The sequence below is a fragment of the Zalophus californianus genome, chromosome 15, assembly GCF_009762305.2.
Source record: "Zalophus californianus isolate mZalCal1 chromosome 15, mZalCal1.pri.v2, whole genome shotgun sequence".
NCBI classification, from domain to species: Eukaryota; Metazoa; Chordata; class Mammalia; order Carnivora; family Otariidae; genus Zalophus; species Zalophus californianus.
This window is the reverse complement of record NC_045609.1, coordinates 51,061,797-51,205,975: the sequence shown is the minus strand read 5'-3', so window position 1 is coordinate 51,205,975 and position 144,179 is coordinate 51,061,797. Positions and strand designations below refer to the sequence as shown.

Below are 144,179 nucleotides of genomic sequence, written 5' to 3'. Positions count from 1 at the left end.
GCGAGCTGCGAGGCTGCGAAGGAGCCAAGTCCCCGCCTCCCCTGCCTCCCCCGCCGCGCGTGGGCCTCCTCCCGATGTCCTAGGGCCCAGATTTGAGCCCCAGCTCCAGCGACTCTTGGACGAGTTGTGGGAGGTGTTGAAGCACCAGGAAAGACTTCTACGCTACAACCCACAAGTTTTCTTTCGAGAACTTTAGCCTAATGAAATTACCATGAATGAGTAGCTTACAGTGGTTTTTAAAAATGGAAATAACCCAAACACCCAACAGTAAGGGGGTTAGTTAAATAAATTATTGTACTTCCAAGTGACAAAATCATAATGCAACCACTAAAAATAATGTTTTTTAAAATATTGAGTGACAAAGATTTCCATTATTAAGTGGGAATAAAAACACCTAAATTCTGTGCACGGTATGAGCACATTTTTGTAAAATCATGTATGCAAAGGAAAGTAAGCTTGAAAGTACCAACAGGTACCTATATTGAACCAGTATAATCACAAGAAGTTACTGACAATAATCAATTTACAGAAAGGAATTTATTGTGAGGAAAAAATAAAAGAATAAAACTGAAGAAAATACAAAATCTCTTTCATATATAACCAATTTTTCAAATCAATAAAGATTAACAATCCAATAGAAAAAATGACATTTAGAAAAGAAAACAAAACACTTTTAAACATATGAAGTGTTCGATCTTAGTCATAGTAAGGACAAACCAAATTGAAACCAAATCCAAATACCATTTTTCAATCTGTAGCTTTGGCAAAGACCAGAAAGTTTAACACATTGATTTGTCAAGAGTATAGGAAAACAGACACTCTGATATATTGCTGGTGGGAGTAAAAATTGCTGAAACCTCTATGAAGGGAAATAGGCAACTCAAATTTTGAAGGCATTTGTCTTTGAATGCAACAATTTTACTTAAAGGAATTTATCTCACAGTTATACTTAAGCGTGTGGTAGTGACATACATAGGAGGACATGCACTGTGGCATTTTTCATAATAGGTAAAAACTAGAAACAATTTAGGAACTGGTTAAACTATGGCACAGCCATACAATGGAATAATCTGTGATGGTTAAAAATAGTAAAGTTCCTCTTAACGTATTTATATGGAAAAAATCTCCAAGATACATTACACAAAAAATTCAAGGTATTAAAGAGGGCACGTTCTGCCTGGAGCACTGGGTGTTATGCACAAACAATGAATCATGGAACACTACATCACAAACTAATGATGTATGGTGATTTACATAACAATAAAAAATTTAAAGAAAAAAACACTACTATTTTGTAAAAATAAAATAAAAGATGTATGTATGCATATGTGTGTATAATCTGTGTAAACTCCCACATGCCTGTGCGGGCATAGACCGTTTCTAGAATGATAATGAAATAACTGATAAATTGCTTCCCTATAAGGTTGAGGGCAGGGTAGACAAGCCCCCAGTAGCTAATTAATTCTTGTTCTTTGCCTCCAACTGGCCCCTCCTTTCATTTCTTCATTTCCAGAAAGGTACTACCACTTATCACACTGATTATGTCCAAAAAAGTGGGAATTAGGTTTGTTTCTTCTCTTTTCATCACCCGCCCACCTCCATTAAATCACTCATCAAATCTGGCTAATTTTGCCTCCAAAACATATCATGGTTTTGTCTACTTTTGTGGCAAAAGATGCTGGTTGTCCCCAGTGTTTGTTGTTCCCTTTGTCCTTAGTCACAGAATCCTGGCTTTTCAACTGGTACTGTAGTTGCCCAGAATAATCATCTTATTTCTCAACTCTCCTTGCAACCACATGGGGCCATGTGACTAAGTTCTGTTGAATGAGCTGTAACTAAAATTATCATGAATAATTTCTAGAAATGCCCTCAAAGAGAAAAGACATACACATTTCCTCTCTTCCACATTCATGTTGGCTGGAATGAAAACATCACAGGACTTAGAGCAGCCAACTTGGACCAGGAGATGGAAGTCATATGTTGACAAACAAGATGGAGAGATCTGGTGCCTGCTATTTGTGAAGCCACCAATCTAATTCTAGACTGACTATGCGCAGACTTCAATTATGTGAGAGAAAGAAATGCATATCTGCCCAAGCCACCCCAATATGGGACTTTCAGTCACAGCTACTCCTAATCCCACATGATAAAATGTCTCTCCATTTCAACCATAAACCCCTTGGTCCAAGCCCAATACATCTTACCTGAACTACTGCAACAGCATCCTGACCATTCCAGCCACATCGAATCTTGACCGCTCTCTCCATTCAATTCTACATATTCCAACCAAAGCAGTCTTGCAAAAATATATACATAATTAAATCACTCCTTTGTTTAGAGTGCTTTAATGAATTCCCATTGGTTTTAGGACAAATTTGAAATTTCCAAGTTGGCCTATTCAATCTTACATTGTCTGGCCCATAAAATTTCAGCTCATCCCTTGCCACTTTCCCATTTCATTCTCTGGGCTCCAATCACATCAAAGCTGTACATATCCTGTACTCCCTACTGTTGTGTTCAGCTTAAATCTTTTCTCCCCAATCCCCACTGGCTAAATCCTAATCATCTTTCAGGTCATCAATAAAATGTAACTTCTTCCAGAATTATAGTGAGAAGCCATTACGGTAGCTCATGATGTCTTGCACTGTTCGTTATAGTTCTTATCTCATTTCCACCTCCAAAAGCATTTGTGCAATTATTCATTTAATGTAGAGGTTTCAAACGGTGTATAGGTCTAACGTGCCTACAATGCATTCCATGGCCAACACAGTTGTTGGGGTGTTTCCCATTAAATTTAAAGAACTTTAGTCAGTATATCTTCTTTGGGGTTTGCCACAAGTTCCATCAATTCATGTCATTTCACCAACTCAGGTCCCTTCTTGTGTCTTCTAGGCTTTTGTACCTTAGCCTGTTTCCCTCACTAAAACGGAAACTCCATTAGGGTAAGGATGATGCCACAACATCCTATGCCCTCCATCTTAATATGCTTGGGACATCTTCAGGTGCTGTAGAAATCCTTGTCTAATAAATGAAAGCAAAAAATGATATGTCCTTGTCACCATTATTAGGGGCTTTTTTCTTCCTTCAGGTTTTTTTTAATATCACATATGATAGGGAGGTAAATATGGAGGAGCATCACCATTTGGTAATTATTGCACACCAAATTTAGAACAATTTAGCACAAGATTCTGAACTATAAAGCAAACTTTCACCTTCTTTTCTACTAATGAACGAAATAGAAAGTAAATCATATATTTATATTTTTGGAAGTTTTAAGACAAAGTTTGATACAAAAACATTTCATCTGGACCAAGCTAGTTCTGCTCTAAAGGAGTTAGGCACCTCGCTGTCAGCGACTCCGATTCCCTGTTGGCTTTTTAAACTCAAGGTTCTCCAAAATGTATGTTTCTATAGTCTGTTCTTACCAATGGCAACACCAAAAATAAATCCAGATCACATTGCTGAAAATTCTTATCCTATCAAACATAGTATATTAGTATAACTCAGCAATGTCTTGTTTCTGTCAATAATTAAAAATAAAGATACAAAATAACCATCCCTGTTCTGTCCCAATGCTTAATTTTTATATTTCCTTATCTCTTGAAATGGCAGAAGTTTGAAGCTTTATTTTCTTATTCATGAGGTTATGAAAGCCCTAAAGCCCTGGGCCTCTTATATTTTGAGAGAGAACATGGGGGCTAAGTCACTTCTAAAAATTAAATTCCAGGTCCCCTACCCCTACACATCATTACACATTTCATTGCTTTGAAAATTACTTCTTATACCTTCACACACACACACACACACACACATACACACACACACCACACACACACACACACACACATTTTGTTTCACTTGATGAAACTACAATCTTCTTAATATCTTTAAGCATTTCAGAGTTATCTAAACTCTAGATGAAAATACTAGAATCCTTTCTTGAAATTTTACCTGAGAGCAAAATGAGAGCAAAAAAGACAGAGAGGGAGAAAAATCAGCTAATCTTAAAATGTAATGTTCAAAATCGAAATTTAAAATAGAATAGAGTTTCTTTAACAAAGATCTGGATGGAAAATGTTTCCATAAGCAAAACAGTAAGAATATTTATTTTCTGTTATTAAAACAAAGTGATGTTAATGAAAGTCAATCATACACTTGACAAAACTGATGTCTCGAGGGGTTTTTCTTATCAGTATAATATCTCACCAAGTATGAAAATCAAAACATCAGACCACTAATTTTGTTCTATGATTGTTCAAGTAGCTAAATGGTTTGGTGCAACCTTACGTATTTCCCTATTTTTTCTTCCTCGGCTTTCTACTCATCATTCTTAGTTGAATTGATTTGGAGACCAAATGCAATCATCTTCTCTAACTTGAGCTCTCCATTTTAAAATATCTCTACTGGCCTTTTCCTTCAATTCATTGGAAAGACAAATCACATTGTCTCAAAGTTATGAATTGTGTGCTGCAGTGGCTATTCCTTTTTTGCTGAGAGCAATCTGTCCAACAACCTTGTGCCCTTCAAAAAATGAGTTTCCACAAAACTCAAAGTTCTCTAAATTACCCTCACAATAGTTTCAGATGATAAGTTTTTCCATGTTTCCATTAGATGTCTCAGAAAATCCAAAATCATTTGACTCAATCATTGACACAGTCACTGATAATAATAATAACCGCTAGTATGTGTTGAGCACTTACTCCCCTCCAGGTGCAGTGTTAAGCAGTTTATATGCGTAATCTTATTTTATCTTCCCAATAACCCACTATTCATCAAGAATTTTTTGGTTGCAAGTAGCAAAAATCCAACTCAAAAATGTTTACATACAGGTAAAAAAGAATAAGCCTAGATGTCTTGGAGTGTAGCTGGCTAAAGATGTGGCTGGATCCACATCATCAGGACACTGTTTTTCTTTCAGCTCTATTTCCCTCTAAATCATTTTATTCTCAAGCTATCTCTATGTTATTATGAGATGAATGCCATTAACTTCATGCTTACATCCGATCAACAGAACAACTTTCTATGAACTGGCTTGTGGGCACACACCCTGCCCCCTCCCTGGCAAATTCATATGCTGAAGCCCTAACCCCAATGTGACTGTGTTTGGAGAGAGGACCTTTGAAGGTAATCAAGATTAAATGAGGTCATGAGGGTAGAGCTCTAATCCAGTAGGATTGCTGTCCTTAGAAGAGATGCCAGAGAGGTCCTCTCTCTGTCATGTGAGCATGCAGAGAGAAGGCAGCTACCTACAAGCCAGGAAGAGAGGCCTCACCAAAAACTAACCATACTGGCACCTTGATCTTACGCTTTCAGCCTCCTGAAGTGTGAGAAATAAATTATAGATGGGTTTTCCCAACAACCTCAGCAAAGTCCCAGAATTGATTCTGATTGGCCTTGTTCAGGTCACACGCCCATCACTGAACCAATCACTGTGGGGAGGGTTTTCATTACCTGGCCTGGGTCACCTGCTGACCCTTTGAGTTGGTATGTGAGATTAGTCTTACTTGAACTATTTGAGGAAATTAAGGTTCGAGCCCAAACTGGGGCTCAATCCCACGATCTGAGCCAAAATCAAGAGTCAGACGCTTAACCAACTGAGCCAACCAGGCGCCCTGTATCTTATTTCTATAAGAGGAAACAGGCTGAGCAAAGTCAAGTGCTGAAAGACTTGCTGGAAGACTCGTGTCTGTACATGGATGGACTTCAGGCTCTCAAACTCTGAACTCTGAGCCACTCTACTATTTAACCTTGAAGATGAAGACCTTAGGAAATGATGTATAATGCTATTTCAACCCTCTTCATGACCAATCTGCCCCACTTCCCTTTATCATAGGGAAATTTAACAGAATGCTAAGTAATATGCCTCTTCCTCTGTACTTTTTATCATGATTTTTTAAAAAATCCTCCAGCCAAAATGAAAACAAGAAATAATAACTTTTCTGGATTGGATCAAGGGCCCACTCAGCCCAAGACCATCTTCAACAATACATTTGGAATGTAATTTGCCCCTGATTACAATCGTACCAGGAATATCATTTCCCAAGCATTTCAGTGTCCTTTGAATCATGACTCTTCTACCCATTTTTAATCTTATAGTATTTCTCTTGGCTTACTCTCCACCACAGGAAGTAGTGTTTCCTTTTATTTATCCTAAGCATGCTTCACTTAAACTGCAACTCTCTCCTGCGTTCAGGACTTGGTGAAACAGTCTCTAATGATATCTAGACCAGACTGTTGACCTTAAAGATTTACAAGAGATGTACCTCCCCCTGGATGTCTCCTCTTTCCTAGGCTAGATCTTGGGCAGTCGAGCTTAACCTCAGGAGGTATCCCTCCTGTGACATCGTTCCTGAAAAACTGCCCTTGGCATTTGAATGTGGCTCATAATTGTTTAAGGAAAAGATGCTTCAAGACAGGGTTCTAGTAGAGGTGGGACTAGGCCATCTCAGTATATCCAGTCCAGATAAATTAGGAACAGAAATCATTGAGGGGTGGAGGGGACAATGAAGAAGCAGGGAAGAGGTTGGTAAGAGTAGGCAGTTGAGGGGGGTCCTCATCCACTGAATTTATAATAAAGCTAGATCCCACGGCAGACATGCGAGTCTAGAGTGTTTATGAAAATCCTTCAGACTGTTTAGTTATGAGCACTGTCAAGGTCTATTACAACTGCAAGGGCAAAAGCCTCCAGTGAGGCCATCAGAAATGTACTCATTATAGGAAAATACAAAAAAGAAGAGAATACTTGCTGAGAGTCACTAGGTTGTTGAGTGTCAGTCAGCAGGGTGGATAGGTGACTGGTTTCCCAGAACAAGACTTTGTTCCATTAATGTTAAGCCAGAAAATTACTTAAACATTTTATCAGGAATGTTAGTTTCTTCCCAGAACAGAGGTTGCAAATGACTCCATGTTAAAAAGGTTTCTTCCCACAGCAAGTTTGGGGCAAGTTCTCTTTAACAGTAGTCGGAGTGTTTAAAGGTAATGACCATGGGATTTCACATGACAGTGTTAAGAATTGGAAGCAGTGAAGCAGACTGGCTCTGAAAGTGGGTTTTGCCCCCAGACAGACCTGGATGTCCAACCTTAAGCTTTAGTTTATTCACATGTAAAATGAGGGTGATCCATAACTACCTTCTTGGGGAGGAACTATTACTAAATACTATTTCATTCTTGTCATTTTCTCTGAATTTTTACAATTGATCACTTTTATATTATTCGCTTTTATAGTTATGATAATAAATAATCATATTTATTATAAAATTTTCTTAGCAACCAGGACCTATGTTCTACCTACCATGGCCCCTTTCAAGGCCCTAGGTAACTCCTAAAATTTTGAAAAAGATTTAGGCACCAAAATCTTAAGAAATACCAAACACTGAGTTGCCCTCACTACATGAAGAAGGCAGTGCTAGATCAAATCCAATTCTGAGTGAAGTTTTCACACGCAAAAATGGGCAGAGGATTTGAACAGACATTTTTCCAAAGAAGACATGCAGACAACCAACAGACATATGAAGAGATGCTCAACATCACTCATTATCAGGGAAATGCAAATCAAAACCACAATGAGATATCACCTCACACCTGTCAGAATGGCAGTTCTGAAAAAGACAAGAGATGTGTTGGTAAGGATGGGGGGAAAAGGGAACCTTGAGCACTGTTGTTGGGAACATGAACTGGTGCAGCCACTATGGAAACAGTATGGCGGTTCCTCAAAAAATTAAAAATAGAACTACCTGACAATCTGGCAATCCCATTTCTGGGTATGTATCTGGGGGAAATGAAATCACTATCTCACAGAGATATCTGCACCCCTATGTTTATTGCAGCATTATTCATAATAGCCAAGACACAGAAGCAAACTGTCTCCACTGATGGATGAGATGAATGGATAAAAAAGGTGGAATGTATGCATAATGGAATATTATCCAACCATAAAAAGAAGAAAATCCTGCCATTTGCAATAATATAGATAGACTTTGAGGGCATTATGCTAAGTGAAATAAGGCAGAGAAAGACAAATACTGACTGTCTTCACTTACGTGTGGAATCTAAAAAAGCTGAACTCCTAAAAACAGAGGGTAGAATGGTAGTTGGCAGGGACTCTGTTCAGGGGAAATGGGGAGATATTAGCCAATGGAGTACAAACTTCCAGTTATAAGATGAATAAATTCCAAGTGATCTAACATACAGCACGGTGGCTATAGTTAACAATACCGTATTATATGCTTGAGTGTTACTAAGAGAGTAAATCTCAAATTTTCTCACTATCAACAAAATGGTAATTATGGGAGGTGATGGAGATGTGAACTACTGTATTGTGGTGATCATTTCATAACACACATGCCTATCAAATCATCTCGGATGCCTTAAATTTACATACTGTGCAGCACCCCCTTCTGGCAGTGCAAGGAATGGCCCCTGGGGATGAGCTGTAGAGCAGCCCTGCGGAGAACTCACAGCCACCAGGTCTCAGAAAAGCCAAGCCCCGGGCTCCCTTCACCCAAGAAGTGCTGTGATCCAGACCCCCGAAGCTCATGAACAACAGACCCAGGAGAATAGCTTTGGAGCAGACATGACTGTGCCCTGCCAGGTGCTGAGCCTTGTGACTGTGAATGCAAAGATAAGTACAAGGAAGTCACATCTAGGAGAGGAAGGCGGTACACCGGATATGCATGCAGGTGTGCAAAAATGGAATGCTTTAGATTTCTCTAAGTTGAAAGTAAATTTTCAATAAGATCAAAATGTTCAAAATGTTCACATGTTCAAAACTTCAAAAGTGTTTCAAAACCATCTTTCTTTACCCCTTCACACATTTCCCTTCCCAACTCCCCTGAGGTAGCCACTTTGGTGGGGCTTTCTCCCCCTTCCCTTAGGTCCATTCACTGCTTCATTTTAAAAGTTAACTGAAGTGGGAGGGTGAACATCAGAAGAATGAACCACTTCCCCTGTGACTTCAGGTATTGGTGGCTTGCCTGCGATGGGGAAGTTTTGAACGGGAACTGTTCCCAGTATAACCCAGCTTACCTTAACTGACACACCTGCATCTACCTGCTTCCAGGCCTCAGACCCCTGGCAAAGAGGATCTTAACCTGCCCATCAGCTTGACTAATCCTTTGACTTTCTGACTCGAGGCCCCTGACCAGCTTCCCTTTTCTTAGAGCAAAAACTTTAGGAAATTTGTAATTGTAAATCCTTTGTCTGGCTCTTTGAAATAAACATCTTCTACAACCCAGAAATCTTTCTCTAGGACCTGGAGCCAGCCCTTTGAAATGTAATCACCAAGAAAGATAGGGCACCTACCTCCCAGGCTCTGAGTGAGTAAGAGCCTAACTTCAATAAGCATCAATTAGCAAATACAGATGGCTTAATGGCATTGGCCAACCTCCCCCCAACCTCCTCCAGTACTTTCCCGCAGCTCACCTCAATGCTTAAAGAGTCCTTCGGCTTCTGTTTCAGGGGAGGTGAGTTCACGCTCTCCCCTGTTGCATACCGTGGACCCCTGTGCAATAGTCTTGAATAAAGTCTCCCTTGCCTGTTTAACTGCATCCAGTGCAATCTTTCTTTGACACCCCCTTCTCTTTTAAGTAGACTTCCTTTTCTTGAGGCTCTGGATACTGCCCAGCCTGTTCTCAGAAGGCCAACAGAAGTCTCATAGTGAAGTTTCCCAGCTACTCCTTCACAACTGAACAGCAACAGCCGGGGAGATGGACTGGAGTTCCTTCTTCGTGAGCAGACAACATGCAGAACAAATTCCAAATTGCATTATGCCACACAAGGATGCACTCTTCCTTTATTTCTGTCCATCCAAAATGTCCCAGTTACTCAAAGCGAAATTCTGTGTACAGGTAGGAATACATTTCCTGTGTTCTTGTATCCTGCCAGATGAGATCTGGCAAAGAGACAGCATGAAAGAGAGGAAGGAGTACCTGGTTCTGGTCCTGAGTCTGACGTGAGCTAGCTGGTTTAGTCTTAGGTAAACCCTTGCCCTTCTCTGGATATTCTTTTTTTTTTTTTTTTATCAGAGTAGTGAAGTACAATGAGACCAAGGATTCTCCATCTTTCATTACTTACGCCCCACTAATTCCAGGTCAAATAACCTGATTCCTTCCTCTCCCCGCCCCATGAGAGGGACCAAAGCCAATATTCTCTGAGGATATTTATATATACACTGTGGCTGTATTTATCATCTTCTGTGTGTTTACACATTGCAGTGATAGAACTGAGAATAAATTTTATTGCTATCATTTCTAAGCACAAGAAAAATAGTGATTCCATTAGTGGTTGCAATTTGTAAGACTTCACTGGCATAGATGTTTCTGCTACAGTAAATCCAAAACATAAGCATATTTTTAAATTGTAGCATCATGTGTAGTAATGGGAGAGGAGTGATTAAGAGAAATAAGAGATGGGAAATGAATCCAGTGTCAGAGATCTCATACTTATCCATGAACCTGGAGTTTGAGTAAGTTACCTACTGGTGGAGGGTGGGGAAGATAAATATTCATACTCTCTTCCCCTCCTCCAACCATTCCAACACTCGTCCTGCATTTCTCCCCAACTCCCCACCCACCTCCCACTTCTGTGCTTCACTATGCAGATGGTCAGAGTGGTGAGAAATCAGCAAGAAAGCCTAGATTTCCACAAGAAAAGCAGAAGTTAATGAGAGAAAAGAAGAGTCAGAAGAGGTGGACAGAAATGAAACTGGGTCTGGAAGAACATTTAGGGCTGGGAGTTGAGAGAAAGTGAGAGTTTCTGGAAGCAACTTCTGTCCCTGAGGAATATATTTTCTTTAAGGAGGCTCCATGCCTAGCATGGAGCCCAAGGCAGAGCTTGAACCTACAACCTTGAGATCAAGACCTGAGCCAAGATACACCTTCATGGACCTTTCAACCACGTATGGAGACAAAGATTCTCTCCTTGACCAAACTAGTTGGGCACCTCTGAGCTCTTTTTCAACTAGGCCCCATCCTTGGGCATGACCTCAACCAGTTTTAGCAAGAATCCTGCTAAGTCAGTTTAGCAAGAACCTCCCATCCTCCACATTTGATCATCCTCAATATCCAATTAGATTCATCATCCTCCACCATCCCCCAGGTGATATCTGATCATCCTGGCCAGCCTTCAGTAAGAATCCCACTAGGCTGATTTAGCTAGAACCCGCCCCCCCGACCCTTGATGGTTCCTCTTAGTAATTTTCCATCCACAAGCACTCCACCATCCCCCCCCACACACACTGTCCCTTGCCTATAAATTCCTACCTTTCCTTGTTGTATTAGGAGTGGAGCCCAATCTCTCTCTTCTAGAGTGAAACCCCACTGCATTAGTCCCTATACTTATCTCAGTAGGTCCTGAATAAGGTCTGTCTTACTGTTTTAACAAGGGTCATGGATAATTTTTTCCTTAACAATGGTCAGAGGATCTCAAAGATCAGAACTGGTCCTTTTGAGGCCTGCTTGTTATTAAATGTGAGTATGTGCCAGGATATTTGGTCTGAAACTTGCTTCCATCATAATCTAGTAGGAAGTTGTAAGCAGGAGCATATAATCCTCACCAGTTTCGAACATTGAAAACTACTGACATTTGCCAAAAAGAACCTAATGGTTATACATGAGCAAAATGGTTTTGGTCACTTCACAACATCCACCTCAGTGATGATGCAGACTGAGGGTCAAAATCACGAAGATCTCTCCGGCTACAGTTTCCACAATTTTGCAGTTTACCTAAAACGGGCTCAGCATCTGCCTCCCATGCCTGGAAGCAGTTATATAATCATGAAAGTGCTCCATATCTTTCAATCTTCATTTTGATATTGATCTTTTCCATCAATAGCAGATAAAGAAACGGACCAGGTTCTTCCAAAGCCAGCAATCCCTATTTTCAAAGTTGCCACTAAGTGATGATGGCATAATTGATGTTAACGGTCACTGGGATTCAACAAGAAGGCCCCCAGGAGAGTGAAGTGGATTTGTTCTCTTGCCTCCCTGTCCAAGGAGTCTCCCTCATGGAGTCCTGCCACCTGAGTGGAAGTATTATTTGAAGAATGAAGTTGGTCCGCTACCTTCCTCCTTGTCTGGATTGAAAGCCTCTTGTTGATGCCTCTTTCTGCTCTTTTAATGGAGGGGCCTTTCTCCCGCAGCAGGAGTTCTGCCCCTGCTGGAGAAAACCAGCTGGAAACCAGGAAATGGGATTTTAAACTCTCTTTGGGTACCTGGCACTGAGAGGTGGAGGTGTCTACATGAACTAGTGGTTGTGTTTCCATGGAAACATAAAGCAGTTTGGACATGCAATGTTAGCATTAACCAGCACTACTCCACAGACAAGCTCTCTCTCTCTCTCTTTTAAGGTGGAGTCCCAAATTCAATTTAACCAGTATTTCATTGAACACCTACTATGGGTCAAGCACTGAGCTGCTGCAAGTACAAAAGTGAATGAAATAGACATAGTCCTTTGCCCTCATGAAACTTCAGTCTAGCAGACTGGAGTGTGTTCTGAAAGATCCAAGATATGATCAGAACATAAACTGAGCCGATTGAGCCATTCCTTGAGGCGTATATTATGAAACTCAAAAGATGAGTAGGAATAGAACTTGATAAATAAATGCATATACATATGTTGAAGATAAATATTTTTTTCACTGCTAAGGGTAAGTGGCCAAAAACATTTGAAGAACATTCCCCAGAGCAAATGATCCCCAAACCTCACTGCGCATTAGAATCCCTCAAGGTGCTTATTAAAAGGTCAGATTCCCAGTCCTTGCCTATAATAACGATGTTTAGTAGATTTGGGGTGAGGTCCAGGAAACTGTTTTGTAAACACTCCAGGTGATTTTGATGAGTCCTGCTCTGCATATCAGTTCCCTACAAAGCTGATTTATTTCTGCCCCAAATCCCAAAGGAGGTCTTTATCCATGGCTAGCACACATTTTAATTTAGGGTTGGGAGTGAATTTTTTGTTTGTTTCTGTGTGTTTGTAGCATTTGATTATTTTGCTTATGGTTATACAAAGTGGCCTCAGTAACTGCTCCAACTTCTGGGTTTCCCCAATAGTTAACTAGTCCTACTTTGTGACTCTGGGGGCTTACTTCAAGCAGCTAACCCCCTATCTGGACTTCCTTTACCCCTGACCCCAGCCTATAGCTCCAGGGTCCACTGAAGCTGTCTCTTTCTCAGTGATTTGTCCTGGTCTTTTCCAGTAGGATGACCAACTGTCCTGGTTGGTCCAAGACAAAGAGGTTTACAGCAACTTGGACTTCCATTAATATATTTGGGAAAAGAATAGGTAGGCCAGAATGAGCCAGTCATCCTAGCAGGAAGCTTGGCTTTCAATAAACAGGGTATTTGAAGAGCTAGAATGGTGGGCCTTGTTCATGCTGCCTGGCAGGGCTAGTCTCCTTAGCCTAACCACTTCTAAGCCTTCTTTGTTTTCATCCATCTAATTTCCACCTAGATCCATGGAAACAGGAACAAGAACAAGGCTATTAACTAGAATTTAAAAACCCCTTGTCAATGTTAGCTGCTGGCTGCCTGCAGAGACTTGGAAATGCCAAGATTTACAGGAACCTCACGCTGTTTAGAGGAGAGAACAATCCACCAGTGTCCACAGTCACAGGTGTTGTCAGTCAACCCCATCAGATCCAATTCTCTCTGGCTCCAGGTAACTAGGGGCAATGTGTCTCCAGTCCTGTGGCTTGAAGGATTGTAGTGGACCCAAACGACAAGCCTTCTATGGATATCGGCTCCATTCCTTGTAATCTGTGTTAAAGCAAGAATTAGAAAGAGGGTTCTTTTTTTTTTTTTAAGAGTTTATTTATTTATTCATGAGAGACAGAGGAGGAGAGAGAGAGAGAAGCAGAGGGAGAAGCAGGCTCCCAAGGAGCAGGGAGCCCGATGTGGGACTCGATCCCAGGACCCTGGGATCACGACCTGAGCCGAAGGCAGACGCCCAACCATCTGAGCCACGCAGGCGCCCTAGAAAGAGGGTTCTGCATGGAATCCCTCTCCCTCCAAGTTGAGTCTAGCCCCTGCAACCCCAGGCTTGCTAGATTACCTCGAAGGAAAGTGTTACTTTCTGCTCAGAGAAGAAGAAATGAGCCAATCTACGATCTATGTGTTAGGACCTGCCATAGCCATTGTAAAAGTTCAACCTCCCTTCGTCCTCGAATCACCCCCTAGGGAGAAGGCATTCACAATCCTCTGTGAGAAATGAGGAACTCCATGCACAGAGACTTGGGGCAGCATAGTCCCTGTCACACAGATAGAAGATGTGGAGCAAAGAGCCAACCACAGAAAAGGACTACTCTCTCTGAGCAGTGGCTTCTCCCACACCTGCACTCTGCGTCTCCCCACAGGGTCCCTGCTCCTTCCCCATGTCCAGTTTAATTACCACGGGGCAGGCAAGGAGGGAGCTTTTTAAAAGCCAGACCTCAGGAATGGAAGCTCCCAGGATCTCTTGCATGCTCTGAGCAGCACCTGGGTTCTTAGGCAACTGGAAAGCATGTGGCCACTCTCTCAGCTTTGTCTCCCAAGGAGCGGCCCATTTTGGTCCTGTTTCCTGACTCTGGCAGGGACTTGACGCTGCCTTCCTCCTGGGTGATCTTCCCCTTGCCGAGCCCCGGTCTCCTCCTAGTCCTCCCAGCTGCTCTCCTAGCTGTTTCCACCGCTGGACATTTCCAGAGGGCTCTAAAATGTTCCTCTGTGCCCACGGTTATTCACATAAAGGGTCCCCAGCCATTATGTCCCTGCTTTTTATAAGGCTTAAGAAAAAAAATGGTGTTTCTATCTAGATTGACTGGTGTATGGCAAAGCTGGTTGGTCTACCTATAGTTCACAAGGCATACATTGTTCATCAAGCCCTAGAGCTTAGTCAGGAATTAATCTATGCCACCCCACAAAATACCACATCCATAAGCTTTCCCTGCCTTTTCCATAAGGTAGAGCTTTGGTCCAACTCTGAAATGTAGTGTTCACTCTAAGGAGCTCATCCTTTCCCCGCCAGAAGCCAAACTCACATACCAACTAGGGAACTTGGAAAAAGTCCCCATCTCCACCTCAGATGTTCCATCTTCCTCTTCCCCAAAAAGCGGAGGCATAATGCCAATGGCATTTTTAGGAGGAGCTCTTGAGGATCTGGTTACTGCCCCCAGGTAGGTAGGAAAATTTCATCTTAATCATAATTGTGGTTATAATAAAATTAAAATATATGTCCAAGCTCTTTACTTCAACTGTCTCTTTTGTGTTTAGGTTAGGTCTTGGACTTTATAATGAGATGGATAGCAGAGATTTTTCAGATTCTTACATTGTGAGGGCCATGGAGAAGAAAAGCAGGAAAAATTTCTACGGGCAATATAGAGGAGACACTCGTACTTTGGATCTCTTTGTTTATGGACAGTTTCCTCTCTGGGATGACATATCACACCTAATCTAACTCATTCAACTTTCTAAAAAGCAACCTGGCCTCCCCTCCTCCAATACTGCGGGGTGGGGGGAGGGATAATTACATCAAATTACAGGTTCACTATAAATTATCTGCTGTTCTTTTTATCTTGGGTATATTTTTATTCAAGCTGATTGTGGTAGCGGAAGATGCTTCAAAGAATATTTGACCTAGAGATTGCTTCCTCAGTTCCATCATCTCTCTTAACAATAATGTCATTTCAGACAGCATCCAATTGAGAGTAATGGCCCACTTCCTCAAACCTGCCCCCAGATCACCTACCACAGGTCCAAATTCTGTAAGTCCATTCGAAGACCTCTTCTCTCCTGTCCCTGCAATGTTTCTCTGTGGCCTTCATTCTCCCTCATTACAACTCTGTGATTCTGATTCTGTTTGGCAACAGGTGTGTTGCTGGTGACATTCCTCTAGAGGGTATCAGACAGAGTGAGCAAATGGGGTCCCAGACCAACTCTGCGGCTCAATAACTAAATCCTTGAATAAATCACTCCCTTTATCTGGGCTTCCTTTCTCACCTGAAAAATTGAACAGTAGATGTGACTTAGGCAGTCGTAAATAATCTCTATGCAAGCATAAAATTCACTTTATTTTTATAAATTTTTCTTTCATGAGTACTCATTCATTCTCACAAATGACAAAACTAGATTTAAGCCAATCTGAAAAACTTGGCCCAATCTAGTAATTTTCTTTCTATCATTTTGGGTTTAAAATGTCACTTTCATAAGGAATGTCATCATTATCATCAGTCACCACGTAGTGCTAATGCTAAGTTCCTGGCCTACTACAGCCAACCCTTAACAGTCTGTCACTTCCAGGGGGCCTCATACCTGACTCCTGTCCTGCAGTCTGATCTCCTAGGGGACAATCCAATCATCTAGATGCATCGAGGTGATAAAGAAGTCACTCATCAGATTCTTGTTATTCCTCTACTCATTTCCTCCCACCTGGTGAGGAGTCCTGGGTGGTTCCATAGAGATGGTCCTGTTTCCTCCCCCACCAAACCCTGTGAGCGGCACAGGCCTGACCTACTGACCACACAGGCATAAGTGGTGATAAAAGGTGACAAAACTGTCCCTGCTCTCCACTCACTCCCCAGCTTGCTCAGGACCCACAGTGAGCCTCAAGTGCACCCGCCCTGCCATGCAATGGGACTGGGCTGTCCCCTTCCCCTGTTCCCTCAGCTGTGCCCCCACACGATTCCCCTCCCCACCCAGTCCGCATTCATGGGGTTTGCAACATGGAACCAGCACCAGCCCCTAGCTATGTCAGCTCCCAACCTCTGGGGAATTTTCTTGGACCAACCTCCCCCTACCCAGGCCCAGCAGCTGCCTCCGCCCCAAAAAAAAGAAGAAAGGAAAAAGAGACTAGGAACCTTGGGTGAAGACACGACCTCTGCTTGCTTCACAAAGCCCCTCACTTCCTTCCAGCATCTTTAGATCTTTTCTGGCAGGACAGAAAGACAAACCAGCTGAGGTCTCCACAGTCATCTTTGCCTCCTGCTCCCCACCTCGGATGACCCCCGAGATTCTGAGATAGAACCCTAGGGTCCCAGAACCCAGCTTGAAAAACCAGTCTTTCCCTCCTCTGCTAACATTACAAAAGGCGCCCTGAGACTTCCTGCAGTGGCACTGCATGGTGCCCATCTTTCCTCTTCTAGCCAGAGACGGGAGCCCCTCCATCTGACTCTCCTCTGCGGGAGCACGGCTGGGGACTCGGAGCTGAGGTGAGTGTCTGCCTAGTGTGGTGGGAGCGTGAGCGCGGGTGTCACCGGTCACAGCGAGGAGAGGCTTCCCTCCCGGCGATCTCATGTGAAGCTCAAGTTAGGGAACTTTGTCATCCCACCACGCTCTCCAGCGAGAGATGGGAATAACAGTAACAGTGGAAGGAGAAGGGAGTGGGTGGTTCTGCTTTCCTTCCATCTGCAGAACGGAGGCGACAGAAGACGTGGGACTGACGAGGAGGGGAAGCAGGTCTTAGCCAGCTAGGAGGGAGAGAGCCTGGGACTGATGAGCTGCACAGCGACAAAGTTTGACCAAACCACAGAGTGCAAGCTGGCTGTACTAGTGGGCTCAGCATGAGCATCCTCTCCTCCAACTGCCGTAGGCTAGCGCAGAGTTCCGATATGGTTCAGTGCGCCATTGCTCTTTACAGCAAAATCCTGCGAACTCTGAGGACCCGAGGACCAAGGAAACGGCACCAGCATCCAAGGGAACACCACACAGTCTTTAAAGAAATTGAGGGAAAATACTGAATAAAATCAGAAGATGCTCACTATATATTGTTAAATAAAAAACCAAGGCACAAAGCAGTATGTATTTGCCTCTATTCTTTTATTGAAGAAAAAATATATAGGCATAGAAAAACAGTCCAAAAGGATATCTTAGATGTTCATTTCCCACCCACCCACCCCAGAAATAGATTTGATATTACATAATATGTAATATAAATATATATGATTTTATATAGGCTTTTCATTTACTTTTTAAAAATTTGCGTATGTTTAAACTTTCTGTATCAACAGAAATTACAAAATAATCCATGGAAGAAAAATATGTTTTTTTAAAAACCCAAAACCAAATAAAAAATAACTGTCCTTTTGGAGCCAGGTCAAGATGTTGGCATTTGTTCAAACATGCACCAGAGAGTTTTCAATAGCAGAGAGACAAGGATAGAGCAACTCAAAGCCTGTGCTGTGAGCCTTCGGGTGGCAAAGAAGAACTTTTGCTAAGTCATGCAAAATATTAGAGAAAAGGGAGGGAGAGACTTGGGAACAGAAAGGGGCAGTGAGGTAGATGAGGGGTGAGCAGAGCTTAGTTGCACCATTAGGCATGGCAGGGAAAGAAGGGAGAAAAGTCAGGGAATCCTGCAGAACAAGAAATGGCAAAATTTTCTAACAGCCTCAGCACGTGCATGGGTGAAAATGAGAATAATATCCACAATGACCTCTTCTACAACTGCACTAGGGACACATCGTTCCATGGGAGGAAAGCTGCATATCAGGAACACCGTTCTGGGAAGAACACACGTTATGACTTCATCATCCTACACTTAGCAAAGGCAGAGTTTCTTATAAATAGTAATATCCTAAATCAGCTAGACAAATTCAGAGATAACAAGTAGAGGAATTGTCTCTTTATGCTTTAGAAAACCTTTGAAAGGACATAAGCTGTGATGAGAGCAGGTGAGAAGGAACAAGAATTGTGAGCTGACCAATACTCACCGAGGTATTTTTTAAAGTTGTTAGCAATAACATGCCTATCACAGAGCAGATCACAGTAAATGCAAATGTGATTCCTTGTATGCCAGGTTCTGCTCTCCTACTCAATTAGGAAGTCCTGCTAAAGTTTCCTCTTCTTCTCCCTCCAAAGTGTCTACTAAATACACTGCCTCGTCGGTAGTAAGTGCTCAAGAACATCTGCTGAAGAAATAAACGGAGGTAGTTAATAATTCTATTTTGTCCTTCCTAAACGCGTTGTGTTTATCGTGAGCCTGCTGGCTGCATCAGGTGTTGCCCTCGGCGCCAATGGCGACGGGATGTCTCAGGTTCAGTACCAGGGGTTAACTCATTAGCATAGAAACAACATTCCTCCTGTAAGAAGAGGCAGAGCCCCCCTTGTGCGGCTGTGAGCAAGTCGAGCCCACGCCTGTTTTGGAGGACCACTGAGGCCAGTGAATCGAGTTGGCGCTGCAGAGCCAGGGCTGACTGAGTGAGGGCAGAAAAATCCGCCGTGAGTTGTTGAGTTAACCCCTGGTAATGAACCTGAGACATCCCGAAGCCAGTGGCACCGAGGGCAGCACCTGATGCAGCCAGCAGGCTCACGATAAGAGGGATGGCCATGGGGGAGCGTCGAGGGCGGCTAGGACGTCTCCATACGAGTGGGGCATCACTCCCAGCGAGGACTGAATGATCGGGTAAGACACTGACAAGCATGCATGATTGACCGTGTGGGGTGATGCAGATGTATACACCTTGATCACAAGCCAGAAAAGTGTTGTTAGGTGCATAGACCTGACTGTGGCCCTTGATGAGAGAGGAAGAGTTGCCATACAGCAGTACCGGAGCCAGAAAGGGATAATCTGCGGTCCCTGGTGCCGAGGTGGGAGGTGACGCAGTAGACTGGTTGAGGGTGACACCTAGATATTGGATGGGACCGGGCTTTATACAGATCCAGCAGTCAGACACTAGGGGTGGATTTGAGTGGTTAAGTACTTGGTGGGAGGCGTTAATCATACCTAACAGTTGTGCTATAGATGCTTGCTGCGTGTGGATGGGGGACCCAGGGATGTGCCAGGGCGAGTTATTTTCTGTCTGACTCTGGGGGTTGACTGTAAGGCTTGGAGTGAACATGGACTTAATCATAAATTTGGCCATGGGATCGGTTCCCATAGGGTGATATTGGCCCTACAGGAGAATGATTCCTGCAGCCCATGACGTGGCATTGGGTTCTAAGACTGAGAGGGCGAGCGGTATATAGTGATTGTTAGAGCTAGAGGATGTGGTGGCCTTGCATGACAAGGAAATCTGGATGTCATTGTGGTGTTTGAGGTGCCACCACCTGGTGGACCATTGTTCCATTCCCGGCCAAGTCGCCACCCATGACTCACATCCCCAGGCTTTCGAGCAGAACTGAGGGCAGGTGTTTGGCTCTTGAGGCATAGGGCCCCCAAAGATGTAGATATCTACCAGCCAGTAACCTGAGTGAAGGCCATGGTAGGAATACCATCTATGAGGTTCCCAGGAGGTATCAAGAAGCTGGCATCTATCAGAATGGAGGTTAACCTTTGGTGTGTGCCCATCCCAGGTGGAAGAAGTCAGTGGGGGCGCTGGTGCGGGATTGAGGGGGATAAGTTGGAAAGTCCATTTGCCAGTAACGGTGATATGAGAGTTTGCCCCCTTGCCAGGCCGGGCAAGCTAGAGGCAGTGTGGAGGAACAGCACACCAGGCAGAAGAAGACCAGGACTGACTGGGGTCAGGAAAACCATGGTGAAATGTGCTCAGGAGTAGACAGCAGAGGGCCAGTAAAAGTGGGATCTTTGACCTTAGGTAGAGGGAGCCATCATGGCTAACCTGACAGCAGATGAAACCTGTGGATAAGTAAGTGCAGTAATACACCCTAGGGACACCCAATAAGCAGTGACAATGGTAAGCCTCTGTAGAGTCCGAATCCCAAGATGAGGGAAATCACACCAATGAGAGCCAGGGACCACAGTGAGCAGGTGTCCATCAGTCAGTGGGGGCTCGTTGAAGGTGAAGCTGGAGTGGGTTCGTGAAGTCTGGCTGGACTCTCCACTGGTGTGGCTCCTCATCGGAATGATGAGCTTTCTTCACTCTGGAGTGGTGGACCCACGGAGTGACACCTGAGACCTTGAGGGCAGTTAGAACAACAGCGTGGGGCCCTGTCCACTGCCGTTTGAGGGGGTTTTTCTTCCAGTCTTTGACCCAAACTGAGTCCCCTGCCTGGAAAGAGTGTACCTGAGGCCCTAAGGAGATTGGGGCCCTCTCAATGGTGTACTTTTGTAATTTATTTAGGGTGGCCCCCAGGGCCTGAAGCTACTCCTTTATCCCTTTATTCCAACCTGATGCAAGTTTCCAGGAAGGCTTCCCAAGCACGGGGGAGGCCGTCCATATATATTAATTCGAATGGGGGAGAAACCTGATGTCCTGGGCATGCAGCGAGCACACAGGAGAGCTAGGGGTAGCAGACCCGGCCATGGGAGGTTAGTCTCCTGACAAAACTTTGCTAGGGTTCCCTTGAGGGTGCAATTCATTCGTTCTACTTTCCCTGAACTTTGGGGCCGGTAAGCGGTGTGGAGTCTCCAGGTGATATTGAGAGATTTGGTCAAGACCGGTACAATGTCTGCCACAAATGCGGGTCCATTGTCACTATGGATTGTTAATGGCAGCCGAACCGGGGCACGATCTCCCGCAAGAGGACTTTAGCTTCTTCTCGACTTTGCTCCATCCTGGTCGGGAAGGCTTCGACCCACCCAGAGTATGTGCATACTATTACTAGGAGATACTTGAACCCCCTGCTCAGCTGCACATCTGTGAAGTCTACCTCTAGGTCTTCGAAGGGGGTTGCTCCCATCCTCTGGACACGTGGCGGGGGCTGTGGTGCGGACTGAGCATTATTTTTAGCACATGTTATGCCCATCTGGCCGTGTTCTGAAGGAGCTTAGGCGAGGCTTTAGCCGTAGCAGTGGCAGTGTTGTGACTTACGATCGAAACTATTCCGATGCCGCCATAGACTGTATGCCATTCACCACAGAATCACAGATGGGCCCACTCAGACTCCGTAGGCTTCTGGGGACCTTAAGGGTGCCCGCCCGTGGAGTCACAGAATCAGTCCACTTGAGCAAGCCAGGTGGAACTGCACATTCACTCACACATTCACACTCCAGAAGTTATTACATTCCCTCCCTGGGAATCCCTACCTGTGAGACCTGTGAGAGGTGTCTGGGAGGGGATCAGGCTCCCCTTCCAACCCAAGGGGGGTGGGCCTTTCTGGGTCCTGGAGCCCCAGGCCTTACCAGAATCTGACGTTCGGACCAGGTCCTCATCTGCCAAGTCTCCTCCAGTCCGGCAGGAACAGCAGAGCAGGCCTGGCCCGAGGCGACTGGGGCAGGAAACTGCCAAAAATAAGCTGGGGCGCTCCTTTTCCGTTATGATCCCTCGTTCTGTCACCGCCCCGCCGTTGCCCCCAAACCAGTGGCAACAATGGGCCAGCGCGATTGGGTTTCCCGGTCAGGGAACCAAATGTTACAGAACCTGGACTGGATCGCCTGACAGAAGAACCAAGCGGCACTCGGAGATCTTGGAGGATAGGAGGTTTATTTAACGCGGGCGGGCTCAGAGGAGAGTGGTCTCCAAAGGTCTGAGCCCCGAGCACAAAGGTGGCAATTTATACACTTCTACTTCCGCATACTTGGCACTTTTGGCGCATGCGTGAAGCGGGGCAGGGAGAAGGACCTGGATTGGTGCGTGCAGGAAGCAGAGCAGGGAGAACACAGAAGAGCCCTGGGGCAAGGACTGGGACGCTCTCGCTGGCTCGGTGGCCATGTTAGGGCACAGATTTTCCTTATCAGTTGTGCCCATCTGGGACTGATGAAAAGTATGTGTCTGTTTAAGGGAATTGTAACACCTGTGCTGTTGACTTTGAGGCCAGCTGGACAATCAAACCACAAATCATCAATTGCTGCTTCCTTCTCTTAGGCATCAAATCACATTTCTTCCAAGATAAACTAATATTTCTTCACTTCTGGTTCCATTCCATAGTGAGCTCCGCTATAAATTGCATTTATAAGCATATTGCTGGACATGGAGACGAGTAAAGTAAGCCCCCATCCTTGAGGTGCCCACATTCTAGAAAGGCAGGCAAATGTGAAATATGTGTAGTATGTTGAGCACCACAATGAGGGTATATAAGCATGAACCACTACGAGCACAGGAGGGCCATGGGAGATAAGTAAATTGAAGTCAAACAAAGATGAAAAGGTGAGGTGGAACCGCAGAGATGGGGCAGAAGGATCGAAGGCTCAGAGGCATGATGCGCCATAATAGCGTGTTCAAAAGACTATGAATAGGTTGGTGTTGCTTGAGTACCAAATTTAAGATGAAGAAAAAAATGGTGAGGTTAGAAATCTAAGCTGACTCTATAACATAAAATAGGAAACCTCTAGGAAAGCTTTAGGCAGAAGAGCAGCATGGTCAGATAGAGGTTTTGGAGAAAGCTGCCCGCAGGCTGTCAGGGCAAGGGGGACTGTGTACCAGGTCTGGCATCAAAGAGTAATGCATGGTCCACACAGACGATGGAGACATTCTCACGTAGGCTAATGAGGAAGGGAAAGAGGATCTGGGTTTGAGAAATATTTACAAGGCCAAACAGGCGAGATGTGGCTGGCTGTGAATGAAAGGAACGAGGGAAAGGACAGGACAGAGCTCGGTTTTCCAGCCTGGGTGAACAGGTGGGTAACAGTTCTGTCAAAGGAGACACAAAGTTCCCTAATCTCAGATAACACCCTGTGTCCATCCCTTTGTCCTCACAGATTGAAATAGGTCCTTCCTGTGTGCGTATTTGTCCCGTGGCAGCCTGCCCCTCTGGACTGAGAACGCAGGGGCAGAACCACGTGGGGTCCGCAGGCCCTCACACCCCCGGCGCTGGCGCCGAGTCAGCACGCCATAAATAGTTGTCAAGGAGAAAGATAAATCCCAAATACTGCATGGTATCCCATGTATGTAGAATGGGGAAAAAAAAAAAGGCTTGAATTCCTAGAGAGGATAGAAAAGCGGTTGCCAGGGACAGGGGAGGAGGGTGGGAAATAGGGAGATGGGGAGTAACTGGAAAAGGGTACAGGTCTGAGATTGTGTGGTATTTACAATTAGGCATTTGACATAAGCTTTTTAGAAATAACCAAAAAAGGAAGTTGAGCTTCTAAATTCCTAGCTTTGTCAAAAGCTGACAGGGTTTCTTTAACTAGAAAGATTAAAAAGATAATAACGAGAGAGGAAAATGTCTAATGTGATTATGATAAATACATATTTATGTCGATGTGCCAATATAATTTTCAGTGATGGATCAGTTAGGAATAAATTCATCTGAAAATCACAAGAAGCCTTTCCCCTCACAACAAGTTTAGAGACAGGCAGTGCTGTGAGCATAGTAGCTGCCCAGGGGGCCACTGCAACCCAGGATCCTCCTGCCGGTCCTCTCTGCCACCCTTCGTTATACTCACTTGTCCTCACACTTGTCATCTCATGGGACAGTGACTGTTGGTTGCTCCACCTCCAAGGTTCATGTCCTTAACAAAACAGGGGAAAGCGGGTAGAGGCAAGAAAGAAACCTGTTTTAGTCGGGAAGAGAAATCCTCCCCAGTGATTCTCAACGACCTCTCACTGACCACCTCCAGCTACAAGAGGACAGACATCAAGTTTGTAGCTTTTATAGCTTCCATGACAGAACCTGGCAAGAGGTGGGAGAAATAAAAACTGGGAACTGTCAATCAACTATTCCAGACAAGAATAAATCTAAGTCACATTATTGTATCTGCTTATTTCCCAAAATCTTGTGAGCATATTTTAATCTAATTTACATGTGCTGATGTTGATTCCTGAGAGTGATCTTATGTCAAAATTTTCCTCTCTATATAAGCAATATTACCCTCCTTTTTTATATGGTCCACTTTATCAAAGTGAGCTAGGAAAAGGATTAAAAATATTTCCAGATGCTAACTCAGGTAATTGGGTGAATAGGATATATTTTTAGCCACATGTTATTTTTTAAATTGGTTCCTGGAATTTTCCCCAGTGGTGGCAAGAATATCTGTGGTTGGCAAGCAACAGTGCCATGGATAATTTTACCTATCTTCTCACATGTTTGCCCTGCTTGGTACATGACATAAATTGGAATTTGGTACAGATGTAAAGTCAGAGAATGGGTTTTGTTTGTATGGAGCTTTTTCCACGGAGAAGTGCTTTGTCTCCATCTGGTGGACAACCTCATCTTTGCGATGTCAGCGGTGGTCCTCAGGCCTGGCTGCACCTGACGATTGATCACCAGTGGTGCTTGGAAACAATCTGGATGCCCAGGCCCCTCCCCAGGTCTGAGAAAGGATCCAGGCAGCAGTACTTTTTGTTTTTTTAAGATACATAATTCTAATGTGCAACTAGAGTTAAGATCCACTGAGTTAGAAGCTCTAAATTGGTGATGATATTGGATAGTCATCCCTCCTGTAAGATTGCCATAAAGGAAAAAGAGCAATCTAAGCAGGTAAATAATATAATCTTCCGGAGGCCTTTTTCCACCTCCCAGAGGGGAACTCGGCAAGTTGATGCTAAGAATATAAGAAATCTAAATTTAAATTACTTCTCGTGTGACTCTCCCTATGATGAGACAATGTGCTGAGCAAATACACAATCAGACCTCTCCCTGGGCAAAACTGTCAAGCGGTCTCAATCTGAATTTAATAACTTAGGTGTTTACAAATTTTTTTACATCTGTTCTCATTTAATTCTCTCAAGAACCCGATGAAGGTGGGTATTCCTTGAGTGTCAGCAGTCATCTAGGAACAGAGAGCCCTAGTATATCTTAGGTGCCCACTCAAACCCTGCTTTTCCCTTCATCTTCTCTCATTAAAACTTTAACTTTGTTGAACAGCACTGTATTGTATAACTGAAATTTCCTACTAGAACTTAAATCTGAGAACCAAAAAAAGGGGGGGATAAGTATGTGAAGTGATGGACGTGTTAACTCTATGGCGAGGGGGATCCTTTCACAATGTATACATATATCAAATCATCACTTTGTACACTTTAAATATCTCACAATTTTGTCACTTGGATCTCCGTAAAGCTGAAAAAATAGGAATATCTGAGTAAAGATTAAGTATTCCATGTAATATTTTTATTCATGCAAGTTTTCTGTAATCTTGAAATTATTTACAGATGCAAAATTTTTTGAAAATATTTTATAAAAACTGACTTTGTGAAGATCTTCTTTCTCAGCTTGCTATCTTTTTTTCCAACTGATTACAGATTTACTTAATGTGCACTAGATAATCTTGAAAGGAAAATTCATCAAAGTCATATATACACTTATAGGAGTTCTTTAAACATGGAGCATGGAAAAATACATCTTATCTACTGCCTTTTACATATTCCAGAAGATACTCAAATCAAGATAGATTCAAACTGGTCATCCTTTTTAAGTGCTTCTCAAACTGATTCCTACTTACTCCACATGTCCCCTGACCCGATCTCCTGATCCCAGCCTCAAAGCAATCACTACAGTTTTGCCTCTACTTCCGGCTTTGTCTTCCATGATAACCAAAGACTTTGAGTGTCTTTTCATATGTATGCTGACCACTGCTTGAGTCTTCTTTACTGAAGGATCTGTTCAAGTCTTCTTTTACCAGATTTTTATTGGGCTGGTTGTGCTCTCATTACAATTTTATATATTCTTATATTTCTCCCAGTCAGTGGCTCACATGCATTGTGTTGTTTTTCTCATGATTTTTAAGACTGCCGATTTTTCTTTCAAAATTTTCTTTATTGTTGGTCTTCAGTAGTTTGACTATATGATCTTCTGAGGTGTAGTCTTCTTTGGATTTATCTTTATTGGGGTTTACAGAGATTCAAAGCCAGTGTTTCTTCATAAAACTTATAAAATGGCCATTTTTCTTCAAATATATTTTTTCTGCCCTATTTTCATTTTTTATCCTTATGAATCTCCAATTACATGTGAATCCATTTGATATTGTTCTATAGGACCCTGAGGCTCTGTTCTTTCTTCAACCTCTTTTCTCCCAGTTTGGGCAATTTAAATTGATCTGTTTTCAAGTTCACTGACACTTTCTTCTGACATTCCTGCTGCTAAATCTATCCAGTGTATCTCTCATTTCACTTATTTTACTTTTCTGTTGTAACAACTCCATTTTATCTTTTATACTTCCTATTTCTCTGCTGAGATTCCTTATGTCGATAGTCATTAAGATGACATTTCCTTTAAATCCCTGAACATACATTAAGAGTTGTTTTAAAGTTTTTTGCAAAATTCAACATAGGCCACGTCAAGGTTTGTTTTGACTCTATCACACATTATAAAACATACGTTACAGAGACTCTGTATTGTATCTTCCTCTGAAGGGTGCTGATTTTTGTTCCAGGAGGCATTTTGATTACTACTTTCAACTTTATGTGGGTTTGGTTTTATACTTTGTTAGTATGAATCTTTGGAAAGCACAAGGTGTTTCTCAAGCCCTTCCAATTTGGTAAACTCTGCCTCCCTCACAAATCTTGTTGAGGCTTGATTTCAGTCTATATTCTGGGACACTCTACACTCTGAGAGCTGAAACAAGAAGGTAGTGTCACCTTGTTCAACCTTAGGGAACATGCATGTTGGGCAACTCAAACTTTTTGCCACTCTGCACATGTCTGAGAATGACTACAAAAGTGCCTAGAGCACTGACAAGTACATTTTCCCAAGTAAGCAAATTTGCAAACGTAATCGGTGAATGAAGATCAACTGTGTATCTATTTTTAGCATAATGAAACCAGGTAACATAAAAAAAAAAATTAGTGCTTAAAAAGTTTTAATGAACTATTTTGATGGAAATTTTCCCTAAACATGGTGTGTCTCTTAAACAAGACACTAAAGATAACTTTTTTCTCTGACTCAAGGTCATCATTATCATAAAATAAACAATGATAAAATCCAATGAAACTTTTAAGGTTTTGCATATATAAATGTATGCTCTTAAGATTTAAAAGCCCCCGTTGGCAACAATTCTTAAGACTTCTGCTTTGGTTTTTGCCTCTTACTGGCTTTAAACCAAAGCTCAATAAACCTTAGCTGTATGATCTTGAGAAAAGTAAACTTTAGGGGTCTCAGTTTTCTGTAAAATTAAGAAAATGCATTTCTAAGGTCCCTCTAGGTCTAAAATTCTATTTTTTCTAACTAGCTGTGCTTTTTCAGCCTCTAGATGCTTCCTTTCTATCTGCTTCTGATCTTCTGTGTTCCAAAAAAAAAGGAAAGCCAACTCTATTTGCTCACTAACAAATAAAAGACATTCTAATTAAAGACTTGAGATCTTTTCTAAATTATGTGCCTACAAATTCTGGCAACTAGAAGACATGTACACACTCCTGGATCTTAGCTATAATCCAAAGAGACATGTACAATCAGTTGTATTTCCTAACAAATGAATAAAAAACAATTCATAAGACACTATGAAATGTAAGTAAACCAAATATCTGACCTATGATGTGTGTAAAAAAATAAAACAAAAATAACAGCATCTTTCCTAGGATCCTCACTGATCCTATGCCTAGGACAAAAGGAAAATGAATACAGTTTGAAAAACCATTATATAGCATAATGTATAAACGTGTCAAATCACTAAGTTGTATACCTGAAACTAATGTAACCTTGTATGTCAACTACACTAAAAAAAAGAGAAAGAAAAAAAAAACTACTATAAAAAAGTCTTAGAAAAGTAAACAAATGGGGCTGACTTATTGTCTTTATTGAATTAAAATTATACTATGTATAAAATAGCAATGTATACACAGGATTTAATGCATCATAATATATACAATTATCTTTGAAAAGTCAGGATGCAAGTTACAATGATTATGAACATAAAACCTATATTAAAACAGTCTCCATAAGTGATTTATTTAGCTGTTTTAGTTCGAAGTCGTCGTTTGAGAATCTGATGATCACTCTCCTTTACTTTATGGTCCATCAAAATCTGAAATTAACAATTTCATAACATTTTATAAATAAAGCCTTATTTATAATTTAGTAAGATATATTCAGGTGCTTCATAATTGGAATAATAGGTACATTATAGTATTTTTGTCCTTTTAGACTAGGAAGTATACTAATCTATTAAAAAGCATTATCTAGGGGCGCCGGGTGGCTCAGTCACTAAGCGTCTGCCTCTGGCTCAGGTCATGATCCCAGGGTCCTGGGATCGAGCCCCGCAGCGGGCTCCCTGCTCAGTGGAGAGCCTGCTTCTCCCTCTCCCACTCCCCCTGCTTGTGTTCCCTCTCTCACTGTGTCTCTCTCTGTCAAATAAATAAAATCTTAAAAAATAAATAAAAAATTAAAAAATAATAAAAAGCATTGTCTAAAGTAATAGATTTTGTAAAGATTCTTTCAACACTACCTAACATAGGATTAAAATAATCTACACCCTATATTGAATTCAGGACATATATAGCTTGAAGTAATTACTGAAATATTTGAAGTAATTACTGAAATATAGCTTGAAGTAATTACTCAAATAATTTTTAAGAAAAGATATTTTGCAGCAACAAGTACAATAATCCCCCCTTATCTGTGGGGCTTATGTTCCAAGACGCCCAGTGAATGCCTGAAACCAAGGATAGTACCAAATCCTATGTTTACTGTTTTTTCCTATATATACATATCTATGATACAGTATAATTTATGAAGTTTGACAATTATATTAACAACAATCACTAATAAAACAATTACAACAATATACTGTAGTAGGTTATGTGAATGTTGTGTCTTCTGTCTAAACATCTTTTCATACTGCACTCTCCCATCTTCTTCTTGTGATGATGAGAAATAATAAAATCGCCATGTATTGAGATGAAGTGAGGTGAATGACGTGTAGGCACCGTGACACAGTGTCAGGCTACTACTGACCTTCTGACAATATATCAGAAGGAGAATCATCTGCTTCCAGACCACGATGACCACAGGACATTGAAACCATGGAAAGCAAAACCAAGGATAAGAAGGGACTACTGTATATAACTTAGGAAAGTAGAAAGAGCATTATACTGCAACTAAGAAAAGGAAGGACTTCAGCCAAGGGAAGAAATTATGTACTAATCAGACAGTGAAAAGTGACCAAGAGAATAGTATTTCCAACAGCATGTCCTAACTGACCCTAATTCTTCACCACCTGCCTTTCAGTGTCTTGTATCTGATAGCTACTGTTGCAGAAGGTCTCTCCCCTGATTTCTCTGACCCACATCCTGTGGAAGGCTTCTCCTTAAATTACTTTTCTACCATCCCTTTCATCCGCTAGGCAAATGCAAGCATGATGGAAAATTAGAACTTTCCCTGTAATAGCACAGACTGTTCTGAGTGAAGAGAATGAGTCATCAAGCCAGGATGACAAACTACAGTCTTTTCTTAAAAGAACCTGGAAGGCTTAGAGGAAAGGTGGGAGGAAATGACTGAATGTCAATTCTGCATTTTTACTGGGCCCACTTAGGCCAGATTTGTACAACTCTTGTAATAAAGTTAGTAAGAAAAATAGGGGTTAGAAGCAAATAAATTACTAAACAGTGATAATTCTACGGATGAAATTAAAATTTCTCTGATTAATTTACAAATGTAAATATGTGACACTTGTATACATTAATGCAGCACTTACAATTATTACAGATTTAACACATCAAATAGCAAAAGTATAACATTTAAAGCATATTCCAAAAGATTTGATCTAAAGAATAAAAATTCAAACCATTATAAAATTCAGATTGTTATGAATACTCCCAAATTAAAAAAAACATGAACAGTTTTACTTTTAAGAAAGCCAAAAAGAGTAGCTTACCACTTGCCCAGATATATCAATAGGAGATGAAATTTCATTTGTGTATAATTTCCGTTTGGCCCGTTTTGGTCGAGACATATTTCCTTTACTTACTTCTACATTTGAGAGCTTTGAAGAGCTCATTGTTTCAATTATCTTCTTTGCTGTGAAAAAATATATATTATTTAAATACTGAAATAAATAACTTCTTAACTGGAAAGGTCTGAAATCCTTAATAAAGAAAAACATACCAAATTAAAGAGAAAAAGCACTGCAACTTATAAATGGTTAAAGGACATGAATAGTCAATTCACAAAGAAAAAATTAAATGTCTCATAAACACATGAATAATGAACAGCAAAAACAAAAAAGCAAATAAATAAAACATCATTTGGCTAATGTCAAAAAAGGTTTGGTAAATTACAGTACAACCGATAAAACTCAGGTGTTTTTAATGACTTGAAAAGGCTTATGCTGTTATGCAAAAAAGCCTGGACCATGCAGCAGCACTGATAAGTAAAGATATCCACAATAAATATTAAGTGAAAGAGGTTTAGAATTGTGAGCCCTTTGCTTATCGTTAACACACACACACACAGAGTAAATCAAATTAATAGTTGATTGCTTCTGGGAAGTGGAATAAAAATTTTAATTTCTTACTTTATACATTTGTTTGTCTTTCAACAGGTACATACTGATTTTAATAGAAAACATATTTCCATCTGGGAAACCTCCTGGGTAGAAAATCCTTATACATATAATATCAACTATATATATTTTTTAAATAGAAAAAACATTGAAGGAAATATGCTAAAGTCTACTTGTCAAGGGTTAAGCTGGGCTTGAAAGAGCTGAGCTGGGCTTGAAAGAGCTGAGCTGCCCGAAGTCAGAGGAGCCAGGTAAGTCAATAAGCCAAAATGAAAGCAACACTTAAGCCTTTAACGACTTACTGCAATAGAATAAGCAAGAGGCAAAACCTGAGAAAGTGCCAACTCCCACCCCCACCTTCCATCTTTCCCCATGTGTGTTCTAGGTCAGGAAGATCAGCACTGAAGTGGGGTTCGCCCCCTGCCAAGGAAGCACTGAACAAAAAGTTCTTGCACTTGCAGTTTTATGGACCTTGGAGCTGAAGGCCAGAAGGAAGGGCTAAGAGTGGAAAAGTCAAGTGAGAGGAGAAAGTGTCTTTAAGGTTCCCTCCCCTTTCCCGTCATAAGGTCCTAGGCAGAGGTGCCTGAGGAATTTCTCTGCTAAAGACCCCCCGGTAAAGAGGCTCTGAATGAAGGCACCTTGGCTAGGACTACAGATATGGATCTGGGCATAGCTGGCCAGGGTCCTGAGTCCTTGACTGTGACTCTCTTCAGAGACTGCTCTCCTTTAGTGTGGGGAGGGCAGCTTTTCCCCCATGAGGCCTAACAGGTAAAGCTTTTGTAACTAAAAAAGTCACACATAGGATTTTGGCCGGGAGCCACCAAACTCCTCACTACAATGTGCCAGCCACTGTACTAAGACCTGAGGATGGGAACCACACAGACACTGCACTCATGAAGCTTATACTGTAGTGCAAAAGATAAGAAAACAAAAATTATAGCTTAAATAATTCAATTTGCACTTTGAAAAGATCACTGGCAGCCATGCACTGAATGGACAGGAGACAGACAAGAGGGAAAAGTTGGGAAACCAGTGAACGAAGGAATGAAATAACAGTGGTTATCAAGAACAGAATTTGAAAAATTAATCTCTATTTTTCCCCCAACATTTCCAAGGTATCAACAACAGACACAATATACTTATAATCCAAAATAGGGGTATCTTATACTCCAAGAAATAAATTTTTAAAAAATCCACACTAGGGAGAAGGGAGCAACATGGCAGAGGAGTAGGAGACCTGGATTTCGTCTGGTCTCAGGATTTCAGCTGGATAGGGATCAAACCATTCTGAGCACCTACAAACTCAACAGGAGATCGAAGAAAAGAATAGCAACAACTCTCTGAACAGAAAAGCGACCACTTTCTGGAAGGTAGGACGTGCAGAGAAGTGAATCCAAGGTGATATTCGGGAGGACAAACGGCGGGGGAGGGGGCCTCCGTCGGCCGCTTCTGGCAAGTGATAGAGCCGCGGAGCACAAAATCGGAACTTTTAGAAGTCGGCTCCGCTGAGGGACGTCGCTCCAGTGGCTAAGCGGGGGATGGAACCCTCGCGGGACAGTGTGGTCTCAGGACCCTTGGGGTCACAGAAAGACCGGGGGTGCCTGAGTGCAGCAGAGCTCCCAGGTATCGGAGCAGGGAAGCCGGCTGCAGAGACGGAGCTGAGGCACAGGCTCTCAGATCCGGGTTGCCATAAACTGTGATTGGCCAAACAGTCAGGTGACTGCTCCTCCAGAAGGGACCCAACAAGCGGCAGAGCCGGGGAGACTCCCCTTCCTCCCCGGGAGGAGCGGCGCGGGAGCACACCGCAGGGATTTGCTGGGTTTGGAGACTCCACATGGGGTCGGGTGCTAGAGACAGAAACGCTCGGTCACAGGCCGGGTGAGCACGGAGTGCGGCCGGAGACCGGAGAGATGGGAGTGACTGACTGCTTTTCTCTGGGGGCGCACTGAGGAGCGGGGCCCCAAGTTCTTGGCTCCTCCGGGCCGGAGATTGGGAGCCCGCCATTCTCACTCTCGTCCTCCAACACTGTATGGAAAGCTTGCAGGGAACAAAAGCTCCCCAGAGCAAAACCGAGCAGATTACTTAGCCCTGATCGACAAGGGTGGGGCAATTCCGCCTCCGGAAAAGACATTTGGGAACCACAGCAACAGGCCCCCTCCCCCAGATGATAAGCACAAACAGCCAGCCAAGACCAAGTTTACCGATCAATGAGAACGGGAGAACTCCAGAGCTAGGGGACTACTGCACATAGAATTCATGGCTTTTTTACCATGATTCATTAGCCTTTCAAAGTTAATTTTTTTTAACTGTCTTTTTGTTTTTGAATTTTTCTTTTTTCCTTTTCAACCAACATCTTATCAATCCCTCTTGAAAAAAAAATATTTTTCATTTTTCATTTTTAGAGTCATATTCTATCCCTTCGTATTAGTTACCTTTATTTTTGGCAAATATATATAAGTTGTTCTATCTTTAAAATTTTGAGATACAGTTTCTTCTAACAGATCAAAATATACCCTAAATCTCTAGGGTATGGCTTTATTCTAGTCTCCTGCCTGATCACATTCTCTCCCCCTTTTTTTTAGTCCTCTTTCTTTTTTCAAACACCTTCTTACCAATTTCTTTTTTAAAACTTTTTATACTTTTCATCTTTACAGTCACATTCCATCCCTTCACTGTATCAACCCTTATTTTGTACCTATTTAAGTCTTTCTTTCTTTAAAATTTTAGGAGGCACTTTCTTCTAACAGACGAAAATACACCCAGAATCTAGCGTGTGGCACTGATCTATACACCAGCCTGATCATATTCTGTTTTTTTTTGCTTTGTTCTGTTTTTGTTTGTTTTTATCTTTTTTTTTTTTTCTTTTTCTTTCTTTTTTCTTTCTTTTTTCTTTCTTTCCCTTTCTTTTCCCCTGGTTTCAGGTCGTTTCTGATTTGTTTAGAGTATATTTTCTGGGGACAGTGTTACCCTGTTACCATTTTCTTCACTCATTCACCTATTCTCCTCTGGACAAAATGACAAAATGGAAAAAATCACCTCAACAAAAAGAACAAGGGGTAGTACTGTCTGCCAGGGACCTACTCAATACGGACATTAGTATGATGTCGGACCTAGAGTTCAGAATCATGATTTTAAAGATACTAGCTGGGCTTTAAAAAGCATGGAAGTTATTAGAGACACCCTTTCTGGAGAAATAAAAGAACTAAAATCTAACCAAGTCAAAAACAAAAAGGCTATTAATGAGGTGCAATCAAAAATGAGGGCACTAACTGCTAGGATAAATGAGGCAGAAGAGAGAATCAGGGATATAGAAGACCAAATGATGGAAAATAAAGAAGCTGAGAAAAAGGGAGAGAAACAACTACTGGATCACGAGGGCAGAATTCGAGAGATAACCGATACGATAAGATGAAACAACATTAGAATAATTGGGATCCCAGAAGAAGAAGAAAGAGAGAGAGGGGCAGAAGGTATACTGAAGCAAATTATAGCAGAGAACTTCCCTCATGTGGGGAAGGAAACAGGCATCAAAATCCAGGAGGCACAGAGAACCCCTCTCAAAAACAATAAAATTAGGTCAACACCCCGACATCTAATAATAAAACTTACAAGTCTCAGAGACAAAGAGAAAATCTTGAAAGCAGCTCAGGAGAAGAGATCTGTAACCTATAATGGTAGAAACATTAGATTGGCAACAGACCTATCCACAGAGACCTGGCAGGCCAGAAAGGACTGGCATGATATCTTCAGAGCACTAAACGAGAAGAATATGCAGCCAAGAATACTATATCCAGCTAGGCTGTCACTGAAAATAGGAGAGATCAAAAGCTTCCAGAACAAACAAAAACTAAAGGAATTTGCAAACACGAAACCAGCCCTACAGGAAATATTGAAAGGGGTCCTCTAAGCAAAGAGAGAGCCTAAAAGCAGCATAGATCAGAAAGGAACACAGACAGTATACAGTAACAGTCACCTTACAGGCAATACAATGGCACTAAATTCATATCTTTCAATAGTTACCCTGAATGTAAATGGGCTAAATGTCCCAATCAAAAGACACAGGCTATCATTGGATTAAAAAATAAGACCCATCGATATGCTGTCTGCAAGAGACTCATTTTAGACCCAAAGACACCCCCACATTGAAAGTGAGGGGGTGGAAAACCATTTACCATGCTAATGGACACCAAAAGAAAGCTGGGGTGGCAATCCTGATATCAGACAAATTAGATTTTAAAACAAAGTCTTTAAAACATGTAATAGGAGATGAGGAAGGACACTATATCCTACTTAAAGGGTCTATCGAACAAGAAGATCTAACATTTGTAAATATCTATGACCCTAACATGGGAGCAGCCAATTATATAAGGCAATTCATAACAAAAGCAAAGAAACACATTGATAACGATACAATACTAGTGGGAGACTTTAACACCCCCCTGACTGAAATGGACAGATCATCTAAGCAAAAGATCAACAAGGAAATAAAGACTTTAAATGACACACTGGACCAAATGGACTTCACAGACATATTCAGAACATTCCATCCCAAAGCAACGGAATTCACATTCTTCTCTAGTGCCCATGGAACATTCTCCAGAATGGATCACATCCTAGGTCACAAATCAGGTCTCAACCAGTACCAAAAGAATGGGATTATGCCATGCATATTTTCAGACCACGGTGCTTTGAAACTAGAACTCAATCACAAGAGGAAAGTTGGAAAGAACTCAAATACATGGAGGCTAAAGAGCATTCTACTAAAGAATGAATGGGTCAACCAGGAAATTAAAGAATTAAAAAAATTCATGGAAACCAATGAAAATGAAAACACAGCTGTTCAAAATCTTTGGGATACAGCAAAGGCAGTCCTAAGAGGAAAGTATATAGCAATACAAGCCTTTCTCAAGAAACAAGAAAGGTCTCAAATACACAACCTAACCCTACACCTAAAGGAGCTACAGAAAAAACAGCAAATAAAGCCTAAACCCAGCAGGAGAAGAGAAAGAATAAATATCAGAGCAGAAATCAATGAAATAGAACCAAAAAGAACAGTAGAACAGATCAACGAAACTAGGAGCTGGTTCTTTGAAAGAATTAACAAGATGGATAAACCCCTGGCCAGACTGATCAAAAAGAAAAGAGAAATGACCCAAATCAACAAGATCATGAATGAAAGAGGAAGGATCACAACCAACACCAAAGAAATACAAACAATTATAAGAACATAATATGAGCAACTCTATGCCAGCAAATTAGATAACCTGAAAGAAATGGGTACATTCCTAGAGATGTATCAACTACCAAAATTGAACCAGGAAGAAAGAGAAAACCTGAACAGACCTATGACCACTAAACAAATTGAAGCAGTCATCAAAAATCTCCCAACAAACAAAAGCCCGGGGCCAGATGGCTTCCCCAGGGAATTCTACCAAACATTTAAAGAAGATTTAATACCTATTCTCCTGAAACTGTTCCAAAAAATAGAAATGGAAGGAAAACTTCCAAACTCATTTTATGGGGCCACCATTACCTTGATCCCAAAACCAGACAAAGACCCCATCAAAAAGGAGAATTACAGACCAATATCCTTGATGAACATGGATGCAAAAATTCTCACCAAAATACTAGCCAAGAGGATCCAACAGTACATTAAAAGGATTATTCACCATGACCAAGTGGTATTTATCCCTGGGCTGCAAGGTTGGTTCAACATCCGCAAATCAAACAACGTGATACAATACATTAACAAAAGAAAGAACAAGAATCATATGATCCTCTCAATAGATGCAGAAAAAGCATTTGACAAAGTACAGCATCCTTTCTGGATCAAAACTCTTCAGAGTACAGGGACAGAGGGTACATACCTCAATATCATAAAAGCCATCTATGAAAAATCTACAGCCAATATCATTCTCAATGGGAAAAACTGAGAGCTTTCCCCCTGAGGTCAGGAACTCGGCAGGGATATCCACTATCACCACTGCTATTCAACATAGTATTAGAAGTCCTAGCCACAGCCATCAGACAACAAAAAGAAATCAAAGGCATCCAAATCGGCAAAGTCAAACTCACTGTTTGCAGATGATGTGATACTTTATGTGGAAAACCTAAAAGACTCCACCCCCAAACTGCTAGAACTCATACAGGAATTCAGTAAAGTGGCAGGATATAAAATCAATGCACAGAAATCAGTGGCATTCCTATACACCAACAACAAGACAGAAGGAGAGAAATTAAGGAGTCGATCCCATTTACAATTGCACCCAAAACCATAAGATACCTAGGAATAAATCTAACCAAAGAGGCAAAGGATCTGTACTCAGAAAACTATAAAATACTCAGGAAAGAAATTGAGGAAGACACAAAGAAATGGAAAAATGTTCCATGCTCATGGATTGGAAGAACAAACATTGTGAAGATGTCAGTGCTACCTAGAGCAATCTACACATTCAATGCAATCCTCATCAAGATACCATCCACTTTTTTCAAAGAAATGGAACAAATAATCCTAAAATTTGTATGGAACCAGAAAAGATCCCGAATAGCCAGAGGAATATTGAAAAAGAAAAGCAAAGCTGGCGGCATCACAATTCCGGACTTCCAGCTCTATTACAAAGCTGTCATCATCAAGACAGTATGGTACTGGCACAAAAACAGACACATAGACCAATGGAACAGAATCGAGAGCCCAGAAATGGACCCTCAACTCTATGGTCAACTCATCTTTGACAAAGCAGGAGAGAATGTCCAATGGAAAAAAGTCTCTTCAACAAATGGTGTTGGGAAAATTGGACAGCCACATGCAGAAGAACGAAACTGGACCATTTCCTTACACCACACACAAAAATAGACTCCAAATGGTTGAAATGTGAGACAGGAGTCCTTCAAAATCCTAAAGGAGAACACAGGCAGCAACCTCTTCGACCTTAGCCGCAGCAACTTCTTCCTAGAAACATGGCCAAAGGCAAGGGAAGCAAGGGCAAAAATGAACTATTGGGATTTCATCAAGATAAAAAGCTTTTGCACAGCAAAAGAAACAGTCCACAAAACCAAGACAACCGACAGAATAGGAGTAAATATTTGCAAATGACATATCGGATAAAGGGCTAATATCCAAAATCTATAAAGAACTTATCAAACTCAACACCCAAAGAATAATCCAATCAAGAAATGGGCAGAAGACATGAACAGACATTTTTCCAAAGAAGACATCCAAATGGCCAACAGACACATGAAAAAGTGCTCAACATCGCTCGGCATCTGGGAAATCCAAATCAAAACCACAATGAGATACCACCTCACACCTGTCAGCATGGCTAAAATTAACAAGTCAGGAAACGACAGACGTTGGTGGGGATGTGGAGAAAAGGGAACCCTCCTACACTGCTGGTGGCAATGCAAGCTGGTGCAGCCACTCTGGAAAACAGTACGGAGGTTCTTCAAAAAGTTGAAAATAGAGCTACCCTACGATCCAGCAATTGCACTACTGGGTATTTACCCCAAAGATACAAATGTAGGGATCCAAAGGGGTACGTGCACCCCAATGTTTATAGCAGCAATGTCCACAATAGCCAAACTGTGGAAAGAGCCAAGATGTCCATCGACAGATGAATGGATAAAGATGTGGTATATATACACAATGGAATATTATGCAGCCATCAAAAGGAATGAGATGATCTTGCCATTTGCAATGACTTGGATGGAACTGGAGGGTGTTATGCTGAGTGAAATAAGTCAGTCAGAGAAAGACATGTATCATATGACCTCACTGATAGGAGGAATTCTTAATCTCAGGAAACAAACTGAGGGTTGCTGGAGTGGTGGGGGGTGAGAGGGATGGGGTGGCTGGGTGATAGACACTGGGGAGGGTATGTGCTATGGTGAGCGCTGTGAATTGTGCAAGACTGTTGTATCACAGATCTGTACCTCTGAAACAAATAATGCAATATATGTTAAAAAAAAAAAGAAGAAGAAGATAGCAGGAGAGGAAGAATGAAGGGGGGGAAATCGGAGGGGGAGACGAAACATGAGAGGTGATGGACTCTGAAAAACAAACTGAGGGTTCTAGAGGTGAGGGGTGTCGGGGGATGGGTTAGCCTGGTGATGGGTATTAAAGAGGGCACATTCTGTGTGGAGCACTGGGTGTTATGCACAAAAAATGAATCATGGAACACTACATCAAAAACTAATGATGTAATGTATGGTGATTAACATAACAATAAAAAAGTTAAAGAAAAAAAATCCACACTAGGGCTGCCTGGCTGGCCCAGTTAGAAGAGCACGTGACTCTTGATCTCAGAGTTGTGAGTTCGAGTCCTATGGTGGGTGTAGAGATTAAATAAATAAAATTAAAAAAAAAAAAAAAAAAACCCACACCAGGTATACAGGTAGGGAAGCTGTTAAAGAGCTAAGTCAACCAAGTAAGGGAGTCAGTTACCAGATGGGTTCTTCCCTTTCCTTGAAAACCGATTTTCTTTTGCTATGTAAGAGCTAATCAATATAATTTAAATAAAATACTTAAGAGTCTAAAATAACAAGTCCTGCCTCTCTACATTTAGACATTTAACAGTTTACTGTGTTTCCCTGCAGATATCTTCTATGCTTATACTAATTATACCTTTAAAAAAAGTACATATTTTTTTGAAAAATATATACAAGTGGGTTCATCTGATAAGTCTGAAGTTCCCAAGCTGTGCACTAAGACATACTACAGCAAGCTCACAAGAGCACCTCAAAATATTTTAAATATTCAAAGAAAAGTGACACACACAATAGCTCAAGGTAGTTCATAGTTTCAAATGGTAACACATTACATTCCTTTTGATGATGACGTATCTTTGCAACCCTGATTTTCAGAAGCTGTATTTTCAGTGGTTGTTTGGCCTTAGCACTAATGGATAAAATATTAGGTGTTTCTTTGGGCATAGGGGAACAATGAAAAAAAATCACTGAGACATTAAGGACACAGTGAACCAAGAAAGTTTGGGGACCTCTGTGGTAAGTTTTTATAGAAAGTGTTTTTACACTTCAACTGTCCCCTGCTTTAGTTCCTTTCCTTCCCCATTCTCCTCACCTCTAGTCTCTAATTTACCCCACTGCCACCACTGAGGCAATCTCCTGAAAATCCACTCCACCTCCTCCCCCTTACCCCCAATGCTCTCTCCACACTATCCATGCCAGATGTATACTATTACCCCAAAGTCCCTGCATATGCCCTATACTCTGCTGGTACTCTGTGTTAAAACAATTCCCTCCAGTAGGAGTGTGTGAGTGCGTGCGTGTGTGTGTACATATATGTTTGTGTTTAGGCATATGTGTACAGAGAAAGTATATATCTTAGTATGTTTTTATATACAGATAATTAATATGGTTAATGTTACATTATAAAGAAAAAAGCATGAAGCAACTAAACCCAATATTTATAGAAATACATATTTTTGACATACATGAATGGGTAACGTTTGTCAATGCATAGAAAAAAAATACTATAAGAATATATATCATAATATAATGATTACCTCTAGAGGGTGTAATCCTGCCAACATTTCAATACCCAAGTTAATCCCATCTCTTCAAAAAAATAAAATTTTCCCTTAGCGTCTGAATCAAAATAGCTCTCTTCCCTCCAATACTACCACAGCACTTTGCTTGGAACCCTGTAACTACATTAAGCAGGCTGCTCTGGATGAATTAATTTGATCCTTGAACAACACAGAGCTTTGGGGTGCTGACACCCCCATAATGTCAAAAATCTGAGTACAACTTTTGACTCTTCAAAAACTTAACTACTAATATCTACTGTTGATAACAACTCTTACTGATTAACACACATTTTGTATGTATTACATATTGAATTCTAATAATAAACTAGAGAAAACAAAATGTTATTAAGAAAATCCTAAGTGAGAAAAAATACATTTACAGTGATGACTTATCAAAAAACATCGGGTGGGGCGCCTGGGTAGCTCAGTCAGTCAGGCCTCTGAATCTTGATTTTGGCTCAGGTCATGATCTCAGGGTTGTGAGATTAAGCCCCCTCTTGGGTTCCACACTGGACATGGAGCCTGCTTGGGATTCTCCCTCTCCCTCTCCCTCTGCCCCCACCTCTAAAAACAAAAGAAAACAAAAAACATCCACAAAAACGTGGACCAGTGCAGTTCAAACCCACGTTGTTCAAGGGTCAACTGTACTTACATATGGTTCTTCTTCCTCCACTCCGGTGTAAACCTAAGCATGGCATCCTCTCATGCACCCTCCCATGGTACCCGACATAGGACAATGTCTATTAGAACTATGATAATCACAGCTGTTGAGTTTACACACTAATCAGATATTAGAAAACACCTAACATAAAAGGTCATTTAGTTTTCTGCAAACCTTTTGATTGAAGAATTGTTGGAGAATGTTGTAAGAAGTCTCCAAATTTCTGTAATGTTCCTTCTTTTTTCTTAGTGGCCAAATTTGTACTAACTGTGGATGCCTGACTCCGTAAAGAGTATGTTTTCTTAGATGATGGACGTGTGGAAACCTAAAAAACAAACACTTTTTTGTTACTGTCGATGAAAATGTTAGAAGGAAATAGTTGTAACCACAGCCGAATTAAAGAGGCCAGACACAGGTCACAAATTTGCAGGCAGGGAACTTGGGATTAAGTATATGAGGAGAGGATGAAAGAACCAAAGAATGGCAAAATGGGTGTGACAGACTGACTCAGAAGTATCGAGGGGCCTGATGCTGGCCCAGTGCTAAAGATTATATTCTAAGCTGAATTAGATGAATAAGAAATGGAAGATAAATGAGTTATCACCGGACAAAACTGGATTTCTGCGTAATTACTGATCAACTTTTACATCTTTATTTTTATATTCTAATTTATAAATGTAAGTTAAGAAAATGGTCAATTCTGAACACATTAAAAGACAAACCTTTTGTTCCTTTTTGACAGAAGAATTTCTATGCTCAGAAACAGGAGACTTCAAATTAGGTCTGGGTGTGGCATTCTTCTTATTTTCACATTTCACCAAGTCCTAAAATTAATGAGTTTCAGCACTGATTAATTTCTTAACAATATTTTCTTTCTCTAGGCTCAAAAAAAAAAAAAGATGATGGCTTTTAACTAGGGTTGATTTTGACTCCAGGAGATACTGACAATGTCTGGAGATATTTTTGGGTTGTCAGTGCTGGGAGAGGAGGGTGTTTACTGGCAACTAGTGGTAGAGGCTCCTAAACACACCTTTATAAATGCATAGGAGAGCCTTCCAAAACAGAGGTATATAAACCCAAATGTCAGTCATGCTGAAGTTGAGGAACCCTGACTGAAGGTATGACTTTTTCTCCCAACTTTATTGAGGTACTATTGATATTAAACATAGGTATGTTTAAGATGTACAATGTGAGGATTTAATACACACATATATTGCAACATGACTGAAGGTATGAATTTTTCACACACATCATAAATAATGAAATTACATAAGCTAAACAGGAAATAGTAGAAGGGATAACATCTTTTATTTGAACTCCATTTCTAAAATACAGCAATACATCTACTCTTTCCCCAACTCCTAAAACATGCAGAGTATCTATGTTTAAGAACTCTAAGTGAAATTTGGCAGCATGAAAAACAAAGCAGAACAAGAATAAGTAAAAATTTTCATTATAAGCACAGGCAAAATGCTAAAATCAAGAAATATAATCTATCTTCCCTTCTAAATAGGCATGACATATTACTTTTCTTTCTCCCACCTAACTTCTCTTAGGACAAAGTCTCTCGTAGTATATTAACTGAATCAAACTCATACAAACCCTAGTTGTACCAAAGATTATAAGCATAAAAGGAAAAAAAAAGGCAAGAAAAAAAAACAAAGAAAAGATCATGCCTGAACCTCAGAATTCAAGTTACAAAGCAGAAGTCATAATGGTAATAAGAAGCAGACTTCCTCAAAGGGGAAAGACAGATGGTAATCAATGGAAAACAAATGAAGAGTAGTAACTCCATCATACTTGCAGTGTGCAATAAAGAGTTCTCTGGAGTCTTCACTGGATTAGAATATATAGCACTATATAAGTGGTTTTCATGAGGACCTTACAACACTCAGTTTATTAGAGCAGTGAAGAACTAGTAAAATCAGAAAAAAACCTTACGTTTCTACATGATTTATCTATACCAGTCTGTATATCTATTCTGAAAAACACATAGGGAGTATATACCAACAGTAAAATGAATAAAATAATTGCTTTTTAACCCTCTGAGTACACAATTTTTCCTTTTCCCTTGAAAAAAAAAATCATGAAAAAGTCAACATAAATCATAATGAAATTAAAATACTATGTTAGTGTTATCTAAAATTTATTAAATATAAATTAAATAAATATTGAATAAAAATTAACTAAGGCTCTACAAAACAATCACTAAAGGTATATTCTAGGTGTAGCAGGAAAGATGCTAAATAATACTCATTCAGCAAATTTATTACCTGACAGAGAGCCTCAGGAGTATGGTTAATACTATTTCTGCTCTTCCACCAGCTTGAAAATATACTACTCTTTAAAGAGGTAAAAAAAAAAAAGTTGAAGAAAAAGTTATTGTGCTAGAGTTTATAATTAGTTTTAAATTTAAAACCAGTTACTTTTTAAAATAAATATTAGCATTTATTATGTATCCACCACATGTGGAACAAAAGCTAAGCATTTTAATTAAACCTACTATCTCTAATCCTTTATTTCCAAAAGGAGAAAACAGAATGAGAAAGTTTATAACCTGCTTGGCGAGGATATGGCAGAAGGTTTGGTAACTCTACAATCAGAGAGCTACAGGAGGAAGTAGTAAAGAGTTTGTATCCTACCACTAAATAGAGGCCCAAATTTTAACATACCAGCTGACAGAAAAAGTCTCTCTTCCAAAACCTACTATAACCATAGAGAGCTAAGATTTTTATTTTTTATTTTTTTTGACGAGAGAGAGGGAACACAAGCAGGGAGAGTGGGAGAGGGAGAAGCAGGCTTCCTGCGGAGCAGGGAGCCTGATGTGGGGCTCGATCCCAGGATCCTGGGATCATGACCTGAGCCAAAGGCAGACGCTTAGTGACTGAGCCACCCCGGCGCCCCAAGAGCTAAGATTTTAGTTAAATAACAAAGATTATACTCAAGCAAGTTAGCCATTTGGTTTCTCTAATTTCCTTATCAACTCTTTCCTCTTCACTGGAGGGAAAGTCACTAAGTTTGAACAGGACTAATATACTGAATTAGCTTGCCAGTGAAATCCACCATAGCTTGACCTATCACAGCTTCAATGAAACAAGGGCTAAGTTTTAATAACCCTAAGCTTTTTGTTTATGGACTATTAGACTACAATAATATTCTTAAGGAGTATAAAATAGGGCACAAATTATGATTTTGGTCTCCAATAGCAGTGCTTATGAACAAGAGGGCAGTATAAAAGTTTAATTACGTATAATAACTAAGGTTAAGGTTTGCTTGTTAAATTCACTCATTATAGTTAAGTATTTACCTCCTCCATTTCATTACTCTTCCTCTTCCGGGCCTTGGAAATCTTAACCGTCACAGGTAAAGTGCAACCAGGGTGTTTCACTGCCATTTTGTTTGGCCGTAAAGGTGTAAATTGAATCTCTAACTCAGGTTTTGGAAATCGAGTGGTTTGATTATTTTCTGTTGACACTTCACAAGAGTCAAGGACTACAGAGCCATCCTATAACAGAATTAAAAAGAAAAACGAATCTTATTTGCAGAATATGAATTTATGAATTGCAAAGCATTAAATCTTTCAAAATCCCTATCAGAGACAATGAATTAGAAAAGATTAAAAGTGTGCTGGGTCAAATTAACCACGGCAAGAACAGAAAGATGGAGTTACCATCTACCCTCTCCAAGTTTATACACAGTATGTTAAAATCCAAGGAAATAGAGATCAGTATTTCCCAAACTTGTATGATCATAAGAATAATTCAGACAATTTGTTTAAAAGATTCTTGGACCCTACCACAAACCTACTAAATCAGAAATCTCCTAGGAAAGAGTCTAGGATTTTTAATAAGCACCCTAGTAAAGGTAGATTAAAGTTGGCTTAAAATTGAGAAATGGAGTCTCATTCCCCTTCCTTTAATCTGGGCTGCCCTTAACGACTTCCAAGGCCAACAGGATGTAGTGGAAATAACATCATTGTTCTGAGGCTTGATCATAAGAAGGCTGTAACTTCCACCCTGTCCTCTTTGAAAAGTTACTTTCAGGACACTCCCCCCTTCAAAATGCCTCATTTCAGAATGCAGCCACCGTGCTGGCAGAAGCCCAAGCCACAGGGAGAGGCCACATACAGGTCCAGCTGAGCTCCCAGAATCAACTATCAGCTACATGAATGAATCATTTTAGACTTTAAGCCCAAAAGAGAATACTGATTTCATGAAGACAAGAAAAATATACAAAATAGCATAACAAAACTATTCCCAAAACTACAGAATATACCATAACTGCTGGAATTCTTAATAAGAATTGGAATCAGGAGGTTTTAGGACATAAATTTATATATACATATACGTATTCATATAAACATACATAAATTTTCATATAAATTTATAAAGAAATGTTCCATATATAACTGCCTTTGCTATCAAGATTAATCTTATTTATCAATCAACTCCAAACTTTTCTTCAAAGGATATGATCTTAGTCTCTAAGGCCAATGCTAATTATCTGAAATTCCACCAAAAACTACCAAAGAAAGGGCAAGAGAAAAGAAATGGCTTGTGCCATTTCCCCAGATTAAAATGCCTTTCTCTTCCCATTCATGGCTTGGTAAAAATCTATTCACCTTCAAGACCCAATATGATGTTACCTTCTCTAATCTACATCCACAGCCACTCAGGCAAAATTCATCATACACTCCCTGCAGGCAATGTTCCTTCTTAGCACTCTCTTCATGGCTCTTAGCCCCTAAGATAAAGTCAAACAAGTAGTCATTTAGGTATCTGTCTTACTAGATTCTTTACTCCTTGAGGATGGCAATCATGCCTTATGTTTGTGCTCTCAGTGGCAATGTTCCCAACCAACACTAAAAACTCCCAATAAACATGTTTAAAAAATAAATGCAAAAAAGGAATTCTGTCTTCAAAACTTTAAGTGACATAGGATTTTTACCTTTTCATATGTTATCTAAGACTCTATTATCCAAAGAACCCAAAGCCCACTACAGATTAAGAAAACTCACTATGAACTACTGTATAGGTAGGTATATGGTATACGGTAATTTGGTGACAAAGTTATTAAATGGGTACAATTAAAAAAAAAAACACACACACTACTGAATAGAATGCTTATTAAAAGGACCTCTTATGAGGGCTAATATTCACCCATATTTTATCTTTTGTAGGATTTCCTATTACTGACCACCAAGTTTGTTTATATTAACAGATCTGTCATTTTGCAATAAGTATAATTTTGAGAGGAGATTAATATTGTTTGGGGATCTAATCTTCCAAAAGAAATTCACTTCTCAAAAGCCTTTAGGTTTTCCCTCCCACAGCCAAGAGCACATATAGCTAACTGCACAGCAAGGTACTTATAACAATTGATTAAATTAAACTTGGAAGTGTTATTTATTAATTAACAGTCACTGGTAAAGAGGGTAAAGAAGTGGGGACTGTGTTACCAAATGCCCACCTCTACTTCGTTTCTAGAAGTTTCAAAACTTGTTGATTGAGGTTCCGTTTCAACTCTGCCAGGATCCATTGAACTCATATGTGTAGGCTTGATATCCACATTTTGTTCTTCCTAAGAAATATTAAAACAAGCCATTGTAGCCAAAAATATATTAAAATACTTCACCTAAAGAATAGAAAATCAAGATTTGGGTGGATTATATCATGGAAGTAATGAAAGACTTCCTCCTCTCTTTCATCCTCAGAAACTTAGGAAAGGCTGGGCAACTTGCCAGCCTCTGGGCCTGATCGAAAAGAGAAATCTAAAAGATGACTTTCGATTTTCAAGGCTTTACGTATATTCTCTCATTTTACTTTCATTGCAACTCTCTCAGCTAGATTTGGCAAGAATCATTATTCCTACTTCCTAGATGAGGAAACTGAAACCTAGAGATGTAAAATCACATGGCCAAGGTCTGTACTAAGCTGGAAGTGTTGGAACCCCAAGAGCCGCTTTGATAACACCATTCTGAAAAACTAGAGGAGTCTTGAGAATGCAACTCCAGTATCAGAGTAGAAAAGACCATACTGATAACTAAACCTTTTCTTGCTGCACACCTCATCCCTTTTTCTCAGTCGTAGGGTATGTTCTATTCCTATACCCTATTTAAGGGATCTATAAAGAAGTATCAGATTATATTTTTAAACTTGATAAATTCCACCATGGGCCTTTTCACGACTGCCATCAAAAGCAGAACTCAAATACATCTCTTAAGTCACCTACCCAAATAAAAAAGGTTCCATTGACTCCACAATGTGGAAAGCAACTAGCATGTATTGACTTCCACTGTGGTAAAAACTGTGCTAATTGTTTTACAAATGTTCTCAATTAATTTTCACAACTCTATTAGGAAGACATTACTATCTCTGTTTTAGAGAAATGCAGATATAATAAGTAATTTTCCCAAAGAACCCAAAACCACAGTGAGAGCAGCAGACATCTAGTTTTTCTAAGTTTCTAGTTTGTGCTATTTATACCACATGCTACTACCTCTTTTTTTAGCAGTCTTCCTCTTTCAGATTCATGAAGTCTTTTGTTGTGACAGACAGGCACATACATTTATTTTTCCTATTGTCTGGAGGCAGCAGATTTTTAAGCATAGATCATTTATTCTGGAAAGATCAGCTTCAGATGTACCCTGATTCAATTACACCAGGAAGTAGCTCTCTGTGAAATGCAATCCTCTCTCCGTGCAGGGTTCCCAACCTCAATGTAATATTACAAAAGTAACTCCTGCATGACTCAATCATTTTCAAAACAGTTCATCTTCAAAACAATTCATACCTTTATATAGTAAACTTAGGGTGGGCCCAAGTATTTAAATATTACCAAGAGTTTCGGTTGAATCACATTTCCACATTTGAAAGGTAGATGAGGGACTAAATCACAAATTGTTTATTTTCTAATTACTCTACCTAAAAGATATGACCAAAATATTTGAGAAGTACTATTTCTCAGTTGGTCACTGGCAAATCAATCATAATGATAAAACTCTGAAAACCTGAAATACACAATAACTACCCAAATAATTTTTCAAACTCTGATTCCCCTGTGATCTAGTGAAACTTAACCTTTTTATCCTCTAAGCGTTAATCAATTAAATAATTTTGAAAAATTCCTGTGTTAAATAAAAAAAAAGGCGTTGAAAGAACAAGATTCTACTCACTGTTTCAGGAGGCTCCAATGTGATCTTTTTTAATTGTTCGATTTCATTATCTTTCTGTGTATTACTGGAGATCAGTTCCTTCAGCTTTATTTCTAAAGCTGCAACCAGTTGATCCCGTTCTTCTCGCCACTTCTGAAGGTTCTCATCTTTCTCGGCCAGTTGTGCTGTAAGTATTTCCTAACCAGAAATTAAAGAAAACTTTATGAAACATTTTCTTGCAGAATTTTTTGAAATTTTTACTAGAAATAACACACTATGAATAAAACATGTAACAAATTACATAGTTTAGGCTAAAGTATTTACTTGTAAAACAAAATACACAATGCTTTCCTGTATTTACTGTCCACATGCTGTATTTATCCCTATCCCACCTCACTCCAAAAATCAGCTTACTGGTCACTTCTTTCAATAAGCAATTATGAGAAGGGAAAAAAAAAGCAATTATGGTTTTTAAACTAATACTAGCATTTCCCCCAATATTTTGGAAATGAGAGGGTAAAATTACAGTCAAACAAATGACAAAACTAATAGCAACAAACAACAGAGAATTGAAAATTTGAAATACCATTTTCAGTGAGTTCAAAAACCATGAAATAGTGGTGAATTAAAGAAAATATGCATAAAACCTAAACATGTGAAGCCACAAAACACTGCTGAAAGAAAATAAAAATACATCAGTAAATGGAGAGATAATTTGTGCTCAATGATCAAAAGACTCCATATTGTTAAGACGTCAGTTTTCCCTAAATAGATCTATAGAGTCAAAGCAATCTCAATCAAAATCCGGGCAGGCCAGAGTGTACGTGTGTGGAAATGGGAAAGCTCACTGTAAAAGTTATATGAAAATGCAAACGATCTAGGATAGTCAAAATTATGTTGAAAATGAAGAACAAAGTGGGAACAAACACACTGTCATTTCAAGCGTACTATAACAAGACAATGTGATAGTGGTATGAACAGAGATCAGTGGAACAGAAAAGAAGGTCCACAAGTGCATGGTCAATTCACATTCTACAATAACACCAAAGTAATTCAATGGAGGAAAGGACAGTCTTTTCAACAAAGAATGCTGGAACAACATACAAATGGGAAAAAAAAAAAAAGAACCCTAATCTCATACCACATACAAAAATTAATCCTTGGACAAAAGTGGCACGCAGTGGGAAAGTTGGGTTTTTTTTTTTTTTTTTCAATAAATACTACCAGGAAAATCAGTAATCCACATTAAAAAAAAATTAGTCTTGATGCCTAACTCACTCAAACACAAAACTCAATACTAGAATCAAAATATGAAAGGTAAAACCTAAACAGGAAATAGTATAAGAGAACATCTTCATGTATTTGGGGTTAATAAAGGAGAAGATTAGGAAAATGAACTAAAGTAAATTTAAGAACTCATATTCATAAAAAGGCATTAAGAGAATAAAAAGTAAACTAGAGATTGAAAAAAGGTACTTGCAACACATGACAGAGGGCTCCTATCCAGAAAGCCTAAGAAGCTCCTACATATCAACTAGAAAAAGCCAGACAGTCCAATAGGAAAAAGGTAAGGGGCCCTATAATCTTCAACCTCATTAGTACTCAGGGAAAAGCAAATAAAAACCATAAAAAATGACCAACACCACCATGTTTTTGGGAATATACAGCAACTCCAATACTAAGTGGAGTATAAATGGGTACAACTACTCTGAAAACCAATCTGACATTCTATCAGAGTTCCACACATGCATACCCTATCATCCAACATTTCTATTCTTGGCTAACAATGCAAGAAAAATGCATGCACATGTGACTGAGAGAAATGTATAAAAATGTTTATAGGAGAATTACACATAATAGCTCAAAGCAGAAAATAATTCACATATCTTCAACATTAAAATGAATAGGCCGTGGTATATTCATACACTGCAATATTCAGCAATGAAAATGGGCTAATTCCAGCTACATGTGACATGAATAATTCTCACAAACATAATGCTGAAAGAAACCAGGTGAAACAAATGCATCCCACATAATTCTATTTACATAAAATTCAAAGCTGCCCAAAACTAAAGTACAACATTAAAAGACAGAATAGTTATTACCACTGGGAAAGAAATAGAAGAGGAGCCCCCTGGGAGCCTGGTAATTTTCTATTTCTTGAACTGGGTGGTACTTAGGTGGATGTTGACTTTACAACAGTTCACTGAACTATTGTTTGTTTATTTACTGTGATTTACTGTGTTAAATATGACAATTTTACAAATTAACAATTTATACCTTAATATGGTAGACACACACATCCTAGGTATGACTGCAAAGAAATAGATGGGAGAAAGAAGGAAGCTAGCTCTCTTTAGGATTAAAAACGTAAAGTGGGTTTTGGGGCACCTGGTTGCCTCAGTCAGTTAAGCTTCCAATCATTGTACTATTGTTACGTAAGGTGCTAACATCAGGAGAAGTTAGTGGTAAGTACACAGGAACTCTGAATTAGTTTTGCAATTTTTCTGTAAATAAAATGATTTCAAAATAAGAAGGTAAAATTGTTTTTAAAAATCAGTGGGAAAATCACCCTTAACTTACTGAAAACTAACATCCTGGTTTTACAAGGAAGCTTAGCTATTATCTGTAAAATTCTGTCATAAAAAAACAACAAACAAAACTACCAGCAATGACAATGTGATACTGCCAAGTTACTACTATTTTAAGAAGAAAATCAGCTTTTCATTTAAAGATAGTGTCAATGTGTTTTGCAACAGTTTCCTAAAACCAACAATACCTTTAACTTCTTTTTTTCTGTTAGCAACATGAGGTGTCAGACTAAGCAGTCAATTAAAACAGGAGGGGAAAAACAAGCTAAGATAGAATTGCTGTAAGAGCTACAGCCTAGTCAGGGGCACCTGGGTGGCTCAGTCGGTTAAGCGTCTGCCCTTGGCTCAGGTCATGATCCCAGGGTCGGGGAATCGAGCCCCACATCGGGCTCCCTGCTCAGCAGGGAGCCTGCTTCTCCCTCTGCCTCTGCCTGCCTGCCTGCCTACCTACTTGTGATCTCTCTCTCTGTGTCTCTGTCAAATAAATAAATAAAATGTTAAAAGAAAAAAAAAGAGCTACAGCTAGTCAAGATAAAACTGAAGGTTATTTCTACCTACTGTCTTCAAGAAAATATTTAGTTGACTTTTTTTTAAGATTTTATTTATTTATTTTAGAGAGGGAGCACAAGCAGGGGTAGGGGCAGAGGGAGAGGGAGAGAGAATCTCAAGCAGACTCCATGCTGAGTGCAGAGCCCAAAGCAGGGCTTGATCTCACGACCCCCAGATCATGACCTGTGCCAAAACCAAGAGTCAGACGGTCAACCGAGCCACCCAGGCACCCATAATTGACTTTTTAAAAGTCCTGATAAAATCAGCTTATGAGATAACATATACACACCATGTTAATAGAATCTACAGTTCACAATGCAAAATTTTATAATATGGTAGAGATCACCCTGTAGCAATCAAAAGGAAGAGATGTTTAAGTTCTGTATCTAGGTACTGAGATGTAATTAGGCATTTTCCCAACTTGCTAAATGGATTGAAAAAAGTTAAAGATAAGTGAACTTCAAAATTGGGACAGAAAAGTCATCTTACAGATAGACAAATAGGCTGCCTTTTAAAAGAGCAAGAAAATCAGGCAACCATATAAAGACCGGTAAGAATCCCAGGGATAAACTTAACAAACAAAAGCTGGCGAAATACATCAAAGATAAAGTATAATTGTTACCAACCACTTCATTTTGTTGTTTTAAACAACGCTCTCTGTCTTCAGCATATTTTTTCATCTCTTTGTTTCGGAGATTCTCAGCTTCTTTTGCCTGAGTGATAAGCATCATTTTTTCTTCTAGCCATTTATTTCTATCAGCTTTATATTTATGTTCAGATTCCTATGTATATAAAAATAATACAAGTAACTATCATATGCTTAAATAATACTTAACTAATAGTCACAAATTTATTTTTAGAACATATTCATATAACCCATCACTTTTTCACCTTTTTGAAAATTAAAAATAAGTGTTTTTCCTTAAACAATGATAAGATCAGAATTTATTTCAGTTTATAAAATGAACACTGCTGGTTTCCTTTTCTAAATGGACTTTCTTTTATAAACCTTATTTTGCTATGAAGTCCATTTAAGGACACTCCTTCATCAGTGACCTTAAGAACAAATAAACAACCTCTTTTTCTGAAAGAGTTACAAAGACCCAAGTCTTTCTAAATGCCAGAAAAGAAAAAGCCTTGGTTTGTGACAGTCATTTCTAATTGTATGGTTTCAAAAATAAAATATTCCTGGGTATACGAGATGCTAAGTAAAAATAACTTGTGCAACAGGACATTCATGAATCTGAGGAACACTGGGAATGGCTAGACTGAGAATATAGCTGATCGGTAATTTCCATTCCAGAATTACAAAGTTTATAATCTATTTGATTACATCGTTTGAGCAGAACATAAAATAAAGCAGTATTCCTTAATATGAACATTCCCAATATAGTTAATACTTTTCCATAAATAATGGGAGTATTTACTTTGTTCTAGCTGCTTTGGGATTTTCCCAAAAGAAAGGGTAAATTCTAGAATATATAATTAATAGTTAACAAAAGTACTTTTTATTTGTTCAGTATCTGATTACATATAGCATGAAATTAAGAAAATAATTTAGATGCAGCCAACTTTTCAAAATCACTATTATGCTTTCTTCAATCTCAAAACTAGTTCCTTCTAATAAAATGTATAAAATTTTAAGTGGTATTTGGTAAACCCCATTAAAAAAAATTTCCTCCATACACTGTATTCTATACAGCATTTAGAACTGAACATGGAAAAAATACAAATGCAAAACAGAATGTTCTTTATATAATACAGTTTCAAATATATTCCAGTGTCCAGATAGACAACTGTATTCCTTTCCAACTTCATAACTTAAAATTAAAATGATTATATACAAAATAATTTCCCTAAGTCTTCTTTTTCACAGCAGTAATTGAGGACTAAGTTGTTTAAGGAGTAGAAAAATAGGTGGAAACACATAAGAAGTAGTGATTTCAGAATTAAGTATATAGAATATAAAAAAGAAGACCCAACCACTGTATTTTCATTGGCACTAGTGGTGGTTTGTATGTTGGGAATTTCCACCCCATGTCATTTCAATGTATACTGAAAAATTTTACCTATATGGTAGCATTTCCCAGGTAGTATTTCACCCATATCGAAATTAATTATAAAATATTTGCTGAATTCTCCTCTCATGAGAAATACCATGGCTAGATACATACATACATCAAATCGTACCTGTAACTCATCCTGAAGCTTACTGAGCTTTTCACTAAGTACATCTGTGTTATCCTCAAATTCTTTATTTGACTTTTGATTACTTTTGGCTTCCAGATCATTGCATTTTTCCTTCCATTTTTCCAGTTCTAATTTGAAAACATAAAATTATTTTTTAAAGCACATGCAAAGGTTATACCATATAGAGATACATACGGCATGAGATACAGACAAGAATCAGTAGAGCCCAGAAGAAAAACATAAACACAGACAGAACTGAGATAATTCCAAGGGCTGCACTTTTAAGAGCTCTTATGAAATTCTTAGAGAACAGTAAGTACAAGGACCTCTCAGGAACCCACTGAATAGTGTTCAGAGTATACAGTATAAACACATCTCAATCTTAATTATATAGGAAACCTCACATGGTTCTCAAAAATAAAAAAAAACTGTGATGGTATTCTGAAGGATGGAATCAGAGTATTTACCAAAATAAACATACAAGACAATACTAAGAAGCTGGACAGAGCTGAAACTCAGCTGAAAATTTATTTTTAATGTCTGGGAAACACTGCAAGTTATCATCCAGTTATTATGAAAGTATTCTTATTCCTTCTTTACTACATACAATTTTACTTAGATAAAACAATTTTCATCACATTGGAAAATGTCAAGTAATAGGACATTCCAAAAACACACCAATACTTTTTCACTATGAATTATTATAAATACTAAACAACTTTTAAAAGGGAAAGAAATCTAGGGAAATACAGAAAATGGCAAGTAGGTATGGAGATATTTAAGCAGTCATGTTTTTACCTGTGGCCAGTCTTTCAGCTTCCTCTAACTTAGCCTCGAGCACTCGATCCTGTTCCACCTGAGTTTGTTCCTGTTCTTCCAGGGTCATTCGCATGTCTTCAATTATTTTCTCTTTAACACTCAGATCTAAAAATTTGAGGAGAACATTTGAGAAACTACTAACACCTACACCTAGATACCCAATTTTTTCTGAGTTCTTCTAAAATTAAAATACACTTTTATTGACCAGAATAGAATCTGAGTCCTATGCAGACAGAAGCTTTGTCTTGTTCACTGCAGCACGTCGATGCCTAGAACAGCACTGGCAGATATGAAGCACCAAGTAAGTATCCGACGTACAGATAGATACCTGAATGACTGCAAGGATGGATGGATGGATGGAAAAAACCAATCTCTTCGGATAAAATTAATGATTTTTTATAATATTAAACTATTAATACTAATAAACGCAAATCTTGGGATTTAGAAAAAATGTTACTTGGCAAAACATTTATTTTCAGTGTTAATATTCTCAAACCAAAAGTAAAACATTTACCTCCTAAAAGCAAAAAGGGCTCAATCCCAATTTGACTTTTTTTTTCTTAAATCTTAAGTAATTATGTTTTCTACAAAAATTTCCAAAGCCAAAAATCTACTTCTATTATTTTTAAAACAAGCTCTTCAGGAATTACTGTGCTACTAGCCTTACCAAAATTGTCTCTGGCCCTTAAAAACTGATGACAATAATGACTTATAAACAGTTCCATTTTAATGCTGTCTGCTAGAAAGAGGTAAAAAGGAAAGATTACTTTGTTGCCTCTGGTGATGGCCATGTTTGTAGCAGGGCACATTTCAGACACTTCACCAAAACTATTACTGATGTCAGAGGTAATAACCCTATAAATGCATGTAGTTCAACCTCAGGTCACTAAACATTAAAAATAACAAAAATCCCAAAAAATGGCTCCCTCAAGGTGCACATAAATAGCAAACTTAAAAAAAACAATAAAGACAAATTTATTAAAACAATAAGAAAAAATTATATGAGTAATTTTCAGTATTTCTGTCTTTTTATATAAGCTGCCAGGAATGCTAGTAAAAGAGAATTGCTCCTAGGATTAAAGGAGTCTTGTTATTATTATCTAAATTTTTCCTTTCAAAAAGCATGATTACAAATATATTCAGATTATACAATTAATAAAAGTTTATTCAAAGAAAATCCCTTCCCTCTTCCACCCTATATTTTGCTCTAAACTAGAAGGCTAGAAAAAGGTTTAAGTATCTAGTTATCAATTAGGAAGGTCCCCCCCCCAAAAAAATTAGGAAAGTTCACGACACCAATGATAATTTCACTGACTATCCACCTACTATCTGAAAGGTAGGTGTAGTTAAAAAAAAAAAGAGAGAGAAAGAGAAAATTATTTATCACTTACTGCCTCCAATAATTTACTTTTCATTTCAGGAAATAATCAGAAATATGCAACGAATAAAACAGAAAAGAAGTAAAACTGCATTTGCAGATGACTTGATACTTTATGTAAGGAAAAAAGAAAGAAAACCTTTTTAGAGTTCATAAACTAGTTCAGCTAAGTTTACAAGATACAGAATAAATATAATTAAATCTATTGTATTTCTAAATACTAGCAATTAACAATTCAAAAAATGGTATTAAGTAAACAATTCCATTTTTAACAGCATTACAAAGAATTAAGTACTTAGAAATAAATTAACAAAAGATGTGTAAAATTTATACACTAAAAAGTAAAAAAAAAAAAAAAAACACTGAAAGGAATTATAAAAGGCTTAGCTAAATGTAAAGATATTCCATGGTTAATATTGTTTGTTGGCAATTTCCCCAAACATATCCTCAGATTTAACACAATCTCCATTAAAATTCCAACTGGCTTTTTTGCAGAAAATGACGAGCTGGTCCTAAAATTTATGTGGAAATGCAATGAACCCAAAATAGCCAAAATAATGTTGCCAAACAAGAGCAAAAGTGGGAAAATCCACCCTTCCCAATTTCAGAACTAAAACTACAGTAACAATATAGTGTGGTACTGGCAATCAAAGTCCAGAAATAAACCTTTACATTAATGGTCAACTGATTTTCAACAAAGGTGCAAAGACAATGAATGCAGTAAGAGAAAGTACAGTCTCTTCAAAAAATGGTACTGTGACAACTGATTCTCCATATATAAAAAATTAAGTTAGACACCTACCTCACACAATATACAAAATTATACTCAAGTGGATTAAATCAAAATGAATCAAAGATCTAAATATAAGAGCTAAAATGATAAAACTCTTAGAAAAAAACCTAGATGACTTTGGATTAAGCAATAGTTTCTTAGGCATGATACCTAAAATACAATCGATCAAAACAGATAAATTGGACTTCGTCAAAATTAAAAACTTTTATGCATCAAAGGACACAATCAAGAAAGTGAAAAACAACCCTCAGAATAGGAGAAAGCATTTGCAAATCTATCTGATAAGCCATGTATCCAGAATACATAAAGAACTCTTATAATTCCATAATAAAAAGAGAAATAACCCAACTGAAACATGGGCAAAGGACTTCAATTTCTCCAAAGATATATAAATGGCCTATAGCACAAGAAAAGATGCTCAATATCATTAGTCATTAGGGAAATGCAAATCAAAACCACAATGACATACCAGTTTATGCCCACCAGTAGGTTAGGTTAAACAGTGTCTCCCCAAAATACATGTCCATCCACTATGAATATGACCTTATTTAGAAATAGGATACTTGCAGATATAATCAAGTTAAGAGTAAGGTCACCTAGATTAGAGTGGGCCCTAAATCCAATATGACTGGTCTCCTTATAAGAGGGAAATCTGGACAGAGACCCATAGGGAGAAGACACCAATACACACACACCTAAAAGAAAAATGGCCATGTTAAAACAGAGACAAACTGGAGTTATGCTGCCATAAGCCAAGGAATACAAAGGATTGCCATCAACCACTAAAAAATTACAAGAGACAAGGAAAGATTCTTCCCCAGAACTTTCAAAACAAGCACAGCCTGCCCTATCAATACCTTTATTTCTGATTTCTAGCTTTCATGTCTGTATGAGAATAAACTTCCTTGTCTTAAGCACCAAGTTTGTGGTAGATTGTTACAGCAGCCCTAGGAAACTAACATAGATACTATGACTTTTTAACACGGTTAAACAAGTGTTGGCAACATGTGGAAACACTAGAGCCTTCATCTACTACTGGTAAGAATGTAAAATGGTATAGCCACTGTGGGAAAAGTTCAACACAGAACTATCATAGGACCCAGTAGTTCCACTCCGGGATCCTCAAGAGAACTGAAAACATATGTTCACCCAAAAATTTGTACACAAATAGTCATAAAAGCCAAAAAGTAGAAACAATCCAAATGTCTATCAACTGATACATAAATAAAATGTGGTACAGTCATTACAGTGGAATATTATTCAGCCATAAAAAGGAATTAAGTACTAATACATGGTACAGTACAGATGAAACTTGAAAACATAATGCTAAGTGAAAGAAGTCAGACACAAAAGGCCATATATTGTATGCACCCACTTAGATGAAATGTCTGCAACAGGCAAATCCAGAGACAGAAAGCAGATTAGGGGCTAATAGGGACTGAGGAGTGACAGCTAATGGGTACAAGATTTCTTTTTGGGGTGATGAAAATGTTCCGGAATTAGATAGTGGTAGTGATTGTACAACCTTGTGAATACACTAAAACGCACCAAACTCTACACTTTTAAAAAAGTAATAATTATGTACTGTATCTCAATTTTCTAAAAAAATTTATACTAAGATATCTAAGTAAAAGGCATTCAGTGTTTAAATAGAAATATAGAAGCCAAACTAAAAATGTACTTTTTTGTTTGTTGGGGAATGTCTCATGCACAGCTGAAATCATAGGAGCAAATGGACTCTCCAGTGAGAAAACAAAGAGAAAAAAGAAGATGACGCCTTAATCAGGAAAGTTGCCAAAGTAGCTGAGGTTCATTCTGAGAGACAGGCAGTAACTGGTACAGAAGAGATCACAACAGCTGAGAAAAGTTTCAAAGGAGGGGAAGCTACACATTACCATTTTATTTAGAAAAAATATACTCACACACAGTAAATACTACATAAAAAAGGAAAATGAGGAAAAGGAAGAGGGTGGACAACTATGTCAAAATAATGTAAAAAGTAAAGGAAAGGAGGGCTTGCAAAAAGGTAATAGATTTGAAAATATGTAAGTTAAGTGACTTGGGAGGAAGTTTCAAGAGCGTGGAGAAGATGGAAGTCAGATTAAAGTGGTCAAAATGGACCTATGCCACAGTTCTTGGTATTTGGCAAAGAGAAGAAAAATTAAAATATGATAGAAACTATATCCTGGTCCAAGGGCATGCTTTTTCAAAATAGCTAAGATCTGTTCACATTTGCCAACAATGACAAAGGAGCCAAAGAAAAGAAAACCCCTAAAAAGATTATGGAAATAGGAAATGTTAAGGGACAAAAGCCTAAAAGAAAGGCAAGAGAAAATAGGACAGTGCGCAGAGATACACACACACATACACACACTCAAGTTATTGATCCAAGTAAATCCCACAAATGTCCAAGTCATCTAAACAAGTAATAATCTGGTTGTCCTACCCCCTTCTTTTTAGTTGTCCAAGTACAAATAGCAAAAATTAGTGAAGAGCATCTGAAACTTAAGAGTAAAACAGACCTAGATCCAAATCCCAGCTCTACTACTCACACAACCAAGATATTAAGGGGTGAGTGAGGGGGAGGAGAGGAATGTGCATATTACGAACAGAAAGATGTATCATTTACAAAGGTAATTTTATATTTCAAATTTAAAAATCAATAAAATTTGAGTAAAAAAAGCATAATTCAGGACATAAGATCTGAACTTAAAGTATTTAATGGTTTTTAAAAACTTTAAATTTTAAATATGTTTTAGTTGACATACATCCTTACATGATTTTGTCTAGAAATCTATTCCATTCATTGTGACCAATGTAACTGACTTTATTTTTCACAAAATCTTGGCCATTACTTAGAAATCAGTATTTCTTTAACTGAGTATTTCTTAATGTTTTATTTTTCTAAGAATAAACCTTATGTTGGGGCACCTGGGTGGCTCAGTCGGTTAAGCGTCTGCCTTCAGCTCAGGTCATGACCCCAGGGTCCTGGAAGAGCCCCGCATGGGACTTCCTGCTCAGCGAGGAGTCCACTTGTCCCGCTGACCCTCCCCTGTCTCGTGCTCTCTCTCACTCTCTCTAATAAATAAATAAAATCTTTAAAAAAAAAAAAGAATAAACCTTATGTTGACGAGTCACTCATTAGAATCAATGCTTTTCCCTTTTGATAAAGTTACATCTTATGTTGACCTTACTTTACAGTTTTCAAAGGAAAATGCTAACTCAGTTGTTATTGCAACTACCTATTATTCTTGCAGTTATTTTAGTACTGGAAGTAGAGGTTTGTTCCTGACCTTTGCACACTCTCTCATATTGTTGTATAGCTTCTTCCATGTTCTGATTACTTAACTGCTCCTGCAAGATTAAAGAACATGAATTAAATGCAAATATAACTAAAATGTACAGCAATATTTAATAGTGGGACTTGAAAACAGGGTTCAATGTTGGGTCTGAAATCTCTCTCCTACAAGGTTGACTACTAGTCTCCTGCTTCCAAGTTTCTTTTGCCTTGGAGAAAAAGGCAGGGTGAAAAACAAAATTTGATACCTTTAATCTCCCTCAAAGTTACTGCCCAGTCATGTTATTTCCTCAATGTTTTAAGCTACCATGTTCTCTTACACACCAGAAAAAGCAGAAATGAGGAAATGGAGGCTCACTATGCATTTAACACAGGAGGAACAAGGAAAGCCATGAAAAAAGTTCCTTATCAATACACTTACAGGGCAGAAAAAATAGGGTCCTCCATCCCCTCTACGTAGAAAGTAGCTGGGGAGTTTGAAAAAAAAAAAAAAAAAAGGAGCCACAAGAGGCAAGAGTAAATTATGGGTACTGGAAATCTTCCACTTCTAGTTTTAACCTATCAGGTAATCCAACCTTCACTCCCTAGCTCACTTAACATCAACACTATCTCATTACTTTTCAAGTCTTAGAATGAAAATCATTGCAGAACCTGGAAATCTCGGAAATCTATTATGAAAGTACAGACTGCTTTATTAGATTCAGTTAAAAATTAAAATCATGTGTTTACACCTGAATATTCATTAGTTCGCTTCGTTCAAAAGCCAACATGCAAAGAATACAATTTCATTTCTTAATTGCTGCCAAATCTATTTAATTGATGTCAAGAAAAATATAACCACTTACAAAGGGATTTTGCTTTTTAAGTGTCCTTTCGAAAAATAATTTTTTATAAGACATGAGCTTCATTTTCTTTTTACTTTTTTCTTTTTTAAGATTTTATTTATTTATTTGACAGAGAGAGAGAGACAGCGAGAGAGGGAACACAAGCAGGGGGAGTGGGAGAGGGAGAAGCAGGCTTCCCGCTGAGCAGGGAGCCCAACACGGGGCTCGATCCCAGGACCCTGGGATCATGACCTGAGCCAAAGGCAGACGCTTAACGACTGAGCCACCCAGGCACCCCTTCTTTTTACTTTTATTTTGAAATTATTTTAGATTTACAGAAGAGTTGCAGATACCAGACATATCCTGTATAAGCTCCACGTAGCTTCCCCTAATGTTAACTCTTATATTACCACAGTACATTGATTTAAAACTTGAGAAACACTGGACCGAAAAATGAGCAGTTGAGTGTCCATACTCTATTATTTAAAATATGGAAATCATCTTTGTATGAAAAAAAGGAAATTAGCACTGCTATAATAATATTAACAATACTATAGACTGTATTTGGATTTCACCAGTTCTTTAGCGATATCCTTCTCTGCTTCTAGGGTTCCACACAGGACACAAGACTGCACGGAGTAATCCTGCCCCCTTAGTCTCCTCCAATCTGTGAGAAGTCCTTGGTAGTCCCTTTTTTTAATGACCTTGACACTTTTTACTGGTCAGGTATTGTATAAAAACATCCTCAGTTTGGATTTGTCTGATGTTGTCTCATGATTAGACTGAAGTTATGGATTTGGGGGAAAAATACCACATAACAGATGAGCCTTTCTGGTCACATCAAATCAGGAAGCTCATGGTATCAATATGACTTACTACTGGTGATGCTATTCTTGAACACCTGGCTAAGGTGGGGTCTGCCAGGTTTCTCTACTGTAAAGATACTAATTTTTCCTTTCCATATTCTATTCATTAGAAGCAAATCACTATGGCCTTATTTAATTTTAAGTAATTAATTTTTAGATTCCAGAAATAGTCAAAAGAGAATTTGTTATAAAGAACTGATACACTGAGGCGCCTGGGTGGCTCAGTCAGTTAAGTGTCTGACTCTCGATTTTGGCTCAGGTCATGCTCTCAGGAGCATGAGATCAAGCCCAGCATCGGGCTTCGTGTTCAGTGGGGAGTCTGCTTGAGATTCTCTCTCTCTCCCTCCCTCTGTACCCTCCTCCCACTCACATGCTCTCTCTCTCAAATTAATAAATAAAATCTTTAAAAAGAAAAAAAGAACTGGGGCACCTGGGTAGCTCAGTAGGTTAAGTGTCTGCCTTCAGCTCAGGTCATGATCCCAGAGTCCTGGGATCAAGTCTCACATAGGGCTCCCTGCTCAACAGGGAGCCTGCTTCTCCCTCTCCCTCTGCCTGCCCCCATCCATGCTTGTGTGCGCTCTCTCTGTCAAATAAATAAATAAAATCTAAAAAAAAACTTACAAAAAGAAAAAAAGAACTGATACATTTAAGTAGACACTAAAACATACCAGCAGAATCTACTTAAACTATTTTAAAAGCAAGACTGTTACCTTGAGTTGCTGAATGGTTCGCTGTTTCATATCTATTTCCTGAGAACACTGGTTTTTCTTTTTCTCCAGTTCATTAATTTTAATCCTCAGTAATTTCTCCTCATCACGCATTACAGATACCTAAAAAGTAATGTTTATAAAATAAATTATTTTTAAATACTAATTTTTTTTGTTGTTTAAAATTCATGGCCAGCGGTTCAAAGATTCATATCCTTCAAAACCCATTAGAGGGATGCCTGGGTGGACCAGTCAGTTAAACATCTGCCTTGGCTCAGGTCATGATCCCAGAGTCCTGGGATTGAGCCCCATGTCCAGCTCCCTGCTCAGCAGGGAGCCTGCTTCTCCCTTTCCCCCCTGCTCGTGCTCTCTCTCTCACTCTCTCCCTGTCTCTCTCAGATAAATAAAATCTTAAAAAAAGAAATTAGAAAATTATAGATTCTAACACACTATATGATATGGCTTCAAATTATCAAGAATTTTTTTAATAAACTAAAGGAGAATGCATATGAAAAGATCACTTCTTCTCATAATATTTTAAAAACCTCAAACTCTGTAAGTGCTCTCCAAAAAGAACACAGCACCTTGCAAGAGCAAAACCATTATCACAGAGAAATCAATAAAGATACTCTAACAGGAAAATACCGGCTCAGATTTCCAAGGGTTATTGAGTAACATGGTCCAGTAATATAAGAAATACTTTAGAAGCTAATAATGGCCCACACAGGATGAAAATGGAGCAGCTACAAGATCAAAAGTTATCCATGTATGTGAAAGTCAATTGATTTTTTGATGTTACTGGTAACCTAGTTCTACACACTTGTTAGAGAAATCAAAAGCACTATGAATTAGTATGTAAATCTTCGTCAAAAAAAAAGAAGATAATCTACGAACACCTTTATGCCAATTTCTATCACATCAATCCTAGAGATTTCATAAAATGAAGGAAATTAACTAAAAAAAATTCTCCTTCATAAAAAGCATGGAAATATACATAGTAATAGTAGCTCTGAGTGGTTTGGTTTCAGGGAATTTTTACATCCTTTTTACTTTCTGAATGTTCTTCCAAATTTACTACAATACATATTTCCTTTATAATCATACATTAGGAATATTTGTGTTTATCTGTTTATTTTGTTTAAAAAATGTGGGACTTGTAGTACTAAACACCAACCTTATCAATTTTACAACTATAAACTGTCAGGCAATAATAAGTAAAGACCATGTGTTGCACCAATATGCACAGAAGGACCACCTCAGTTTCCATCCTGGCTCTACCTTTTACTAGCTAAGTGAACATGGACAAGTTATACCTCTCAATACATAGTTAAAAACGGTGCCTACCCCTAATATGTGTCTGAGAATTAGATGAGATATTATATGTAAACTCAGCATAACTGACTCAGAATAAGCTGCTATTATTATTGTTGTTAGTAGTATTAGCACTGACATTATACATTATTTTGAAAGAGAAAACACTCTTTATAACCATTATTAGAATAATAGTAACATAACTTAGAGATACCCCTATAAAAAGTGGCATAAAAAAATCTCAAACATAGAATTAAAAAGTATTTCTATACAAATGATCCCATTTATAAAAATAAAAACATACGTATTTACATATATTGTTAAATACAACAACATATGTATCTAACTAGATATATAACACATAAATCTAATACACTTTGTTAAATACAACTTAATGTATGTATCTAAATACTGTACATACTTCTATTTTCGTGATCTAAAAATGTGTTTTAGGGTGCCTGGGTGCCTCAGTCGATTCAGCATCTGGCTTCAGCTCAAGTCATGATCTCAGGGTCCTGAAATGGAGCCCCGCATCAGGCTCCATGCTAATTAGGGAGTCTGCTTCTCCCTCTCCCTATGCCCCTCCTCCCTGCTCATGCTCTCTATCTTGCTCATTCTCTCAAATAAGTATAAGTATTTTAAAATTTTAAAAAAATTAAAAAAGTGTGCTTTAGCAATCTAAAAGTGATCTAAAAGAACACTGTCAAGAGTGGTTATATTTGGGGGGCGGAGCAAGACGGCGGAGGAGTAGGAGACCTAGAATTCGTCTGGTCGCAGGAATTCAGCTGAATAGGGATCAAACCATTCTGAACACCTACGAACTCAACAGGAGATCGAAGAGGAGAGTAGCAACAACTCTCTGAACAGAGAAGCGACCACTTACTGGAAGGTAGGACATGCGGAGAAGTGAATCCGAGGCGATATTCGGGAGGATAGACGGCGGGGGAGGGGGGCTCTGTCGGCCACTTCTGGCAAGTGATAGAGCCACGGAGCACAAAATCGGAACTTTTAGAAGTCGGCTCCGCTGAGGGAGGTCGCTGCAGTGGCTAAGCGGGGAGTGGAATCCTCCCGGGACAGTGTGGTCTCAGGAACCTCGGGGTCACAGAAAGACCGGGGATGTCTGAGTGTGGCAGAGCTCCCAGGTATCAGAGCGGGAAAGCCGGCTGCAGAAACGGAGCCGAGGCGCAGGCTCTCAGCTCGGGGTTGCCATAAACTGTGATCCGCGGCCCAGTCGGGCCACTGCTCCTCCAGCAGGGACCCACCAAGCGGCAGAGCCGGGGAGACTCCCCTTTCTCCCCCGGGAGGAGCGGCGCGGGAACGCACCGCAGGAATATCCTGGGTTTGGAGACTCCACACGGGGTCGGGTGCCAGAGATACAAATGCTCGGTCACAGGCCGGGTGAGCAGGGAGTGCGGGAGAACAAAGAGACGGGAGTGACTGCTTTTCTCTGGGGGCGCACTGAGGAGCGGGGCCCAGAGTTCTCAGCTCCCCCAGGTGGAGATTGGGAGGCCACCATTTTCGCCCTGGTCCTCCAAAGCTGTGCCGGGAGCTTGCAGGGAACAAAAGCACCTGAGAGCAAACCCGAGCAGCTTGCTTAGCCCAGACCGACAAGGGCGGGGCAATTCAGCCTCCGGCAAAGACATTTGGAAACCACGGCAACAGGCCCCTCCCCCAGAAGATCAGCATGAACAGCCAGCAAGCCAAGACCAAGTTTACCGATCAATGAGAACGGGAGAACTCCAGCACTAGGGGAATACTGCACATAGAATTCATGGCTTTTTTTTACCATGATTCATTAGTTCATCAAAGTTAATTTTTTTAACTGTTTTTTTTTTAATTTTTCTTTTTCCCTTTTTCAACCAACATCTTATCAATCTTTTAAAAAAAAAATTTTATTTTTCATTTTAAGGGTCATATTTTATCCCTTCATAGTAGTTACCCTTATTTTTGGCACATATATATATAAGTTGTTCCCTCTTTAAAATTTTGAGATACAGTTTCTTCTAACAGACCAAAATATACCTTAAATCACTAGTGTATGGCTTTGTTCTGGTCTCCTGCCTGATGACACTTTTTTTTTTTTTAATCTTCTTCTTTCTTTTTACAAACAACTTGTCAATTCCTTTTATAAAATCTTTTATAATTTTCATCTTTACAGTCATCTTCCATCCCTTCACTGTATCAACCCTTATTTTGTACATATATGTCTTTCTACCTTTAAAATTTAGGAGGCACTTTCTTCTAACAGACCAAAATACGCCCAAAATCTAGTGTGTGACACTGATCTATGCACTAGCCTGATCATATTTGATCATATTCTGCTTTTTTTGTATTGTTCTGTTTTTGTTTTTATCTTTTTTCTTTTTTTTTTCTCTTTCTTTTTTCTTTCTTTCCCTTTCTTTTGCCCTGGTTTCAGGTCTTTTCTGATTTATATAGAGCATATTTGTTGGGGACGTTCTTAACCTGTTAGCATTTTGTTCTCTCATTCATCTATTCTCCTCTGGACAAAATGACAAGATGAAAAAAATCACCTCAGCAAAAACAATAAGAGGTAGTACCATCAGCCAGGACCTACTCAATACGGACATTAGTACGATGTCGGACCTAGAGTTCAGAATCATGACTTTAAAGATACTACCTGGGCTTGAAAAAAGCATGGAAGATATTAGAGAAACCCTTTCTGGAGAAATAAAAGAACTAAAATCTAACCAAGTCGATATCAAAAAAACTATTGATGAGGTGCAATCAAAAATGGGGGCACTAACTGCTAGGATAAATGAGGCAGAAGAGAGACTCGGTGATATAGAAGACCAAATGATGGAAAATAAAGAGGCTGAGAAAAAGAGAGATAAACAACTACAGGATCACGAGGGCAGAATTCGAGAGATAAGTGATACGATAAGACAAAACATTAGAATAATTGGGATCCCAGAAGAAGAAGAAAGAGAGAGAGGGCCAAAAGGTATATGGGAGCAAATAATAGCAGAGAACTTCCCTCATGTGGGGAAGGAAACAGGCATCAAAATGCAGGAGGCACAGAGAACCACTCTCAAAATCAATAATAATAGGTCAACATCCCAACATCTAATAGTAAAACTTACGAGTCTCAGAGACAAGGAGAAAATCGTGAAAGCGGCTCGGGAGAAGAGATATGTAATCTACAACGGTAGAAATATTAGACTGGTAAAAGACCTATCCACAGAGACCTGGCAGGCCAGAAAGGACTGGCAAGATATCTTCAGAGCACTAAACGAAAAAAATATGCAGCCAAGAATACTATATCCAGCTAGGCTGTCATTGAAAATAGAAGGAGAGATAAAAGCTTCCAGAACAAACAAAAACTAAAGGAATTTGCAAACACGAAACCAGCCCTCCAAGAAATATTGAAAGGGGTCCTCTAAGCAAAGAGAGAGCCTAAAAGCAGCATAGATCAGAAAGGAACACAGACAATATACAGTCACAGTCACCTTACAGGTAATACAATGGCACTAAATTCATACGTTTCAATAGTTACCCTGAATGTAAATGGGCTAAATGCCCCAATCAAAAGACACAGGGTATCAGAATGGATTAAAAAACAAGACCCATCCATATGCTGTCTGCAAGAGACTCATTTTAGACCCAAAGACACCCCCACATTGAAAGTGAGGGGGTGGAAAACCATTTACCATGCTAATAGACACCAAAAGAAACATGGGGTGGCAATCCTTATATCAGACAAATTCGATTTTAAAACAAAGACTGTAATAGGAGATGAGGAAGGACACTATATCCTACTTCAAGCATCTAACCAACAAGAAGATCTAACAATTGTAAATATCTATGCCCCTAACATGGGACCAGCCAATTATATAAGGCAATTCATAACAAAAGCGAAGAGACGCACTGACAACAATACAATAATAGTGGGGGACTTTAACACGCCCCCTGACTGAAATGGACAGATCATCTAAGCAAAAGATCAACAAGGAAATAAAGACTTTAAATGACACACTGGACCAAATGGACTTCACAGACATATTCAGAACATTCGATCCCAAAACAACGGAATACACATTCTTCTCTAGTGCCCATGGAACATTCTCCAGAATTGATCACATCCTAGGTCACAGAGCAGGTCTCAACCGGTACCAAGAGATTGGGATTATTCCCTGCATATTTTCAGACGACAATGCTTTGAAACTAGAACTCAATCACAAGAGGAAAGTCAGAAAGAACTCAAATACATGGAGGCTAAAGAGCATCCTACTGAAGAATGAATGGGTCATCCAGGAAATTAAAGAATTAAAAAATTCATGGAAACCAATGAAAATGAAAACACAACTGTTCAAAATCTTTAGGATACAGCAAAGGCAGTCCTGAGAGGAAAGTGTATAGCAATACAAGCCTTTCTCAAGAAACAAGAAAGGTCTCAAATACACAACCTAACCCTACACCTAAAGGAGCTGGAGAAAGAACAGCAAAGAAAGCCTAAACCCAGCAGAAGAGAAATAATAAAGATCAGAGCAGAAATCAACGAACTAGAAACCAAAAGAACAGTAGAACAGATCAACGAAACTAGGAGCTGGTTCTGTGAAAGAATTAACAAGATGGATAAACCCCTGGCCAGACTGATCAAAAAGAAAAGAGAAATGACCCAAATCAACAAGATCATGAATGAAAGAGGAGAGATCACAACCAACACCAAAGAAATACAAACAATGATAAAAACATATTATGAGCAACTCTATGCCAGCAAATTAGATAACCTGGAAGAAATGGGTGCATTCCTAGAGATGTATCAACTACCAAAATTGAACCAGGAAGAAAGAGAAAACCTGAACAGACCTATAGCCACTAAGGAAATTGAAGCAGTCATCAAAAATCTCCCAACAAACAAAAGCCCGGGGCCAGATGGCTTCCCCAGGGAATTCTACCAAACATTTAAAGAAGATTTAATACCTATTCTCCTGAAACTGTTCCAAAAAATAGAAATGCAAGGGAAACTTCCAAACTCATTTTATGAGGCCACCATTACCTTGATCCCAAAACCAAAGACCCCAACAAAAAGGAGAATTACAGAGCAATATGCTTGATGAACATGGATGCAAAAATTCTCACCAAAATACTAGCCAAGAGGATCCAACAGTACATTAAAAGGATTATTCACCACGACCAAGTGGGATTTATCCCTGGGCTGCAAGGCTGGTTCAACATCCGCAAATCAATCAACGTGATACAATACATTAACAAAAGAAAGAACAAGAATCATATGATCCTCTCAATAGATGCAGAAAAAGCATTTGACAAAGTACAGCATCCTTTCTGGATCAAAACTCTTCAGAGTACAGGGACAGAGGGTACATACCTCAATATCATAAAAGCCATCTATGAAAAACCTACAGCCAATATCATTCTCAATGGGGAAAAGCTGAGAGCTTTCCCCCTAAGGCCAGGAACGCGGCAGGGATGTCCACTCTCACCACTGCTACTCAACATAGTGTTAGAAGTCCTAGCCACAGCCATCAGACAACAAAAAGAAATCAAAGGCATCCAAATCGGCAAAAAAGAAGTCAAACTCTCACTCTTTGCAGATGATATGATACTTTATGTGGAAAACCCAAAAGACTCCACCCCAAAACTGCTAGAACTCATACAGGAATTCAGTAAAGTGGCAGGATATAAAATCAATGCACAGAAATCAGTGGCATTCCTATACACCAACAACAAGACAGAAGAGAGACAAATCAAGGAGTCGATCCCATTTACAATTGCACCCAAAACCATAAGATACCTAGGAATAAATCTAACCAAAGAGGCAAAGGATCTGTACTCAGAAAACTATAAAATACTCATGAAAGAAATTGAGGAAGACACAAAGAAATGGAAAAACGTTCCATGCTCATGGATTGGGAGAACCAACATTGTGAAGATGTCAATGCTACCTAGAGCAATCTACACATTCAATGCAATCCCCATCAAGATACCATCCACTTTTTTCAAAGAAATGGAACAAATAATCCTAAAATTTGTATGGAACCAGAAGAGACCCCGAATAGCCAGAGGAATATTGAAAAAGAAAAGCAAAGCTGGCGGCATCACAATTCCGGACTTCCAGCTCTATTACAAAGTTGTCATCATCAAGACAGCATGGTACTGGCACAAAAACAGACACATAGATCAATGGAACAGAATCGAGAGCCCAGAAATGGACCCTCAACTCTATGGTCAACTTATCTTTGACAAAGCAGGAAAGAATGTCCAGTGGAAAAAAGACAGTCTCTTCAACAAATGGTGTTGGGACAATTGGACAGCCACATGCAGAAGAATGAAGCTGGACCATTTCCTTTCTCCACACACAAAAATAGACTCCAAATGTTTGAAAGACCTAAACGTGAGACAGGAGTCCATCAAAATCCTAAAGGAGAACACAGGTAGCAACCTCTTCGACCTCAGCCGCAGCAACTTCTTCCTAGAAACTTCGCCAAAGGCAAGGGAAGCAAGGGCAAAAATGAACTATTGGGATTTCATCAAGATAAAAAGCTTTTGCACAGCAAAAGAAACAGTCCACAAAACCAAAAGACGACCTACAGAATGGGAAAAAATATTTGCAAATGACATTATCAGATAAAGGGCTAGTATCCAAAATCTATAAAGAACTTATTAAACTCAACACCCAAAGAACAAATGATCCAATCAAGAAATGGGCAGAAGACATGAGCAGACATTTTTCCAAAGAAGACATCCAAATGGCCAACAGACACATGAAAAAGTGCTCAACATCACTTCAGTATCAGGGAAATCCAAATCAAAACCTCAATGAGATACCACCTCACACCAGTCAGAATGGCTAAAATTAACAAGTCAGGAAACGACAGATGTTGGGAGTCATGTGGAGAAAGGGGAACCCTCCTACACTGTTGGTGGGAATGCAAGCTGGTGCAACCACTCTGGAAAACAGTATGGAGGTTCCTCAAACAGTTGAAAATAGAGCTACCGTACGATTCAGCAGTTGCACTACTGGGTATTTACCACAAAGATACAAATGTAGGGATCCGAAGGGGTACGTGCACCCTGATGTTTATAGCAGCAATGTCCACAATAGCCAAACTGTGGAAAGAGCCAAGATGTCCATCGACAGATGAATGGATAAAGAAGATGTGGTATATATACACAATGGAATATTATGCAGCCATCAAAAGGAATGAGATCTTGCCATTTGCAATGACATGGATGGAACTGGAGGGTGTTATGCTGAGTGAAATAAGTCAATCAGAGAAAGACATGTATCATATGACCTCACTGATATGAGGAATTCTTAATCTCAGGAAACAAACTGAGTGTTGCCGGAGTGGTGGGGGGTGGGAGGGATGGGGTGGCTGGGTAATAGGCATTGGGTAGGGTATGTGCTATGGTGAGCGCTGTGAATTGTGCAAAACTGTTGAATCACAGATCTGTACTTCTGAAACAAATAATGCAACATATGTTAAGAAAAAAGAAAAAGAAGAAGATAGCAGGAGGGGAAGAATGAAGGGGAGTAAGTCAGAGGGGGAGACAAACCATGAGAGAGGATGGACTCTGAAAAACAAACTGAGGGTTCTAGAGGGGAGGAGGGTAGGGGGATGGGTTAGCCTGGTGATGGGTATTAAAGAGGGCACACTCTGCATGGAGCACTGGGTGTTATGCACAAACAGTGAATCATGGAACACTACATCAAAAACTAATGATGTAATATATGGTGATTAACTAACAATAAAAAAATTTTTTTAAAAAAAGTGGTTATATTTAAAAAGAAAAATGATTGGGAAGAAGGCCTTCATTTGTATCTTAATTTATTAAAAAAATATTTCCAAATAATAGATACAATAAAAAGTTTTTAATTAGAAAAAGGAGCTATTATTTAAGTAATTGGTTCTACGTGAATCAAAGACAATTATACCATGCTTGAAATGCTTACTGATAATCATGGTGCTCAGAAATAGTATCTTCAACCAGGAAGTTACATGCCTACAAAGTAAAGAATCCATATCCTTTGAGTGACAAAACAAGTGCTTTCCTAAATTATGCCACATTGCTTTGAACTTACTGATTTGACTAAGAATTTTCCTAGACTAATTATAATTTAGGTCATCTTTACCGTCTTAACATTTCTAATCTAATCTAGTACTGAAATATTTATCACATGACCTGGAAACTTTCTGTATATAATTATAAGAAACAACATGAGTTTTTGTATTTTACCTATGATGGTATTGTTTGTAGTTTTCCTCCACTGACTGAAAACTTTGTTACATTTCCCTTATTATAATGAATACATACTCATTATAAGAAATAAATCAATAAGCAGAGCTTTTAAAAAGCTACCTATGCCATTACCCAAATTAATCAAAATATATAACAATATTTTTATATATTTCCTTGCAGTCTATATTTTAATGCAAACTGCTCACAAAGTTTTAATCTTACTATAAACACTTCACCCTTGAATGTGGAGGTTAGGGGTGCAGATCCCCTTTGCAATCAAAAATCCACAAATTACTTTTGGCTCCCCAAAAACCTAACTAATAGCCCACTGTTGACCAGATGCCTTGCCAATAACACAATCAATTAACACATATTTTGTATGCTATATGTATTATATACTGTATTCTTAAAGAAAAAACGTGGATCTGCACAGTTCAAATCGTCTTATTCAAGGGTTGATGGTACGTAACATTGGGTCCACCTTCTATTATTTAACATTATAAGACAAGCATTTTCCCATATTATCATAAAAGCTTAGTTCTTAACCCTGTACTTAAATCAAAATCCTGCTAAATATACTGACGATGAATCTGAGAACTTTATAAATTACATCGATAAAGCAATGAGAAATACAATTTACACATCTCTACAAATCACTATAAATGAAGCAACAGAACTCAAGCCAAACCTTCCAGGCATCACAGTGCTGGCCGGGAAAAAGAACCTCTACTTACAAAAAAAGTGCAGAGGGGTACTAGATCCACAGCAACAGCTTCTTTCCCCTTCCTTTTCTTTACTATACAGGCCTAATAGTCATGAAATATTAATCAGAAAGTTCATACTCATTAATTTTTTCTAATTTACATTAATGCTGGGATGCCTGGGTGGCTCAGTCGGTTAAGCATCTGCCTTCGGCTCAGGTCATGATCCCACAGTCCTGGGATCAAGCCCCGCAATGGGCTCCCTGTTCAGTGGGGAGCCTGCTTCTCCCTCTCCCACTCCCCGTGCTGTGTTCCCTCTCTCGCTGTCTCTCTCTGTCAAATAAATAAAATGTTTAAAAAGAGAAAAAACTTACATTAATGCTATCTTTTTGTGAACATTTTTTTATTATGTTATGTTAATCACCATACATTACATTAGTTTTTGATGTAGTGTTCCATGATTCATTGTTTGCATATAACACCCAGTGCTCCATGCAGAATGTGCCCTCTTTAATACCCACCACCAGGCTAACCCATCCCCCAGCCCCCTCCCCTCTAGAACCCTCAGTTTGTTTCTCAGAGGTGCACATTTTTTTTTTTATATTAAATGAGAAATTGTTCCAGAACTTCAGTTTCAAGTAGGTTAGAATAAACTAACCAATCCTCTGTTGAAAAACAACATGCTGCTGGGGCGCCTGGTGGCTCAGTCAGTTAGGCGTCTGCCTTCAACTCAGGTGGTGATCTCAGTTCAGGTCGTGATCAAGCCCCTCGTTGGGCTCCCCCATACCTTTGCCCCTCCCCTATGCTCATGCACGTGCTTTCTCTCTTTCTCTCAGATAAATAAAATCTTAAAAAAGAAAAACAAAATGCTGGATGAAAAAATATTTAATCTTTTTTAAGATTTTATTTATTTGACAGAGAGAGAGAGACAGCGAGAGAGGGAACACAAGCAGGGGGAGTGGGAAAGGGAGAAGCAGGCTTCCTGCAGAGAAGGGAGCCTGATGCAGGGCTTGATCCCAGGACCCTGGGATCATGACCTGAGCCAAAGGCAGACGCTTAACGACTGAGCCACCCAGGCGCCCCCAAAAATATTTAATCTTTTTAAATGCACTGAAGAACTAGAAAAAAAAAGTAAGAAATACAGAGATAAAAACTGAATGAAAATAAGAATGATAGAAATAAGGGCACCTGGGTGGCTCTATCTCTCTCTCTCAAATGAATAAATAAAATCTTAAAAAAAAAAAGAAAATATGAACAAATGATTTCATAGAGTGGAAACCAGAATAGACAAAGAGCCAATAAGAACATGAATAGACGCTGTACTTCATTAGTAATCAGAGGAATGCAATTTCAAATGACAATGAGATACCCTTCACATCCTCTGATGAAACAATTCCACCCCCTGGAATATAAACTCTTGCACAAGTATATTCACAGGCATGTACAGGAGAGGAATGCTGTTTCTAAGAGCAAAAAAAAATCTAACTGGCCAACAGCCAAATGGATAAATAAACTGCAAAATGTCACACAAGGGTGTACAATACAGCATTGAAAGTGATTATTACAACTATACAAAAGGAATTTCAGGAATATGTGAAAAACAAAAAGCCTCAGAAAAATATGCTGTTTAGAAATAAAAAATAGAGGGACGCCTGGGTGGCTCAGTTGGTTAAGCGACTGCCTTCGGCTCAGGTCATGATCCTGGAGTCCCGGGATCGAGTCCCACATTGGGCTCCCTGCTCAGCAGGGAGTCTGCTTCTCCCTCTGACCCTCTTCCCTCTCGTGCTCTCTATCTCTCATTCTCTCTCAAATAAATAAAATCTTTAAAAAAAAGAAATAAAAATAGATATGATTTTAAATTATATTTTTAGAAGGTAAGAGAAAGACACACAGAACATTCAATGTAATAACTTCTCTGGAGGTAGGAAAGCTACAGGGATGGGACACACAAGCATTTGCTCTATCATTTTCTTCGGACCTTACACATTTAAGTATTCTTTTTAATTAACTTAAAGTAATAATAAAAAATAATTCTTTAAAATTCACTTTTTAATAAAAATAAAATAAAAAATAAAACTTTGTTTTTTTGTTTTTTTAAGATTTTATTTATTTATTTGTCAGAGAGCGAGCAAGCGCATGCACAAGCAGGGGGAGTGGCAGCAGAGGGAGAAGCAGGCTCCCCGCTGAGCAGGGAGCCCGATGCAGGGCTAGATCCCAGGGCCCTGGGATCATAACCTGAGCTGAAGGCAGACGCTTAACTGACTGAGCCACTCAGGTGTCCCAAAACTGTTTTAGCTTTTAGAAAAAGTCTAAGTACAAGACAAAATCAAGAAGTGATAGTAGAGGGGTGCCTGGGTGGCTCAGTTGGTTAAGCGACTGCCTTCGGCTCAGGTCATGATCTCAGGGTCCTGGGATCGAACCCCCAATCGGGCTCCCTGCTCAGCAGGAAGCCTGCTTCTCCCTCTCCCACTCCCCCTGCTTGTGTTCTCTCTCTCGCTGTCTGTCAAATAAATAAAAAAAAAAAAAATCTTAAAAAAAAAAAGTCATAGTAGAAAAATTAATAAACTTAAATTCATGAAAATCAAAATTTGCTCTAAAGAAAAAAGAACCTTATCAAGGAAAACAGCAGTGAGGGGAAGGGGTCTACGATTCACATTCTTAAAAAGCCTAATTTCCTGGATATGTAATAAGCTCCTATAAAGCAAAACTAATTTAAAAACAGAACAAAAATCAATAACCCAAATTTAAAAAGCCAAAGATATGAATACACAGCTCACAGAAAAAAATACAAATGGCTTTTAAACAAAAAGATGCTCACTCATAATTAGAAAAATGCAAATTAGAATTATAGTGAGATACTTTTTTTTTAAGATTTTATTTATTTGACAGAGAGAGAGAGAGCACAAGCAAGGGGAGCTGCAGGCAGATGGAGAGGGAGAAGCAGGCTCCCCACAGAGCAGGGAGCCTGACAAAGGGCTCGATCCCAGGGCCCCGGGATCACGACCCAAGCCGAAGGCAGACGCTTAACTGACTGAGCCACCCAGGCGCCCCAAGACATATATTCCTTATCTGTCAAATATCAAAAGATATGATAAAATACTACTTTGTGGATAGGGTAGAAAAAGTACTCTTATTCTCATATATTACTTCTGGCTTATAAATCGGCATTAAGAGCATAATAAATATCAAAATTACAATGTACAAACCAGTGACCCATAAATTCTACTTATAGAATGACTTGTAAGTGTTCAAATGACTTTGCTGCATAAGCTCAATCAGAAGAAGATGAAATAATCTGTATTGTCCAACAATCCAGGACCAATTAACTAATGATAAATACATTTTGTAGTCATAAAATAACTACATAACCCTGATATGACAGCGAAGATGCACTATTAAGTGAAAAAAATTAAGATCCACAACAGTGTTTATAGGATGTTTTCATTTTTTTACAGGAAGAGAAAAAAAGGATAGAAGGAAGAAGTAAAGAGAAAGAAAGTGGTGTCGTTTGATGCCTTGAAGAGAAACTTGATGACTGGGAGGGTTGGGAGGGAGTTGTTTTCCCATTGTATATACTTTTGTATACTTTGTATTTGGAATCAGCGATTGTATTTCCTATTTTAAAACTAAACTATGATAAAAACTTGTAACAACTATACTGCGTACTCTCATGAATATTATCTGCAGACAAGTTTGCTTTTTACTTTTTGGGGGGAACTGAACTTGAAAGTCCTTAACAGAAAAAAAAAAGATTCTACCACTACATGAGTACATGAGGCAGATTTTTTTTCTTTTTTTGAAATTTATTGTTTTTTTCATTTTAATTCCAGCATAGTTAACAGTGTTCTATTGGTTTCAATGATTCAACAATTCTCTACATTACTCAGTGCTCATCATAAGTGTGCTCTTAATCCCCAGCACCTGTTCTCCCCATCCCCTCACCGACCTCCCCCACATATTTTTCTTAATGTTGGACATTCTTCACTTTAAGCTTTATTTCTTTTGTGAAATAAGTGTTCTCATCATTTAAAAAAAATTATGGAGTTGATAAATGTTCTGTTTAATTCTAAAATTAGTGTCTAAAACATGTGCTCTATAATGACAACAATATTATTTAAATTGGCCATGCAACTTTCAAATAACCTACCTCTTTCTGTACTTGCTCGATCTGTTTTTTGGCATCAGCCAGTTTCTCTTTCAGCTCAGCATAATCTTCTTCCTTCCTCTGAAGATCTGCTTTCAGATTCTGTGTAAGACCATAGCTTGCAGACAGCTCCTCTTTCAACCTGAAGAACACAAACCACTTTTCTATAGCAACGCACCGCGAACCACACAGGATCCTACATGTGAGCTAGTAACAACCTACACAGTTCTCAATTCTCACAAACTCGGAATGTCCGACCAATGAGTGAGTCCTTCAGAGAGAATTTCATGTGATTTTATAAACAGATTTTTGCGTAGAACTTTTGGTTCCAAAGGTTTACCTGAACTAAGTTCCAATTCTTGACTCTTCAAACATGCTCTACTAGATTGTTATACCCACCTAGATTATTTAAAAGCTACATAGAAGAAAACCAATAAAATAAACCCTTTGCACATTTTAAAATATTTTAATAACATTTATCTTACTTTTCTGCTTTTTGCCAGTTGCTTTCCTTTTCTTCTTCCTTTAACTGAAGTGAATGCTTTGCATCTTGCAAATTTCTTGTTAATTGTGAGATTTCTTCTTTCAATTTGACTTCCCTTACACTTAAATCTTTGGTGTTTTTGATAGAATCCTGAAGATTTGTTTGAAATTCCTTCAGATTCCTTTCTAGCTTTAAGATGATAGATTCCTTTTCCAAAAGTTCTTGTTCTAATTTGGCTGAATGACTGCATTCATCTTTTTGAGTTTCTAAGATTGCTTCAAGTTCCTTTATTTTCATCTTATAGCAAGTAACATCTTGTGTAAGTTCTGAAAGCGCTCTCTTCCCTTCAACTACATGTTGTACTTGAACATCAAGAGAAATGTTTTTTTCTTGCAATTCTTGTTTCAGCTGCTGTATAAGATTTTCTTTTTCTTTTAATAGGTCACTTTGATTTTTACTCTCCTTTTCCTCCATTTTTAGTCTATTGTTTTCATCCATACAACCTTTTAATTCTGCCTGTAATTTTTCAATTTGTTGTTCTAGTTCCTGGATCTGATGACTTTTTTTGGAAGAGGCCTTTACAATTTCCTTACATGCTTCCCAAATGGCTTCAATACTAGAGTGGAAAGAACCTTCCCTACTGAGTTCTTGAGTATGATATTCTTTTACCTGCTTACTTACCAAATTACCATTCTCTAAAAGGTGTGACTGTGTATTCGGCAAATTATCCTCTTGAGCACTTGACAGATCCCTGAGATTGAGTAAATCTATGTTTGAGATCTGATAAACTGATTCAAGCGTTCGTAGTTCATCTATTTTTGCTTGCATTAATTTTATTTGTGAAACATTATTTGCGATGTTCTTCCTAGCAGTTTCTATCTCCTTTGACAATTTCACAATCTTTTCCTCCTGTTCTTGATTGATACTTCTCTGCGCATGTAATTCAGAAATTGCATTATCATAATTTGACTGAATTTGTTGGACCTCTGTACTTAAAGTAAAACTCTTTTTTTCAGAAAAAGAAAGTTCCTGCTGCAAACTAACAATTTTTTTATTTAATTCTGCTTTTTCTTCCTTTTCATTTTTAAGTTCATTTTCAGTAGTAAGTAAACATGTTTTCAGCTCTTCATTATTTTCTTGTAAAATTCTAATGGCTCCCTCATCTGAAATGCTCTTCTGCATTTCTTCACTTTTCTTTTCATCTTCAGTTTTAGTTGGACTAGCATGTATAGGTCCTTTAAAAATAAGAAAATTGTTATTAATCTGGTAAGGCTTAATAAAACTAAAAAGTTACCACATAAGCCCCTATTTAAACATAAAAAAACATGGAAGCAAACTTTTAATGAAAACAAAAATAAGCCACTGAGTGAAAAAGAAAAAACAGGTTGCAAACATACACCCATATATGCCCATTTATGTAAAAACCATAGTTCCTTCAATCAGTGCAGAAAGAGTTAGCAAAGGAAGTACACCAAAATTGACAATAACTACCCAAGTAGGATTATCAGTTGTTTCTATTTTCTTTTTGTAACTTTCAATAGTCTTTCAATTATCTACTACAAATCTTTGTTAGCATTATAATACGGGACAGAGGGAAGGAAATCACATGAGACCCCCCAAGATAGACATTCCAAATCCTAAAGATAATTTTAAAGCACAATTATATTACAGATCTACCAAATGAATGACTTGAAAACTGAGTACCTTATAATTTCATAGCTAAAATTAGGGGGAAATTGTTGAAATTCTGCAAACTCCCATGCAGCCTTGCCCATCACTAGCTACATAACTGTCAAACTCCTTAACCCTATGACCACTTCCTCAAATGGAAAACAAAAATAATATCATCTATCTCAGTTTCCATAGTATTTATGCAAAAACAGCTTTATTAGTTTTCATTTTTCAAATACAATCCATATTCGTTTCCTTCACCCAACTGTCTAGATGCTCCTGTACAGCTGTAATTGTGCAATCCCATCATGCAATCCCAAAATCTCTTTTCTTTAATACAGACTAGTTTTAAAAGCTCAGTGAATAAGGTTTTTTTACAACAAACTTGCCCGCCCACTCTTATGGATTTTTTTTTAATAATCTTCAACCAATATGTCATTCTTCTATTAGATTGTCTCCTACCATCTTACAAAGTTGTGGCAAGCCATCCCAAAGTGGAATGACCCCATCTTCTCCACTATTCAGACTTCTGTTCTACTTTCCATTTAATGTAATTCTCTACTTATGATGCTATTTTTATACCTATGACTTCATCAGTGGAAATGACTAATTAGGAAAACTAAATGAGGATGGATTTTTTTTTAGAATTGTTTTTTTAAAAAAAGAATCTTCTTGCTCTTTAAAAAAACAAGTCATAAAATTGTCTGAACCATTCATCAGGAGATATGGGATCTAAGCAAGTTTAAAACAACAACAATCAGAAATTCAGAACTCACAAATAGATCCTATTTATCTGAGTCAAGAGATTTGAATCATGCATACCATATGGATATAGTCCCTAAACCCTGAAGTGAACACAGAAAGCTCAATAAAACTTTTGTGATCAAGTAATGTTCTTCTTTTAATTTTACTGTATTTCAAGAACTAGGATAATTACATAAGGTAAATCAAACTAATTTGTTTAGTACCTAATTTTTTTTCAGGTAATCATACTATTCTTTCAGAAAACTTTAAATGTTTTATATCAAAAGATTTATAGAACATATTCAGGACAGCCTTATCAGGAAAAAATTAAAGTATTAGTCCAGCAATAGAGATGGGAAAACTCTTAAATATCTATTGTTAACTTAAAAAACTAAACAACAAGAATGCAGTTCACACTTTAATTCAGTATACTACGTTCAACCTATACTTCTACTGCTTATATTTTGTTATAACCATTACAGTTTTGATTGAAAAATCACAAGTAAGCAGACTGTATCATGTCTCTGGTTTATCTCTTTTACTGCTTTTTGAAGCCTGATTTCTCGTACTGTTTACATGGCTACCAGCTTTCCCAAAGTACAGATACACTGACCTCAAACAAGCAAATTCACTTTCATGGGGAAATGGTTTTGCATTCCCTTTTAGGAAGAGAACACAATCATCCCATGAAACTATCAACCCCCTGATCTTACCCTAGTGGTTACAGGTTAGAGACTTTTTCGTATGAGGCAAAGGAGAGGAGGGTGGTTATAGCTTAGATTTTCATAGGATACCTTAGGTAATCCCTGTAGTCTCTACTAACACAAATAATTGAGAAATAGTCAAAGTGGTTGTGACTTTAAGGAGAAAAAAAGTCTTTTGTCATGTTACCTAAACTTACTTAAATCTACCTGCATCAAAATTATTTATAGCTAACAACTATAGTTCTTACTTCTTCATGAATGGGTTACCTTTAGGATTAGTCCCACTGCGTGTTTCATTTGTTCCTGGCCACGTCTACTTTCTAGTGACCTATCAATCTTACATTCTCAATTATTCTATGGCACTGACCAAAGTGAAAGGGAGAAAGGAACAGTGTTATAAAAAATCATAGCAAAGTTGTCCTCCCAGTAGCAATGGGTAACAGAAGGCATATGCATATTAGTCTCAATCTATTAGCTCACACAAGCTCTGTACATCCCATAAACTATATATCTAAGGTTATATTATCCTCTAAGGCATCTACTTTTGGAAAACACTCATTTTACTGAGGCTCTATGAGGTGTTTATTATGTTGGTGTATTACCCCATTGTTTTTATCCCTGACAACCTCAGGAGGCAGGTAGTACTTATTTTGCTTTACTAATAACAAAAGTTAAGACTTAACTTACCCATTTTTTCTAGGGGTGAAACAGCTAGTCAGCTTCCTAAAGCTAATGTTTCTAAACCTTCTCTTAGAAAGCCCTACTCCCAGTATCATACTACAATTTTTCTAAAAGAAATAACAAATAGCTTAGAGAGAACATAAATGTTGATTTATTCTTCCACATAAATAGGACATGTACTATACAGTAAGCATGCACCTACTTTTTTAGCAATTCTATAGTAAATACAGTAACTTGAGCACATATGTCTTTCGTAATGTTCAGTTCAAAGTCTTACTGGCAGATGTCCTTTTATAGAAGGAATAGAGAATGTGGGGAGATTTTTGGCATAAAAAGATACTATAATTATGAAAATAGAAGTGATGTTTTAACTACCATAAGCACAGAAGTAAAAAGAATCATATGCATGCAAAATATGATAAAAACACAGTATCTAAAAATATTTTACTAAAATAGAAGATAGCTGTAAATACATACACCCATCCGCCAGGCAGTCTATAACATGTTAGCATAAAATCAGTGATATGTACATTTCCTCAGATTTTCTCCTTAGATAAGTAAATTTTCTTCTATTTGCAACTTTTCCCATTACTGGTTTAAGAATTAACTTTCTTAAAGCCCTCCTGATGGCAAGTGAAGTAGTACCTTTCTTTACTGGTGGCTCTTCTAGTTGAAATTCATTTTTATTTATTCTTTTTCTTCCCAAATCAGTTTTGGTTTTGTCGTCCTCAGGCACTTTAAGAGTTTCATTAGAAGCCAATTTATTGTTTATTATTAAAGAAAATGTACCAGACTTATCCTAAAATAAAATAAAGATTAGTTCACATATACAAAGCTACAAGAAATGTGAAAGATATATAAATTATGTTTCAGTAGTGTAACATGAAAATTTTATTTTCAAATTTGTTGAAACATTTTCAAAGTTATTTCTTAAGTCTCGCCCTAAAATAACTGATGGTTCTGGCAAGTTAAGTAATATTAACTAACTTGTACATTCAGTAAGGAAAACAAAAACACTTATCTCAAAGTCAGGTAAGTATATAGTTTTACCCTGATACCTAAAAACAAATTCATCATTAATGGGCTAGAGACTAGTTTGGGGATAACTGGAGAACTCTAAAACACTTACCCCTCAGTCACATTCAAAATGTGCTTTGTAAAGAAAATACAAAACATTATGACAAAATTGTTTCTTATAGATACTTGAACTTAAAATCTTGAGGTCCCACTCTAGAAACTCAACAATTGTTTTGTTACCAAAGCCTCTCAAAGATAAGCAGCATTTTTTTATACTTTAACAACTCCCAGAAAAATAGTTTTGGCCTTAACTTATAGCCTATGTATATTTAAAGATATACAGTCTACATACAGCCTTAAAACTGAGCTCCTAGTTTATCTAAACAATAAAAATCACTTAGATTTTTATTTTTTAAGGCAAATTTTATTTAAAAGGCTAGCAGGAAAAAAAAGATACTATATACTGTTATCCGGAAAGAGGAAGGGTGAAACTCAGCAGTTAAGGACAAGTCTATAAAGTAATCAAAGGTATAGTAAAGCCAGGGATTTTTTTAAAAGGCAAAGATTACTTAAATCCCTTCTGCTGGTAACAATCCACTTTAGGGGGGGGAAAAAAGTGTATGAAAAAAACAAAATGCCATTTTCCATCATAAAATCAAACACTTTATTCAGGAGATATTGATGAGATGCCTTTTTTAAATCATAAAGTAATGAGTTGTTTTTTTTTTTAAGCAGTGTTTTTAGATATCCCTAAACAGAGGATGTTATGATGAAAAACCTCCACTCTCACAATTAGTCCCCTGGTGTCACTGAGAAATAACAAAATCCTGGAATAGATAGATCACACCCCTGACAGAGGCTAAGAGTTTTCAAATACTCCATGAGAGGTTCAAGTTGTCTCTTCCCTCACTCTTAGACCTCTCAAAATGATCTGATCATTTTTTCCCTCCTTCAAATTAGACAACTTCACCAAAAAAAAAAAAATCTATCCTCCACAACTGTTACTGAAAGGAATCTTTTCTACCCTAGAGTATGTATGGTTGGAAAAATGATCAAGAACCATCATTCAAAATAAACTTTTTTATCATTAGGAAGTCTGCTTTCAAGACAAGCTTTGGAACAGTGATCAACAGTTAATCAGCACATCAGGTTAAGTTGCAAACTTCCAAACAATTTACATTTGTTATGTATTTATGTGAACAATTTCATATACTGTTTAAACCTAGCTGGTAAGAGAATCTAGAACCTATCTAAAAAGTCTATTTACAGGCAAGGACTATTAAATTAGGAACACTGCTAATTTAAATTGCTTTTTTACTATTACTTAAACATGACTAACACACTGTGGTATATAAACATACTACAGAAAGAAATATAATTCCAACTTAAATTTCCAACAATTTTCTTCGAAGATGCAGTTGCCAGAGTGATGTCTCTGGCTTTTTTTTCTTGTTTTTATTTTCCTTCACCAAACAAGACTTACACAATCCAAATCAAGTGATCAGAGCAAAAGCATGTGCTGAATAGCCAAACAAAAGTGCTTAGAGTTTGAAAGCCCAGAAATTCATACTGTAAAAATTCAAGCCCCCAGTCCCAAAAGGTCTTACCACCTCTTATTTCACAAGTCAATATCCTCTTCTTAATCTCTACCACCATTATCCAACTACCCTTAATCAAAGTCATCATCAACTATCACCTGACTCTTCCAAGAGGCTTTTCTGGTCTCTATGCCTCCAGTCTAACTCCATCTCAATCCCATCCTCCAAATTTCCAAATACATCACTCAAAATAAAAAATCAATTTTGCTACTCCTCTCTTTAAAATTAATGACTTCTCACTGCCTACAGAATAAAACCCAAACTCTTTAATGCAGAATTTAAGGACTTCAACCACCTTACCCCAACCCACCGCTCCCAGCCTCACTTCTCACCTTTCCTTGCTTCAAACTTTCTCTTGAACAATGCTTGTGCTTTCCTACACTGACTGAAAGCCTTCTCGTTTCCACGACTTTGTGCATGCTGAATCTTATCCCTGGAAGGCCAGTCCAATTTCCTTGTCCCTCACAGCTATGGACTGCCCCTTCCCCCTACTTTCAACTGGCTAAATTTTTTTTTAAGATTTTATTTATTTACTTGACAGAGACCCAGCGAGAGAGGAAACACAAGCAGGGGGAGTGGGAGAGGGAGAAGTAGGCTTCCCGCTGAGCAGGGAGCCCGATGCGGGGCTCAGTCTAGAACCCTGGGATCATGACCTGAGCCGATGGCAAATGCTTAACGACTGAGCCACCAGGCGCCCCTCAACTGGCTAAATTTTAATCATCTTTCATGGCTCACCTTAATCATTTTCATCTCCAGAAAGTATTCCCTAAACCTCCACCTATTCTCAACTTCTTGTATATATTGACTACCGCTGCACATTTCATTGTAATTATGTTTACATGGTCTCTCCCTTACTAAGGAGTCATTAAGGGGACTAGTTTTTATTCATCTATATAATTCTCAAAATCTAACACAGTTCCTGGCACAAAGTAGACATTCAACAAGTGTTTTTTACTGAAATAAATCATTTTATGCTTCTTATCCTTGCTCTTCTCCTTATTATAAGGGTGTCTCTCCCAGTTTGGGTACAAAAAAAAGTCAGATAGACCGAATAATGCATCTAAAGGATACCAAAATAGAGGTCTGCTACCAGAGATTAGACAGAAGGAAGCTACTCTTCTAGATGCTTCTTATTTACCCCTGTAGTATCAAAAGCCCACCTAATGCTGAGATGCTTCAGAGAATATTGGTGGATACTGGACTTTGACTGTCAAGATAGAAAGGATAGTTAACAGTCACTTTTTACAAGATACCAATCTCGTCTCATCTGGTCAGAGAAATGACATACAAAAGTACCTTCAAACAAAGCAGAGAGGTTTGGCTATTAGTTTACTCAGCCTATTATGTCTATATACTCTGCCTTTTTTAATTCAAACAATAATCTCTGGAGTTTACAATAAAAAACATAAAGGAAAACCAAAACCATTGTTTAAAAAAAAAAAGGATTAAAAGGCAGGCTGATTATCCTAACTATGAAATTACCAAAACTTGTACTTCTAAAACCCTTACACACTTTACATGGCATAGTACATGATGCAATTTTTAAAATAAAATATCCTTGCCATTAAGCATATGAACATTAGCAAAAAATGCATTTAATAAAAACAAGCCTCTAACAAAAAAAACCCTAACTCCACTGAATTTCATTTAGAGAGACACAGAAATACAGATAGGTACAGTGACAGAGATAGAGACAGAGCAACAGAGACAGAAATCTTTACGACCTGCAGATGTCTGAGCACATTAAGTTCCTTTTGCCCCAGAGCTCCCCTTACAACTAGCTATGGCTTGGACTTCCGAGAGCTACGTATTCTTCTCTCTCATGTACATAAAGCAGTGCCAGCATAGTTTGTGGGGTATTAGGTTCAAAGAGGTCAAATGCCCTCTTGCAAGTTCACAAAAACTCAGATTTGCACAATGGTAAGCTAAATTCAACACCGAAATAAACAATTCAACATTCTTACTAAATTAATCTTAGTTATATAAGCTATTTTAAATTATTTTATTTTGAACTAAAACATAGACTTTTTAATGTAATTTATAAGGTAGACAAAGTTAAATTCTTACAATGCTTGCAAATATGTTTTCTGTATGAAATTTTAGGTTCTGAAATTTGTTGACTGTATCCTCTTTTTGATCAATTATATCTACCAACTCTTGAATTCCTTGATTCTGCATAAGTATTTTCTTTGGAAAGAAGAAAAATAGCAATGTTTACTAAGTATATTTTAGGATAGATAAAATGCAAGTCTGATGCAATTTTAGAATTCCTTCAAATTTTAAGACTAAATAAAAATACCTGTAAGTATGCATAGTATGACCTTATTTTTGTTTAAAAAATGACATATATTTAAATAAAGGGAAGAAAAGCAATATAGTATATTGGGTAAGAGGAATCTGGAATCAGACTGTCCCGGTCTGAATCCTAACTTTTCCACCTTCTAGTTGTACGACCCTGGGCAAGTTACTTTATGTCTCTGTAAAAATAAAAAACAGTAACAGTATCTACATCATAAAGTTGTTCTGAGATCTAAATGAGTTAATATATGTAAAGCATTTTAGAGAGTACATAGTTAAGTATTCTATAAAAATAAATACATATGAGGCGCCCACGTGGCTCAGTCAGTTAAGCGTCCGACTCTTGATTTCAGCTCAGGTCATGATCTCAGCATCCTGGGATCGACCTGTGGCAGGTTCTGCACTCAGTGGGGAGTCTGCTTGAGATTCTCCTTCTCCCTCTGCCCCTCGTCCCTGCTCGTGTGCACTCTCTCTGTCTCTTAAATAGATAAATAAAATCTTTTAAATAAATAAATATGTATAAGGTAAAGTTCTAAAAAAAGCTACCAACCAACTTGGTTTTCTCTTATTTTTATTCAGGAGGAAGATTATGGGGACCTTTTTTATCTTCTATTTTACATAGCTTAATATAACTGACTTTTTATAGCTAGTGTCTACTATTTTTATAACTAGAAAAAAATAAAGGAAAAGATTAGGAATCGTCTAAACAGTAGCTGTAATGTCTTCTGCTAAGTACATTATTTTGGTTACTTCTTTAAATTCTAGATATTAGACACCAAAGATCTTGACTTATGTCTGTCATATCTTAAAATATTTAGCTCTTGAGAAGTATAAATGTAAACTGATGTAAGAAGACCCATGCCAGGGGCACCTGGGTGGCTCAGTCGTTAAGCGTCTGCCTTCGGCTCAGGTCATGATCCCAGGGTCCTGGGAGCAAGGCCCACATCAGGCTTCCTGCTCAGCGGGAAGCCTGCTTCTCTCTCTCCTGCTCACCCTGCTTGTGCTCTCTCTCTCTCTGTCAAATAAATAAAAATCCTTTAAAAAAAAAAAGAAGAAGAAGACCCATGCCAGAGAAGGTCAGAAAAAATAGCAAGTTTAGAGTTCTAAATTCACTTTACCTCGACATATATTTATAATTTCATATTTAAACCTATCAATGTCAAATCCATCTACAACCATTTGGAATAATTATCTGATCAAAGTGCCAAAGATCTTCAGAATTCAATGCTGCACATTGCTCAAGCCATATCCCATACTTTAAAATTTTAGATGAAATAAATACCATTTAAATGCATCAATCAACACTATTCACCTAGTGAAAGAATAACACAGATCTCTATGTGCTAATGTAGAATTACCTCCAAGGCATCTTTTGAGGGAAGAAAACAAGACACAAAATTAATTAATCCCATTTGTGTAAATCTCTTTTTAAGTAGGTTCTATGCCCAGCATGGAGCCCAACGCAGGACTTGAACTCACAACCCTGAGATCAAGACCTGAGCCGAAATCAAGAGTCAGACGCTTAACCAACTAAGCTATCCAAGTGCTCCTAATTTGTGTAAACTTTTTAAAAGATGTGTATGTTCCCTATATATAAATAAATATCTTCTGGAAAGACTAAAGAAACTTTCCAGTGACTATCATTGAAAACTTATAATTTTCAATTTTTTATCAATTATTACTTTTTTAAAAATTATTTTTAAAATAAATGTACCTTGTCATAATTCATGTTCCTTCAATTGCTTAATTATTAAGTTCCTTATCAAGACAAAATAAAACTTGAAGTATTACCTTATTAGATTTCTCAAGCTCTTGAACCAATGAATTTAAATTAATTTCTGATTCTGAAAAAATAAGAATATTGAAAATAAATAACTAAGCGTCTAAAAAAAATATATCACTGAATAATCATGAAACGTGTTACATTTGGGAAAAATGATTTTGACAGCACTAGAAGCACAAAGCACTTAGCTACTAATTCTACCCCCAGAGGGCAATGTTTCTGAAAAAGCCACATTCAACATCCCATGCAGGGTAAAAATGAATGACAACACACTAAATTGTAAAAAATTTCTGGTATAATTTCAGAGAAAAGAGGAAAATAGTAGTCCACTTTCTAGTCCACTTAATTATGAAGAGATACCTCTTACCTGCTATTTTCTAACCATTTTCACACAGAAAAGGGCAGAATATTTCACCTAACACTTTTAAAAACCAGATAGGACATTATAAATATACATATATATTAATTAAAAAATATATATATATAAATTAAAAAAAAAAAAAATATATATATATATATATATAGCTCTGAGCTGGAATGGAGCACCAACAAACTTAAGACCACTCCATAGGAGTCACTTTATCCCAAACTTACAAGCCCAGAGCAGAATCTACTACATTATGACAATTCAAAAAAAATACAGAAGAATAAAATTCACAGCATTATAATGTCCTGTAAGATTTCTTAATTTGCTGATAAAACTAATGCTTAGTTTGGTGGTTGTTCTTTGGTTTGGGTTTTTTGGGTTTTTTTTTTGAGAAGTCCATTTTCTACTAATACTAGTCTGAAAGTAAATGAAGGCAAAAAAATTGTTTAATAGTAAATTACTATAAAGTCACTAAAATGTTAAACTTTAAATATGTTACCTAGATCAAAGAATCTTCTTGTCACTACGGCAAATAAGCTGCATAAATTTCTTATATTCACCAACTATCTTTTTATGCATTTGTAACATCTAAATATGGATAAAATACATCTACTTACCACTTTCTCTCTTTTTTAATTCTTCCTGGGTTTTGATTAATTCTTCTTTGGTTTTAGCTAATTCAGCTTTAACTTGATTAAACTTTATTTCTAAACAAGCAATAGCTTCCTGGGGGTCAGCAAGAGATGCAATATATAAGTGAGCAATTTCAGCCTGTTTCTTAATATCAGTGACATCATCTTGAAGAGAATCAATGATATCTTCAATTCCTACATAATTATGTGCTTCCTAAAAATAGCAAAAACCACATGCCTAATGTTAACAGTGGCTTTCACTCTTACAATGTGGTACTATCTGATTTAGACAATTTTAAGAACATGTAGCAAAAAATTCACAACTTAAAATGTTTTTCAATAAAGTATATTAAAGTATCTCCAATTATAAAAAAGCTTTGTTCCATTACTCATTTTTTGTTTTACGGAATGTGAGACATAGTTCCATTAAAAAAAAAAGTCATAAGCTATAAGTCACTATAGAACAATTATGACATCAGTTCAGGTATACTTTCACTTATATGTCTCCTAAGTCTCTGTTGGGATAGCTGAGGAAACAAACCTCCATTATCACAACTCAGTCCAAGAGCCAAACCATGTCTGGGACACATAAAGATGATTTGACAGCAAGAGCCAGGACATCACCATCCCAAGCCCCAAAACTGAGTAATTAAAAAAGCAAAACAAAATCAAACAACCCCCCAAAGATATCAATTTCAGTGGAAGCAGCAGAAAAGGATAATGTTTCCTCAACAGCGGGGAATGGTCAGTCAGCCAACAAGAGCAATCCTTTTTACATATAATGCTTTTGTTTTAATCAGAGCAGTATAAGGGACTCTTAGGTCCCTCTGAAACTGTTTAACACAAATCCAAGAGAGGCATCCCATAATCAGACTAAAAGGAACCTACCTACCTATAATCAATACAATGACTCAAAAGCAACACCAAAATGAGATATAAACATAACAGACACATAATTTTTTCTACTCTAATACCTATATTTAAACTAATTGTGCTTAAATTCCTAGCAAAGCATGCTGAATAAAGCTACATAGTAAGTTGTTTAATTCTCAAGTATGTTAATGTTTTTTCATTATTGATGTGGTACACTACATGCTGGCACCAAAAACATCACTACCTAACATTTCAGTTAACATACTTTGGTTTCAACTTTCATGGCACAATCTTCATTCACTGGTTCTTCTTGAGTGTCACATTTACCAACCAAATCCTTGAAGATAGCCAAACGACATTCAGCATTTTCCTCAAGTATCTCCCGTTCCTGGAGGAGAGTTTCCCTTCATAACACAAATTAATCCCATTAAGAAAAAGCAACACTTTGTGTTTTTTTTAATTTCCAAGATTAAGGATACATGCACCCCTATGTATACTGCAACATTATTTACAGTAGCCAAACTACAGAAGCAGCCCAAGTGTCCATCGATAGACAAATGCATAAAGATGTGTGTGTATATATACGTGTGTGTGTGTGTGTGTGTGTGTATACACACACACACACACACAAAATGGAGTATTATTCAGCCATAAAAAGAAACGAAATATTGCCATTTACAACAACATGGATAGAGCTAGGGATTATAATGCTAAGCAAAATAAGTCAAAGAAAGACAAATACCGTATGATCTCACTCATATGTGGAATTTAAGAAACAAAACAAATGAGCAAAGGGAAAAAAGAGAGACAAACCAAGAAACAGATTCTTAAGCAGAGAACAAACTGATGGTTACCAAAGGGGAAGTGTGGGGGGGGGGGTCATATGGGTGATGGGGATTAAAGAGTACACTTATCATGATGAAAAAAATAAATAATAAAAATAAATTTCTAAGATTAAGTACATTATAAATTAGAAGCAAATTTTAAATCATTCACGTACAACTCTGAATCACTGTGAGGATTAGCACGTTACTTTCAAGCCCATAGAAAGGTCAGAATTCAGAAGCCACTTAATATAAGTAAGTAACTTTTAAGAATTCTGAACAAATAAAATTCTCAATTTCTACTAGGACATGAAAGAAATAACTTACTTAAAGTCAGCTTCCCGTTGAGCTAAATACTGAGTAAACTCCTGTGTAACTTCATCACGAATTTTAAATTCCAATGTTAACTTTTCTTTTCTTTCATTTATCAGTTTTTTTTTCAAGTCTTCGATTAAATCCAACAGTTTCTAAAACATAAATATTAAAGTCCTAAGAACAAATATATCCCAAAAGAAATCCTAGTCTGAGCATTCAAAAATAACTCATTTACTCGACTATAATTATGCATCCTTTTAATGATAATATTCTCACTGAAAACTATGTATTGCAGAAATTCATTAATCTGAAATATGAGGTGGGCCTCTCTGCACTTTAAAAATACACTCACAGTAACTCAAATGTCTTACTGTATGACTACATGAAGAAAGGAAAAAGAAGAAAAAAATCTGAAATTCTATTATCTACCAGGAACTACTCTGGAGAGTTCATATTTGATGCCTTTCAATCCACACAACCTCTGTGAGCTTGGTAGCAGCATCTATATTTCATAGGTGAAGAAAGTAAAGACCAGGTCTGTGGAAAGTGCTAAAGGTTGGATTTTAAATTAGTCAAGATCTAAAGCCTAAGTGTTACAGAGTAGTTACTAAGAACCCCCAAATACTTTCCAAAATGGAAAAAAGAAATGTTACATAAACTTATCTTATTTGGCTTTTATAACTATCCAAATGTGAGCAACAACTCCAAGACCTTGGAAAAAGCATAATCATATAATATGGACAATGAATAAATAAAGCAATTAACACTTGACATGACCAATATAGATCTATAATAAAATAAATTATAGCATCAGATAATAGCCTTATATTCCTTAAGGTTTCTACTTAAAGTTTCTCAATAATAAATTAACCAATAAATTCTCTCAAAGCTACAAATCTTTCAATGTCTCAATTTTATATCTGAAAATATTTTCTATAGATATCCTGACTTTGAAATTCTCTTAAGAACCTATGCTTAGTGAAATAAGTCAATCAGAGAAAGACATGTATCATATGACCTCACTGATATGAGGAATTCTTAATCTCAGGAAACAAACTGAGGGTTGCTGGAGTGGAGGGCGTGGGAGGGATGGGGTGGCTGGGTGATGGACACTGGGGAGGGTATGTGCTATGGTGAGCGCTGTGAATTGTGCAAGACTGTTGAATCACAGACCTATACCTCTGAAACAAATAATACATTATATGTTAAAAAAAAAAGAAGATAGCAGGAAGGGAAAAATGAAGGGGGGGAATCAGAGGGGGAGACGAACCATGAGAGATTATGGACTCCGAGAAACAAATTGAGGGTTCTAGACGGGAGGGGGGGTGGATGAATGGGTTAGCCTGGTGATGGGTATTAAAGAGGGCATGTACTGAATGGAGCACTGGGTGTTATACGCAAACAATGAATCATGGAACACTACATCAAAAATTAATGATGTAATGCATGGTGATTAACATAACATTAAAAAAAAAAAGAACCTATACTGAGGAAATACTTATATAACAGGACCCAGTGTTTTGGCTGTGAGAATGGTTATCAGAGTATTGTTTTGTGGTAGCAGTTATATTTAAGGAAAAGTGAAACCTAATTCAAAAGTCAATCATAAAAGATTGGTTCAATTATGGTACAATCACACAGTAACCTACTGTAATGAACAATGATGACTTGTATAAATAATTCATACTTTGCACAATTTACTTTTAAGTGAAGAAAATCAGGATACAGAAGAGTAATGTACAGTAAAAATCCATTAAGGTGAGTGGTATGTAAAGAGATCTTTAATTTGTTGCCCTTTTTTTTTCCAAACTCTACCATGATTAATACTTTTAAAATTTCAAACAACCACATTTTCCCAATGTTTAAAACAATAAGCTGTAGGGGCATCTGGTGGCTCAGTTGTTAAGTGTCTGCCTTCGGCTCAGGTCATGGTCCCAGGGTCCTGGGATCGAGCCCCGCATCAGGTTCCCTGCTCAGCGGGAAGCCTGCTTCTCCCTCTCCCACTCCCCCTGCTTCTGTTCCCTCTATTGCTGTCTCTCTGTCAAATAAATAAAATCTTTAAAAAACAAACAAACTAACAATAAGCTGTAATGAGACCTGAGCTGAGATCAAGAGTCAAGAAGCCACCCGGGAGCCCCTGTTTACAGCAGCAATGTCCACAATAGCCAAACTATGGAAAGAGCCCAGATGTCCATCAACGATGAATGGATAAAGATGTGGTGTATGCATACACAAGGGAATACTACTCAGCCATCAAAAAAATGAAATCTTGCCATTTGCAACGATGTATTATGCTAAGCGAAATAAGTCAATCAGAGAAAGACAATCATCATATGATCTCACTCATGGTGGAATTTAAGAAACAAAACAGAGTATCACAGGGGAAGGGAGGGAAAAATAAAACAAGATGAAATCAGAGAGGGAGACAAACCATAAGAGACTCTTTAACACAGGAAACAAACAGGGTTGCTGGGGAGGGGGGAGGTAACTGGGTGATGGACATTAAGGAAGGCACGTGATATAATGAACACTGGGCATTATAGAAGACTGATGAATCACTGAACTCTACCTCTGAAACTAATAATACACTGTATGTTAATTAATTGAATTTAAATTTAAAAAAATAAAACAATAAACTGTAATGATTAAAGAAGAAATGTGGGAAACCTAGAGAAATCTACACGAATGTGGGAATAGCTTGGGAAACTGGTTTATTTTAATAATTGTCAACAATTCATTTTTTATCATTGTTAGCATATGATGTTTTTGCTAAAAAAAAATCTTGTCTTTCTAGCTAAATGAACCCTAAGTATTAATATGCTAATATCAATGTATCTCATAATGATTTTTAATGCCAATTAAAATGCTAATAATATAGGGGCGCCTGGGTGGCTCAGCCGTTAAGCGTCTGCCTTTGGCTCAGGTCATGATCCCAGGGTCCTGGGATCGAGCCCGGCATCGGGCTCCCTGCTCAGCGGGAAGCCTGCTTTTCCCTCTCCCACTCCCCCTGCTTGTGTTCCCTCTCTCACTGTGTCTCTCTCTCAAATAAATAAAATCTTTAAAAAATAAAAAAAATTTTTTTAAATGCTAATAATATAAAGGAAGCAATCTAATCAATTTCATTTTTAAAAGTTAAATATTATAATACACTTTGATGAAATTTTTATTTTATCAATGTTATAGGAAGATATGCAGTTACACTATGTAATCAATTATAAACTGTAACATTATTTTTCTCTGGTAAATTCAGAAATTTTACTAACATTTCAACTTTAATCCAACATTATATATGAACTTCAGCTTTGAGAAGATCAATACAAACTAAAATAGGACGACTGATCACTCCTTTTGTCACTGAGGTAAAATATTACACCACAGAGGTCCATGGTAAACAAGATCCCATCACATAGTAACCAGATAAATTGGGACTAGGATCTGAAGCTTTCATTCTCATTTCCAAACAATACAGGTGCAATGATGGCTTTCAGGGACAATGAAGTAAATTATTAAAATGAGAATATATAACCCAATACATCATCCGACTACTTGGACTTCTACAGTCCAAGGGTCCTAGGATGTGAGATTTGTCAACACCATTAAAGCACACCCATGAGCACAAGGTTACCAGTGTTCTAGGACAATGGTAAGAAGACTCCATATATATAGATGTAGTTATGGCCAGTTAATGAGGGGAACCAGTAATGTGAACATGAGCTAAATATCAGGATTAACACAATGTAAATAAATGTGTGAACTGTATTTGGACAGAGGCTAAAGTTACCACTGTTCAATCTTACTTATTTACCATAAATATGACTAACCAATTCCTGTTTTGAAGAAAAAATAATTGGTACTGGGTGGCTATTTTGAGTGCTTGTACTTAAGATTGCAAACTAAGTTTGGTGGAGTATGCCAAAATCATTGAGTGAAAGCATACTGCAGTACAAGATATTCACAGGTCTCAAAGTATCATCCCACAGGTGATATACTTTTACAATGAAAAGAGATCTGAAACACAATACCTTAACCAAATAAGCAAAACTTAGCATTACCAAGAATGGGGAAATCAGACATCATGTGTGTCCAGATAGGATACAATAGGAAATTCACAACTTGACCTATATAATAGTGTAATCCTGAATCATGAAGAAAAATCAGAGAAATCCAGATTGGGGGTATTCTATAAGACAACTAGCCTCAACTTCTCAAAAATATCTTTGTTAGATCACAAATAACTAAAGAAACATAAGAAACATGACAATCAAAAAGCAACTTTTTAACTTTGGTTGTAGATTAAAAACAAAGTGGCCATAAAGAACATACTGGGATCACTGAAGAAATCTCAATATGAATAGTGTAACAGATTATATTATTCTATCAATGTTAAATTGCTTTGGTATGAAAATGGTCTTGTGATCATAAGAAGTAGGTCTACAGTATTAGGAAACATGCTGAAGTAGTTAGTTGTAAGGTATCATTCATTATGTCTATACCTTGTTTTCAAATGGTACAGGCAAAAAATCTGTGTATTCACATATGCATAAGGAATTAAACATGGTAAAGTGTTAACTGACAAATCCAATGGGTTTTCATTGTACTAGTCTTCCTGTGGGTTTAAAATTTTTCAAATTATAAGGGCGCCTGGCTGGCTCAGTTGGTACAGTGTGCAACTCTTGATCTCAGAGTTGTGAGTTCAAGCCCCACATTAGCTGTAGAGATTACTTAAAAATAAAATCTTTAAAAAAAATTTTTCTTTCAAAATATAAAGTTGAGATATATAAAAAATTTAGCATATTGTTGAAGAAAAATTGGAAGACAGGGAGCCTTAAGTATTGTTAACTCTAGCTTCACAATAATAAGCCAAGCTTAGAAGTATGAGTTCATAATACATACTCTCTTCTCCTCGTAGCTAATGAAAGCCTTATCTTCCTCCAATGTTTTATCTAGATCTTCATCAGTAAGTTCAGTTTCCACATTTTGGTTTTCTTCACCTTTTTCTAGATCCTCAGTTAGATCTTCATCTTCCACCACGTCTTCCAGACCACTTTCCCATGAAATTGTGGATCTTTTTACATTTAATATTTTATTAACTGAATTATTAATGTCTAATAATACATCTTGAGAAGACTTGGCAGGTCCAAATGATTTCTCCTGAGAAGAATATAAAATGTCTGGAACACAAACCTGTTAAAATATCCAATGTGACTTTTAAAACAGAAAAGGAAAAACTGTCAACTAAAAAATAATTTCATAAATTTAAGTCAAATGACAATTCTAGTGTTTAAAAAAGACCTATGCAAACAAACATACAAGAAGGACTCCTAGCAGAAGGGCTTCCTGATTAGCCACTAAGTAAACTAGATGGGTGGCAGAGCAGACAATTCATTACAAGAATACTCGTAATTTGGGGGCGCCTGGGTGGCTCAGTTGGTTGAGCATCCAACTCCTGGTTTCGGCTCAAGGGTTGTGGGATAGAGCCCTATGTTGGGCTCCACACTCAGCTTGGAGTCTGCTTGGGTTTCTCTCTCCCTCTGTCTCTGCTCCTCCCCCTCCCATGCTTTCTTTCTCTCTCTCCTCTCGCTCATTCTCTAAAACAAATAAATAAATCTTAAAAAAAAATATAATAATACCAGGGGAAACTTTCAATCTTGTCACATGTCCTCTTACTTGGTCAAACATTTACATTTTTAATTTTCAATTATTTCCTAGGTTTACAGTTGTAAGTGCAAAATGTATTAGCTATGCTGAGAAAAAACTGGTTCATATTCTAATAAGAGACTTAATGAATTCTGCAGAAATTTAAATATATTTACTTTTTGTGCAATGGCTGAGAATTTCAACACATTGAGCGTTTCATCATAGGCAAAATAACATTGGCTGATGTTGACAATCATGCATATTTTCCCTTTACCATTAAAAAAACTTTGAAAATAGTGGGTCAGTTTACTTTCCCGGAAAGGCACGTGCTGTTGAAACCTATGGAAAAAATTTTCAAAAAACTCTAAGTTAAAACAAATCTCATGAAGCCAGAACGCTAATAAATTTTACAAAGAAATAATTAATCTACCTATCAAGGACTTCTAGGTTAGTGGTTAGCCTATAAAAGTCATTTTCTGTTTATTTATACTATTTTCTTTAAATACTGCTAATAATAACACTAACAATAACTCACTAGACAAAATGTTAAGAAAATCACATTGAAGTGGTTGTTTTGTAGTGTAAAGCAATTTTACAATATATGCCATGAAACACCTTTACTAAAAATGATAAAGGCTAATTACAATTTACTCAGCCTAAAACGCTAATTAATGCAGAAATCTATCACATCTAGAAGAACACAATAATTAGTAAGAATAAAGTGGTTGTAGATGTTAAGCCAGGATCATGAGAAGCTTATTATCTAAAGTGTCTGTTGACATATACTTGCTATGGAAAATAACGTTTACTTGATGAGTCACTGGCATCAACTGACATTGTTTTTTATTTCAATTTTTTTTAATCCAAGAACTCTAAGTATTTCTATCATAATTCATGTATAGCCATTACATAAAAGCAGGTTAAAAACAAAAAACTTTCTAAAATTAGAGTTGAAAGTTTAAATATTAACACTTAATATACCCATAGCATGGTGAGGGCTGTGAATTGTGCAAGACTGTTGAATCACAGATCTGTACCTCTGAAGCAAATAATACATTTTATGTTAAAAAAAAAAAAAAAAGAAGAAGAAGATAGCAGGAGCGGAAGAATGAAGGGGGGGAAATCGGAGGGGGAGACGAACCGTGAGAGACTATGGACTCTGAGAAACAAATTGAGGGGAGGGGGGTGGGGGGATGGGTTAGCCCGGTGATGGGTATTAAAGAGGGCATGTATTGAGTGGAGCACTGGGTGTTATACGAAAACAATGAATCATGGAACACTACATCAAAAACTAATGATGTAATGTATGGTGATTAACATAATAAAATAAAATTTAAAAAATATACATATATACCCATAGCACTTCCAGCAACACTTACTTTGACTTTTCACTGTTTTTCAAAACATTGATACACTTTCCCAGAGTCAATAAAGAAGTGTTGATATTCCCAGTCTCTCTTAACCTTTCCCCTTCATTCTGTGTCTTCATGCTTCTTTCTGAACCAGCAAGATCACATAAACACAATCTGAATTAACCAAAAAAAAAAAAAAATATATATATATATAAAGTTCTTCAAAACAAAACAATTCAAAATAATTACAACTTTTTTTTTAAGTGAGAGAGAGACAACATTAGTGGGGGCTATGGGGTAGAGGGCGCGGGGGAGAAAGAATCTTTAGCAGGCTCCATGCTTAGCATGGAGCCCGATAACGGGGCTCAATCCCACACTCCTAAGATCAAGACCTGAGCACGTAATCAAATGAGCCACCCAGGAACTCCCAGAATAATTACAATCTAAAGAATGCTCAACTTACTCACTGACTCGCATTACACGAGGCATTTCAGAATCTTCAATCTGTAATATTCTAATAGTGAATATGCTGTGACTAAAAGAAATATAGAAAAATCCAATGTTATCTTTCATTCTTAATTTCTGTATTCTAAATAGGCAAAGCAAGCATCTAAATCAACATCTATTTATATCCTAATACTAACCATACCTCCAGCACTGCACTTCCCAACTAGTTGCCAGATATTTCAATCCAGTATTCCACTATCACCTACATACCAAACTCCCTAAAACCAAATACCTTATCTTTCATTTAGCCCCAAATCTTTGAACCCTCTCCTCTTAACATTCCAGCTTCTATTAGTGAAATCACTTACAGTAAAAGCTCAATTTACTTGCAAAGATCATACTATTAGTTAAAATGGTATATATGCTAATTTTCTTTTAATATATACCTAAAGTAAAGCATACATTAGCCCAAATATAGGCTAATCTGGATCATATACTATCTTCATGGCATACTGAGCTTGGGGGACAGGGCTCTTTCCTCCTTAAGAGACAACCTGTTTTAAATATCTCACTGCTTAAACTTAGTTCCTTTTGTCTCTCATGCCTCAATCCCTTCCTTCAAAAACATCATTCCTTAACCCCTTGAGATGCATATTGTAGGTAATTCTTAAAATACTGAGGTTAGATATTCACATAAAGAATAAAAATACCTAAGAGACTTCATGCAAATTACTAAATTTTGTTAGAACAATAAATAGTCCTGATAGTCTTATGTGTTTAGTGCTCTTAACAAAATATTTTTTGTGCCCATGAATTCATTTAACATATCAGAGAACCTACTGCCCACTTTAATCTTAAATTAGTTGTATTTACAATACCACAGAACACCCTGGGTGCTTCAAGCTCAAACAGCAGGGTTTCTTCTTTACCTTCTACTAGAAGCATTGTTCAGCTTTGTGAAGGCAACACTCTGGTGCTTTATTCCTAGTTTTAAGAGTCTATATGCTTCTTTGGAATCAGATACTTGAATCCACTGTAGATCTTTGAAAAGTAAAGAGGACACATACCACTTTATAAAAACAGCACTTGCTATACAATGTAATCTCTTTAGAGATTTGCAACCTCTTTTCCCAAAGACACATAATGAAATCTTTTAATAACATCCCCTAGGTTAGGTGAAAGCCACTCAGGTATTCTATATTCCACTAGAAAAGAGATACACAAGAGGAGGATATTATAATTATTTTCCAATATTTAAGTTATACAAACACATGTTTTTCAATAGTAGGCCAAAGGGAAAATTAAAAATAGAAGAGATTCCTTAGAATTAAACATCTGGGGAAAAAAAAAAAGACAAAGACAAAGCATCCTATGGATTAAATCTACAATGTGAGACACTGCACATTGCAATTCATTAGGGAATCATGAAGTCAAATTTAGGGTCATAACCAGCATTTTATAAAAATGAAGTAGAATACAGAAAAATATCAAAGTGTATTCCTTATACTAAGGGTAAGTATAATTAATGAAACTTCTGAGTTCTAAGTATGTATACATACATATACACATATGAGTACTAGATCATGATGTTATTAATATATGTATGTACTTCCTACTTTGAGTAGTGGCTTTAAAAAGTTGGAAAAACACCACAGTGGAAGAACAGATACATTTCCATAGCTTCACAGGTGCTACAAAGCAGCAGAATAATGTGAATACCAACCCACACAGCTTTTCCCACCTCCCAAAACCCCATCAATGACACTCAAGCAAAACAATATCAACACTGACCCCTTTACACTCAGGTTTAATTAACATACCAAAAAGTACCTCCAAAGCACAAACTTCTCTATGTTGATGTTATTAATATAAAAATTTTCAATCTCCAGTTTGCTGTAATAAAGCTTAGAAAGAAACTTCAGAGCAAGAAGATACAAAGCACTCATTACTATACCTTTTATAAAAGAATAGCCCTTTACATCTTGCGAAAGGCGTAGCATCTTTCTCTTTTGGAACTTAGATAATACAGGAGCAAACAAGTCATAAATACATTCATTGTAAATCTCAAAGAAAGAAACCCACACAGAAAATTTTATATTATTATCCATATTCAAGCTAGCTTGTTCACAATCTTTCATGGATTCTTCAAACTCTGGGATATTCAAAGAGTTGATTAAACTTCCTACAAAAAATAAAAAAGGATAATCACAAAATTAAGAAATTGGCTAAAAATGAGACAAGACAGATCAAGACCTCTGGACTTGAAAAACTAAGTATCCTTAATCTTTAAACTAACAATGTTAAACACTTTTTGGACCAAAGCAGATGTAAAAAAAAAAATCTGTATTAACCAAAGCTTGGCTTCTTTTTATCTTTCTTTTCTTTCTGAAATAATGCCGATGAATCAAATTGAAGTTACATGTAAAGGACAAAGAAAAAATAATATCTCTCTTGAATTCTACATGAAAGTTACAAGTGAAAGGGATTCTCTGTGATATTAAACCCAAATAAAACTTTACAGTGACTGATATTTCTTGTTAGTATGTACCATTTTCCAAGAATTACTGTCATTAAAAAAAATTAAATTAGGAGTGATTCAAAAATTAAAAGCTATTCAAATGTATTTCATATAATCAACATTTGAAAAGTGAGAAAGGAAAGGAAACCTTACCATAAAGAGTATCGTAACTATCATTCTGCATCACAACCTAAAAAGGAACAATTTTGTTTAAGTTAAAAACTATTTTTAGTTAAGGTTAAATAACCCGTACATTGATTATCTATCCGAATAACTCACCAACCAAACCACAACCTTTCATCTACTTAATTCAATGACCTCCATTAATTCTTTCCCCTAGTTAAATAATACAGTCTCATAATAAGAAATCTGGGAAACCACAGAAGAATATTAAAAAGAATATCATCACATATAATCCCTGCCACTCACAGGTAATTACTAGTAATATTCAATATATTCCTTTCTATTCTATTCCCCACATTTATTACATTGAGAGCTTTTACTTTTACTCACTATAATTAAAAAAAAATTTTTTTTAAGATTTTATTTATTTATTTGACAGAGAGAGACACAGCAAGAGAGGGAACACAAGCAGGGGGAGTGGGAGAGGGAGAAGCAGGCTTCCCGCAGAGCAGGGAGCCCAATGCGTGGATCCATCCCAGGACCCTGGGATCATGACCTGAGCCGAAGGCAGACGCTTAATGACTAAGCCACTCAGGCACCCCTTAAAAATTATTTTTAAACAAATAATGGTGGCTGTGTAACTGAATAGATGTGAAATTAATTAATTATTCCCCTATTACTAAACATTTAGATTATTTACAGTTTTTTCGGTAAAAATAATACTAAGATAAATATCTTCATTTATAATTTTTTTCTTCTGCATTCTAATTAGTTCCTTAGGATATATCCCTAAATGTGAATTAGTGGATGAAAAGATATGAAATATTTTAAGTTCTCACTCACAGTATTGCCAAACTGTTTTCTAAAAACACATTTTACAACCAATGTATGAAAGCGTGATTTCATTTTTTAAATATTTTAATAACTTCACAGGCAATATGATGTTTTAACTGGATAACTTGTAAGGGAAACTTTTTTCATTATTAATGACTTCAATTTCCTCTAAGAATTTTCTGTGCAACTACCTACCAACTTCCATAATTTTTATTTATACTCACTATTTTACTTTCAGAGATCACAATCATGGACCTTGAATTTTGAACTCCACTGAACAAAAATATTTTATTACCTTGAAACCCTGATTTCTAAATGTCTTAAAAAAAACCCCATCAATATTTTGCAACTATCTATAAAAACTGTTAATAGTTTTGACAATCTTTAATAGGATAAAAGTCTGAAAACATAAAATCCACAAGAAACAGGAAGAATAGACAAATACACATTTACAAAAAACTTTGTGAAAAATAAAGGAAAGAAAGAAAAGAGGCCAATATAACTTAACAGATAAATGTTCTAAGAAATTTTCACTTCTTCTTTCTCACATTCCCTTGTTTAGATTTTGTGTGTACAAATTACTTTTACAATTAAAAAAAATTTTTTTAATCATTACATATAGTACTGTTTCTACAACAACCAAAAAAATTTCAGAACCACTTACATTTGTACTGTTTAAACATTTCTATTTGTACAATATATAGCAAAAAGAGAGGTCTTCAAACAAGTTTATACTTTTCTCAAAAAGAAAAGACAACCATCATCACCACCACCGCAAAATATTCTAGTACAGGCTGAAACAAAGTAAAGAGCTTATAAAAGATCATGATGTATATATTTTTCACATACTAGACTACTTCCATACCTCTTTAATTTGCCGAAGCAATGCACTTTTGCTAGCAACCTCTTCTTTCTCTTGGTGTGGTGATAACCGTAAATATTCTCTCGATCTATGTGGTTTAAGGTTCATCTTTGTATACAGTCTTTCCTGAAGACTATCAAATAATACATTCAAAGTTCGCGGCAGAATACCAATATTTTCTTCTGTGCCTGTGAGAAGAATTTTTGTTTTATACTCTCTTAAAGTATTAGGAAAGTGGAAAACATTCTTGGATTACCAAGGCTTCTTTTATAACAGCTAAGACAAAAGCGAGAGAAGTTGAAAGATTACTCAGTTTTCTATCACTTTGCTCTTCATTGTATAATGGACATTTTTCAACTATTATACTGAGGCAAAACCTGAAATTTTACATTCAGATCAGCCATAACATTTGCAATCACCCATAACCACAAAGTATAAAAGTAAACAAAATTCTTCCCTGGTTATCCATGCTTAATTCACTATGTCACATAAATCCTTTTTCTGAATTTTTATCATCTAATTCTCTATCAATTTCACAGTTGATAAAGCAATTTCACAAATGAATTAAATCAATCTGAATCAAAAGCCATTGGCAATACACATTCAATATGCTATTACTATTAAAAATGGAGCAAATGTACTGGATAATGGAAACATAACTACATGCAAGTATTATGAGGATGAGTGAATATTAGTGTTCTTTTCCTTTCCAGTAAAAATAGTAAGTTTACCTTGAAATGTATATGTTTTGCCTGAATTGGTTAGCCCATAAGTAAAAATCAGCCGACTTTGTCCTTTCAAGAGGTCTTTTACTGGCTGCATAATGCAACCCTGGAAGAATTCCTTCTGTGTAGTTTCTGGGCCAAAAACCTAATAAGCGTTTTTAAAAACAAGTCTTTTTAGAAAATTCAAGTAAATTTTTACAATCAATTCTACCCCCATAACTCATGTTTTAAAAATTCATTTTTTTAAGCTTATTTATTTATTTAAGTAATCTCTCCAGCTAACATGGAGCTCAAACTCATGATCCTGAGATCAAGAGTTGTGTGCTCCCCAGACTGAGCCAGCCAGGCACCCCTCATGTTTCAAAAACTTAAAAGATTTCTTTTACAAGATTCATATACTTAGGATAGGTGCAATATCCCCAACTCTCACAAATACACATGATAGTTTAACTACTATCAGAAAGTTTTCAAGATAGAAATCTGACCTAGTCAATTAAGTTTTCATCTAAATTTTGAAAAGAACATTTCTTAAAACAAAAAAGGTTAAAAAACTATACAGTAATTTATTCACTTCCAATTATATATTTACAAACCTGAAATTTGAGTCCTACTCTTGAGAAAAAAATACCAGTGCCTAACACCTAAGTTCCATAAGCACATGATATATATAGTTTATTATATACAATTATGTAGCTATTTAGCCTAAGTCAAATCTTTTCTACTTAAAAGAAAAATCTTCAGTTTCACATAAGCACTTACCTTGGAAAAACTGAATTTCTGTGCCATCTGCCCAGAGCTTTTCTCACTTAACCTACCAAGGATGCTTTGAGGATCTTTCAGCAGAATAGTCTGTGAGTCCAGCATATACACACAGCCCTAGAACACATAAATAAATATAAAGAATCCCACAATAAATATAAAGAATCCCACAATAAATAAATAAAAACAATGGTATTTTGTCGATTTAATGAAAGTAAAATCCAATTAAAGCCACCACAAACCTCAGACTCATGTTCTTTTTCTGACTGTGTAAATGGTCTTATTCGAAGACAAACCTGGAGATAATCTTTGGATTCCAAGCTATTTGCCTTAAAAAAGAAGAACAAAATAACTATTTAAAAAATGCAAAATACGGCTTTTCAGAAAACACCTTTCTTTAAGTGGCTATTACATAACAAACTGAGACTATACAGAACCTCTAAGCAAACAGTGATTCTTCTGTTTGTAACAGAAAAGAGAGAAGCAAATCTACTTACAAAAAAACACCACAAAAGACTCAGTTTCCCCTACCTTCTATATTTATACTTAAAGTTTACAATATACCTCTTTTCCATAAAATCCTAACCTTTATAACTAAATACAAATAACAGGGCTCTAAGTCACTAAAACATAGTACTCTAGAATAAATTACATGCAACCAGAATAGTCTATTAACCCAAATGTTCAATTCCATCTAAAATTTTTTTGCTGGGGCGCCTGGGTGGCTCAGTGGTTAAAGTGTCTGCCTTCGGCTCAGGTCATGATCTCAGGGTCCTGGGATCGAGCCCCGCATTGGGCTCCCTGCTCTGCGGGAAGCCTGCTTCTCCCTCTCCGACTCCCCCTGCTTGTGTTCCTTCTCTCGCTTTGTCTCTCTCTGTCAAAATAAATAAATAAAATCTTTAAAAAAAAAAATTTTTTTTTTGTTATACAGCATTCTCTTTATTCCTTCCTTGGGGGAAGAAATGAGTTTAGTTCATTTCTTAAAATAATTCTAAAGAAATGTATTTTTGGGGCGCCTGGGTGGCTCAGCTGGTTAAGTGACTGCCTTTGGCTCAGGTCATGATCCCAGGGTCCTGGGATCGAGCCCCGCATCGCGCTCCCTGCTCGGCAGGAAGCCTGCTTCTCCCTTTCCCACTCCCCCTGCTTGTGTTCCCTCTTTCGCTGTCTCTCTCTCTCTCTGTCAAATAAATAAATAAAATCTTTAAGAAAAAAATGTTTTGTTTTTTAAGTAAAAAGGGAACAATTGCTTAAATACAACTTACTAAAGAAAAACAACAAAAATTTACACCCAGAAACTAGAAAATCTGAACAGTCCTGTATCTATTAAAGAAATTCAACTTACATTCAAATAAAATAATCCCACAAAAAAACTCCAGGCTCTGGTAATTCATTAGTCAATTCTCTCAAACACTTTAGGATATAATCACACAAATCACAGAGAGGCCTTTTAGTAAGTAATCTCTACAGCTAACATGGAGCTCAAACTCATGATCCTGAGATCATGAGTTGAAAAGCGTTTATGTAAGAGAACGCTTTTCAACTAATTTTGAGTATGACATAACCCTGACACCACATCTGACAAAGATATCCCCAGAAGAAATTACAAAACAATATCCCTAATTAAGATAGGTGCAAAAACTCCCTAACAAAGTATTAGCCAATATATAAAATAGGATAATACATCCTGACCAAAAATGTTTAATCTCAGGAATGCAAGGTCAATTTAGCATTCATTAATCAATTTGGGTAAATAACCACACTGAAAGAATAAAGAAATGTTCATCTCTAGGGGCACCTGGGTGGTTCAGTCAGTTAAGCAACTGCCTTCAGCTCAGGTCAATCCCAGAGTTCTGGGATCGAGCCCTCAGTGGGCAGTCTGCTTGTCCCTCTCCCTCTGCCTCACACTTGCTCATGCTTTCTCTCTCTCTCTAATAAATAAATAAAATCTTTAAAAAAAAAAAGAAATGTTTATCTCTAATAGATGTAGGGGGAAAAAAGCATTTGAATGATGACATGAAATTGACACAAGTATTCAACATCCATTCATAATAATTCTCAGCAAAGTGGAATAGACAGGAACTTCCTTCACCTGAAAAAGGACATTTACAAAAACCTACAGCAACATCATACTTAATGGTGAAAGACTGAATCTAAGATGAGTAGCAAGATAAGTAACAATACAAGGATTTCTGCTATCACCATTTTTATCTAACTCTGTACAAGAGGTTCTAGTAAATGTAATCAGGCAAAAGAAAGACAAAAAAGAAAGAAAAGAAAAAGAAAAAGAATGAAAAGAAAGGAAAAAAGGAAGGAAGGAAGGAAGGAAGGAAGGAAGGAAGGGAGGAAGGGAGGGAGGGAGGGAGGGCATCCAGATTGGGAAGAAATAAAATTGTCTTCATTCATAGACAACATTAACATCTACATACAAAAATCAAACAGAATCTACAAAAACGTTACTAGAACTATTAAATGAGTTTAGCAGTGTAACAGGATACAAGATCAATATGTAAAAATCAATTATTCTTTTATATACTGGGAAGCCCTGGAAACTACAAAACAATATTCCAAGAAATTAAAGGAGACCAAAAGAAATTGAGATACACCTTGCTCATTGTTCAGTAAACTCAATAATGTTAAGATGTCAATTCTTCCAAAACTGATCTACAGATTCAATGCAACTGCAATCAAAATCCCAAGAGGCTTTTGTTGTGGCAATTGACAAGCTCATTTAAAAATTCAGAGTTCAGTGATGACCTCTACCTCTGAAACTAATAATACATTATATGTTAATTGAATTTAAATTTTTAAAAAATCAAAATAAATAAAATCTTAAAAAAAAATAAAAATAAAAGTTAAATAAATAAATAAAACATGGAAAAAATATTGAGATCCATGCAACCCACAATATATACAGGAAAAACTTTAAGGATAAAAGCTACATTTTTAAGCTCAGTATGTTGTTCTCTTTTTCCTAAAATGCAGAATGTCCAGTCCATTTATGGACACCAGACAATCATAGAAGTATATTTCTCACTAGTCTGTTTTGTCCATACCAGCTTCTAAATTGCCAAAATAATTCTGTTGAGAGATTTTCAATGAAAGGGAAGAGAAGGAAGTGTGTTTTAATTTCAGGAAAATTAAACAAATATAAAACTTGCTTCGGTATATCTTGCAAACCTATTTATCACATATAAAGTATGTATTTTTTAAAGGTTCAAAAAAATTTTTTTAATAAAAATTCACAGAGAGGGGCACCTGGGTGGCTCAGTTGGTTAAGCGTCCAACTCTTGATCTCAGCTCAGGTTTTGATCTCAGGGTCCTGAGTTCAAGCCCCACATTGTGCTCCATGCTGGGCATGGAGCCTACTTAAAAAAAAAAAAAAAAAAAAAAAATTCACATAGAAATGCGAAGTACCTAGAATAGTCAAAACAACTATGAAAAAGAAATTTGGTGGGCTAACATAACATTACCTGATTTCAACACTACAGCGATCAAAATAGTGGGGTACTGGCAGAAAGACAGACAAATCAATGAAATAGAATATTCAGAAATAACCCCCCCATAGCATATCTGATTTATGATAAAGGTGGAAAGAAAATGCAGTACAGAAAGCACAGCTTTTTCAACAAATCAGGCTAGAACAATTGGATACCTATATGTAAAAAAATAAGAATTTGGATACACACCTCATATTGTATATAGAAATTAATTCAAAATGGATATCTTAAATGTAAAACTAAAACTATAAAACTTCTAAAAGAAGAAAATCTTTGTGGACGTGAGTTAGGCAAAGATTTCTTAAATATGACACCAAAGGGACAATCCATAATAGAAAAAATTGATAAAATTAAAAACTTCTGTTCTTCAAAAAACACTATTAAGGGATAACAGGCAAGCCATAGACCGGGAAAAAATATTTACAAAGTATGTATCTGACAAAGAGATACATCTGAAAAGTATAAACACTTAAAATTAAATAATAATATATAAACAAACAACCCAATTTTTTTAAATGGGCAAAGACTTAAATTGACATTTCACCAAAAATACAATGACAAATAATCACATGAAAACATATTCAACATCTTTAGTTATTAAGTTAAATGCAAATACCAATGTGATACCAATACACCTATTAGAATGGCTAAAAATAAAGACTGCCCAGAAAAGCCAAGATAAAACTGAAGGAGAAGAACAGAGTTGGAGGACTGACACTATACAACTTCAAGACATACTATAACGTTACAGTAATCAAGACAGTGTGGAATTGGAAAAAGAACAGAATCCATCAATGGAACAGAACATAGAGCTCAGAAATAGATGCACATGAATATAGTCTACTCACCTGTGACAAAGAAGCAAAGGCAATACAATGGAGCAAAGACAAGTCTTTTCAACAAATGGTGCTGCAACAACTGAACATCCACATGCAAAAACATCAATCTAGAAAAATTAATCTTATACCCTTCACAAAAATGAATTCAAAATAGATACAACCCTAAATGTAAAAACACAAATGTAAAATACTAAAGTCCTAGAAAATCCAGATGACCTTGGGTTTGGCAATGACTTTTTAGATTCAACACCAAAGGCATTCTTAGCTCGTGAGCAATACAAAAAAAGGCCATTGCTTACAGACCCTTGTGTTAAGTGAAAGAAGGCAGACATAAAAGTTCCACATATATACCAAGAGACACTTATCCCTTCCTCCCTTCTTTACTTTATTTTTTTTAAGATTTATTTATTTATTTGAGAGAGAGAGAGAGAGAGAGTGCAAGCGGGGAGAGGGGCAGAAGGAGAGAGAGAGAATCCCAAGTGGACTCCCCACTAAGTGCAGAGCCCCGACATGAGGCTTGATCCCATGACCCTGAGATCATGACCTGAGCTGAAATCAAGAGTCAGATGCTCAACCAACTGAGACACGCAGGCACCTCTCTTTCTCGATTTATGATTAAACAAGCTCAAGTAAAAAACCCTGGCATATGATGGATATTAAATAAGTATTGTTTATTTCTATTTATGTTCCCTTTCCCCTTCCATCATTCTTTATAAAATGGGTTAGTCCATCTCTCTAAGGCATCAAAATTAACAATCAAAAATGTAACAAATAGAATATAAATGGATTGAAAAGTAAATGTGTAAGAAATAAAGTCTAGAGGCACGTGGGTGTCTCAGTCGGTGAAGCAGCCGACTCATGATTTCGGCTCAGGTCATGATCTCAGGGTCCTGGAATCAAGCCTGTATCAGGCTGCAGGCTCAGCCAGGGAGTTTGCTTGTAGACTCCCTCTCCCTGCTGGAGCTCTCTCTCTCTCCCTCTTTCTCTTAAATAATAAATAAATAAATCTTAAAAAAAAAAAAGGAATAAAGTCTACAAAGACACACAACAGGGGTGGTAGGTAGGGTGGTAGAAGGAAGGACTTTTACTTTTTAAACACTACTGAGTTATTTTAATTTAACTAAGGCCTGCAATCCCTAGGGGCATAGTGGAATATTTTACATTTTTGAGGGAATCACAGCAGTACATGACATATGTTGGAACACCATGAACTATTAGCTCAAAGTAGTTCACAGTTTCAATGTTAGATCATACTATTTCTTTTGTTGTCATATCTTGGTGAAGTTGGATTTTTCAGTGGTTGCTGTGATTAAAAAAAAAAAAAAAAAAAGTACTACCCCAAAACAAAGAGGAATAGGAAATAAGGTTGGCGATACCAAATCTGATTCCAAAGCTTGAAGTGCCCAAAAGGTATTATCTTTACAGTAAATAACTGTGGTAATTCTTTTTTTTTTAATTTTATTATGGTATGTTAGTCACTATACAATATATCATTAGTTTTTGATGTGGTGATCCACGATCCATTGTTTTCGTATAACACCCAGTGCTCCATGCAGTACATGCCCTCCTTAATACCTATCACCAGGCTAACCAAGACCCCTCCCCCCTCCCCTCTAAAACCCTGTTTGTTTCTCAAAGTCCACAGTCTCTCATGGGTGGTAATTCTTAAAGAAAGTAATTTTTTCATTTTTACATTAATTATTTTCAAATGGCTCTTGCTTAAGGTATAGATAGTTATATATTAAGTAGTTTGGACCTACCACTTAGAAGAACTGTTACGTATTTAGGGTGCCATGAAAAAATTACTGAGATAGAAGGTTGCCTCAAACCCACCAAGTCTAGAAAGCTCTGGTCATACCTGTCAGCAAGTGTGTGCATGCCACACACACTTCCACTCAAAATCATGATAATCAACATAATACTTTTCTTGTACTTACCTCACTGCTTGAAGCAACTAAGGAAAATTCACGAGAGAGATTAAGCTTAACACCATCAAAATTTATTTCCGAAGGCCTTGCAACTGGGTCAGCACTAAAAACATAAGATGGTCTAGGTACTCCATCCTGATTTAAATCAGATTCCATTCTGCAAGAATAACAGTAACTTTAGATAATTTTAATAAATTAGCATATAAGCCACCCACAGTTCAAGAATTCTGAGTCCTGTCCACTACTAACCCCCATATAACTAGTTTTCCAGAGAAGGAAAACATTAGACTGCCTCATCTATAACATGATGAACCATGGAAAAGACAATGATCAAATTATTTACAGATTCTGAATCAAATAATATTGGACACAGCCTACCACTACTATTCATATGACCCAACCTATAGGTAGATTCATCCAGAGATTCATGAGTAAAGGTAGCCCATTACATAAGACAGTATAAAATATTCAATCTCTGCCTGAAATCCTCTCAGAAATCAAATAAGAGTAAATTATAATCTTGTTATTTTAGTTATTTAATGTCTTCTGAGAATGTTACCTACAAACTCTGTAATGTTTTAGCATTTAGGAGTAAAACTCAGTTATCTGGACAATTTAACTCTTTCCACTGAATTCTTCCAAATAATGCAAGTGAAAAGTAAAGTACTGTATGTTAACACATTCAAAACAGAACTTGACATGTTATAAGTCTTAAAAATTAAGGTGAATGTGGAATAATGCATCAAAATGTTACAACTAAATTAAACCTTAACTAAAAAAATTTTAACATTCTAATAGTTATTGACAATCTACGAGGTGCATAATACCAGGGAGAAAGAGAGCTCCCTACTGTTCTTTGACAATATTATGAAATATCCAAACGGTGACTCCCAAACTAGGGTTCATGGCTCAGGAAGGTATCCTTATGTGTTATATATAAAAAAGCTAAAGATGGCCCTTGTATATTGGCCCTATGTTGTTTACTTCTTAACAGAAGGCCAGAAATGTTAATTCAAAAACCCATTAGGTGCCAGACTCAAATTTTTACACATCAATTTGCTTTTAATATAGCCCAAATAACCTTTTTTTTTTTAAGTCATTTAGAGCCTAACTAGTTTGCACATCCCAGGAAACTATACCCAACTTCTGCTAATCACAAACAAATTCAGGGCTATAAAGACCCAAACCACTAATGCCTTCTGGAGTTCTCTGACCCTGGGACTCCCCGCTGTGCTGCTGAGCAAAATCACTTAAGACCATAAGCCCCAACTCTAACTCTTCCTCTCCTTCCCCTCCCAATTCCCGAATTCCCTTGCCTTTTTCCCCTTCTAGGTAGTGGTCCTTCATTCTAGTTTCTGGAAGGTCTCACGCTGTGGGGGACTTCCGTTGCATGCAATCCTGTCAAAGTGCTACCCCAATAAAGCTCCTTGTGTGATGCTGCCACACTGTGGTCAGATCTTTTTCCTTGATCAGCCCTGAAACCCACAAACTCAATACAACAGGGTTGTTTTTGTTTTTCCTAAATCTCAAAAAGACAAAGGAAATTACTTACTGTCAGCAAAGCCCAGCAAACTACAGGATCAACCAACCATACGCTTAAACAAGTTTAGTACCTTGGTTGCTTTTGTCTTTATTGTATTAATCAGTGACATAATAAAAATGGAGTAATTACTTAAATGCAGTTTGATAGACTATTTCAAACATGCAATCTATGGGTGAAAATTAAGAAAAGGGGTATTCGATAGAGTAAAAATAACCACTAATCTGGAACATAGGTGAAAAGTTTGCAAAAACATTAAAGCACTGGCTTGACATTACATAACTCAGATTTTATGGAAATGCCCACAAAATTGGAAGATAAATTTCACTCTTTGCCGTCAATTAATTTTTGGTTTAAAAAAAAGATAGGGGTGCCTGAGTGGCTCAGTTCATTAAGCATCTGCCTTCAGCTCGGGTCACAATCCAGGGTGCTGGGATGGAGCCCCACAGGTGGCTCCCTGCTCAGCAGGAACCCTGCTTCTCCCTCTCCCTCTGCCACTCCCCTTGCTTGTGTTCTCTCGCTCTCTCTCAAATAAATAAATAAAATCTTTAAAAAAAAAGAAAAGATAAATCCTTTATTACTGAATTAAAAATAATTATACCTCTTTTAAAAAGGTTATAGTATTTGTACTTGTTCATATGTAGAGTTTCAATAAACTAAGTGCCTCTTAACATTTATAAAATTGGTTAGATGTACTGTCACATCCTGTACTTTTGGTTAACTTCTACTTATGCGTGAGAAGTTAACTTCTCCCTAACAAGATTATAAATCTCTTGACAGCGAGAACTTTTCCTTATACTACTCTGTATCCCCTGAAACAAATTAAGAGATGTGTAAGTGATAAAAAAAAAAACCTCCCTAATTACTTAAATAATAAAATCCTCTAAACCAAAGAAATATAAATATCGGTACTAGTCTTTTAGTGATATTATCTTTAGCAACAGCAGGGTTCAAGACTTCCTTTCTCATTTCAGAAGGCTGTTCCCATGACTGAGAAACTGCCTCTTTTACCGTCTCTCCACTGAGATTCCATGGTTGAACACGGGTGAAAGACAACAAATCTGCTACTGAATGAGGTTTCTGAATGTCACCCACAAAATACAGTCTCAAAAGAAGTCTATCATCTATTTGATGAGTCCTTTATGTGATTTTGCAACTTGAAGTCTTGGGTCTTGGACATCTAATAAAATACATATACTGCTACCGCTGCTTCTGGGTAAACATGCCACCTGGTTTTAATAACAAATCAACCTGAATCTGGTCACTTTAAGCAACGATTGCTTAAGGCACGAACTTGTGTCAACTAATCCTTCAGCAAAGAATATCAGAGTGTGTGTAAGGCAGGAATCACTGAAGCAGGAAGTGGAAGGAGCTGGAGGGAAACATTCTAAACAGGGGGGTGAGAGCAGTCATTAAGTTCGCCACACACACCCCTTTCCGCTAGGTATTGCAAAGCCCAAGACTGCAAGCCCCAGGCACCGGCAGCAGCCTGGAAAAAAACACACAGACGGCCACGATAGGGCTCCCTGCAAAAAGAGGTCATATACCTGCCAAGCAAACTGCTCACCTCGGGGATTCAGAAAACTAGGCTTGACGATGGAGATCTGCGCCTCAACAACAGCAGCAGCAAACCAATAATAAAAACATTAATGACTGCAAACACTTGGTGCCTAATATATACTGGCACTGTTTCTAACAACTTTACATATTATTTTATCTTCACAAGAGCCGGAAAAAGCGAGTACTGTTATTAACAGGTGACCCAGAGAGATTAAATGTTGCGTTGCCTCACTCAGCTAATATGCAGTGGAGACAAGATTAAGCTCCAACCCAAGTAGTATGGCTCAACCCTACGATGCGCATGCGCTGCCCATGGTCCCCAGGAGCACCCATCGCTCTACCACCCAGTTCCTGAGAGTAACCTCAGGGGCATCGCGTTCCCCGTGGGAAGGTACTCATACTACCAGCGCCGTTTCCCAGACTCAGGCCTCGTATGTGCGCAGTCACCCACCTCTTCCCTGGAACCTCACCTGGGTGCACCTCTTCACCTGCAAAAGTTGTCTGGCCTGCCCAACCTGTGCGCAGTTCCGCGAGGTTTTCGTTTTCAAATTCAAACAATGGCGGCTAAGTCAGCGCACGGAACGCTGGGAGTGGGCGGAGCTTCCGGAACGACGCCCGGGAGCGCAGAGGCTCCACCAGCTCCCGGAAGAAGCTTTCAAATCTGGGGCGGTTCTCGGAACGCCGGCAATCACGGGGCAGAGGGGCTGGTGAGCGGCCGGCGAGAGGAGGGTTGGGAGTCCGCGCGGAGTCAGGTATGCAGCGCGGGCTGGGGCGCTGCCTGGTGGCTGCGGCCGGTAGCACCTCTGTTGGCACGGACGCCTATCTCGGATACCATCCTGGAGACGAGCGAAGGCCTGGAGGTGAGGCCGCTGCCATCGCACTTAGCCCCGTGACTCCCCCCAGGGACGGGCGGAGGAATGGCGAGCTAGCCTCTGCTCCGGCGTGCCCCTGCAGGCGGCAGCGACTTCGCCCCCCGAGAGTCGCTTAGATTTAGGGCTGCCCGCACCCGGAGGGCCACTTCTTTCGCTGCCTGACCCGAGATGTCATCCCCAGCGGTCCTCATGGACGGACGAAATAAGTTTCTCCCAGAATAGACTTTTATAGGCATTTTCTTTCTTCTTTTTTTTTCTTTTTTGCCATTCTGAAAATATTAAAGCACCTACCCCTGCCAGGCGTTGTGCTGTGACAGTCTAAATTCCATGCGTAGGCAAGGTCTTTGCTCAAAACCTAAGTGCCAGCACAAGCCTTATCTGCTTCTTTTAAAGTGATCCTCTTCTTTCGAGTGTGGTGCATTTATTACTTAGGCCGTCTCTCCCTCCTGTGCTTGATTTTAAAGAAAAATAACTGCTAAGGTTAACTGAAATTTTACCTTGTGCCAATCATGGTATTAAGCATTTAAAATAGATCGTCTTACTAATCCTGAGAACAGCCCTTTGAGGTAGGTACTATTATTATCCCCATTTTATAGATTCCGAGGAAACTGAGTTCATATGACTAAGTGATTTGCTAAAAAGCTTATGGCTATTAAGGAAGCAGCTGGAATCAAATTCAGCAGGATAATTTCATAGACCCACCCTCTTACATGTGGTCTTATTTTTTACTATTTTACTTGGCTAGGAACAGTTTTAGAAAACCTACTTTGATGAGCTCAGGGTCTTCCTTACCTTATCATTCTCTATATGTCCTTCAGTTTACCCCTTCTCTGGCTGACTCCCCACTGTCTCATTCAGTTCACTTTCCCCACAAAATCATCATTTGAAGTAAGCCAGTTTGGAGTAGAGGAGAGGATGCAGGGCCAGGAGTTAAAATGAACAGAGAAAGTCAATGTAAAGGGGAAGACAAGAGGAAAGATAAAAACTATGTTTTCCTGTCCAGGCTGAAACTCAAGTCTTTAGTGGGCTCTGTGTCAAAGTCTCCATTGCTCCTTCAAGCATGTCTACCCCTAAATCTGTGTTTCTTGTCATACCTCATAATGCCTTTATTGCTTTTATTTTAAGATGTCATTTATTTAGTTAGTTATTTGAAAGGGAGAGATAGAGAGAGCACAAGCAGGGGGGAGGGCAGAGGGAGAGAGAGAAGCAGACTCCCTGATGAGCAGGGAGCCCAACCCTGACCCTGAGATCATGACCAGAGCTGAAGGCTGATGCTTATGCAACTAAGCCACCCAGGCACCCCTGCCTTTATTTCTTTTACTAGCTATTACTGATTCCCACCTCTTGAACCCTCCAGTTGCTATGTTTATTCATTATTTGACAAATACTTATTGAAAACCTGCTATGTGTCAAACACTAGGCTGGAATTTAGGGAAACAGTGGAGATGAGTAAGCAAAATAGACAGTAACCCTCAAGGAGCTTACATTCTAATGGGAGAGACAAGTTAAAAAAATACGTATAATTGAGAAATTACAACTGTACTGAGTGGTTTGAAGGAAAATATTCTAAGAGTTGTAAGACTATGTCACAGGGAATCTGAGCAAATAATGTTTGATCTGGATCTCCAGGGCTCATTAGGCAATTGACCAGGTTTTAAAAGGAGTAAGCATTCCAGGCATAGGACAAATAATACCAGACACAGAGGAAGCAAAAAATAAAAAATAAAAATCCAATGGATTCTCTTATTTTTATCTCGCTCCCAGAAGCAGCCACACAGTTAAATGCTTGAGCCTTGCCGTACTCATTTGGCTTCTGGGTCAGTAAAAAGTCACTTTGTCCTTGTTTACTCCTGATCGTACTAACCACCTGTCTTAATCTCCTTTTCTATCTCTTCTACCTAAGCTCTAAATTATGGGCATCCTCAGAGCTTGGTCCTGAGCCCACCTTTTTCTCTCCTCTATAGTCTTCCTCTTGGCAACCTCATCAACTCCCATGGATTTAAGTATACTTACTGGTGACTTCCAGATTCCGTGTCCTCTCCAGACCTCTCCTCTGAATGCCAACCAGATGCAAATATCTGAGTACCCACTTAACATCTCTACTTGGATGTATGACAGATATCAGTAACTTAATATATTCAATATGGGATGTTGACTTTTCACTTCAAACCCCAAATTCTCGGGCACCTGGGTGGCTCAGTCGGTTAAGCGGCTGCCTTCGGCTCAGGTCATGATCCCAGAGTCCTGGGATCAAGCCCCACATCGGGCTACTTCCTCAGCGGGGAGCCTGCTTCTCCCTCTCCCTCTGCTTGCCACTCCACTTGCTTGTGCTCTCCCTCTCTCTCTCTCTCTATCAAATAAATAAAATCTTTAAAAAAAAAAAGATTTTCAAACCCCAAATTCTCTCCTCCCTAATCTCCATCTCAGTGAATGACACCACCATGTCTCTGCCGAGTTTACTCAAGACAAATAAAAGAATCATCCTTGGATCCTCCTTTTCCCTCAGCAGCCTCACTCAGTTCATAAACAAATGTATATCTATTGTGCTTTTGTGGTATAAGTAAAATAAACACCTGTTTCCCTTTTCATTGCCCAGACCACCATAGCCTCCCAACTTGTCCCCCTGCTTATTAAGATCCTGCTCTCCTCCCCAACATTCTTTGGAGTAACCAAACTAATCTCAAAATGTAAATGATAAAGTCACTCCGTGGCTTAAAGCCCTTCAGTGATTTCAGAAGAAAGTCATATTTATATTTTTAAGGGAAGAAAACAGATGCAAAAGAACTTACAAAATACACTAACTTTTGTGTAAGAAAAAAAGAAATGAAAGTATATATATATATATGTATATACCACACAGATACACATACGTTTGACCTGCTTTTTAAGAGATAAGTTCAAAAACTGTAAATCAGAAAATTAGCTAAAAATGGTTACCTATGGGGATGGAAATGTTTTGCAAGGACTAATGATGGCAGTGTGGCTTCTCTGAATAACGTTTTTTTTTTAAATATAGTTTTGCATTTTCAAAACATTAAATCTAAAGCCATAGAAATAATAGCAAGTCCTAAAATTTAATACAAAGAAAGAAATGAACATACTTGAATATCAAATTGCCAGCATAACCATACAGAGAAAAAGTTCAGTCAATTAATTGAGCACAGTATACTCCATGAACTGGAGTTAGGAGTTGTGGGATAGAGTGTAAGAGCAAAACAGTGCAAAGAAATCAGCAACTTCACCTAGTAGGTTTGATGTTGAAAGGGGTATTGGTGTAGCAATTTTGAAACTACTCTGCATGCGTTATAGGAAAAAGCAAATGAATAAATATATTCATGTTGCTTAGAACCGAAGTTCTCAACTATGGGAGAAGAAAGATAACAAATACGGAATGATAGAGGCTAAGGAAGAATCCCATAGTGTTGGATTTGAATTGGTGGTAGTAAATAAAGTTATGATTTTTTTTATCTCAGTTGGTCCATTGACAGGGCCTAGGGGCATAGAAACCCTGACACCCCAGTGAGAATAAGCACACCTAGCAACAAGCCACCCACATTGTTTCTAAACACCATTCATCACTAAAAGGAATCAGTCCTCCTTGGAGAGAAGGCTGATTCACATCTGGAGCAAGGAAATTGCAAAATGAGCCTGGAACGTTTTTGTCAGAAAGCAAAGAAGTCTTAGAGATTAATAGGGTCATTTCAAAGATATTGGACCCAGATTAACAGAGCTTCTGTTGACCACACTTGGAACAATTTGAGCATTGAAAAGAATAATAATGATGGTGAGAGACCAAAACAGATTTCGTTTTTTTTAAGTTCTCTCCATGAAAGAAAGAGGGAGAGATGAAATAAAAACAAAAAGTTCTATACATAAGAATGCTAGTTAATGAATACAAATAAAACAATAAATAGAAAATCCCCATTTTGGGGCGCCTGGGTGGCTCAGTCGTTAAGAGTCTGCCTTGGGCTCAGGTCGTGATCCCAGTGTCCTGGGATCGAGTCCCGCAGCCCTGCATCAGGCTCCCTACTCTGTGGGAAGCCTGCTTCTCCCTCTCCCACTCCCCCTGCTTGTGTTCGCTCTCTCACTGTGTCTCTCTCTCTCAAATAAATAAATAAAATCTTAAAAAAAAAAAAAGAAAATCCCCATTTTGCAATTCCCAATGTAAAAACTGATATGGGTAGGGATGCCTGGGTGACTCAGGTGGTTAAGCATCTGCCTTCAGCTCAAGTCATGGTCCCAGGGTCCTGGGAGCAAGTCCTGCATCGGGCTCCCTGCTTGCTTCTCCCTCTGCCTGCTGCTCTCCCTACTTGTGCTCTCTCTTTCTCTCTCTCCCTCTGACAAATATATAAAATCTTTTTAAAAAATTGATATGGGTAAACCTTATCAATACATGCCAAAACAGTGGATGAAAGATGCTAAAATCATTGGCTGAAAGGTTGTTGGGGACCAGGGCATTAACACTATCTTAAAGAGTATCCTAGAGATTAATTCATGATTATCAACATAGAGATTTATTTATTAGACATACCTTAACCAGATGAGGAAACTTAGCATCACCAATAATGGAGCAATTTATCACTTGATGGTATCTGTGCCAGAAACGTTTAACCTAAATCTAATTATGAGGAAACAAAACAAAACAAAAAGAATGTAGAACACTTTACAAGACAACAGGCCGAGGTTCTTCAAAAATGTAAGGGAAAAAGAAAAACAAGGTGGAGGATTGCATTAGTCAGGAGAAAAACATTACAAATGAAATTCATAAATCTTGTTTGGTTCGTAGTTGTTTTTTTTTAAGAAGTAACTACAGAAAAACATTTTGTGGACAGTTGGAGAAATTTAAATATGGACTATATATTAGATGATACTGAATCAATATTAAATTTTTTGGTGTGTGATAATTTGTGACTATGTAGAAGATTGTTCTGGGAAGATACTTGCTTCACTATTCAGCCACTTACCTTCAAAAGCTTTGGAAAAAAATGAAACAAAAACAAAACAAGTGAGAGGGAACAAAAAAATAGGTCAGGGAAAATGGGACCAAAAAAGCAAAGTGGCAAAAAGTTAAAAACTGCTGGATCTAGGTGAAAGGTATAGCAATGTACATTGTGCCACACTTCTACTAATTTTTAAAAATAACTTGGAGATTTTCTAAAGTAAAAAGAAAAGGAGGGGCGCCTGGGTGGCTCAGTTGCTTAAGTGTCTGCCTTCGGCTCAAGTCATGATCCTGGAGTCCCGGGATCGAGTCCCGCATCGGGCTCCCTGCTCAGCGGGGAGTCTGCTTCTCCCTCTGACCCTCTTCCCTCTCATGCTCTCTATCTCTCATTCTCTCTCTCTCGAATAAATAAATAAAATCTTTAAAAAAAAATACTCTCAAAAAAAAAAGGAAAGGAAAACATTTTCTAATTCTTTACCATGGCCCACCAGGCCCTGCAGGATCACTCACTGGCCACCCTCACTTCCCTTGTCGCTTTGTGCAATGAGGTAGTCTGCCCTGGATACTTTAACCACACCAGATTCTTTATCGCATATATGGACCTTTCCATAGGTTGTTCCCTCCTCTCTATTCATCGTGTGGCTCACTGCTCTTCCTCCTTTAGATCTCTCTATAATAGTACCTTCTAAGAGAAGACTTCCACGCCACCTTGCCTCAATGGACCCTTTTTTTTATTTGCAAGATCAATTCCACTTTCATACTTATTACAATCAGCAGTTATTATATTCATCTGGTTTTTGTTGTCTTTATTATTCCCCCCCTTCCTGAAATACAAGTTGAGGACAAGAACTTACGTTCATGAGGACACTGATGTGTCCTCAATGACTGTATAAATCCATGGTCGCGGGGGCGGAGAAAGATGGCGGAGGAGTAGGAGACCTGGATTTTGTCTGGTCTCAGGAATTCAGCTGAAAAGGGATCAAACCATTCTGAACACCTACGAACTCAACAGAGGATCGAAGAAAAGAATAGCAACTCTCTGAACAGAAAAGCGACCACTTACTGGAAGGTAGGACGTGCGGAGAAGTGAATCCGAGGCGATATTTGGGAGGATAGACAGCGGGGGAGGGGGCCTCCGTCGGCCGCTTCTGGCAAGTGATAGAGCCGCGGAGCACAAAATTGGAACTTTTAGAAGTCGGCTCCGCTGAGGGAGGTCGCTGCAGTGGCTAAGTGGGGAGTGGAACCCTCGCGGGACAGTGTGGTCTCAGGACCCTCGGGGTCACAAAAAGATCGGGGGTGCCTGAGTGCGGCAGAGCGCCCAGGTTTCGGAGCGGGGAAGCCGGCTGCAGAGACGGAGCCGAGGCACGGACTCTCAGCTCGGGGTGGCCATAAACTGTGATCCGCGGGACAGTCGGGCCACTGCTCCTCCAGCAGGGACCCAACAAGCGGCAGATCCGGGGAGACTCCTCTTCCTCCCCCGGGAGGAGCGGCGCGGGAGCGCACCGCAGGGATCTGCTGGGTTTGGAGACTACACCGAGTCGGGTGCCAGAGATAGAAACGCTCGGTAACAGGCCGGGTGAGCACGGAGTGTGGCCAGAGACTGGGGAGACGGGAGTGTCTGCTTTTCTCTGGGGGCACACTGAGGAGCGGGGCACCGAGTTCTCGGCTCCTCCGGGCGGAGATTTAGAGGCTGCCATTTTCACTGTCGTCCTCCAAAGCCGTAGGGAAAGCTTGCAGGGAAAAAAAGCTCCCAAGAGCAAACCCGAGCAGATTGCGTAGCCCGGACCGACAAGGGCGGGGCAATTCAGCCTCCGGCAAAGACATTTGGGAACCACGGCAACAGGCCCCTCCCCCAGAAGATCAGCACGAACAGCCCGCCAAGACCAAGTTTACCGATCAATGAGAATGGAAGAACTCCAGTGCTAGGGGAATACTGCACAAAGAATTCATGGCTTCTTTACCATGATTCATTAGTCTTTCAAAGTTTTTTTTTTCGAATTTTTCTTTTTCCCTATTTCCACCAACATCAAGCCCTTTTTAAAAAAAAAAAACATTTTTAGTTTTCATTTTTAAGTCATATTCTATCCCTTCATAATACTTACCCTTATTTTTGGCATATATATATAAGTTGCTCTCATTTTAAAATTTTGAGATACAGTTTCTTCTAATAGATCAAAATATACGCTAAATCACTAGTGTGTGGCTTTGTTCTAGTCTCCTGCCTGGTAACATTCTCTCCCTTTTTCTTTTTTTTAAATCTTTCTTTTTTCAAACAACTTCTTATCAATTCCTTTTATAAAATCTTTTATAATTTTCATCTTTACAGTCATATTCCAGCCCTTCATTGTATCAACCCTTATTTTGTACATATATAAGTCTTTCTTTAAAATTTTAGGAGGCACTTTCTTCTAACAGACCAAAATACACCTAAAATCTAGTGTGTGGCACTGATCTATGCACTAGCCTGATCATTTTTGACCATATTCTGTTTTTCTTTTGCTTTTGTTCCGTTTTTGTTTGTTTTTATCTTTTTCTTCTCTGTTTTCTTTCTTTCTCTTTCTTCTCCCCTGGTTTCAGGTCTTTTCTGATTTGTTTAGAGTATATTTTCTGGGGATGTTGTTAACCTGTTAGCATTTTGTTCTCTCATTCATCTATTCTCCTCTGGATGAAATGACAAGATGAAAAAAAATCACCTCAACAAAAGAACAAGAGGTAGTACCATGAACCAGGGACCTACTCAATACGGACATTAGTACGATGTCGGACCTAGAGTTCAGAATCATGACTTTAAAGATACTAGCTGGGCTTGAAAAAAGCATGGAGGTTATTAGAGAAACCCTTCCTGGAGAAATAAAAGAACTAAAATCGAACCAAGTTGAAATCAAAAAGGCTATTAATGAAGTGCAATCAAAAATGGGGGCACTAACTGCTAGGATAAATGAGGCAGAAGAGAGAATTAGCGATATAGAACACCAAATGATGGGAATAAAGAAGCTGAGAAAAAGAGAGATAAACAACTACTGGATCACGAGGGCAGAATTCGAGAGATAAGCGATACAATAAGATGAAACAACATTAGAATAATTGGGATCCCAGAAGAAGAAGAAAGAGAGAGGGACGGAAGTTATTGGAGCAAATTATAGCAGAGAACTTCCCTAATGTGGGGAAGGAAACAGGCATCAAAATCCAGGAGGCACAGAGAACCCCTCTCAAAATCAATAAAAATAGGTCAACACCCCGACATCTAATAGTAAAACTGATGAATCTCAGAGACAAAGAGAAAATCTTGAAAGCAGCTCGGGAGAAGAGATCTGTAACCTATAATGGTAGAAACATTAGATTGGCAACAGACCTATCCACAGAGACCTGGCAGGCCAGAAAGGACTGGCATGATATCTTCAGAGCATTAACGAGAAAAATATGCCCCCAAGAATACTATATCCAGCTAGGCTTTCACTGAAAATTGAAGGAGAGATAAAAAGCTTCCAGGACAAACAAAAACTAAAGGAATTTGCAACCATGAAACCAGTCCTCCAAGAAATATTGAAAGGGGTCCTCTAAGCAAAGAGAGAGCCTAAAAGCAGCATAGACCAGAAAGGAACACAGACGGTATACAGTAACAGTCACCTTACAGGCAATACAATGGCACTAAATTCATATCTTTCAATAGTTACCCTGAATGTAAATGGGCTAAATGCCCCAATCAAAAGACACAGGCTATCATTGGATTAAAAAACAAGACCCATCGATATGCTGTCTGCAAGAGACTCATTTTAGACCCAAAGACATCCCCAGATTGAAAGTGAGGGGGTGGAAAACCATTTACCATGCTAAGGGACACCAAAAGAAAGCTGGGGTGGCCATCCTGATATCAGACAAATTAGATTTTAAAACAAAGACTGTAATAAGAGATGAGGAAGGACACTATATCCTACTTAAAGGGTCTATCCTACAAGAAGATCTAACAATTGTAAATATCTATGCCCCGAACATGGGAGCAGCCAATTATATAAGGCAATTCATAACAAAAGCAAAGAAACACACTGACAACAATACAATAATAGTGGGGGACTTTAACACCCCCCTCACTGAAATGGACAGATCATCTAAGCAAAAGATCAACAAGGAAATAAAGACTTTAAATGACACACTGGACCAAATGGACTTCACAGACATATTCAGAACATTCCATCCCAAAGCAACGGAATACACATTCTTCTCGAGTGCCCATGGAACATACTCCAGAATAGATCACATCCTAGGTCACAAATCAGGTCTCAACCGGTACCAAAAGATTGGGATTATTCCCTGCATATTTTCGGACCACAGTGCTTTGAAACTAGATTTCAATCACAAGAGGAAAGTCGGAAAGAACTCAAATACATGGAGGCTAAAGAGCATCCTACTAAAGAATGAATGGGTCATCCAGGAAATTAAAGAAGTATTAAAAAAATTCATGGAAACCAATGAAAATGAAAACACAACTGTTCAAAATATTTGGGATACAGCAAAGGCAGTCCTGAGAGGAAAGTGTATAGCAATACAAGCCTTTCTCAAGAAACAAGAAACGTCTCAAATACACAACCTAACCCTACACCTAAAGGAGCTAGAGAAAAAACAGCAAATAAAGCCTAAACCCAGCAGGAGAAGAGAAATAATAAAGATCAGAGCAGAAATCAATGAAATAGAAACCAAAAGAACAGTAGAACAGATCAACGAAACTAGGAGCTGGTTCTTTGAAAGAATTAACAAGATTGATAAACCCCTGGCCAGACTGATCAAAAAGAAAAGAGAAATGACCCAAATCAACAAAATCATGAATGAAAGAGGAGAGATCACAACCAACACCAAAGAAATACAAACAATTATAAGAACATATAATGAGCAACTCTATGCCAGCAAATTAGATAACCTGAAAGAAATGGGTGCATTCCTAGAGACGTATCAACTACCAAAATTGAACCAGGAAGAAATAGAAAACCTGAACAGACCTATAACCACTAAGGAAATTGAAGCAGTCATCAAAAATCTCCCAACAAACAAAAGCCCAGGGCCAGATGGCTTCCCAGGGGAATCTACCAAACATTTAAAGAAGAATTAATACCTATTCTCCTGAAACTGTTCCAAAAAACAGAAATGGAAGGAAAACTTCCAAACTCGTTTTATGAGGCCACCATTACCTTGATCCCAAAACCAGACAAAGACCCCATCAAAAAGGAGAATTACAGACCCATATCCTTGATGAACACGGATACAAAAATTCTCACCAAAATACTAGCCAATAGGATCCAACAGTACATTAAAAGGATTATTCACCACGACCAAGTAGGATTTATCCCTGGGCTGCAAGTTTCATTCAGTATCTGCAAATCAATCAACGTGATACAATATATTAACAAAAGAAAGAATAAGAATCATATGATCCTCTCAATACATGCAGAAAAAGCATTTGACAAAAGACAGCATCCTTTCTTGATCAAAACTCTTCAGAATATAGGGATAGAGGGTACATACCTCAATATCATAAAAGCCATCTATGAAAAACCTACAGCGAATATCATGGGGAAAAGCTGAGACCTTTCTCCCTAAGGTCAAGAACGCGGCAGGGCTGTCCACTATCACCATTGCTATTCAACATAGTATTAGAAGTCCTAGCGACGGTAATAAGACAACAAAAAGAAATCAAAGGCATCCAAATCGACAAAGAAGAAGTCCAACTCTCACTCTTTGCAGATGATATGATACTTTATGTGGAAAACCCAAAAGACTCCACCCCAAAACTGCTAGAACTCATACAGGAATTCAGTAAAGTGGCAGGATATAAAATCAATGCACAGAAATCAGTGGCGTTCCTATACACCAACAACAAGACAGAAGAGAGACAAATCAAGGAGTCGATCCCATTTACAATTGCACCCAAAACCATAAGATACCTAGGGGTAAATCTAACCTAAGAGGCAAAGGATCTGTACTCAGAAAACTATAAAATACTCATGAAAGAAATTGAGGAAGACACAAAGAAATGGAAAAACGTTCCATGCTCATGGATTGGAAGAACCAACATTGTGAAGGTGTCAATGCTACCTAGAGCAATCTACACATTCAGTGCAATCCCCATCAAAATACCATCCACTTTTTTCAAAGAAATGGAACAAATAATCCTAAAATTTGTATGGAACCAGAAGAGACCCCGAATACCAGAGGAATGTTGAAAAAGAAAAGCAAAGCTGGCAGCATCACAATTCCGGACTTCCAGCTCTATTACAAAGCAGTCATCATCAAGACAGTACGGTGCTGGCAAAAAAACAGACACATAGATCAATGGAACAGAATAGAGAGCCCAGAAATGGACCCTCAACTCTATGGTCAACTTATCTTTGACAAAGCAGGAAAGAATGTCCAATGGAAAAAAGACAGTCTCTTCCACAAATGGTGTTGGGAAAATTGGACAGCCACATGCAGAAGAATGAAACTGGACCATTTCCTTATATCACACACAAAAATAGACTCCAAATGGTTGAAAGACCTAAACGTGAGACAGGAGTCCATCAAAATCCTAAAGGAGAACACAGGCAGCAACCTCTTCGACCTCAGCCGCAGCAACTTCTTCCTAGAAACATGGCCAAAGGCAAGGGAAGCCAGGGCAAAAATGAACTATTGGGATTTCATCAAGACAAAAAGCTTTTGCACAGCAAAAGAAACAGTCCACAAACCAAAAGACGACCGACAGAATGGGAGAAAATATTTGCAAATGATATATCAGATAAATGGCTAGTATCCAAAATCTATAAAGAACTTATCAAACTCAACACCCAAAGAACAAATAATCCAATCAAGAAATGGGCAGACGACATGAGCAGACATTTTTTCCAAAGAATCCAAATGGCCAACAGACACATGAAAAAGTGCTCAACATCGCTCGGCATCAGGGAAATCCAAATCAAAACCTCCATGAGATACCACCTCGCACCCGTCAGAATGGCTAAAATTAACAAGTCAGGAAACAACAGATGTTGGTGGGGATGCGGAGAAAGGGGAACCCTCCTACACTGTTGGTGGCAATGCAAGCTGGTGCAGCCACTCTGGCAAACAGTATGAAGGTTCCTCAGAAAGTTGAAAATAGAGCTACCATACGATCCAGCAATTGCACTACTGGGTATTTACCACCCGGTACAAATGTAGGGATCCAAAGGCGTACATGCACCCCAATGTTTATAGCAGCAATATCCACAATAGCCAAACTGTGGAAAGAGCCAAGATGTCCATTGACAGATGAATGGATAAAGAAGAAGTGGTATATATACACAATGGAATATTATGCAGCCATCAAAAGGAATGAGATCTTGCCATTTGCAACGACGTGGTTGGAACTGGAGGGTGTTATGCTGAGTGAAATAAGTCAATCAGAGAAAGACATGTATCATATGATCTCACTGATATGGGGAATTCTTAATCTCAGGAAACAAACTGAGGGTTGCTGGAGTGGTGGGGGGGTGGGAGGGACGGGGTGGCTGGGTGATAGACATTGGGGAGGGTATGTGCTGTGGTGAGCGCTGTGAATTGTGCAAGACTGTTGAATCACGGATCTGTACCTCTGAAGCAAATAATGCAATATAGATTAAGAAAAAAAAAAAAGAAGATTTAGCAGGAGGGGAAGAATGAAAGGGAGTAAATCGGAGGGGAAGATGAACCATGAGAGACGATGGACTCTGAAAAACAAACTGAGGGTTCTAGAGGGGAGGGGGGTGGGGGTTGGGTTGGCCTGATAATGGGTATTGAAGAGGGCACGTTCTGCGTGGAGTACTGGGTGTTATGCACAAACGATGAATCATGGAACACTACATCAAAAACTAATGATATATGGTGATTAACATAACAATAAAAATTTAAAGTAAAAAATAAATAAATAAAATAAATCTATGGTGATCAAATAAATATTTGTTGAACAACGAATGAAGGCGGATGTGGCTGGGGTGAAGACCTTGGGGAGGGATGGCCGGAAGCAAGTTTGGAGGGACAGGCCAAGACTGGATCCTACAAAACTCAGTCAACTAAGCACTGATTTGGGTCCTTATTCTAAGAAGAGTGGGAAACCAGTGGACTGTTTTAAGCATGAGCACAATACAATCTAATTTGCCTCTGTGTTTTGGAAAGATTCATCTCCTGGAGCAGAGAAAAGAGGCAGCCAAGGAAGAATTGCTGAAGCAGTTAGGAGACTACTGCAGCCATCCCAGCAAGGGATGATAATGTGGACTCGGGGGATGGCAGAGCAGATACAGAAAAGTGGACAGGTTTCAGAGGAATTTTTTTCCTATATTTCCCATTTCAGCACCAGCCACTGGGTTTTCCCTTAGAAACAGAGCCAACTTGACAGAGATGCTTCAAATTTCCGTCCCCATTCCAAATAATCCCATCTGTCCCCTTGAAGTGAGCATTAGCATAAGATGAAGAAATTGTTAAATTACATCAAGCTAATTTCCTTCCCTCATCACAGCCTCTACTGGTAATAGCTACCAGTCACAGCTAACTTTCCATTTGCCAGAGACTGTTCTAAGCACTTTACACTCACTTAATCTTAATGGTAATCCTGTGAGGTGTTTTGTTGTTGTTATTATCCCCCTTGAACAGGAGAGAAAACTGAGGCAAGGAGCTAGTAAAGAGTAGTAAATTTACCATAGAGGTTAACATGGAAGTGTTAAGAAGTTTCATTCAGGTAATATTTATAAAGTACTTATAAAAGTGCCCAACATATTTAATAGTCATCTCTTAAATGTGTGTAAATAGTAAACGATGGAATTAGAATTGGAATCTGGGTGGTCTGGCTCCAGAGGGTGTACAGTTAACCACTGCATTCTATGGCCTCTCAAAGTTTAGACCCAACACCCCTGTAATTCTACTAAAAGAAGACCGAGTGCCTCCCTTCTGTGCAAAGCCAGCACCAAAAGTGGGACTGACATAGTTTTTCAGCCCTTAAACTGAGTATATATTAATTACAAAGGTTTGAATGGCAGATTGAACAAAAATCTGTCATGTATCCAATATGTATCAAATGTTTCTACCCTTAAGAAGCCTTCAGTCTAAAGCAAGCCCTTCTCAGTCTGAGATTTCAAGAATAATTTCTTAAGGTACCCAATATGTGTAATGCATTAATTTCTCTCCTGTGCGTCTAGAGTGGTACTACTTCTGTACCATCTGAGAACGTTGAGAAAATAATCAACACAAATAATTTTATATGCCCTGTGGTTTATGTGGGGAACCCCATGTACAATTTCAAAACAGTATGACTAGCATTATGATAGAAGTATACAAAGAACAAGAGGGGCAGTGTGAGTATAGTTTAAGAGTAAGAGCTCTTGGGTGCCTGGGTGGCTCAGTCAGTTAAACGGCTGCCTTAGGCTCAGGTCATGATCCAAGCGTCCTGGGATCGAGTCCCACATCGGCTCCCTGCTCAGTGGGGAGTCTGCTTCTCCCTCTCCTTCTGCCTGCCACTCCCCCTGCTTGTGCTCTCTCTCTCTCAAATGGATGAATAAAATCCTTAAAAAAAGAAAAAAGAGTAAGAGCTCTGAAATCAGACAGACTTGAGTTTGAATATATGCTCACTTACAGGAAGCGACCTCAGGAAGAATATTTCACTTCTACAAATCTCATGAAGTTGTGAAGATTTAAATAGTGCATGTGAGTCATTTAGTACAGTCCTGTCACATAGTAGATTTCATAATGGGGGTTATATTTATTAGATCTACTTCTTAGGTCCTAGAATGCAAGCTCATGAGTATGTGTCTTGGGCCACTAGAGCCCTGACACCTGAAACAGTGCGTTGCATGAAACAGACACTCGATAAATATTTGTCAATTTCATAAACGTCATCTACCAGGGAAGATTTCTTAAAATGCCTTGTGGGCTAAAATGAATGAATGGGATTTGCAGGGAACTGCCGAGGGAGGCAGTTTCAGGCAATGAAAACATATGAGGCAATGAGAACAAAGACAAGAACCCGCCAAAGTTTCGAAAACTATGTACTGCTTTGAGTATGTAGTTCATTATGACTGTGAGTGTCACTAATGTGGATGACAACAGGAAATGAAAAAAGCAGGGTGGGCCTAGATCCTAAGGGGTCCTGTATGACATGCTAAAGAGAGTGGGAACTGGACTCTCTGAGCCATAAGTGGTTGTAGAGACATGGAGGGAAACGTGGAGGAAGAGAAGCAGTGGGGAGAACTGGGTCTACAACACCTCAGTCTTACAACGTGGCAGCCAAGAGATGAAGGATCAGGACGTGGAAGTTTATTATGGATAGGTGCAGAGAGAACCAATAGAGGAAGAAAAAATAACCGTAAAACTCTTTAGCTAAATGCTTGTCATTGTAGGAAGTAAATAGATGATATCCATAACTGACATGGGAAGAAATAAGATTAGGAGCATGCTATTCAAAGATATGTATGGAAATTGCCAAAAGAACTAAAAACAAATTGTAAGAGTGGTTGCCTCTGGGGAGCAGGACTGGAGGTGTGGAATAGGGGAGGGTATTATAAGCTCTTCTTAAATTTGTAGTAGACATTTTTTAAAGTAATGCATCAGAGGAAAGATATCATTCTTTTATTAAGCACTTTTTGTCTGTCAAACCGTAAAGACCCCATAACCTCCTTAGTGAATGAGGCTCCCCACTCCTGAGCCTGCAGAGATTGTACCATTGGCTACCTTTCTAGAACACACTAGACTAGTACTTGTCTGAGAGCTCCTGTGCTTTCTGTTCCATCTGTTCTTTCCAAATGTCTTGGCATTACTAACTGCTTATTATCCAGTGTTCATTTCAAACACCTTCCCCAATGAGGCTATCTTGCCCACCCTACCTGAACTTGCTCTCTTCACCTCCCAACCAGTTCCTTTCTGTCACATTGGCCTGTTTTACCTTCTTCATAGCACTTATAACAACTGAAATTACCTTATTTATTTATTTATGCTATATCTTCCCCACCACAATGTAAGCTTGCAAGACTGGGATCTCACCCATCTTGTTCACCACTATATCCCTAGTACCCACAACAGTTCCTGGTAAATAGTAGATGCTCAATAAATATTTGTTCAGGGAATGAAGTCTTGCAGGTATTCTATGGACCTCTAACGTTCTATAATGTCCTTGAAGACTATGATAGTATAGCATTTATTTTTAATTTTTTTTATCTTGCGTCCCTAGTACCCAGGCACAGGGCCTGGTTCAAAATATGAGCTATGGTAAGGTTTCATTAGGTATTCAATAAAAGTTTATTATTTGGATGTATAAATGAATTAATGCTGTGTACTTTCTTATATGCCATCTCATTAGCCTTAACACCCTAGTATTTCCTAACAAAAATATATACACATTTAACCAGGAATGGGTTTCCCACTGTCTAGACCCTTCCAAGTGCCAAAGCTGGGGCTTCTGCTTCTAGTCCATCTTCAGGGTCCTCTGGTGGTGAAGGAACTCATACTATTTTGAAATGTGTGTCCTGTTGACACGGGTGAAATCCACAGAGAGCAGGTCAAGTGGGAGCCTAGCAAAGTTTTAGGGCACAGGTGGACATCCTTCATCTGGATAGTGCAAGAATCCAAGTGCAGGTGCTATAAGGGCCTCGCCAGTGATGACAACAGCCCTTAAGGCTCCTCTGCAGAGTGGCATGCTCATTCAAATGTTGGGGGTGGTCTGCAGTCACTGGCCAGCAACCATCTCTTCACACGGGCTCTCTCCCACACTCTGCCCTTTTTTGGAAGTCAGCCAATTGGATATTAACTGTTTCTTCCTCTTTGTATCCTTAATCTAACCATCTAAGTTCTCCACCATTCAACACAGAAAGAGCTAACCACATGGAAGTGTGGGGCAAGAAAGAAAAGCTCAGCACTAACATTTCAAGACCTTTTGTCACTGCTCACAACATAGCAAATAAGAAAAACCACAACATTCCATTACCAAAATGGAACTACTTAAAACCAAAGTGGCACTATTTATAGATCATATCTCGCATTGTTTTGAAAATAGCACAGGGCAATGCTAGTGGACCTCATATACATATTCAACAACAATTATAGACTTCTTGCTGCATTTATCTATTCCAAAGAGTTTTATTTCTGATGACCTATTTTAAAAATCTAGCTTCCTCAGAAGGAGGAAGTAGGATCACGCCAAGATGATCTTTTTATTGTAGAAAATATTACACTTTTCAGATTTCAATTACTAGGGAAAATAATGATGTCATGAATAATATGGCCATTTTTGGTTAAAGAAAACCATTGAATTACTGTGATTAATTGATAAATAATGAGACCAATTTCAATAAATCCCTCAAAAAATACAGTCTTTGCTGTATGCCAACAGGGCCTTAGTGATTGGGAGGAAGGAAGGAGAGGGAGGGAAGAAGGGAAGAAGGAAAATGAGAAAGAAGGAAAAAGAAAAGAAATGCATTGTTTTCAGTTATCTAAGGGAATATTTTTGAGTCTTTGGTCACAGAGGTATAGAATATTAGGAACATATAAGGGACCCAACAAATGATCTGGTTCAACTTTTTCATTTTATAAGGGGGAATAAAACAAAGTTCTGAAAAATTAAGTGACATGCCCAAGCATTCATCCTTAGTGAATGGCAAAGTCGAAATAGGAATACACAGCACATAACCAATTTCTTAAAAAATAGATACACAAGAAAAAATACCAAGTTATAAATAATTAGTATAGTCTGATCTCATATTAGCAATTTTGAGACTGGCACACATTTTTTAAAAATACATGAACAAGCTCCTCTTTAACAATCAGAAAATTAGCATTGTTTCTTTTTACTTCCTGAACTCCTTTCATCCCAATTCCCCCAGAATTTTACCCTAATATAAATTTTTTACCCTAATGAAGTGTCTGTGTTAAAAAGGCTTTTATTAATCACCTTATCATGTCTCTCAAACAAAAATCCTTATATGGATTTTATTTTTTTATTCCCTCTAAGTTAAAAGCACAGTTCTGTAGTTATCATAATTATTATTATTATACCAGTAGTTAAAACTATAAATATATTAAATATTTTTGATAATTACCAGCATTTAAGTAGAAGTTTTCAGAAATTGATGAGGATTGATGAGGATTTATTTTTCCATTAGTTCATGTGCTTATGGAAGAATATTATATCTAAAATGGGACAGATTATCACTTCTAGTGCTGTTTTTCATTTTTATATATGTAAGCATAAAGTTGCCTTATGCACAAAAATAGTGTAGGAATAGAAAGACTTTATGTCAACATCACCCAATTCTTTAAACATCTTTCAAATTAGATGCCAAAAACAAGAGTGATTTATTATCTGAAATTATTTTTAAAGACTTATCACCTAACAGTTCGATTAGGTCCTCATTTAGTTTTGTTGAAAGCTATAAACTAGAAAGAGTTTTATTACACAGACATCAGAGTCTCGATCTCTTAAACTATACCAAAAAGGCTTTATCAAAAATCAGCAAGTAACTATTAATTATACCTTTTACTCTTTTACCCAGTGGCACTTCATATAAACCAATATACTCAGTAAAAATTGGAAAATTGTTTTCAACATCTGTGCAAATGCAGTATTTTTTATAAAATGTCTTTCATTGTGTGTTTGAAATATACTTGTCAAAATCTTACAGGTTTCATTTATTGAATGTATGGAAAAATGTCATATAACCTAATTGACAAAGCCAGCCTTCACTGTCAGACTTATCAGTTTGTAAGACACAGTTTAAGACTTATTTTCCGTCAGAAAAAATCTGATTTTATTTTTCAATGTAAGTATATGTGTTAATGTCTGTTTTAAGGAATAATATAAAAAACACTGAGAAGTAAATTATAGAATCTGTGTTGTACAATATATTTCCCAAAGCAGTCAAGATTAAAATGATACAGGAGCGCCTGGGTGGCTCAGTTGGTTGAGTGGCTGACTCTTGATTTAGGTTCAGGTCATGATCTCAGAGTTGTGGGATTGAGCCCCAAGTCCGGCTCCATGCTCAGCAGGGAGTCCTCTTGAGGATTCTTTCTCTCTCTCTCCCTCTGCCCCTCCCCCTGCTCATGTTCGTTCTTTCTCTCTGTCTCTCTAAAATAAATAAATAAATCTTTTTTAAAGATTAAAATGATACAGATCTAATATAACTAATTTTACATTAATTAAAACAAAGTAATGCATTTTTATTACCTTATTTGCAGTAATGCAATGTAGTATCCAGCTAAAACCAGAAGTTATTGGTGAAGCAAGACCTATGAAAGTAGGTATTATATTCTTTAAGAAATGTACATATGCATAATTTGAATTCTGATATTAACTTTTTTAACACAATTGAAAGCATGCTTAAAAATCAGAGATAAAGTCATTAATTGCATTAGACATCACAACCAAACTTTTCTTATGGTTTAATAAAAGATAAAGGTATATACTTATTAGAGTAATTAAAACAATTCCTCACTGTTTTGTTTCTCATTCATTTCATATATAGCCCCATTGTAAGTAGAGTGACTACCCTGGGCAATTGCTTTCAAAACACTGGCTTGGTTCCTTTCAGTTGGTGATCTGCAGTATTGACCTACACGGACCTAGCAGAAGGGAAAGAGAGAACTTGAATAAGGGTGCCAGAAGGATTTCTAACTAGGCCTGGAAGTGATGTACATTACTGCTGCTCATATTCCTTTGGAAGGAACCCAATCTAACTGCAGGGGAGAATGGGAAATGTGGTTTTCCTACACACTAAGGAAGAGGAAACCCAGTTGATGAGCATATAACCAGTCTCTGTCACATAGCTAATAACTAATTGGTCCAGCAGCTAGCAAATTCATGTGTTGTTATTGGGAGGTAATACAAATTAAATAATTCAGAAGAGTAAACAAAATGGGAATTGACTATAATCAGAATAAATATCCCATGATCTGATTTGATAAAATAGGTTTAACTACTACTTTATTGGATGATATATAACTAATCTGTGAGAAATCTTGTAAAAATTTTATCTGTGAGTGTTAACCAATGTCTCTTTTAAAAGTTGGTATTTCTAAAAAACATTTCAGTTACACACTTAGAAATAATCAGCATTGCTACCACTACCGTTCAGGCTATTTGGAGGTGCTTTTCTTTCCAGCTAAAGACAAGTGCCAAGATGAGTATTTTTTAGATAGCTGAAAAGAATTGCTTACATTTGTAAAAAAGCTTTTTTTTTTTAAGATTTTATTTATTTATTTGACAGAGAGAGACACAGCGAGAGAGGGAACACAAGCAGGGGGAGTAGGAGAGGGAGAAGAGGGCTTCCCGCTGAGCGGGGAGCCCGATGCGGGGCGACGATGCGGGGCGATGCGGGGTGATGCGGGGCTCGATCCCAGGACCCTGGGATCATGACCTGAGCCAAAGGCAAACACTTAACAACTGAGCCACCCAGGTGCCCCAGGCTTTTTTTTTTTTTTTTTTTTTTGGTAAGCTCTTTTCTTTGCTATCATAGAACTCACTCCCAAGAGCATCGCATTCTTTGATAGTAGTCCCAAAAAAAGCCAGAGACAGTCACCCCACTGCTCATTCTAATTTAATTCAGAGTATCCCAACACTGGCCAAAATACTCTGGTTCCAGAGCAACACCTTGCTCTTAATAGAAATATGTATAAGAAAGACAAGCATCAGGCAGGTTTCTATGTGCTTTAAGTGTTCAAGGAGACTTCCCCAAAACCAGCAATTTGAATTGTTCTTTTGTTGGGCAACCAGGAGATTTTTTACTCCTTGGAACAACGCACTGTAAAGTAGGTTAGACTTTAGTGAAGGGAGAGGTGAGAATGCAGAATGTTTGCTCAGGAAAAAGGAAAGAGTACGTTGAAGTAAGAGGAAAAAATAGGTAGGGCGTTAGAGTTAAAAGTTTGTGACACTAGGCAAGGTCAACAGACCTTTCTGAATCTGATGCTTCTTAAATACCAGCTTCTCTCTGTGCCAGCCTGGCACGTAGAAGATACCCAGTAAATGGTAGTTATTAGTCAATCGAACAGGAGAGACCAGTGTTGAAAAGTAATATGAGAGCCATCTTGCCCCACCTAACAAATATGATCTCTTCCTCTCCTAAGGGAGAGAATCCTCAGATTTTATACACATCTCGTATTTACTTCTAGATTTTAAACTCTTCTGAGATTACAGGACCTGTACTTTACTCATTTTATAAACCTCTCGGCCCTAAGGACTGTTCTTGCACCTAATGGGAAAAGGGAAAAGGACTTAGGACTGAATCAACAGTCCTGGGTCTTCTACGATACAGGCACTCCCCGCCTCCACCCCCCACCCCCCACACACACACTTTTTGAAAGTTCACATTTTTTTAAAAGATTTTATTTATTTATTTATTTGAGAGAAAGAGAGAGAGAACACACGAGCAGGGGGAGGGGCATAGGGAGACGGAGAAGCAGACTCCCAGCTGAGCAGGGAGCCCGATGCAGAGGCTGGGGGCGGGGCTCGGTCCCAAGACCCTGGGATCATGACCAGAGCTGAAGGCTGCCGCTTAACCCACTGAGCCACCCAGGTGTCCCCTGAAAGTTCACATTTTGCCGTTTCCCTTTTACAAAAGAAATCCAAAGAGGATTTTTACTGTCCTGAGAAAAAACGAAAACAGCGTTCAGCATTTGTTTCAGAGCTAGTCGTTACGGGGGGCAACATGGGCCCCAGCGATGACAGTGGCGCCACCAAGTTCCTTCTCCAGGAACTACACTCCGCGCCTCAGGATCCAGCCGCCATACCTTTGAACTGTCTTGTCCATGAGCATTTGTGCTTCATCTAGATTTATTTCGTGCATTTGTTAGCTGTATCCTAAGGTATCAGAAAAGCCTAGGAGAGGTTGTTTTTTGGGTCTGGGAACCCTCACAAAATTTTACATATGAATTAATGGTAATTGTATCTATGCTTTATGCCATTTGGCTCAGGAGAGGTTTCGTAGGAAGGCTCTACTTTCAGATAGCAGGGAAAACCAGTAGTTCGTATTAGATGTTTGATGAAGAAGAGCTAAACAAATAGGGGGATGATGAGAGTGAGTAAGAAAAACTGGCTCTCCAAAAAGAACTCATAAAATAACACAAGAAATAGGGCCCAGACCACAGAAGTCATTCAAAATTCTCATGAATTCTAAGCAGAAGGAAATTTATTAGTAGAGTGTCTAAAATATGTTTTAATTCTGAACTTGATTAACAATAATTCTGATTCCCACTTGGGATATATAATTTGTGGAACAGTTAAAAAAAACAAACAAACCAAAAACCTTTCAAATGAGTGGATATTTAAGGGAAATTTGTGGGAGTGTTTGGGACATAATCGGAAATGAGTAGTTTTCTTTCAGTTTTCCTGATTGTTCATTGTGGAGCAATAAGTAACTAGGCAGATAAGTACCAAACAGATAATTTGGTACAAAAAGAAACATCTATATTCATGACTAAGTTTAGCATCTCTAACCACTTCTTGCCAAGACATCTTCACATTATCCAGCATGGGGGTCAGCTAGTGACTATGCCAGTTTAACAGCCAAGAGTATCAGTTTCCTTTGCTAAAAATATTTCAACTCAAATCATCTTGGCAGATAATGATACCAAAATAAAAAGTCTTTGTTCAGTAAAGTGACCAAATTTTAGGAGACTGAATAGAGGCAGAAAAGACATAATAGCTGCATTACCTTGGGCAAGTTACTAATTGAGCCTCAGTCTTTCAGCATAAAAATGATATTTTTAATACAAGTCCATAATCTCTACTCCACAATTCCAAAATAGGTTAAAGCAAAAACTCTCTGAAACCCGCAACTATGTTTGTAAGTCTGGCACCAGCACGATTTGGCAGCAAAGCCCACTGTGGACAAACATGAAGCTTCAATTATGTCTCAGCACTCCTGTTCGTCATACACACCCTCTGCTGTTTGCTGACACTTTGTGACTTGGGGATTAACTTTACTGTGAAAATGCCCAAAAGAGTTAAAGACATGCCTATGGGTAATAGTGAGAAGAAGAAAAGGAAGCATCAGTCTTTATGCATAGCTCAGAAAGTGGAGTTATTACAGAAGATTGATGGCAGCAGGTCTGTGAGACATCTTACTGAAGAATATGCTGTGGAAACGACCACCATCTGTGACTTCAAGAGACAGAAAGATAAGCTGTTGAAATTGTGTAGTGACAGTCATAACCAAGACTTGATGAAAAATAGAAAAACATTGCAGAAGGCCAAAAACAAAGATCTTGACCATGTGTTGATTGAACGGATTCAACAAGAAAGAAGTAACGATATGCCACTGACTGGTTTGTTGGTCGTGAAACAAGCTAGAATATGCCATGAAGAACTGAGCATTGAAAGTGTGAATATTCAGAAGGCTGGCTGCAGAAATTTAAGAAGTGTCATGGTATCATGTATCTTAAAATATGTGAAAAAGCTCCTACTGATTACAAAACCATTGATGAATTTGCTAAGATAATATCTGATTAAAACCTTAGCCCTGAACAAATTGACAATGCTGATGAAATAGCTCTGTCCTGGTGCTATTTTCCTAGAGAAAACCTTAACAATGGCTGACAAGAGGGCACCAATTGATTTTAAGGATGCCAAGAAAGGTTGACTATTGGGTGTGCTAATGCTGCAGGCACACACAAGATGAAATCAGCAGTGACTGGGAAAAACCTATATCCAAGGTATTTAAAAGGTGTGTGCAAGGACACCTGAGTGACTTGGTCGATTAAGCATCTGCCTTCGGCTCAGGTCATGATCCCAGAGTCCTGGGATCGAGCCCTGCGTTGGGCTCCCTGCCCAGCAGGGAGCCTGCTTCTCCCTCTCCCTCTGCTGCTCCCCTTGCTTGTGTTCTCTCACTCGCTCTCTGTCAAATAAATAAAATAAAATAAAATAAAAAACTCATTATTGCCAAAAGTTTATCCACCAAAAGTAAGTTAGAAGAAGTTGGAAGTTCCAACTTGGAAGTTCCAATAAGTTGGAAGAAGCTGACACTGAAGAAATGCTGAACACTGATAATGATGAACCCATCGTGCGTTCTTTCAGTGATGGGGAAATTGCTGAGATGGTGTTAAGTACAGATAAGTATGAAGATAGTAGTAATAATGATAATGATTACATGAGCGCCAGTGAAAAAAATCTCCAAAGAGCATATGGTGAAAATGTGTGACTGATTAATTGCTAGCCTTGAACAATGTGCATCTGTCAGTGAGCAAGAGATCATGGCAGTTTATTCAATTAGAGAGAAACTGCTTAGACCGAAACCTACGTTTAGGAGACCAGTGACACTGGGGAAAGTCTGTAGAAAGTCCCCTTGTGGTAATGCCTCTTTGTCACTTGAGAATCCCATCTGTGGCTCATCCTCAGATGTCCAGCCCCAGCCTGGTTTCACAGATAATACTAACCCCTTCTTTAAGATTCTCAAACAACCAGAAGTGATGAGTATTTCTTGCCTGTGTTATAGGTTAGTTTTCATCAATATAAATTTAAAGTTTTACTAAAAAATATTTATCATAAGCGACAAAAGAAATAAGAAGCTTAAGTACTTATGGTCTATATTTATCCTGCTATTCCATTTACCCAATAAATTTATTTACCAACAAATTTCATTTGCCAATAAATTTATTTATGTAAATAAATTATAACATTATTTATGGACTTTATTCCACTTGTGAGAATTTTCATACATTTCTCTGTAGAAATACTGTGTTCCACAACCATTTAGAATGTTACAAAGTTAGTAGTATATGCACCATATTCCAAATTTCTTTTTAAATTCCAAAAAATTCCCATTTCCAAAACACATCTGGTCCCAGGATTTTGGATAAGAGAATGTGGGCCTGTAATACCTACCTTAGAGATTTGTTGTGAAGACCCAATAAGATAATTAATATAAAATGCTGGCACAGAGTAAATGTTCATTAAACAGAGTAATTGCTGTTACTACTATTCCATTCCCCTACTCTTTTTTAAAATTTTTTATTGTTATGTTAATCACCATACATTACATCATTCATTTTTCATGTAGTGTTCCATGATTCATTGTTTGTGCATAACACCCAGTGCTCCATGCAGAACGTGCCCTCTTTAATACCCATCACCAGGCTAACCCATCCTCCCACACCACCCCCCTCAGTTTGTTTTTCAGAGTCCGTCGTCTCTCATGGTTCGTCTCCCCCTCTGACCCATTCCCCTACTCTTAAAAGGAAAATGTAGGACAAGGTCTTTTTGAAGTTAATAAGTTGACCTTGCATGGGTAATAATAAGCATTTTTCAAATTTTATCACCCTAAGAGATCCTTTGGCAATATGCCGCTGATATGGACCAGAGTATCTCGTAAATCTTCATCCAAGAGATCGAAGCATTTCCCAAATTGGAGGATAGAAAAATGTTCTGCTACAACAAGCTACACTGTGGTTTATAAAATACATATACCTATCACCAGTTAGCCTTTATTTTATTCGACAAAGAAACATAATTGCTTATCTGCCTGCTAACCATTTCCTCAGCTCCCTCTGCTATAAACACCCCATAAACAATGATTTAATCTTCCTTGTGAGCAAGGATTTATTCTTAATCCTCTGTGTACACCCTCAGCTGCTGTTGTAAAACCTTGAACATAGCTGAATAAATAAAACTGGCATTCTGTTTTACAAGTAAAGTTTGCTTTATGAATTTGTAGTGTCTATGAGATTTATTGCTTTCATTATAAAAGGCATATAATAACTACATAGAATATATGGAAAATATTACTTATACTTTATAAAAAGAAAATAGATTCTTACAACCAGTGATAATCACTCTTAATGTTTGTGTCCTTTCAAAGCTATCTATTGTCCTAAACTGTGAACCTTGTGAGAGTAGGAACCGTGTGCATTCATTCTTGTGCTCCATTTTACGCTCTGCACCTCCCAGCAGCAGGTATTTAACAGATTTAAAGAAAACCCACATATTCAAGGACCACGCTATATCCATGGTGGGGGTGGCAGGGTTTGTGAGGCGGTTTGGCCATGTTATTTTTAATTAACACTATATTGGGAGCATTTTCCCATATCTGTCCTATTTGATCCCACCAAATCTGATTTCCTACTCATTCAGCTTATCCTCTTTACTTCTGGGACTTGCTACTCCCCAGCCCTGGGACACATTATCCTGCAGCCCCTCTGCCTGACCAGCCTTCCTTTCCCTCTTGTCTTCACAGCTCTTCCATCACAACTGCGCCTCTTATTTCCCATTAGCTCATGGCCCAGCTCTCTCCTAGCTGCTCTTGCCATCATGTGAACCCATTTATAACCTGACTGGCGATTGCTTCCCATTCTCCACTGAGCATGGCTGTTGGATGGGGGTGAGCTAAAGCTGTGCAGGAGAGGCCTGAAATGGAGAGAGAATCTCAGTGGGGAGGCAAACAGCAGCAACTCCATCCTTGGGTAGAGAGGAGAAGGGTGGGCTCTCTGTCCTCAGTATTGTCTAATCTTATAGGATTAGTCACCAAAACAGGTGTGAACTGAGAAACGCCTGGAGTCACTGTTCTGCCCAGGAAATCTCAGCCAGGCACACGATTAATTAATACAGAAGCCACCAGAAGACAATAAACTGTGTATTGTGAGCCAGACCTTAGGAACTAGGCTTATGTAATTAAATTTGTGGACCCTATTCCTATGTCAGGCTTTTTCTGTCGTTGTTACAAAATTCTAATGAAAGATCGTATTCTCCTTCCTCTCCCAAATAATATGCTTTACATTAGCTGTTAATTTATCTAGGGATAGTAAGAAAAAATATCATCTATCTTTAGCTTTCTAAAATGTTACCCTCAAGAGGCTAGGTGTGATCTGAGGTTTTTTTGTGTTTCTCTTCATTCTAAGCAGCATTCATGGGTCCTTTCATTGGGAGTTTCATGTCTTTCATTGACAATGAGATATTTCATCCTTCTATTTTTCTTTAGTGTTTCCTCTCCTCCATTCCTTCTATTCTCTCCTTCTGGAACTCCTTTTTGATTTTCTTCAAACGTTTGGTGATTCTTGGTTGTGTCATGTTTGCATTTTCAATTGCCTGTTAGCCTGCCTACATGTCTGCGTACTTACCTGTTTATTGTTTTCTGCTTCCTGCGGTTCTTGGGAAGAGGTAGGACACACTGCCAGACTGGGTAGATCATTAGCAATTTCTCTGGGCCTGGGAACTCCCGTTTTCTTTTGGGGTACATATGCCTCTTGGGTACTACCCTGCTGGTAATGCCCAAGTGGTCCTTTTCACAGGAATTGTCTTTTCTGTTTGCTGCATTGCACAGGTGGAAGGAGGAACTTGATTGTTCCTTCTGCTGTAATGTTACTCAGATCACACTAACTGTTGGATTGGGACTGTCTCCTGTTCCCCATATCCACTTTCCCCAAGCTTGGAGCAATACTGAAGCCTCTCTCATGATTTATAGGTGTCCTCTCCATTAAGGTTGGACAGTGGTTCCCTCCTTCTGTGTCATCCCAATTCTACTTTCTGTCTTTCAGCAGTTCCCCCAGAATTTTTGGTTCATTTAGAGTAATTCATCTTGTAAGTCAGCATCATCTTCAGATATTATACATATTGACATATATACTTTATATATAACATATATATTGACATATATACTTTAGTTTTAGGGTTTAGTCCAGGAAAGGAAGTCTAAAGAACATGTGTTTGTTTTTACTGCCATCTGGATCCAGCATCGTTGTGGAAGTTCTCAAACATGTTTAACAGACATACTACACTTCAGATAAAATCATTTGTAGAGGATCAATATATTAAGCAGGTAAAAGCAAAACTCATCTAGTTGAAGTAGAGAAAGTGACTGTGAATATGAACTCACTGGAATCCCTTTCACTCTCCACTGCAGCTCCTGAACCTTCCAGGGAATCTTGCAACTCTGCAGAACAGTTTAAAAACCACTGACATGATTTATAGTCAGAGGTGTCTGACCTGTAATAGGTTCTTAATAAATGGTAGCCATCATTATTACTACTATTAAAAACCTTGCCTCTCGACCTTCCCCAGTCCCAGGCCTTCCAGAAGTCCTGGTACTAACTTCTACCATTTGTACTGGCAGTCCCATCTTGGCGAGAAAAAAGTAAAAAAAAAACTATTTCAGAAAATCAGCAGCAAGTGAGCACCCAGTAAATATGTGTTAAGTGTTCTCCCGGGCCTCACATTTTAACCTTGCTTAATCCCCTCAATGACCTATGAGGCAAGTGTTTTGATCTCCAGGACCTGATGAAGAAATAGAGGCTCAGACACACGTAGAAGGATACATACGATACCAAATATGTAAGAAGTGTCCATTTATTTTATTTTTTTCAATTTAATTCAAACCAGCTCCTAGCACAATTCCACTGCAGTGTCAGGAAATGACATCTAAACCGTTCAGGGGCTTTCCTCGCAGGTTTCTGGATCGTGGCCCATGTACCAAAGCATGGAGAGGGCCTGTCCTCTCTTCCGTCTTTCATGTGCACAAGAATCTGGTAGATGCCTGTTTTCTGTACCAGAAAAGTTTCCTCTGGATTGGGACATGCCATGGCTCTGTGTGATGTAGGATGTCGAGGATCTTTGAGAGGCTGGGGCGCCAGTCCCTAGGATTCAGTATGTCAAGATACACCTCACTGCACAGCCATCCTCCCTGAGCACTGGCTTCCTCCTCCAGCCTCTGCACTGAGCGCAAGCAGATCTCTCTGGAAGAGACCTCTTTCCCCCCAAACACCCTTTTTTTAGTGACAGGGAGCTATTTGTCCCTTCCTTCCCATTGCCCTCAAAGAGTCTCCATTTCTCCTCTCCTCCTAAGGACACCTGGCAGAATCTAGCAGAATTTGAACTTCTATAAAAGAAAAGCTGCTCCAGACTTCCTGGCCTTGGGCAGTAGCTGGCAACTGTCGTCATTCCATGCGATCATGTCTTCGTCTACGGCACAGCTGCTGAGGGGCCTGACGGGTCTCACCCAGAGGCTCCTGGTGCAGCGTGCCCAGATCCATTCCAAGCCTCCGCGGGAGGAGCTCGGGACCATGGATGCTGCCGTCAGGCTCACCTCCTGCTTCCTGTGTTTCCTCCTGCCATCGGACTGGGTCCTGTCGCATCTGGAGAGCTACAAGAAGTGGGAGTGAAGGGGGCTGTCCTGTCCCTCACCCTGTGACCTGACCACCCCTGGCCTCTCCTGATCATGCCTGCTGCATCCCTGGCTGGTCTTCCCAGGATCATGTCCTTCGATTACAATGACCTCTTCTGCAGTCATGACCTCTCCATTTCTCCATGGTGACATCCTGGGACCACATATATTGGTTTATAAGGCCCTACTCGGTAGGGCCCTCCTTGTAACAATAAAGTCTATTTAGACCTTGAAAAAAAGGAAAAAGAAAGAAAAGCTGCTCCGTGGAAATGTCTGCTTCCCTTGTGCAAAAAAACGCTGAGGCAAGAAAATACCAAGAGTCTTCTTAGCAAGGGAGTGGTGAGCACAGGATATGGAGAATATGAAAAATTGATTCTCAGTGAATATTCCTGCCGCAAAAATTGGGTAACTGAACAATCCAAAGCACACAGCAGTAAGAGACAGAGCTGGTTTTCACATCCCGTTCAATAGAACACATATGTACTCCTGGTGCGGCAAGGCAGGCGCCCAGGGCAGGGGAGAACGACAGCCGCAGATTCCAGCTGAGAGTGGCCCCCTGGCTACTCTGACGGAGATCGCCAGGGGACGAGATCCTGCGACATGAGTCTTAACAGAGATGGGTTGGCAATCCAAACCCACACCTATCTCACCCACAGAGGGACATTCCATCATCTTACACTGATAAACACCGTGTGTCCTGAGGATAGAATCCAAATTATTCTAATCTTGGAA

At 38.2% G+C, this 144,179-nt stretch overlaps 2 protein-coding genes across 8 annotated transcripts; one reads left to right on the top strand and one right to left on the bottom strand.

Annotated features, from left to right (window-relative positions):
- Positions 1-28,455: 28,455 nt before the first annotated feature.
- On the bottom strand, positions 28,456-114,113 carry KIF20B (kinesin family member 20B). Of its 7 annotated transcripts, none has more exons than XM_027597175.2 (34): positions 114,009-114,113; positions 110,448-110,595; positions 104,417-104,503; positions 104,175-104,291; positions 103,422-103,560; positions 102,694-102,878; positions 101,025-101,061; positions 100,308-100,535; positions 99,283-99,394; positions 98,370-98,441; positions 97,934-98,080; positions 96,731-96,893; positions 95,811-96,101; positions 90,930-91,069; positions 90,044-90,182; positions 88,891-89,119; positions 87,915-87,967; positions 85,893-86,012; positions 81,856-82,009; positions 77,412-78,645; positions 76,930-77,068; positions 62,551-62,670; positions 60,146-60,206; positions 54,661-54,786; positions 53,863-53,990; positions 52,299-52,454; positions 48,554-48,730; positions 46,849-46,959; positions 44,687-44,884; positions 43,653-43,721; positions 42,102-42,203; positions 41,554-41,704; positions 30,547-30,689; positions 28,456-28,698 (listed from the first exon to the last, which is right to left on the bottom strand). In XM_027597175.2, the coding sequence occupies exons 2-34, from the start codon at positions 110,592-110,594 to the stop codon at positions 28,621-28,623; spliced, it is 5,553 nt and encodes a 1,850-aa protein (XP_027452976.1). In that variant the 5' UTR covers position 110,595; positions 114,009-114,113; the 3' UTR covers positions 28,456-28,620. The 7 variants fall into 7 exon arrangements, with proteins under 7 accessions (XP_027452976.1, XP_027452979.1, XP_027452977.1 ...); XM_027597178.2 differs by having other exon boundaries at positions 88,891-88,999; XM_027597176.2 differs by having other exon boundaries at positions 101,025-101,049.
- Positions 114,114-143,235: 29,122 nt separating this feature from the next.
- LOC113923771 (cytochrome c oxidase subunit 8A, mitochondrial-like) lies at positions 143,236-143,445 on the top strand. The gene has a single exon (XM_027596863.2). The coding sequence runs from the start codon at positions 143,236-143,238 to the stop codon at positions 143,443-143,445; it is 210 nt and encodes a 69-aa protein (XP_027452664.2).
- Positions 143,446-144,179: the final 734 nt, after the last annotated feature.

Bases quoted from the DNA above. Each gene is read 5' to 3' on its own strand.
- KIF20B (XM_027597175.2), bottom strand. From the start codon at position 110,594: ATGGAATCTGATTTAAATCAGGATGGAGTACCTAGACCATCTTATGTT. The intron at 100,536-101,024 runs GTAAGGTTTCCT...TATTTTTTGTAG, and splicing joins TAGTTACGATACTCTTTATG to GAAGTTTAATCAACTCTTTG. The intron at 53,991-54,660 runs GTAAAAACATGA...TTTTCAAATTAG, and splicing joins AGCTGAAAGACTGGCCACAG to AACTGGAAAAATGGAAGGAA.
- LOC113923771 (XM_027596863.2), top strand. From the start codon at position 143,236: ATGTCTTCGTCTACGGCACAGCTGCTGAGGGGCCTGACGGGTCTCACC.